The following is a 144,179-nucleotide window of genomic DNA, read 5'->3' on the forward strand; positions in this document are numbered from 1 at the left end:
TAAAAAACATATTTAAACAGCAGAAACCAGCTTGATGAAATTCTTTAGATATTTCCACTCTGTATCAAAAACGCTTCAACTCGGTGAGATAAGCACCTTTTTAACGCATGGCTATATCTTTTCAACTTGTGGCTGGATTACACTGAATTTGAAATATTGTGCAGAATCATGTCCCAAATAACATGTTTCAAAATCAGAAACCAGCTTGATGAAATTCATTAGTTATATCCATTGCGAATGTAAAACACTTCAACTCCGTGAGATAAGCACTTTTTAAACGAATGGCTATATCTTTTGAACTTTTGCGTGGATTAGAATGATTTTATCATATTTTGTTCAAAATCATGTCCTAAACAACATATTTCAACAGCAGAAACCAGCTTGATGAAATTCATGAGTTATTTCCACTCTGAATCAAAAACGTGTCAACTCGGTGAGATAAGCACATTTTGAACGCTTGTCTCTATTTTTTGAACCTGTGACTGGATTACACTGAATTTGAAATATTTTGTGCAAAATCATGTCCTAAACAACATATTTTAACAGCAGAAACCAGCTTGATGAAATTTATTAGTTATTTCCGCTCTAAATCAAAAACGCTTCAACTCGGTGAGATAAGTACTTTTTGAACGAATGTCTCTATCTTTTGAACCTGTGTCTGCATTACACTGAATTTGAAATATTTTGTGCAAAATAATGTCCTAAACAACATATTTTAACAGCAGAAACCAGCTTGATGAAATTTATTAGTTACTTCCCATCTAAATCAAAAACGTTTCAACGCGGTGAGATAAGTACTTTTTGAACACATGGCTATATCTTTTGAACTTGCGGCTGGATTACACTGAATTTGAAATATATTGTGCAGAATCATATCCTAAACAACATATTTAAACAGCAGAAACCAGCTTGATGAAATTCTTTAGATATTTCCACTCTCTATCAAAAACGCTTCAACTAGGTGAGATAAGCACTTTTTGAACGAATGGCTATATCTTTTGAACTTGTAGCTGGATTACATTGAATTTGACATATATTATGCAAAATCATGTCCTAAACAACATGTTTCAACAGCAGAAACCAGCTTGATGAAATTTATTAGTTATTTCCACTCTAAATCAAAAACGCCTCAACTCGGTGAGATAAGTACTTTTTGAACGCATGGCTCTATCTTTTGAACTTGTAGCTGGATTACATTGAATTTGACATATATTATGCAGAATCATGTCCTAAACAACATGTTTCAACAGCAGAAACCAGCTTGATGAAATTCATGAGTTATTTCCACTCCTAATCAAAAACGCTTCAACTCGGTGAGATAAGCACTTTTTGAACGAATGGCTATATCTTTTGAACTTGTAGCTGGATTACATTGAATTTGAAATATTTTGTGCAAAATCATGTCCTAAACAACATATTTTAACAGCAGAAACCAGCTTGATAAAATTTATTAGTTATTTCCCATCTAAATCAAAAACGTTTCAACTCGGTGAGATAAGTACTTTTTGAACACATGGCTATATCTTTTGAACTTGGGGCTGGATTACACTGAATTTGACATATATTGTGCAGAATCATATCCTAAACAACATATTTAAACAGCAGAAACCAGCTTGATGAAATTCTTTAGATATTTCCACTCTGTATCAAAAACGCTTCAACTAGGTGAGATAAGCACTTTTTGAACGAATGGCTATATCTTTTGAACTTGTAGCTGGATTACATTGAATTTGACATATATTGTGCAAAATCATGTCCTAAACAACATGTTTCAACAGCAGAAACCAGCTTGATGAAATTCATGAGTTATTTCCACTCTAAATCAAAAACGCCTCAACTCGGTGAGATAAGTACTTTTTGAACGCATGGCTCTATCTTTTGAACTTGTAGCTGGATTACATTGAATTTGACATATATTATGCAGAATCATGTCCTAAACAACATGTTTCAACAGCAGAAACCAGCTTGATGAAATTCATGAGTTATTTCCACTCCTAATCAAAAACGCTTCAACTCGGTGAGATAAGCACTTTTTGAACGAATGGCTATATCTTTTGAACTTGTAGCTGGATTACATTGAATTTGAAATATTTTGTGCAAAATCATGTCCTAAACAACATATTTTAACAGCAGAAACCAGCTTGATAAAATTTATTAGTTATTTCCCATCTAAATCAAAAACGTTTCAACTCGGTGAGATAAGTACTTTTTGAACACATGGCTCTATCTTTTGAACTTGGGGCTGGATTACACTGAATTTGACATATATTGTGCAGAATCATATCCTAAACAACATATTTAAACAGCAGAAACCAGCTTGATGAAATTCTTTAGATATTTCCACTCTGTATCAAAAACGCTTCAACTAGGTGAGATAAGCACTTTTTGAACGAATGGCTATATCTTTTGAACTTGTAGCTGGATTACATTGAATTTGACATATATTGTGCAAAATCATGTCCTAAACAACATGTTTCAACAGCAGAAACCAGCTTGATGAAATTCATGAGTTATTTCCACTCTAAATTAAAAACGCCTCAACTCGGTGAGATAAGTACTTTTTGAACGCATGGCTCTATCTTTTGAACTTGTAGCTGGATTACATTGAATTTGACATATATTATGCAGAATCATGTCCTAAATAACATGTTTCAACAGCAGAAACCAGCTTGATGAAATTCATGAGTTATTTCCACTCTGAATCAAAAACGCTTCAACTCGGTGAGATAAGCACTTTTTGAACGAATGGCTATATCTTTTGAACTTGTAGCTGGATTACATTGAATTTGAAATATTTTGTGCAAAATCATGTCCTAAACAACATATTTTAACAGCAGAAACCAGCTTGATAAAATTTATTAGTTATTTCCCATCTAAATCAAAAACGTTTCAACTCGGTGAGATAAGTACTTTTTGAACACATGGCTATATCTTTTGAACTTGGGGCTGGATTACACTGAATTTGACATATATTGTGCAGAATCATATCCTAAACAATATATTTAAACAGCAGAAACCAGCTTGATGAAATTCTTTAGATATTTCCACTCTGTATCAAAAACGCTTCAACTAGGTGAGATAAGCACTTTTTGAACGAATGGCTATATCTTTTGAACTTGTAGCTGGATTACATTGAATTTGACATATATTGTGCAGAATAATGTCCTAAACAACATGTTTCAACAGCAGAAACCAGCTTGATGAAATTCATGAGTTATTTCCACTCCTAATCAAAAACGCTTCAACCGGGTGAGATAAGCATTTTTTGATCAAATGGCTATATCTTTTGAACCTGTGACTGGATTACACTGAATTTGAAATATTTTGTGCAAAATCATGTCCTAAACAACATATTTAAACAGCAGAAACCAGCTTGATGAAATTCTTTAGATATTTCCACTCTGTATCAAAAACGCTTCAACTCGGTGAGATAAGCACCTTTTTAACGCATGGCTATATCTTTTCAACTTGTGGCTGGATTACACTGAATTTGAAATATATTGTGCAAAATCATATCCTAAACAACATATTTAAACAGCAGAAACCAGCTTGATGAAATTCTTTAGATATTTCCACTCTGTATCAAAAACGCTTCAACTAGGTGAGATAAGCACTTTTTGAACGAATGGCTATATCTTTTGAACTTGTAGCTGGATTACATTGAATTTGACATATATTATGCAAAATCATGTCCTAAACAACATGTTTCAACAGCAGAAACCAGCTTGATGAAATTCATGAGTTATTTCCACTCCTAATCAAAAACGCTTCAACTCGGTGAGATAAGCACTTTTTGAACGAATGGCTATATCTTTTGAACTTGTAGCTGGATTACATTGAATTTGAAATATTTTGTGCAAAATCATGTCCTAAACAACATATTTTAACAGCAGAAACCAGCTTGATAAAATTTATTAGTTATTTCCCATCTAAATCAAAAACGTTTCAACTCGGTGAGATAAGTACTTTTTGAACACATGGCTATATCTTTTGAACTTGGGGCTGGATTACACTGAATTTGACATATATTGTGCAGAATCATATCCTAAACAACATATTTAAACAGCAGAAACCAGCTTGATGAAATTCTTTAGATATTTCCACTCTGTATCAAAAACGCTTCAACTAGGTGAGATAAGCACTTTTTGAACGAATGGCTATATCTTTTGAACTTGTAGCTGGATTACATTGAATTTGACATATATTGTGCAGAATCATGTCCTAAACAACATGTTTCAACAGCAGAAACCAGCTTGATGAAATTCATTAGTTATTTCCACTCCAAATCAAAAACGCTTCAACTCTGTGAGATGAGCACTTTTTCGAACGCATTGTTATATATTTCGAACATGTGGCTGGATTACACTGTGTTTGACATATTTATTTCAAAATCATGTCCTAAACAACATATTTCAACAGCAGAAACCAGCTTGATGAAATTCATTAGTTATTTCCACTCCGAATCAAATACGCTTCAACTCGTTGAGATAAGCACTTTTTGAACGCATGGCTATATCTTTTGAACCTGTAAGTGGATTACACTGAGTTTGACATATTTTGTTCAAATTCATGTCCTAAACAACATATTTCAACAGCAGAAACCAGCTTGATGAAATTCATGAGTTTTTTCCACTCCTAATCAAAAACGCTTCAACTCGGTGAGATAAGCACTTTTTGAACAAATGGCTATATCCTTTGAACTTTTGGATGGATTACAATGAATTTATCATATATTGTGCAGAATCATGTCCTAAACAACATATATCAACAGCAGAAACCAGCTTGATGAAATTCATTAGTTATTTCCACTCTGTATCAAAAACGCTTTAACTCAGTGAGATGAGCAACTTTTTAACGCATGGCTATATCTTTTCAACTTGTGGCTGGATTACACTGAATTTGAAATATTTTTCAGAATCATGTCCCAAATAACATGTTTCAACAGCAGAAACCAGCTTTGTTGAAATTCATGAGTTATTTCCACTCCAAATCAAAAACGCTTCAACTCGGTGAGATAAACACTTTTTGAACACATGGCTATATCTTTTGAACTTGCGGCTGGATTGCACTGAATTTGACATATTTTGTTCAAAATCATGTCCTCAAACATACTTCAACAGCAGAAACAAGCTTGATAAATTCATTAGTTATTTCCACTCTTAATCAAAAACGCGTCAACTCGGTGAGATAAGCACATTTTGAACGCAATGCTATATCTTTTGAACTTGTAGCTGGATTACACTGAATTTGACATATATTGTGCAGAATCATGTCCTAAACAAAATGTTTCAACAGCAGAACCCAGCTTGATGAAATTTATTAATTATTTCCACTCCGAATCAAAAACGCTTCAACTCGGTGAGATAAGCACTTTTTGATCGAATGGCTATATCTTTTGAACCTGTGACTGGATTACACTGAGTTTGACATATTTTGAGCAGAATCATGTCCTAAACAACATATATCAACAGCAGAAACCAGCTTGATGAAATTCATTAGTTATTTCCACTGCGAATCAAAAACACTTCAACTCCGTGAGATAAGCACTTTTTAAACGAATGGCTCTATCTTTTGAACTTTTGCGTGGATTACAATTAATTTATCATATTTTGTGCAGAACCATGTCCTAAACAACATATTTCAACAGCAGAAACCAGCTTGATGAAATTCATTAGTTATTTCCACTCCGAATCAAATACGCTTCAACTCGTTGAGATAAGCACTTTTTGAACGCATGGCTATATCTTTTGAACTTGTGACTGGATTACATTCAGTTTGACATATTTTGCTCAAAATCATGTCCTAAACAACATATTACGACAGCAGAAACCAGCTTGATGAAATTCATTAGTTATTTCCACTCCGAATCAAATACGCTTCAACTCGTTGAGATAAGCACTTTTTGAACGCATGGCTATATCTTTTGAACTTGTTCCTGGATTACACTGAATTTGACATATATTGTGCAAAATCATGTCCTAAACAACATATTACGACAGCAAAAACCAGCTTGATGAAATTCATGAGTTTTTTCCACTCCAAATCAAAAACGCTTCAACTCTGTGAGATGAGGACTTTTTCGAACGCATTGGCTATATCTTTCGAACATGTGGCTGGATTACACTGTGTTTGACATATTTTGTTCAAAATCATTTCCTAAACATATTTCAACAGCAGAAAACAGCTTGATGAAATTCATTAGTTATTTCCACTCCTAATCAAAAACGCTTCAACTCGGTGAGATAAGCACTTTTTGATCGAATGGCTATATGCTTTGAACTTGTGACTGGATTACACTGAATTTGACATATATTGTGCAGAATCATATCCTAAACAACATATTTAAACAGCAGAAACCAGCTTGATGAAATTCATTAGTTATTTCCACCTTGTATCAGAAACGCTTCAACTCGGTGAGATAAGCACTTTTTGAACGAATGGCTATATCTTTTGAACTTTTGGGTGGATTACAATGAATTTATCATATATTGTACAGAATCATGTCCTAAAAAATATATTTCAACAGCAGAAAACCAGCTTTGTTGAAATTCATTAGTTATTTCCACTCCAAATCAAAAACGCTTCAACTCGGTGAGATAAACACTTTTTGAACGCATTGCTATATCTTTTGAACTTGTGGCTGGATTACACTGAATTTTACATATATTGTGCAGAATCATGTCCTAAACAACATGTTTCAACAGGCGTCACGATGTGCTGGGGCGGACTCGAGCAGGGAACCACACTTCGGGACAGAGATGGGTGGAAAGCGCTTTTATTCGGTTGAAGTTGCAGACTGGAGTGGACGGGTTGCAGACTGGACGGGACGGGTTGCAGACTGGACGGGACGCAGACAGAACGGCAGAAGCTGGGCCTTGACTGGACGGGACGGATTGCAGACGGGGCGGGCCCCAGGCAGGGTGGCAGACTGAACAGTACGGGATCCAGACAGGACGAGTTGCAGACAGAACGGCAGAGGCTGGGCCTCAACAGTACGGGTTGCGGAAGGGGACAGAGGTCACGCCGGCCGTCTGGGCCCGGCCGTGACTCGGGAAGGAGACAGAGGTCACGCCGGCCGTCTGGGCCCGGCCGTGACTCGGGAAGGGGACAGAGGTCACGCCGGCCGTCTGGGCCCGGCCGTGACTCGGGAAGGGGACAGAGGTCACGCCGGCCGTCTGGGCCCGGCCGTGACTCGGGAAGGGAAAGGAGGTCCTACCTGGGGTCCGGTCATAGCAGGAGTGAGGTCCGGGTTGGCAGGGGTGAGGTCCGGGTCATGGCAGGGTCCCACAGTAATCCATGAAGACCACAATCCCCCGGCACCAGGCAGAGAGTGCCGCTGCCCTTTATAGGGATCTCGATTAGCGGCATCTGCTGCAGCTGGCGCAGATTACGACGGGGATCAGCTGTGAACCCTGACAACAGGAGAACCCAGCTTGATGAAATTTATTAATTATTTCCACTCCGAATAAAAAAACGCTTCAACTCGGTGAGATAAGCACTTTTTGAACGAATGGCTATATCTTTTGAACCTTTGACTGGATTACACTGAATTTGAAATATTTTGTGCAGAATCATGTCCTAAACAACATATATCAACAGCAGAAACCAGCTTGATGAAATTCATTAGTTATTTCCACTCCGAATCAAAAACGCTTCAACTCGTTGAGAGAAGCACTTTTTGAACGAATGGCTATATCTTTTGAACCTGTGACTGGATTACACTGAGTTTGACACATTTTGTTCAAAATCATGTCCTTAAAAACATATTTCAAAAGCAGAAACCAGCTTGATGAAATGTATAAATTATTTCCAATCCGAATCAAAAACGCTTCAACTCGGTGAGATATGCACTTTTTGAACGAATGGCTATATCTTTTGAACTTTTGGGCGGATTACAATGAATTTATCATATATTGTACAAAATCATATCCTAAACAACATATTTCAACAGCAGAAAACCAGCTTGATGAAATTCATTAGTTATTTCCACTCCAAATCAAAAATGCTTCAACTCGTTGAGATAAGCACTTTTTGAACGCATGGCTATATCTTTTGAACTTGCGGCTGGATTACACTGAATTTGACATATTTTGTTCAGAATCATGTCCTCAAAAACAAACTTCAACAGCAGAAACCAAATTGATAAATTTATTAGTTATTTCCACTCTTAATCAAAAACGCGTCAACTCGGTGAGATAAGCACATTTTGAACGCATGGCTATATCTTTTGAACTTGTAGCTGGATTACACTGAATTTGACATATATTGTGCAGAATCATGTCCTAAACAACATATATCAACAGCAGAAACCAGCTTGATGAAATTCATTAGTTATTTCCACTCTGTATCAAAAACGCTTAAACTCAGTGAGATGAGCAACTTTTTAACGCATGGCTATATCTTTTCAACTTACGGCTTAATTACACTGAATTTGAAATATTTTGCAGAATCATGTCCCAAATAACATGTTTCAAAAGCAGAAACCAGCTTGATGAAATTCATTAGTTATTTCCACTGCGAATCAAAAACACTTCAACTCCGTGAGATAAGCATATTTTGAACGCATGGCTATATCTTTTGAATTTTTGCGTGGATTACAATGAATTTGTCATATATTGTGCAGAACCATGTCCTAAACAACATATTTCAACAGCAGAAACCAGCTTGATGAAATTCATGAGTTATTTCCACTCTGAATCAAAAACGTGTCAACTCGGTGAGATAAACACATTTTGAACGCATGGCTTTATCTTTTGAACTTGTACCTGGATTACACTGAATTTGACATATATTGTGCAAAATCATGTCCTAAACAACATATTACGACAGCAAAAACCAGCTTGATGAAATTCATTAGTTTTTTCCACTCCAAATCAAAAACGCTTCAACTCTGTGAGATGAGCACTTTTTCGAACGCATTGGCTATATCTTTCGAACATGTGGCTGGATTACACTGTGTTTGACATATTTTGTTCAAAATCATTTCCTAAACAACATATTTCAACAGCAGAAAACAGCTTGATGAAATTCATGAGTTCTTTCCACTCGTAATCAAAAACGCTTCAACTCGGTGAGATAAGCACTTTTTGATCGAATGGCTATATGTTTTGAACTTGTGGCTGGATTACACTGAATTTGACATATTTTGTTCAGAATCATGTCCTCAAAAACATACTTCAACAGCAGAAACCAGCTTGATAAATTTATTAGTTATTTCCACTCTTAATCAAAAACGCGTCAACTCGATGAGATAAGCACATTTTGAACGCATGGCTATATCTTTTGAACTTGTAGCTGGATTACACTGAATTTGACATATATTGTGCAGAATCATGTCCTAAACAACATGTTTCAACAGGAGAACCCAGCTTGATGAAATTTATTAATTATTTCCACTCCGAATCAAAAAACGCTTTAACTCGGTGAGATAAGCACTTTTTGAACGAATGGCTATATCTTTTGAACCTTTGACTGGATTACACTGAAATTGAAATATTTTGTGCAGAATCATGTCCTAAACAACATATATCAACAGCAGAAACCAGCTTGATGAAATTCATTAGTTATTTCCACTCCGAATCAAAAACGCTTCAACTCGGTGAGATAAGCACTTTTTGAACGAATGGCTATATCTTTTGAACCTGTGACTGGATTACACTGAGTTTGACACATTTTGTTCAAAATCATGTCCTTAAAAACATATTTCAAAAGCAGAAACCATCTTGATGAAATGTATAAATTATTTCCACTCCGAATCAAAAACGCTTCAACTCGGTGAGATAAGAACTTTTTGAACGAATGGCTATATCTTTTGAACATTTGGGCGGATTACAATGAATTTATCATATATTGTACAAAATCATATCCTAAACAACATATTTCAACAGCAGAAAACCAGCTTGATGAAATTCATTAGTTATTTCCACTCCAAATCAAAAACGCTTCAACTCGGTGAGATAAACACTTTTTGAACGCATGGCTATATCTTTTGAACTTGCGCCTGGATTACACTGAATTTGACATATTTTGTTCAGAATCATGTCCTCAAAAACATACTTCAACAGCAGAAACCAGCTTGATAAATTTATTATTTATTTCCACTCTTAATCAAAAACGCGTCAACTCGGTGAGATAAGCACATTTTGAAGGCATGGCTATATCTTTTGAACTTGTAGCTGGATTACACTGAATTTGACATATATTGTGCAGAATCATGTCCTAAACAACATATATCAACAGCAGAAACCAGCTTGATGAAATTCATTAGTTATTTCCACTCTGAATCAAAAACGCGTCAGCTCGGTGAGATAAGCACATTTTGAACGCATGGCTATATCTTTTGAACTTGTAAATGCATTACACTGAATTTGACATATATTGCGCAAAATCATGTCCTAAACAACATATTACGATAGCAAAAACCAGCTTGATGAAATTCATGAGTTTTTTCCACTCCGAATCAAAAACGCTTCAACTCTCTGAGATGAGTACTTTTTCGAACGAATGGCTATATCTTTTGAACTTTTGGGTGGATTACACTGAATTTGACATATATTGTGCAGAATCATGTCCTAAACAACATGTTTCAACAGCAGAAACCAGCTTGATGAAATTCATGAGTTATTTCCACTCCTAATCAAAAACGCTTCCCCCCGGTGAGATAAGCATTTTTTGATCGAATGGCTATATCTTTTGAACCTGTGACTGGATTACACTGAATTTGAAATATTTCGTGCAAAATCATGTCCTAAACAATATATTTTAACAGCAGAAACCAGCTTGATGAAATTCATTAGTTATTTCCACTCTGTATCAAAAACGCTTAAACTCAGTGAGATAAGCACCTTTTTAACGCATGGCTATATCTTTTGAACCTGTGGCTGGATTACACTGAATTTGAAATATTGTGCAGAATAATGTCCCAATTAACATGTTTCAACAGCAGAAACCAGCTTGATGAAATTCATGAGTTATTTCCACTCCTAATCAAAAACGCTTCCCCCCGGTGAGATAAGCATTTTTTGATCGAATGGCTATATCTTTTGAACCTGTGACTGGATTACACTGAATTTGAAATATTTCGTGCAAAATCATGTCCTAAACAATATATTTTAACAGCAGAAACCAGCTTGATGAAATTCATTAGTTATTTCCAGTCCGAATCAAAAACGCTTCAACTCGTTGAGAGAAGTACTTTTTGAACGAATGGCTATATCTTTTGAACCTGTGACTGGATTACACTGAATTTGAAATATTTTGTGCAGAATCATGTCCTAAACAACATATATCAACAGCAGAAACCAGCTTGATGAAATTCATTAGTTATTTCCACTCTGAATCAAAAACGCGTCAGCTCGGTGAGATAAGCACATTTTGAACGCATGGCTATATCTTTTGAACTTGTAAATGCATTACACTGAATTTGACATATATTGCGCAAAATCATGTCCTAAACAACATATTACGATAGCAAAAACCAGCTTGATGAAATTCATGAGTTTTTTCCACTCCGAATCAAAAACGCTTCAACTCTCTGAGATGAGTACTTTTTCGAACGAATGGCTATATCTTTTGAACTTTTGGGTGGATTACACTGAATTTGACATATATTGTGCAGAATCATGTCCTAAACAACATGTTTCAACAGCAGAAACCAGCTTGATGAAATTCATGAGTTATTTCCACTCCTAATCAAAAACGCTTCCCCCCGGTGAGATAAGCATTTTTTGATCGAATGGCTATATCTTTTGAACCTGTGACTGGATTACACTGAATTTGAAATATTTCGTGCAAAATCATGTCCTAAACAATATATTTCAACAGCAGAAACCAGCTTGATGAAATTCATGAGTTATTTCCACTCCTAATCAAAAACGCTTCCCCCCGGTGAGATAAGCATTTTTTGATCGAATGGCTATATCTTTTGAACCTGTGACTGGATTACACTGAATTTGAAATATTTCGTGCAAAATCATGTCCTAAACAATATATTTTAACAGCAGAAACCAGCTTGATGAAATTCATTAGTTATTTCCAGTCCGAATCAAAAACGCTTCAACTCGTTGAGAGAAGTACTTTTTGAACGAATGGCTATATCTTTTGAACCTGTGACTGGATTACACTGAATTTGAAATATTTTGTGCAGAATCATGTCCTAAACAACATATATCAACAGCAGAAACCAGCTTGATGAAATTCATTAGTTATTTCCACTCTGAATCAAAAACGCGTCAGCTCGGTGAGATAAGCACATTTTGAACGCATGGCTATATCTTTTGAACTTGTAAATGCATTACACTGAATTTGACATATATTGCGCAAAATCATGTCCTAAACAACATATTACGATAGCAAAAACCAGCTTGATGAAATTCATGAGTTTTTTCCACTCCCAATCAAAAACGCTTCAACTCTCTGAGATGAGTACTTTTTCGAACGAATGGCTATATCTTTTGAACTTTTGGGTGGATTACACTGAATTTGACATATATTGTGCAGAATCATGTCCTAAACAACATGTTTCAACAGCAGAAACCAGCTTGATGAAATTCATGAGTTATTTCCACTCCTAATCAAAAACGCTTCCCCCCGGTGAGATAAGCATTTTTTGATCGAATGGCTATATCTTTTGAACCTGTGACTGGATTACACTGAATTTGAAATATTTCGTGCAAAATCATGTCCTAAACAATATATTTTAACAGCAGAAACCAGCTTGATGAAATTCATTAGTTATTTCCACTCTGTATCAAAAACGCTTAAACTCAGTGAGATAAGCACCTTTTTAACGCATGGCTATATCTTTTGAACCTGTGGCTGGATTACACTGAATTTGAAATATTGTGCAGAATAATGTCCCAATTAACATGTTTCAACAGCAGAAACCAGCTTGATGAAATTCATGAGTTATTTCCACTCCTAATCAAAAACGCTTCCCCCCGGTGAGATAAGCATTTTTTGATCGAATGGCTATATCTTTTGAACCTGTGACTGGATTACACTGAATTTGAAATATTTCGTGCAAAATCATGTCCTAAACAATATATTTTAACAGCAGAAACCAGCTTGATGAAATTCATTAGTTATTTCCAGTCCGAATCAAAAACGCTTCAACTCGTTGAGAGAAGTACTTTTTGAACGAATGGCTATATCTTTTGAACCTGTGACTGGATTACACTGAATTTGAAATATTTTGTGCAGAATCATGTCCTAAACAACATATATCAACAGCAGAAACCAGCTTGATGAAATTCATTAGTTATTTCCACTCTGAATCAAAAACGCGTCAGCTCGGTGAGATAAGCACATTTTGAACGCATGGCTATATCTTTTGAACTTGTAAATGCATTACACTGAATTTGACATATATTGCGCAAAATCATGTCCTAAACAACATATTACGATAGCAAAAACCAGCTTGATGAAATTCATGAGTTTTTTCCACTCCGAATCAAAAACGCTTCAACTCTCTGAGATGAGTACTTTTTCGAACGAATGGCTATATCTTTTGAACTTTTGGGTGGATTACACTGAATTTGACATATATTGTGCAGAATCATGTCCTAAACAACATGTTTCAACAGCAGAAACCAGCTTGATGAAATTCATGAGTTATTTCCACTCCTAATCAAAAACGCTTCCCCCCGGTGAGATAAGCATTTTTTGATCGAATGGCTATATCTTTTGAACCTGTGACTGGATTACACTGAATTTGAAATATTTCGTGCAAAATCATGTCCTAAACAATATATTTTAACAGCAGAAACCAGCTTGATGAAATTCATTAGTTATTTCCACTCTGTATCAAAAACGCTTAAACTCAGTGAGATAAGCACCTTTTTAACGCATGGCTATATCTTTTGAACCTGTGGCTGGATTACACTGAATTTGAAATATTGTGCAGAATAATGTCCCAATTAACATGTTTCAACAGCAGAAACCAGCTTGATGAAATTCATGAGTTATTTCCACTCCTAATCAAAAACGCTTCCCCCCGGTGAGATAAGCATTTTTTGATCGAATGGCTATATCTTTTGAACCTGTGACTGGATTACACTGAATTTGAAATATTTCGTGCAAAATCATGTCCTAAACAATATATTTTAACAGCAGAAACCAGCTTGATGAAATTCATTAGTTTTTTCCAGTCCGAATCAAAAACGCTTCAACTCGTTGAGAGAAGTACTTTTTGAACGAATGGCTATATCTTTTGAACCTGTGACTGGATTATAATCAGTTTGACATATTTTGTTCAAAATCATGTCCTTAAAAACATATTTCAAAGATAAACCAGCTTGATGAAATTCATTAGTTATTTCCACTCTGAATCAAAAACGCGTCAACTCGGTGAGATAAGCACATTTTGAACGTATGGCTATATCTTTTGAACTTGTAAATGCATTACACTGAGTTTGACATATATTGCGCAAAAACATGTCCTAAACAACATATTACAATAGCAAAAACCAAATTGATGAAATTCATTAGTTTTTTCCACTCCGAATCAAAAACGCTTCAACTCTCTGAGATAATTACTTTTGTAACGCATGGCTATATCTTTTGAACCTGTGACTGGATTATAATCAGTTTGACATATTTTGTTCAAAATCATGTCCTTAAAAACATATTTCAAAAGCAGAAACCAGCTTGATGAAATTCATTAGTTATTTCCACTCTGAATCAAAACCGCGTCAACTCGGTGAGATAAGCACTTTTTGAACGCATGGCTATATCTTTTGAACTTTTAAATGCATTACACTGAATTTGACATAAATTGCGCAAAATCATGTCCTAAACAACATATTACGATAGCAAAAACCAGCTTGATGATATTCATTAGTTTTTTCCACTCCAAATCAAAAACGCTTCAACTTTCTGAGATGAGCACTTTTTAGAACGAATGGCTATGTCTTTTGAACTTTTCGGTGGATTATACTGAATTTGACCTATATTGTGCAGAATCATGTCCTAAACAACATATTTCAACAGCAGACACCAGCTTGATGAAATTCATTAGTTATTTCCACTGCGAAACAAAAACATATCAACTCGGTGAGATAAGCACTTTTTGAACGAATGGCTGTATATTTTGAACTAGCGGCTGTATTACACTGAATTTTATATATTTTGATCAGAATCATGTCCTCAATAACATACTTCAACAGCAGAAACCAGATTGATGAAATTCATTAGTTATTTCCACTCTTAATCAAAAATGCGTCAACTCTGTTAGATAAGCACATTTTGAACGCATGGCTCTATCTTTTGAACTTGTAGCAGGATTACATTGAATTTGACATATATTGTGCAGAATCACGTCCTAAACAACATGTTTCAACAGCAGAACCCAGCTTGATGAAATTTATTAGTTATTTTCACTCCGAATCAAAAACGCTTCAACTTGGTGAGATAAGCACTTTTTGAACGAATGTCTATTTCTTTTGAACTTGTAGCTGGATTACACTGAATTTGACATATATTGTGCAGAATCATGTCCTAAACAACATATATCAACAGCAGAAACCAGCTTGATGAAATTCATTAGTTATTTCCACTCTGAATCAAAAACGCGTCAGCTCGGTGAGATAAGCACATTTTGAACGCATGGCTATATCTTTTGAACTTGTAAATGCATTACACTGAATTTGACATATATTGCGCAAAATCATGTCCTAAACAACATATTACGATAGCAAAAACCAGCTTGATGAAATTCATGAGTTTTTTCCACTCCGAATCAAAAACGCTTCAACTCTCTGAGATGAGTACTTTTTCGAACGAATGGCTATATCTTTTGAACTTTTGGGTGGATTACACTGAATTTGACATATATTGTGCAGAATCATGTCCTAAACAACATGTTTCAACAGCAGAAACCAGCTTGATGAAATTCATGAGTTATTTCCACTCCTAATCAAAAACGCTTCCCCCCGGTGAGATAAGCATTTTTTGATCGAATGGCTATATCTTTTGAACCTGTGACTGGATTACACTGAATTTGAAATATTTCGTGCAAAATCATGTCCTAAACAATATATTTTAACAGCAGAAACCAGCTTGATGAAATTCATTAGTTATTTCCACTCTGTATCAAAAACGCTTAAACTCAGTGAGATAAGCACCTTTTTAACGCATGGCTATATCTTTTGAACCTGTGGCTGGATTACACTGAATTTGAAATATTGTGCAGAATAATGTCCCAATTAACATGTTTCAACAGCAGAAACCAGCTTGATGAAATTCATGAGTTATTTCCACTCCTAATCAAAAACGCTTCCCCCCGGTGAGATAAGCATTTTTTGATCGAATGGCTATATCTTTTGAACCTGTGACTGGATTACACTGAATTTGAAATATTTCGTGCAAAATCATGTCCTAAACAATATATTTTAACAGCAGAAACCAGCTTGATGAAATTCATTAGTTATTTCCAGTCCGAATCAAAAACGCTTCAACTCGTTGAGAGAAGTACTTTTTGAACGAATGGCTATATCTTTTGAACCTGTGACTGGATTACACTGAATTTGAAATATTTTGTGCAGAATCATGTCCTAAACAACATATATCAACAGCAGAAACCAGCTTGATGAAATTCATTAGTTATTTCCACTCTGAATCAAAAACGCGTCAGCTCGGTGAGATAAGCACATTTTGAACGCATGGCTATATCTTTTGAACTTGTAAATGCATTACACTGAATTTGACATATATTGCGCAAAATCATGTCCTAAACAACATATTACGATAGCAAAAACCAGCTTGATGAAATTCATGAGTTTTTTCCACTCCGAATCAAAAACGCTTCAACTCTCTGAGATGAGTACTTTTTCGAACGAATGGCTATATCTTTTGAACTTTTGGGTGGATTACACTGAATTTGACATATATTGTGCAGAATCATGTCCTAAACAACATGTTTCAACAGCAGAAACCAGCTTGATGAAATTCATGAGTTATTTCCACTCCTAATCAAAAACGCTTCCCCCCGGTGAGATAAGCATTTTTTGATCGAATGGCTATATCTTTTGAACCTGTGACTGGATTACACTGAATTTGAAATATTTCGTGCAAAATCATGTCCTAAACAATATATTTTAACAGCAGAAACCAGCTTGATGAAATTCATTAGTTATTTCCACTCTGTATCAAAAACGCTTAAACTCAGTGAGATAAGCACCTTTTTAACGCATGGCTATATCTTTTGAACCTGTGGCTGGATTACACTGAATTTGAAATATTGTGCAGAATAATGTCCCAATTAACATGTTTCAACAGCAGAAACCAGCTTGATGAAATTCATGAGTTATTTCCACTCCTAATCAAAAACGCTTCCCCCCGGTGAGATAAGCATTTTTTGATCGAATGGCTATATCTTTTGAACCTGTGACTGGATTACACTGAATTTGAAATATTTCGTGCAAAATCATGTCCTAAACAATATATTTTAACAGCAGAAACCAGCTTGATGAAATTCATTAGTTATTTCCAGTCCGAATCAAAAACGCTTCAACTCGTTGAGAGAAGTACTTTTTGAACGAATGGCTATATCTTTTGAACCTGTGACTGGATTATAATCAGTTTGACATATTTTGTTCAAAATCATGTCCTTAAAAACATATTTCAAAGATAAACCAGCTTGATGAAATTCATTAGTTATTTCCACTCTGAATCAAAAACGCGTCAACTCGGTGAGATAAGCACATTTTGAACGTATGGCTATATCTTTTGAACTTGTAAATGCATTACACTGAGTTTGACATATATTGCGCAAAAACATGTCCTAAACAACATATTACAATAGCAAAAACCAAATTGATGAAATTCATTAGTTTTTTCCACTCCGAATCAAAAACGCTTCAACTCTCTGAGATAATTACTTTTGTAACGCATGGCTATATCTTTTGAACCTGTGACTGGATTATAATCAGTTTGACATATTTTGTTCAAAATCATGTCCTTAAAAACATATTTCAAAAGCAGAAACCAGCTTGATGAAATTCATTAGTTATTTCCACTCTGAATCAAAACCGCGTCAACTCGGTGAGATAAGCACTTTTTGAACGCATGGCTATATCTTTTGAACTTTTAAATGCATTACACTGAATTTGACATAAATTGCGCAAAATCATGTCCTAAACAACATATTACGATAGCAAAAACCAGCTTGATGATATTCATTAGTTTTTTCCACTCCAAATCAAAAACGCTTCAACTTTCTGAGATGAGCACTTTTTAGAACGAATGGCTATGTCTTTTGAACTTTTCGGTGGATTATACTGAATTTGACCTATATTGTGCAGAATCATGTCCTAAACAACATATTTCAACAGCAGCCACCAGCTTGATGATATTCACGAGTTATTTCCACTCCGAATCAAAAACGCTTCAACTCGGTGAGATAAGCACTTTTTGAACGCATGGCTATATCTTTTGAACTAGCGGCTGTATTACACTGAATTTTATATATTTTGATCAGAATCATGTCCTCAATAACATACTTCAACAGCAGAAACCAGCTTGATAAATTCATTAGTTATTTCCACTCTTAATCAAAAATGCGTCAACTCGGTGAGATAAGCACATTTTGAACGCATGGCTCTATCTTTTGAACTTGTAGCAGGATTACATTGAATTTGACATATATTGTGCAGAATCATGTCCTAAACAACATGTTTCAACAGCAGAACCCAGCTTGATGAAATTTATTAGTTATTTCCACTCCGAATCAAAAACGCTTCAACTTGGTGAGATAAGCACTTTTTGAACGAATGGCTATATCTTTTGAACTTGTAAACGCATTACACTGAGTTTGACATATATTGCGCAAAAACATGTCCTAAACAACATATTACAATAGCAAAAACCAAATTGATGAAATTCATTAGTTTTTTCCACTCCGAATCAAAAACGCTTCAACTCTCTGAGATAATTACTTTTGTAACGCATGGCTATATCTTTTGAACCTGTGACTGGATTATAATCAGTTTGACATATTTTGTTCAAAATCATGTCCTAAACAACATATTTCAACAGCAGACACCAGCTTGATGAAATTCATTAGTTATTTCCACTGCGAAACAAAAACATATCAACTCGGTGAGATAAGCACTTTTTGAACGAATGGCTGTATATTTTGAACTTTTGGGTGGATTACAATGAATTTATCATATATTGTGCAGAATCATGTCCTAAACAACATATTTCAACAGCAGAAACCAGCTTGATGAAATTCATGAGTTATTTCCACTCTTAATCAAAAACGCTTCAACTCGGTGAGATAAGCACTTTTTGAACGCATGGCTATATCTTTTGAACTTGTAGCTGGATTACACTGAATTTGACATATATTGTGCAGAATCATGTACTAAACAACATGTTTCAACAGGAGAACCCAGCTTGATGAAATTTATTAATTATTTCCACTCCGAATCAAAAACGCTTCAACTCGGTGAGATAAGCACTTTTTGAACGAATGGCTATATCTTTTGAACCTGTGACTGGATTACACTGAATTTGAAATATTTTGTGCAGAATCATGTCCTAAACAACATATATCAACAGCAGAAACCAGCTTGATGACATTCATTAGTTATTTCCACTCTGAATCAAAAACGCGTCAACTCGGTGAGATAAGCACATTTTGAACGCATGGCTATATCTTTTGAACTTGTAAATGCATTACACTGAATTTGACATATATTGCGCAAAATCATGTCCTAAACAACATATTACGATAGCAAAAACTAGCTTGATGAAATTCATTAGTTTTTTCCACTCCGAATCAAAAACGCTTCAACTCTCTGAGATGAGCACTTTTTCGAACGAATGGTTATATCTTTTGAACTTTTGGGTGGATTACACTGAATTTGACATATATTGTGCAGAATCATGTCCTAAACAACATGTTTCAACAGCAGAAACCAGCTTGATGAAATTCATGAGTTATTTCCACTCCTAATCAAAAACGCTTCCCCCCGGTGAGATAAGCATTTTTTGATCGAATGGCTATATCTTTTGAACCTGTGACTGGATTACACTGAATTTGAGATATTTCGTGCAAAATCATGTCCTAAACAACATATTTTAACAGCAGAAACCAGCTTGATGAAATTCATTAGTTATTTCCACTCTGTATCAAAAACGCTTAAACTCAGTTAGATAAGCACCTTTTTAACGCATGGCTATATCTTTTGAACCTGTGGCTGGATTACACTGAATTTGAAATATTGTGCAGAATAATGTCCCAATTAACATGTTTCAAAAGCCGAAACCAGCTTGATGAAATTCATTAGTTATTTCCACTGCGAATCAAAAACACTTCAACTCCGTGATATAAGCACTTTTTAAACGAATGGCTATATTTTTTGAACTTTTGCGTGGATTACAATAAATTTATCATATATTGTGCAGAATCATGTCCTAAAAAACATATTTAAACAGCAGAAACCAGCTTGATGAAATTCATTAGTTATTTCCACTCCGAATCAAATACGCTTCAACTCGTTGAGATAAGCACTTTTTGAACGCATGTCTATATCATATGAACCTGTAACTGGATTACACTGTGTTTGACATATTTTGTTCAAAATCATGTCCTAAACAACATATTTCAACAGCAGAAACCAGCTCGATGAAATTAATGAGTTATTTCCACTCTGAATCAAAAACGTGTCAACTCGATGAGATAAGCACATTTTGAACGCATGGCTCTATCTTTTGAACTTGTAGCAGGATTACATTGAATTTGACATATATTGTGCAGAATCATGTCCTAAACAACATGTTTCAACAGCAGAACCCAGCTTGATGAAATTTATTAGTTATTTCCACTCCGAATCAAAAACGCTTCAACTTGGTGAGATAAGCACTTTTTGAACGAAAGGCTATATCTTTTGAACCTGTGACTGGATTACACTGAATTTGAAATATTTTGTGCAGAATCATGTGCTAAACAACATATATCAACAGCAGAATCCAGCTTGATGAAATTCATTAGTTATTTCCAGTCCGAATCAAAAACGCTTCAACTCGTTGAGAGAAGTACTTTTTGAACGAATGGCTATATCTTTTGAACCTGTGACTGGATTACACTGAGTTTGACATATTTTGTTCAAAATCATGTCCTTAAAAACATATTTCAAGAGCAGAAACCAGCTTGATGAAATTCATTAGATATTTCCACTCTGAATCAGAAACGCGTCAACTCGGTGAGATAAGCACATTTTGAACGCATGGCTATATCTTTTGAACTTGTAAATGCATTACACTGAATTTGACATATATTGTGATAAGTCATGTCCTAAACAACATAGTACGATAGCAAAAACCAGCTTGATGAAATTCATTAGTTTTTTCCACTCCGAATCAAAAACGCTTCAACTCTCTGAGAATAGCACTTTTTCGAACAAATGGCTATATCTTTTGTACTTTTGGGTGGATTACACTGAATTTGACCTATATTGTGCAGAATCATGTCCTAAACAACATATTTCAACAGCAGACACCACCTTGATGAAATTCATTAGACATTTCCACTCTGTATCAAAAACGCTTCAACTCGGTGAGATAAGCACTTTTTGAACGCATGGCTATATCTTTTGAACTAGCGGCTGTATTACACTGAATTTTATATATTTTGTTCAGAATCATGTCCTCAATAACATACTTCAACAGCAGAAACCAGCTTGATAAAATTCATTAGTTATTTCCACTCTTAATCAAAAATGCGTCAACTCTGTGAGATAAGCACATTTTGAACGCATGGCTCTATCTTTTGAACTTGTAGCAGGATTACATTGAATTTGACATATATTGTGCAGAATCACGTCCTAAACAACATGTTTCAACAGCAGAACCCAGCTTGATGAAATTTATTAGTTATTTTCACTCCGAATCAAAAACGCTTCAACTTGGTGAGATAAGCACTTTTTGAACGAATGGCTTTATCTTTTGAACCTGTGACTGGATTACACTGAATTTGAAATATTTTTTGCAGAATCATGTCCTAAACAACATATATCAACAGCAGAATCCAGCTTGATGAAATTCATTAGTTATTTCCAGTCCGAATCAAAAACGCTTCAACTCGTTGAGAGAAGTACTTTTTGAACGAATGGCTATATCTTTTGAACCTGTGACTGGATTACACTGAGTTTGACATATTTTGTTCAAAATCATGTCCTTAAAAACATATTTCAAGAGCAGAAACCAGCTTGATGAAATTCATTAGATATTTCCACTCTGAATCAGAAACGCGTCAACTCGGTGAGATAAGCACATTTTGAACGCATGGCTATATCTTTTGAACTTGTAAATGCATTACACTTAATTTGACATATATTGTGATAAATCATGTCCTAAAAAACATATTACGATAGCAAAAACCAGCTTGATGAAATTCATTAGTTTTTTCCACTCTGAATCAAAAACGCTTAAACTCTCTGAGAATAGCACTTTTTCGAACAAATGGCTATATCTTTTGTACTTTTGGGTGGATTACACTGAATTTGACCTATATTGGGCGGAATCATGTCCTAAACAACATATTTCAACAGCATACACCAGCTTGATGAAATTCATTAGATATTTCCACTCTGAATAAAAAAAGCGTCAACTCTGTGAGATAAGCACATTTTGAACGCATGGCTCTATCTTTTGAACTTGTAGCAGGATTACATTGAATTTGACATATATTGTGCAGAATCACGTCCTAAACAACATGTTTCAACAGCAGAACCCAGCTTGATGAAATTTATTAGTTATTTTCACTCCGAATCAAAAACGCTTCAACTTGGTGAGATAAGCACTTTTTGAACGAATGGCTATATCTTTTGAACCTGTGACTGGATTACACTGAATTTGAAATATTTTTTGCAGAATCATGTCCTAAACAACATATATCAACAACAGAATCAAGCTTGATGAAATTCATTAGTTATTTCCAGTCCGAATCAAAAACGCTTCAACTCGTTGAGAGAAGTACTTTTTGAACGAATGGCTATATCTTTTGAACCTGTGACTGGATTACACTGAGTTTGACATATTTTGTTCAAAATCATGTCCTTAAAAACATATTTCAAGAGCAGAAACCAGCTTGATGAAATTCATTAGATATTTCCACTCTGAATCAGAAACGCGTCAACTCGGTGAGATAAGCACATTTTGAACGCATGGCTATATCTTTTGAACTTGTAAATGCATTACACTTAATTTGACATATATTGTGATAAATCATGTCCTAAACAACATATTACGATAGCAAAAACCAGCTTGATGAAATTCATTAGTTTTTTCCACTCTGAATCAAAAACGCTTAAACTCTCTGAGAATAGCACTTTTTCGAACAAATGGCTATATCTTTTGTACTTTTGGGTGGATTACACTGAATTTGACCTATATTGGGCGGAATCATGTCCTAAACAACATATTTCAACAGCATACACCAGCTTGATGAAATTCATTAGATATTTCCACTCTGAATAAAAAAAGCGTCAACTCGGTGAGATAAGCACATTTTTAACGCATGGCAATATCTTTTGAACTTGTAGCTGGATTACACTGAATTTGACATATATTTTGCAGAACCATGTCCTAAACAACATATTTCAAAAGCAGAAACCAGCTTGATGAAATTCATTAGTTATTTCCACTGCGAAACAAAAACACTTCAACTCGGTGAGATAAGCACTTTTAGAACAAATGGCTATATATTTTAAACTTTTGGGTGGATTACAATGAATTTATCATATATTGTGCAGAATCATGTCCTAAACAACATATTTCAACAGCAGAAACCAGCTTGATGAAATTCATTAGTTAATTCCACTCCGAATCAAAAACACTTGGATTCGTTGAGATAATTACTTTTTGAACGCATGGCTATATCTTTTGAACCTGTGACTGGATTACACTGAGTTTGACATATTTTGTTCAAAATCATGTCCTAAACAACATATTTCAACAGCAGAAACCAGCTTGATGAAATTCATGAGTTATTTCCACTCCTAATCAAAAACGCTTCAACTCGGTGAGATAAGCACTTTATGAACGAATGGTTATGTCTTTATAAACCGTGATGGGATTACACATAATTTGACATATATTGTGCAGAATCATGTCCTAAACAACATATTGCAACAGCAAAAACCAGCTTGATGAAATTCATGAGTTATTTCCACTCCATATCAAAAACACTTCAACTCAGTGAGATAAGCACTTTTTGATCGAATGGCTATATCTTTTGAACATGTGACTGGATTACACTGAGTTTGACATATTTTGAGCAGAATCATGTCCTAAACAACATATATCAACAGCAGAAACCAGCTTGATGAAATTCATTAGTTATTTCCACTCCTAATCTAAAACGCTTCAACTCGGTGAGATAAGCACTTTTTGAACGAATGGCTATATCTTTTGAACTTGTGGCTGGATTACACTGAATTTGACATATATTGTGCAGAATCATGTCCTAAACAACATATTGCAACAGCAGCCACCAGCTTGATGATATTCACGAGTTATTTCCACTCCGAATCAAAAACGCTTTCAACTCGGTGAGATAAGGACTTTTTTGAACGAATGGCTATATCTTTATAAACTGTGATGGGATTACACATAATTTGACATATATTGTGCAGAATCATGTCCTAAACAACATATAGCAACAGCAGAAACCAGCTTGATGAAATTCATGAGTTATTTCCACTCCTAATCAAAAACGCTTCAACTCGGTGAGATAAGAACTCTATGAACGAATGGCTATGTCTTTATAAACTGTGATGAAATTACACATAATTTGACATATATTGTGTAGAATCATGTCCTAAACAACATATTGCAACAGCAGAAACCAGCTTGATGAAATTCATGAGTTATTTCCACTCCTAATCAAACACGCTTCACCTTGGTGAGATAAGCAATTTTTGAACGAATGGCTATATCTTTATAAACTGTGATGGGATTACACATAATTTGAATTATATAGTGCAGAATCATGTCCTAAAAAACATATTGAAACAGCAGAAACCAGCTTGATGAAATTCATGAGTTATTTCCACTCTGAATCAAAAACGCTTCAACTCGGTGAGATAAGCTTTTTTTGAACGAATGGCTATATCTTTTGAACTTGTGGCTGGATTACACTGAATTTGACATATATTGTGCAGAATCATGTCCTAAACAACATATTGCAACAGCAGAAACCAGCTTGATGAAATTCCTGAGTTATTTCCACTCCTGATAAAAAACGCTTCAACTCGGTGAGATAAGCACTTTTTGAACGAATGGCAATATCTTTACAAACTGTGATGGGATTAAACATCATTTGACATATATTGTGCAAAATCAGGTCCTAAACAACATAGTGCAACAGCAGAAACCAGCTTGATGCAATTCATGAGTTATTTCCACTCCTAATCAAAAACGCTTCAACTCGGTGAGATAAGCATTTTTTGAACGAATGGCTATATCTTTTGAACTTGTGGCTGGATTACACTGAATTTGACATATATTGTGCAGAATCATGTCCTAAACAACATATTGCAACAGCAGAAACCAGCTTGATGAAATTCCTGAGTTATTTCCACTCCTGATAAAAAACGCTTCAACTCGGTGAGATAAGCACTTTTTGAACGAATGGCAATATCTTTACAAATTGTGATGGGATTAAACATCATTTGACATATATTGTGCAAAATCAGGTCCTAAACAACATATTGCAACAGCAGAAACCAGCTTGATGAAATTCATGAGTTATTTCCACTCCTAATCAAAAACGCTTCAACTCGGTGAGACAAGCACTTTTTGAACGAATGGCAATATCTTTATAAACTGTGATGGGATGACACATAATTTAACATATATTGTGCAGAATCATGTACTAAACAACATATTGCAACAGCAGAAACCAGCTTGATGAAATTCATAAGTTAATTCTACTCCTAATCAAAAATGCTTCACCTGGGTGAAATAAGCAGTTTTTGAACGAATGGCTATATCTTTTGAACTTGTAGCTTGATTGCACTGAATTTGACATATATTGTGCAAAATCATGCCCTAAACAACATATTGCAACAGCAGAAACCAGCTTGATGAAATTCCTGAGTTATTTCCACTCCTGATAAAAAACGCTTCAACTTGGTGAGATAAGCACTTTTTGAACGAATGGCTATATCTTTATAAACTGTGATGGGATTACACATAATTTGACATATATTGTGCAAAATCATGTCCTAAACAACATATTGCAACAGCAGAAACCAGCTTGATGAAATTCATGAGTTATTTCCACTCCTAATCAAGAACGCTTCAATTCAGTGAGATAAGTACTTTTTGAACGAATGGCTATATCTTTTGAACTTGTAGCTTGATTGCACTGAATTTGACATATATTGTGCAAAATCATGCCCTAAACAACATATTGCAACAGCAGAAACCAGCTTGATGAAATTCATGAGTTATTTCCACTCCTAATCAAACACGCTTCACCTTGGTGAGATAAGCAATTTTTGAACGAATGGCTATATCTTTATAAACTGTGATGGGATTACACATAATTTGAATTATATAGTGCAGAATCATGTCCTAAAAAACATATTGAAACAGCAGAAACCAGCTTGATGAAATTCATGAGTTATTTCCACTCTGAATCAAAAACGCTTCAACTCGGTGAGATAAGCTTTTTTTGAACGAATGGCTATATCTTTTGAACTTGTGGCTGGATTACACTGAATTTGACATATATTGTGCAGAATCATGTCCTAAACAACATATTGCAACAGCAGAAACCAGCTTGATGAAATTCCTGAGTTATTTCCACTCCTGATAAAAAACGCTTCAACTCGGTGAGATAAGCACTTTTTGAACGAATGGCAATATCTTTACAAACTGTGATGGGATTAAACATCATTTGACATATATTGTGCAAAATCAGGTCCTAAACAACATAGTGCAACAGCAGAAACCAGCTTGATGCAATTCATGAGTTATTTCCACTCCTAATCAAAAACGCTTCAACTCGGTGAGATAAGCATTTTTTGAACGAATGGCTATATCTTTTGAACTTGTGGCTGGATTACACTGAATTTGACATATATTGTGCAGAATCATGTCCTAAACAACATATTGCAACAGCAGAAACCAGCTTGATGAAATTCCTGAGTTATTTCCACTCCTGATAAAAAACGCTTCAACTCGGTGAGATAAGCACTTTTTGAACGAATGGCAATATCTTTACAAATTGTGATGGGATTAAACATCATTTGACATATATTGTGCAAAATCAGGTCCTAAACAACATATTGCAACAGCAGAAACCAGCTTGATGAAATTCATGAGTTATTTCCACTCCTAATCAAAAACGCTTCAACTCGGTGAGACAAGCACTTTTTGAACGAATGGCAATATCTTTATAAACTGTGATGGGATGACACATAATTTAACATATATTGTGCAGAATCATGTACTAAACAACATATTGCAACAGCAGAAACCAGCTTGATGAAATTCATAAGTTAATTCTACTCCTAATCAAAAATGCTTCACCTGGGTGAAATAAGCAGTTTTTGAACGAATGGCTATATCTTTTGAACTTGTAGCTTGATTGCACTGAATTTGACATATATTGTGCAAAATCATGCCCTAAACAACATATTGCAACAGCAGAAACCAGCTTGATGAAATTCCTGAGTTATTTCCACTCCTGATAAAAAACGCTTCAACTTGGTGAGATAAGCACTTTTTGAACGAATGGCTATATCTTTATAAACTGTGATGGGATTACACATAATTTGACATATATTGTGCAAAATCATGTCCTAAACAACATATTGCAACAGCAGAAACCAGCTTGATGAAATTCATGAGTTATTTCCACTCCTAATCAAGAACGCTTCAATTCAGTGAGATAAGTACTTTTTGAACGAATGGCTATATCTTTTGAACTTGTAGCTTGATTGCACTGAATTTGACATATATTGTGCAAAATCATGCCCTAAACAACATATTGCAACAGCAGAAACCAGCTTGATGAAATTCATGAGTTATTTCCACTCCTAATCAAAAACACTTCAACTTGGTGAGACAAGCACTTTTTGAACGAATGGCAATATCTTTATAAACTGTGATGGGATGACACATAATTTAACATATATTGTGCAGAATCATGTACTAAACAACATATTGCAACAGCAGAAACCAGCTTGATGAAATTCATTAGTTATTTCCACTCCGAATCAAAAACGCTTCAACTCGGTGAGATAAGGACTTATATGAAAATGGCTATATCTTTATAAACTGTGATAAGATTACACATGTTTTGATATATATTGTGCAGAATCATGTCCTAAACAACATATAGCAACAGCAGAAACCAGCTTGATGATATTCATGAGATATTTCCACTCCTAATAAAAAACGCTTCAACTCAGTGAGATAAGCACTTTTTGAACGAATGGCAATATCTTTATGAACTGTGAATGGATGACATATAATTTAACATATATTGTGCAGAATCATGTCCTAAACAACATATTGCAACAGCAGAAACCAGGTTTATAAAATTCATGAGTTATTTCCACTCGTAATCAAAAACCCTTCAACTTGGTGAGATAAGCAATTTTTGAACGAATGGCTATATCTTAATAAACTGTGATGGGATTACACTGAATTTGACATATTTTGTGCAGAATCATGTCCTAAACAACATATTGCAACAGCAGAAAGCAGCTTGATGAAATTCATGTGTTCTCCACCTAATCAAAAACGCTTCAACTCGGTGAGATGAGCTTTTTTTGAACGAATGGCTATATCTTTTGAACTTGTGGCTGGATTACACTGAATTTGACATATATTGTGCAGAATCATGTCCTAAACAACATATTGCAACAGCAGAAACCAGCTTGATGAAATTCCTGAGTTATTTCCACTCCTGATAAAAAACGCTTCAACTTGGTGAGATAAGCACTTTTTGAACGAATGGCAATATCTTTACAAACTGTGATGGGATTAAACATCATTTGACATATATTGTGCAAAATCAGGTCCTAAACAACATAGTGCAACAGCAGAAACCAGCTTGATGCAATTCATGAGTTATTTCCACTCCTAATCAAAAACGCTTCAACTCGGTGAGATAAGCATTTTTTGAACGAATGGCTATATCTTTTGAACTTGTGGCTGGATTACACTGAATTTGACATATATTGTGCAGAATCATGTCCTAAACAACATATTGCAACAGCAGAAACCAGCTTGATGAAATTCATGAGTTATTTCCACTCCTAATCAAAAACGCTTCAACTTGGTGAGACAAGCACTTTTTGAACGAATGGCAATATCTTTATAAACTGTGATGGGATGACACATAATTTAACATATATTGTGCAGAATCATGTACTAAACAACATATTGCAACAGCAGAAACCAGCTTGATGAAATTCATAAGTTAATTCCACTCCTAATCAAAAATGCTTCACCTGGGTGAAATAAGCACTTTTTGAACGAATGGCTATATCTTTTGAACTTGTAGCTTGATTGCACTGAATTTGACATATATTGTGCAAAATCATGCCCTAAACAACATATTGCAACAGCAGAAACCAGCTTGATGAAATTCATGAGTTATTTCCACTCCTAATCAAAAACGCTTCAACTTGGTGAGATAAGCACTTTTTGAACGAATGGCTATATCTTTATAAACTGTGATGGGATTACACATAATTTGACATATATTGTGCAAAATCATGTCCTAAACAACATATCGCAACAGCAGAAACCAGCTTGATGAAATTCATGAGTTAATTCCACTCCTAATCAAGAACGCTTCAATTCAGTGAGATAAGCACTTTTTGAACGAATGGCTATATCTTTTGAACTTGTAGCTTGATTGCACATAATTTGACATATATTGTGCAGAATCATGCCCTAAACAACATATTGCAACAGCAGAAACCAGCTTGATGAAATTCATGAGATATTTCCACTCCTAATCAAAAACGCTTCAACTTGGTGAGATAAGCACTTTTTGAACGAATGGCAATATCTTTACACACTGTGATGGGATTACACATGATTTGACATATATTGTGCAAAATCATGTCCTAAACAACATATTGCAACAGCAGAAACCAGCTTGATGAAATTCATTAGTTATTTCCACTCCGAATCAAAAACGCTTCAACTCGGTGAGATAAGGACTTATATGAAAATGGCTATATCTTTATAAACTGTGATAAGATTACACATGTTTTGACATATATTGTGCAGAATCATGTCCTAAACAACATATAGCAACAGCAGAAACCAGCTTGATGAAATTCATGAGATATTTCCACTCCTAATAAAAAACGCTTCAACTCAGTGACATAAGCACTTTTTGAACGAATGGCAATATCTTTATGAACTGTGATGGGATGACATATAATTTAACATATATTGTGCAGAATCATGTCCTAAACAACATATTGCAACAGCAGAAACCAGCTTTATAAAATTCATGAGTTATTTCCACTGCTAATCAAAAACGCTTCAATTCGGTAAGAAAAGCACTTTTTGAAAGAATGGCTATATCTTTTCAACTTGTCGCTTGATTGCACTGAATTTTACATATATTGTGCAGAATCATATTCTAAACAACATATTGCAACAGCAGAAACCAGCTTGATGAAATTCATGAGTTATTTCCACTCCGAATCAAAAATGCTTCAACTCGGTAAGATAAGGACTTTTTTGAACGAATGGCTATATCTTTATAAACTGTGATCGGATTACACATAATTTAAATTATATAGTGCAGAATCATGTCCTAAAAAAACATATTGAAACAGCAGAAACCAGGTTGATGAAATTCATGAGTTATTTCCACTCGTAATCAAAAACACTTCAACTTGGTGAGACAAGCACTTTTTGAACGAATGGCAATATCTTTATAAACTGTGATGGGATGACACGTAATTTAACATATATTGTGCAGAATCATGTACTAAACAACATTTTGCAACAGCAGAAACCAGCTTGATGAAATTCATGAGTTAATTCCACTCCTAATCAAGAACGCTTCAATTCATTGAGATAAGCACTTTTTGAACGAATGGCTATATCTTTTGAACTTGTAGCTTGATTGCACTGAATTTGACATATATTGTGCAGAATCATGCCCTAAACAACATATTGCAACAGCAGAAACCAGCTTGATGAAATTCATGAGATATTTCCACTCCTAATCAAAAACGCTTCAACTTGGTGAGATAAGCACTATTTGAACAAATGGCTATATCTTTTGAACTTGTATCTTGATTACACTGAATTTGAAATATATTGTGCAGAATCATATCCTAAACAACATATTTCAACAGCAGAAACCAGCTTGATGAAATTCACGAGTTATTTCCACTCCTAATCAAAAACGCTTCAACTTGGTGAGACAAGCACTTTTTGAACGAATGGCAATATCTTTATAAACTGTGATGGGATTACACATAATTTAACATATATTGTGCAGAATCATGTACTAAACAACATATTGCAACAGCAGAAACCAGCTTGATGAAATTCATAAGTTAATTCCACTCCTAATCAAAAATGCTTCACCTGGGTGAAATAAGCACTTTTTGAACGAATGGCTATATCTTTTGAACTTGTAGCTTGATTGCACTGAATTTGACATATATTGTGCAAAATCATGCCCTAAACAACATATTGCAACAGCAGAAACCAGCTTGATGAAATTCATGAGTTATTTCCACTCCTAATCAAAAACGCTTCAACTTGGTGAGATAAGCACTTTTTGAACGAATGGCTATATCTTTATAAACTGTGATGGGATTACACATAATTTGACATATATTGTGCAAAATCATGTCCTAAACAACATATCGCAACAGCAGAAACCAGCTTGATGAAATTCATGAGTTAATTCCACTCCTAATCAAGAACGCTTCAATTCAGTGAGATAAGCACTTTTTGAACGAATGGCTATATCTTTTGAACTTGTAGCTTGATTGCACATAATTTGACATATATTGTGCAGAATCATGCCCTAAACAACATATTGCAACAGCAGAAACCAGCTTGATGAAATTCATGAGATATTTCCACTCCTAATCAAAAACGCTTCAACTTGGTGAGATAAGCACTTTTTGAACGAATGGCAATATCTTTACACACTGTGATGGGATTACACATGATTTGACATATATTGTGCAAAATCATGTCCTAAACAACATATTGCAACAGCAGAAACCAGCTTGATGAAATTCATTAGTTATTTCCACTCCGAATCAAAAACGCTTCAACTCGGTGAGATAAGGACTTATATGAAAATGGCTATATCTTTATAAACTGTGATAAGATTACACATGTTTTGACATATATTGTGCAGAATCATGTCCTAAACAACATATAGCAACAGCAGAAACCAGCTTGATGAAATTCATGAGATATTTCCACTCCTAATAAAAAACGCTTCAACTCAGTGACATAAGCACTTTTTGAACGAATGGCAATATCTTTATGAACTGTGATGGGATGACATATAATTTAACATATATTGTGCAGAATCATGTCCTAAACAACATATTGCAACAGCAGAAACCAGCTTTATAAAATTCATGAGTTATTTCCACTGCTAATCAAAAACGCTTCAATTCGGTAAGAAAAGCACTTTTTGAAAGAATGGCTATATCTTTTCAACTTGTCGCTTGATTGCACTGAATTTTACATATATTGTGCAGAATCATATTCTAAACAACATATTGCAACAGCAGAAACCAGCTTGATGAAATTCATGAGTTATTTCCACTCCGAATCAAAAATGCTTCAACTCGGTAAGATAAGGACTTTTTTGAACGAATGGCTATATCTTTATAAACTGTGATCGGATTACACATAATTTAAATTATATAGTGCAGAATCATGTCCTAAAAAAACATATTGAAACAGCAGAAACCAGGTTGATGAAATTCATGAGTTATTTCCACTCGTAATCAAAAACACTTCAACTTGGTGAGACAAGCACTTTTTGAACGAATGGCAATATCTTTATAAACTGTGATGGGATGACACGTAATTTAACATATATTGTGCAGAATCATGTACTAAACAACATTTTGCAACAGCAGAAACCAGCTTGATGAAATTCATGAGTTAATTCCACTCCTAATCAAGAACGCTTCAATTCATTGAGATAAGCACTTTTTGAACGAATGGCTATATCTTTTGAACTTGTAGCTTGATTGCACTGAATTTGACATATATTGTGCAGAATCATGCCCTAAACAACATATTGCAACAGCAGAAACCAGCTTGATGAAATTCATGAGATATTTCCACTCCTAATCAAAAACGCTTCAACTTGGTGAGATAAGCACTATTTGAACAAATGGCTATATCTTTTGAACTTGTATCTTGATTACACTGAATTTGAAATATATTGTGCAGAATCATATCCTAAACAACATATTTCAACAGCAGAAACCAACTTGATGAAATTCACGAGTTATTTCCACTCCGAATCAAATATGCTTCAACTCGGTAAGATAAGGACTTTTTTGAACGAATGGCTATATCTTTATAAACTGTGATGGGATTACACATAATTTGAATTATATAGTGCAGAATCATGTCCTAAAAAACATATTGAAACAGCAGAAACCAGCTTGCTGAAATTCATGAGTTATTTCCACTCGTAATCAAAAACGCTTTAACTTGGTGAGATAAGCAATTTTTGAACGAATAGCTATATCTTTATAAACTGTGATGAAATTAGACTGAATTTGACATATATTGTGCAGAATCATGTCCTAAAAAACATATTGCAACAGCAGCCACCAGCTTGATGATGTTCATGAGATATTTCCACTCCGAAGCAAAAACGCTTCAACTCGGTGAGATAAGGACTTGTTTGAAAATGGCTATATCTTTATAAACTGTGATGGGATTACACTGAATTTGACATATATTGTGCAGAATCATGTCCTAAACAACATATTGCAACAGCAGAAACTAGCTTGATAAAATTCATGAGTTATTTCCACTCCTAATCAAAAACGCTTCAACTTGGTGAGACAAGCACTTTTTGAACGAATGGCAATATTTTTATAAACTGTGATGGGTTGACACATAATTTAACATATATTGTGCAAAATCATGTACTAAACAACATTTTGCAACAGCAAAAACCAGCTTGATGAAATTCATGAGTTAATTCCACTCCTAATCAAAAATGCTTCACCTCGGTGAGATAAGCACTTTTTGAACGAATGGCTATATCTTTTGAACTTGTTGCTGGATTGCACTGAATTTGACATATATTGTGCAAAATCATGCCCTAAACAACATATTGCAACAGCAAAAACCAGCTTGATGAAATTCATGAGTTATTTCCACTCCGAATCAAATATGCTTCAACTCGGTAAGATAAGGACTTTTTTGAACGAATGGCTATATCTTTATAAACTGTGATGGGATTACACATAATTTGAATTATATAGTGCAGAATCATGTCCTAAAAAACATATTGAAACAGCAGAAACCAGCTTGCTGAAATTCATGAGTTATTTCCACTCGTAATCAAAAACGCTTTAACTTGGTGAGATAAGCAATTTTTGAACGAATAGCTATATCTTTATAAACTGTGATGAAATTAGACTGAATTTGACATATATTGTGCAGAATCATGTCCTAAAAAACATATTGCAACAGCAGCCACCAGCTTGATGATGTTCATGAGATATTTCCACTCCGAAGCAAAAACGCTTCAACTCGGTGAGATAAGGACTTGTTTGAAAATGGCTATATCTTTATAAACTGTGATGGGATTACACTGAATTTGACATATATTGTGCAGAATCATGTCCTAAACAACATATTGCAACAGCAGAAACTAGCTTGATGAAATTCATGAGTTATTTCCACTCCTAATCAAAAACGCTTCAACTTGGTGAGACAAGCACTTTTTGAACGAATGGCAATATTTTTATAAACTGTGATGGGTTGACACATAATTTAACATATATTGTGCAAAATCATGTACTAAACAACATTTTGCAACAGCAAAAACCAGCTTGATGAAATTCTTGAGTTAATTCCACTCCTAATCAAAAATGCTTCACCTCGGTGAGATAAGCACTTTTTGAACGAATGGCTATATCTTTTGAACTTGTTGCTGGATTGCACTGAATTTGACATATATTGTGCAAAATCATGCCCTAAACAACATGTTGCAACAGCAAAAACCAGCTTGATGAAATTCATGAGTTATTTCCACTCCTAATCAAAAACGCTTCAACTCGGTGAGATAAGCACTTTTTGAACGAATGGCTATATCTTTATAAACTGTGATGGGATTACACATAATTTGACATATATTGTGCAGAATCATGTCCTAAACAACATATTGCAACAGCAGAAACCAGCTTGATGAAATTCATGAGATATTTCCACTCCTAATCAAAAACGCTTCAACTTGGTGAGATAAGCACTTTTTGAACGAATGGCAATATCTTTACAAACTGTGATGGGATTACACATGATTTGACATATATTGTGCAAAATCATGTCCTAAACAACATATTGCAACAGCAGAAACCAGCATGATGAAATTTATGAGTTATTTCCACTCCTAATCAAAAACGCTTCAACTCGGTGAGATAAGCACTTTTTGAACGAATGGCTATATCTTTATAAACTGTGATGGGATTACACATAATTTGACATATATTGTGCAGAATCATGTCCTAAACAACATATTGCAACAGCAGAAACCAGCTTGATGAAATTCATGAGTTATTTCCACTCCTAATCAAAAACGCTTCAACTCGGTGAGATAAGCACTCTATGAACGAATGGCTATGTCTTTATAAACTGTGATGAAATTACACATATTTTGACATATATTGTGCAGAATCATGTCCTAAACAACATATAGCAACAGCAGAAACCAGCTTGATGAAATTCATGAGTTATTTCCACTCCGAATCAAAAATGCTTCAACTCGGTAAGATAAGGACTTTTTTGAACGAATGGCTATATCTTTATAAACTGTGATCGGATTACACATAATTTAAATTATATAGTGCAGAATCATGTCCTAAAAAAACATATTGAAACAGCAGAAACCAGGTTGATGAAATTCATGAGTTATTTCCACTCGTAATCAAAAACACTTCAACTTGGTTAGACAAGCACTTTTTGAACGAATGGCAATATCTTTATAAACTGTGATGGGATGACACGTAATTTAACATATATTGTGCAGAATCATGTACTAAACAACATTTTGCAACAGCAGAAACCAGCTTGATGAAATTCATGAGTTAATTCCACTCCTAATCAAGAACGCTTCAATTCATTGAGATAAGCACTTTTTGAACGAATGGCTATATCTTTTGAACTTGTAGCTTGATTGCACTGAATTTGACATATATTGTGCAGAATCATGCCCTAAACAACATATTGCAACAGCAGAAACCAGCTTGATGAAATTCATGAGATATTTCCACTCCTAATCAAAAACGCTTCAACTTGGTGAGATAAGCACTATTTGAACAAATGGCTATATCTTTTGAACTTGTATCTTGATTACACTGAATTTGAAATATATTGTGCAGAATCATATCCTAAACAACATATTTCAACAGCAGAAACCAGCTTGATGAAATTCATGAGTTAATTCCACTCCTAATCAAGAACGCTTCAATTCATTGAGATAAGCACTTTTTGAACGAATGGCTATATCTTTTGAACTTGTAGCTTGATTGCACTGAATTTGACATATATTGTGCAGAATCATGCCCTAAACAACATATTGCAACAGCAGAAACCAGCTTGATGAAATTCATGAGATATTTCCACTCCTAATCAAAAACGCTTCAACTTGGTGAGATAAGCACTATTTGAACAAATGGCTATATCTTTTGAACTTGTATCTTGATTACACTGAATTTGAAATATATTGTGCAGAATCATGCCCTAAACAACATATTGCAACAGCAAAAACCAGCTTGATGAAATTCATGAGTTATTTCCACTCCGAATCAAATATGCTTCAACTCGGTAAGATAAGGACTTTTTTGAACGAATGGCTATATCTTTATAAACTGTGATGGGATTACACATAATTTGAATTATATAGTGCAGAATCATGTCCTAAAAAACATATTGAAACAGCAGAAACCAGCTTGCTGAAATTCATGAGTTATTTCCACTCGTAATCAAAAACGCTTTAACTTGGTGAGATAAGCAATTTTTGAACGAATAGCTATATCTTTATAAACTGTGATGAAATTAGACTGAATTTGACATATATTGTGCAGAATCATGTCCTAAAAAACATATTGCAACAGCAGCCACCAGCTTGATGATGTTCATGAGATATTTCCACTCCGAAGCAAAAACGCTTCAACTCGGTGAGATAAGGACTTGTTTGAAAATGGCTATATCTTTATAAACTGTGATGGGATTACACTGAATTTGACATATATTGTGCAGAATCATGTCCTAAACAACATATTGCAACAGCAGAAACTAGCTTGATGAAATTCATGAGTTATTTCCACTCCTAATCAAAAACGCTTCAACTTGGTGAGACAAGCACTTTTTGAACGAATGGCAATATTTTTATAAACTGTGATGGGTTGACACATAATTTAACATATATTGTGCAAAATCATGTACTAAACAACATTTTGCAACAGCAAAAACCAGCTTGATGAAATTCATGAGTTAATTCCACTCCTAATCAAAAATGCTTCACCTCGGTGAGATAAGCACTTTTTGAACGAATGGCTATATCTTTTGAACTTGTTGCTGGATTGCACTGAATTTGACATATATTGTGCAAAATCATGCCCTAAACAACATATTGCAACAGCAAAAACCAGCTTGATGAAATTCATGAGTTATTTCCACTCCTAATCAAAAACGCTTCAACTCGGTGAGATAAGCACTTTTTGAACGAATGGCTATATCTTTATAAACTGTGATGGGATTACACATAATTTGACATATATTGTGCAGAATCATGTCCTAAACAACATATTGCAACAGCAGAAACCAGCTTGATGAAATTCATGAGATATTTCCACTCCTAATCAAAAACGCTTCAACTTGGTGAGATAAGCACTTTTTGAACGAATGGCAATATCTTTACAAACTGTGATGGGATTACACATGATTTGACATATATTGTGCAAAATCATGTCCTAAACAACATATTGCAACAGCAGAAACCAGCATGATGAAATTTATGAGTTATTTCCACTCCTAATCAAAAACGCTTCAACTCGGTGAGATAAGCACTTTTTGAACGAATGGCTATATCTTTATAAACTGTGATGGGATTACACATAATTTGACATATATTGTGCAGAATCATGTCCTAAACAACATATTGCAACAGCAGAAACCAGCTTGATGAAATTCATGAGTTATTTTCACTCCTAATCAAAAACGCTTCAACTCGGTGAGATAAGCACTCTATGAACGAATGGCTATGTCTTTATAAACTGTGATGAAATTACACATATTTTGACATATATTGTGCAGAATCATGTCCTAAACAACATATAGCAACAGCAGAAACCAGCTTGATGAAATTCATGAGTTATTTCCACTCCGAATCAAAAATGCTTCAACTCGGTAAGATAAGGACTTTTTTGAACGAATGGCTATATCTTTATAAACTGTGATCGGATTACACATAATTTAAATTATATAGTGCAGAATCATGTCCTAAAAAAACATATTGAAACAGCAGAAACCAGGTTGATGAAATTCATGAGTTATTTCCACTCGTAATCAAAAACACTTCAACTTGGTGAGACAAGCACTTTTTGAACGAATGGCAATATCTTTATAAACTGTGATGGGATGACACGTAATTTAACATATATTGTGCAGAATCATGTACTAAACAACATTTTGCAACAGCAGAAACCAGCTTGATGAAATTCATGAGTTAATTCCACTCCTAATCAAGAACGCTTCAATTCATTGAGATAAGCACTTTTTGAACGAATGGCTATATCTTTTGAACTTGTAGCTTGATTGCACTGAATTTGACATATATTGTGCAGAATCATGCCCTAAACAACATATTGCAACAGCAGAAACCAGCTTGATGAAATTCATGAGATATTTCCACTCCTAATCAAAAACGCTTCAACTTGGTGAGATAAGCACTATTTGAACAAATGGCTATATCTTTTGAACTTGTATCTTGATTACACTGAATTTGAAATATATTGTGCAGAATCATATCCTAAACAACATATTTCAACAGCAGAAACCAGCTTGATGAAATTCACGAGTTATTTCCACTCCGAATCAAATATGCTTCAACTCGGTAAGATAAGGACTTTTTTGAACGAATGGCTATATCTTTATAAACTGTGATGGGATTACACATAATTTGAATTATATAGTGCAGAATCATGTCCTAAAAAACATATTGAAACAGCAGAAACCAGCTTGCTGAAATTCATGAGTTATTTCCACTCGTAATCAAAAACGCTTTAACTTGGTGAGATAAGCAATTTTTGAACGAATAGCTATATCTTTATAAACTGTGATGAAATTAGACTGAATTTGACATATATTGTGCAGAATCATGTCCTAAAAAACATATTGCAACAGCAGCCACCAGCTTGATGATGTTCATGAGATATTTCCACTCCGAAGCAAAAACGCTTCAACTCGGTGAGATAAGGACTTGTTTGAAAATGGCTATATCTTTATAAACTGTGATGGGATTACACTGAATTTGACATATATTGTGCAGAATCATGTCCTAAACAACATATTGCAACAGCAGAAACTAGCTTGATGAAATTCATGAGTTATTTCCACTCCTAATCAAAAACGCTTCAACTTGGTGAGACAAGCACTTTTTGAACGAATGGCAATATTTTTATAAACTGTGATGGGTTGACACATAATTTAACATATATTGTGCAAAATCATGTACTAAACAACATTTTGCAACAGCAAAAACCAGCTTGATGAAATTCATGAGTTAATTCCACTCCTAATCAAAAATGCTTCACCTCGGTGAGATAAGCACTTTTTGAACGAATGGCTATATCTTTTGAACTTGTTGCTGGATTGCACTGAATTTGACATATATTGTGCAAAATCATGCCCTAAACAACATATTGCAACAGCAAAAACCAGCTTGATGAAATTCATGAGTTATTTCCACTCCTAATCAAAAACGCTTCAACTCGGTGAGATAAGCACTTTTTGAACGAATGGCTATATCTTTATAAACTGTGATGGGATTACACATAATTTGACATATATTGTGCAGAATCATGTCCTAAACAACATATTGCAACAGCAGAAACCAGCTTGATGAAATTCATGAGATATTTCCACTCCTAATCAAAAACGCTTCAACTTGGTGAGATAAGCACTTTTTGAACGAATGGCAATATCTTTACAAACTGTGATGGGATTACACATGATTTGACATATATTGTGCAAAATCATGTCCTAAACAACATATTGCAACAGCAGAAACCAGCATGATGAAATTTATGAGTTATTTCCACTCCTAATCAAAAACGCTTCAACTCGGTGAGATAAGCACTTTTTGAACGAATGGCTATATCTTTATAAACTGTGATGGGATTACACATAATTTGACATATATTGTGCAGAATCATGTCCTAAACAACATATTGCAACAGCAGAAACCAGCTTGATGAAATTCATGAGTTATTTCCACTCCTAATCAAAAACGCTTCAACTCGGTGAGATAAGCACTCTATGAACGAATGGCTATGTCTTTATAAACTGTGATGAAATTACACATATTTTGACATATATTGTGCAGAATCATGTCCTAAACAACATATAGCAACAGCAGAAACCAGCTTGATGAAATTCATGAGTTATTTCCACTCCTAATCAAAAACGCTTCAACTCGGTGAGATAAGCTTTTTTTGAACGAATGGCTCTATCTTTTGAACTAGTGGCTGGATTACTCAGAATTTGACATATATTGTGCAGAATCATGTCCTAAAAAGCATATTGCAACAGCAGAAACCAGCTTGATGAAATTCATGAGTTAATTCCACTCCTAATCAAAAACGCTTCAACTTGGTGAGACAAGCACATTTTGAACGAATGGCAATATCTTTATAAAATGTGATGGGATGATATATAATTTAACATATATAGTGCAGAATCATGTCCTAAAAAACATATTGAAACAGCAGAAACCAGCTTAATGAAATTCATGAGTTATTTCCACTCCTAATAAAAAACGCTTCAACTTGGTGAGATAAGCAATTTTTGAACGAATGGCAATATCTTTATAAACTGTAATTGGATTACACTGAATTTGACATATTTTGTGCAGAATCATGTCCTAAATATCATATTGCAACAGCAGAAACCAGCTTGATGAAATTCATGAGTTATTTCCACTCCTAAACAAAAACGCTTCAACTCGGTGAGATAAGCTTTTTTTGAACGAATGGCTATATCTTTTGAACTAGTGGCTGGATTACTCTGAATTTGACACATATTGTGCAGAATCATGTCCTAAACAACATATTGCAACAGCAGAAACCAGCTTGATGAAATTCATGAGTTATTTCCATGCCTAATCAAAAACGCTTCAACTCGGTGAGATAAGCACTTTTTGAACGAATGGCAATATCTTTATAAAATGTGATGGGATGATATATAATTTAACATATATTGTGCAGAATCATGTCCTAAACACCATATTGCAACAGCAGAAACCAGCTTGATGAAATTCATGAGTTAATTCCACTCCTAATCAAAAACGCTTCACCTCGATGAGATAAGCACTTTTTGAATGAATGGCAATATCTTTATAAACTGTGATGGGATGACACATAATTTAACATATATTGTGCAGAATCATGTACTAAACAACATTTTGCAAGAGCAGAAACCAGCTTGATGAAATTCATGAGTTATTTCCACTCCTAATCAAAAACGCTTCACCTCGGTGAGATAAGCACTTTTTGAACGAATGGCTATATCTTTTGAACTTGTAGCTTGATTGCACTGTTTTTGACATATATTGTGCAAAATCATGCCCTAAACAACATATTGCAAACAGCAAAAACCAGCTTGATGAAATTCATGAGTTATTTCCACTCCTAATCAAAAACGCTTCAACTTTGTAAGATAAGCACTTTTTGAACGAATGACAATAGCTTTATAAACTGTGATGGGATTACACATAATTTGACATATATTGTGCAGAATCACGTCCTAAACAACATATTGCAACAGCAGAAACCAGCTTGTTGAAATTCATGAGTTATTTCCACTCGTAATCAAAAACGCTTTAACTCGGTGTGATAAGGACTTTTTTGAACGAATGGCTATATCCTTATAAACTGTGATGGGATTACATATAATTTGACATATATTGTGCAGAATCATGTCCTAAACAACATATTGCAACAGCAGAAACCAGCTTGATGAAATTCATGAGTTATTTCCACTCCTAATCAAAAACGCTTCAACTCGGTGAGATAAGCACTTTTTGAACGAATGGCTATATCTTTTGAACTTGTATCTTGATTACACTGAATTTGAAATTTATTGTGCAGAATCATATCCTAAACAACATATTTGAACAGCAGAAACCAGCTTGATGAAATTCACGAGTTATTTCCACTCCGAATCAAAAATGCTTCAACTCTGTAAGATAAGGACTTTTTTGAACGAATGGCTATATCTTTATAAACTGTGATGGGATTACACATAATTTGAATTATATAGTGCAGAATCATGTCCTAAAAAACATATTGAAACAGCAGAAACCAGCTTGATGAAATTCATGAGTTATTTCCACTCCTAATAAAAAACGCTTCAACTCGGTGAGATAAGCACTTTTTGAACGAATGGCAATATCTTTAAAAACTGTGATGGGATTAAACATAATTTGACATATATTGTGCAAAATCATGTCCTAAACAACATATTGCAACAGCAGAAACCAGCTTGATGAAATTCATGAGTTATTTCCACTCCTAATCAAAAACGCTTCAACTTAGTGAGATAAGCACTTTTTGAACAAATGGCTATATCTTTTGAACTTGTATCTTGATTACACTGAATTTGAAATATATTGTGCAGAATCATATCCTAAACAACATATTTCAACAGTAGAAACCAGGTTGATGAAATTCATGAGTTATTTCCACTCGTAATCAAAAACGCTTCAACTTGGTGAGATAAGCAATTTTTGAACGAATGGCAATATCTTTATAAACTGTGATGGGATTACACTGAATTTGAAAGATTTTGTGCAGAATCATGTCCTAAATATCATATTGCAACAGCAGAAACCAGCTTGATGAAATTCATGAGTTATTTCCACTCCTAATCAAAAACGCTTCAACTCGGTGAGATAAGCACTTTTTGAACGAATGGCTATATCTTTTGAACTAGTGCCTGGATTACTCAGAATTTGACATATATTGTGCAGAATCATGTCCTAAAAAGCATATTGCAACAGCAGAAACCAGCTTGATGAAATTCATGAGTTAATTCCACTCCTAATCAAAAACGCTTCAACTTGGTGAGACAAGCACTTTTTGAACGAATGGCAATATCTTTATAAAATGTGATGGGATGATATATAATTTAACATATATTGTGCAGAATCATGTCCTAAACAACATATTGCAACAGCAGAAACCAACTTGATGAAATTCATGAGTTAATTCCACTCCTAATCAAAAACGCTTCACCTCGGTGAGATAAGCACTTTTTGAACGAATGGCTATATCTTTTGAACTTGTAGCTTGATTGCACTGAATTTGACATATATTGTGCAGAATCATGTCCTAAACAACATATTGCAACAGCAGACACCAGCTTGATGAAGTTCATGAGTTATTTCCACTCCTAATCAAAAACGCTTCAACTTGGTGAGATAAGCACTTATTGAACGAATGACAACAGCTTTATAAACTGTGATGGGATTACACATAATTTGACATATATTGTGCAGAATCATGTCCAAAACAACATATTGCAACAGCAGAAACCAGCTTGATGAAATTCATGAGTCATTTCCACTCCTAATCAAGAACGCTTCAATTCAGTGAGATAAGCACCTTTTGAACGAATGGCTATATCTTTTGAACTTGTAGCTTGATTACACATAATTTGACATATATTGTGCAGAATCACGTCCTAAACAACATATTGCAACAGTAGAAACCAGCTTGTTGAAATTCATGAGTTATTTCCACTCCTAATCAAAAACGCTTTAACTCGGTGTGATAAGGAGTTTTTTGAACGAATGGCTATATCCTTATAAACTGTGATGAGATTACATATAATTTGACATATATTGTGCAGAATCATGTCCTAAACAACATTTTGCAACAGTAGAAACCAGCTTGACGAAATTCATGAGTTATTTCCACTCCTAATCAAAAACGCTTCAACTCGGTGAGATAAGCACTTTTTGAACGAATGGCTATATCTTTTTTAACTTGTAGCAGGATTACACTGAATTTGACATATATTGTGCAGAATCATGTCCTAAACAACATATTGCAACAGCAGAAACCAGCTTGATGAAAGTCAAGAGTTATTTCCACTGCTAATCAAACACGCTTCAACTTGGTGAGATAAACAATTTTTGAACGAATGGCTATATCATTTTTTTAAACTGTGATGGGATTACACTGAATTCGACATATAATGTGCAGAATCATGTCCTAAACAACATATTGCAATAGCAAAAACCAGCTTGATGAAATTCATGAGTTATTTCCACTCCTAATCAAAAACGCTTCAATTCGGTGAGATAAGCACTTTTTGAACGAATGGCTATATATTTTGAACTTGTGGCTGGATTACACTGATTTTGACATGTATTGTGCAGAATCATGTCCTAAACAACATATTGCAAAAGCAGTCACCAGCTTGATGATATTCACGAGTTATTTCCACTCCTAATCAAAAACGATTCAATTCGGTGAGATAAGCACTTAATGAACGAATGGCTATGTCTTTATAAGCTGTGATGAAAATACACATAATTTGACATATATTGTGCAGAATCATGTCCTAAACAACATATTGCAACAGCAGAAACCAGCTTGATGAAATTCATGAGTTATTTCCACCCCTAATCAAAAATGCTTCAACTCGGTGAGATAAGCACTTTTTGAACTAATGGCTATATCTTTTGAATTTGTGGCTGGATTACACTGAATTTGACATATATTGTGCAGAATCATGTCCTAAAAAACATATTGCAACAGCAGAAACCAGCTTGATGAAATTCATGAGTTATTTCCACTTCTAATCAAAAACGCTTCAACTCGGTGAGATAAGCACTTTTTGAACGAATGGCTATATCTTTTGAACTTGTGGCTGGATTACACTGAATTTGACATATATTGTGCAGAATAATGTCCTAAACAACATATTGCAACAGCAGCCACCAGCTTGATGATATTCACGAGTTATTTCCACTCCGAATCAAAAACGCTTCAACTCGGTGAGATAAGGACTTTTATGAACGAATGGCTATATCTTTATAAACTGTGATGGGATTACACATAATTTGACATATATTGTGCAGAATCATGTCCTAAACAACATATAGCAACAGCAGAAACCAGCTTGACGAAATTCATGAGTTATTTCCACTGCTAATTAAAAAACGCTTCAACTCGGTGAGATAAGCACTTTTTGAACGAATGGCTATATCTTTTGAACTTGTCGCCTGATTGCACTGAATTTGACATATATTGTGCAGAATCATGCCCTAAACAACATATTGTAAAAGCAGAAACCAGCTTGATGAAATTCATGAGTTATTTCCACTCCTAATCAAAAACGATTCAACTTGGTGAGATAAGCACTTTTTGAACAAATGGCTATATCTTTTGAACTTGTATCTAGATTACACTGAATTTGAAATATATTGTGCAGAATAATATCCTAAACAACATATTGCAACAGCAGAAACCAGTTTGATGAAATTCATGAGTTATTTCCACTCCGAATCAAAAATGCTTCAACTCGGTAAGATAAGGACTTTTTTGTACGAATGGCTATATCTTTACAAACTGTAATGGGATTAAACATCATTTGACATATATTGTGCAAAATCATGTCCTAAACAACGTATTGCAACAGCAGAAACCAGCTTGATGAAATTCATGAGTTATTTCCACTCCTAATCAAAAACGCTTCTACTTGGTGAGATAAGCACTTTTTGAACGAATGGCTATATCTTTATAAACTGTGATGGGATGACACATTATTTGACATATATTGTGCAGAATCATGTCCTAAACAACATATTGCAACAGCAGAAACAAGCTTGATGAAATTCATGAGTTATTTCCACTCCTAATCAAAAACGCTTCAACTCGGTGTGATATGCATTTTTTGAACGAATGGCATTATCTTTATAAACTGTGATGGGATTACACATAATTTGACATATATTGTGCAGAATCATGTCCTAAAAAACATATTGCAACAGCAGAAACCAGCTTGATGAAATTCATGAGTTATTTCCATGCCTAATCAAAAACGATTCAACTTGGTGAAATAAGCACTTTTTGAACGAATTGCTATGTCTTTATAAACTGTGATGGGATGACACATAATTTGACATATATTGTGCAGAATCATTTCCTAAACAACATATTACAACAGCAGAAACCAGCTTGATGAAATTCATGAGATATTTCCACTCCTAATATAAAACGCTTCAACTCGGTGAGATAAGCACTTTTTGAACGAATGGCTATATCTTTACAAACTGTGATGGGATTAAACATAATTTGACATATATTGTACAAAATCATGTCCTAAACAACGTATTGCAACAGCAGAAACCAGCTTGATGAAATTCATGAGTTATTTCCACTCCTAATCAAAAACGTCTCAACTTGGTGAGATAAGCACTTTTTGAACAAATGGCTATATCTTTTGAACTTGTATCTAGATTACACTGAATTTGAAATATATTGTGCAGAATAATATCCTAAACAACATATTGCAACAGCAGAAACCAGTTTGATGAAATTCACGAGTTATTTCCACTCCAAATCAAAAATGCTTCAACTCGGTAAGATAAGGACTTTTTTGTACGAATGGCTATATCTTTATAAACTGTGATGGGATTACACTGAATTTGACATATTTCGTGCAGAATCATGTCCTAAACAACATATTGCAACAGCAGAAACCAGCTTGATGAAATTCATGAGTTATTTCCACTCCTAATCAAAAACGCTTCAACTCGGTGAGATAAGCTTTTTTTGAACGAATGGCTATATCTTTTGAACTTGTGGCTGGATTACACAGAATTTGACATATATTGTGCAGAATCATGTCCTAAACAACGTATTGCAACAGCAGAAACCAGCTTGATGATATTCATGAGTTATTTCCACTCCTAATCAAAAACGCTTCTACTTGGTGAGATAAGCACTTTTTGAACGAATGGCAATATCTTTATAAATTGTGATGGGATTACACATAATTTAACATATATTGTGCAGAATCATGTTCTAAAAAAACATATTGCAACAGCAGATACCAGCTTGATGAAATTCAAGAGTTAATTCCACTCCTAATCAAAAACGCTTCTACTCGGTGAGATAAGCATTTTTTGAACGAATGGCAATAACTTTATAAACTGTAATTGGATTACTTATAATTTGACATATTTTGTGCAGAATCATGTCCTAAACAACATAATGCAACAGCAGTCACCAGCTTGATGATATTCACGAGTTATTTCCACTCCTAATCAAAAACGATTCGACTCGGTGAGATAAGCACTTCATGAACGAATGGCTAAATCTTTATAAACTGTGATGAAATTACACATAATTTGACAGATATTGTGCAGAATCATGTCCTAAACAACATATTGCAACAGCAAAAACCAGCTTGATGAAATTCATGAGTTATTTCCACTGCTAATCAAAAACGCTTCAATTCGGTGAGATAAGCACTTTTTGAACGAATGGCTATATCTTTTGAACTTGTGGCTAGATTACACAGAATTTGACATATATTGTGCAGAATCATGTCCTGAACAACGTATTGCAACAGCAGAAACCAGCTTGATGAAATTCATGAGATATTTCCACTCCTAATCAAAAACGCTTCACCTCGGTGAGATAAGTAATTTTTGAACGAATGGCTATATCTTTTGAACTTGTAGCTTGATTGCACTGAATTTGACATATATTGTGATAAATCATACCCTAAACAACATATTGCAACAGCAAAAACCAGCTTGATGAAATTCATGAGTTATTTCCACTCCTAATTAAAACGCTTCAACTCGGTGAGATAAGCACTTTTTGAACGAATGGCTATGTCTTTATAAACTGTGATGGGATTACACATAATTTGAAATATATTGTGCAGAATCATGTCCTAAACAACATATTACAACAGCAAAAACCAGCTTGATGAAATTCATGAGATATTTCCACTCCTAATAAAAAACGCTTCAACTCAGTGAGATAAGCACTTTTTGAACGAAGGGCAATATCTTTACAAACTGTGATGGGATTAAACATAATTTGACATATATTGTGCAAAATCATGTCCTAAAAAACATATTGCAACAGCAGAAACCAGCTTGATGAAATTCATGAGTTATTTCCACTCCTAATCAAAAACGCTTCAACTTGGTGAGATAAGCACTTTTTGAACGAATGGCTATGTCTTTATAAACTGTGATGGGATTACACATAATTTGACATATATTGTGCAGAATCATGCCCTAAACAACATATTACAACAGCAGAAACCAGCTTGATGAAATTCATGAGATATTTCCACTCCTAATAAAAAACGCTTCAACTCGGTGAGATAAGCACTTTTTGAACGAATGGCAATATCTTTACAAACTGTGATGGGATTAAACAATATTTGACATATATTGTGCAAAATCATGTCCTAAACAACATATTGCAACAGCAGAAACCAGCTTGATGAAATTCATGAGTTATTTCCACTCCTAATCAAAAAATGCTTCAACTCGGTGAGATAAGCACTTTTTGAACGAATGGCTATATCTTTTGAACTTGTGGCTGGACTACACTGAATTTGACATATATTGTGCAGAATCATGTCCTAAACAACATATTGCAACAGCAGTCACCAGCTTGATGATATTCACGAGTTATTTACACTACGAATCAAAAACGCTTCAACTCGGTGAGATAAGGACTTTTTTGAACGAATGGCTATATCTTTATAAACTGTGATGGGATTACACTGAATTTGACATATATTGTGCAGAATTATGTCCTAAAGAACATCTAGCAACAGCAGAAACCAGTTTGATGAAATTCACGAGTTATTTCCACTCCGAATCAAAAATGCTTCAACTCGGTAAGATAAGGACTTTTTTTTACGAATGGCTATATCTTTATAAACTGTGATGGGATAACACTGAATTTGACATATTTCGTGCAGAATCATGTCCTAAACAACATATTGCAACAGCAGAAACCAGCTTGATGAAATTCATGAGTTATTTCCACTCCGAATCAAAAAGGCTTCAACTCGGTGAGATAAGCTTTTTTTGAACGAATGGCTATATCTTTTGAACTTGTGGCTGGATTACACAGAATTTGACATATATTGTGCAGAATCATGTCCTAAACAACGTATTGCAACAGCAGAAACCAGCTTGATGAAATTCATGAGTTATTTCCACTCCTAATCAAAAACGCCTCAACTTGGTGAGATAAGCACTTTTTGAACAAATGGCTATATCTTTTGAAGTTGTATCTTGATTACACTGAATTTGAAATATATTGTGCAGAATAATATCCTAAACAACATATTGCAACAGCAGAAACCAGCTTGATGAAATTCATGAGTTATTTCCACTCCTAATCAAAAACGCTTCAATTCGATGAGATAAGCACTTTTTGAACGAATGGCTATATCTTTTGAACTTGTGGCTAGATTACATATAATTTGACATATATTGTCTTCCATATATTGTCTTTTGTCTATTGTCTTTATAAACTGTGATGGGATTACATATAATTTGACATATATTGTGCAAAATCATGTCCTAAACAACATATTGCAACAGCAGAAACCAGCTTGATGAAATTCATGAGTTATTTCCACTCCTAATCAAAAACGCTTCAACTTGGTGAGATAAGCACTTTTTGAACGAATGGCTATGTCTTTATAAACTGTGATGGGATTACATATAATTTGACATATATTGTGCAAAATCATGTCCTAAACAACATATTGCAACAGCAGAAACCAGCTTGATGAAATTCATGAGTTATTTCCACTCCTAATCAAAAAATGCTTCAACTCGGTGAGATAAGCACTTTTTGAACGAATGGCTATATCTTTTGAACTTGTAGCTTGATTGCACTGAATTTGACATATGTTGTGCAGAATCATGTCCTAAACAACATATTGCAACAGCAGAAACCAGCTTGATGAAATTCATGAGTTATTTCCACTCCTAATCAAAAACGCTTCAACTTGGTGAGACAAGCACTTTTTGAACGAATGGCAATATCTTTATAAACTGTGATGGGATGACATATAATTTAACATATATTGTGCAGAATCATGCCCTAAACAACATATTGCAACAGCAGAAACCAGCTTGATGAAATTCATAAGTTATTTCAACTTCTAATCAAAAACGCTTCAATTTGGTGATATAAGCACTTTTTGAACGAATGGCTATTTCTTTTTAACTTGTAGCTTGATTACACTGAATTTGACTTATATTGTGCAGAATCATGTCCTAAACAACATATTGCAACAGCAGAAACCAGCTTGATGAAATTAACGAGATATTTCCTGTCCTAATCAAAAACGCTTCAACTCGGTGAGATAAGGACTTTTTTGAACGAATGTCTATATCTTTATAAACTGTAATGGGACTACACATAATTTGACATATATTGTGCAGAATCACGTCCTAAACAACATTTTGCAACAGCAGAAACCAGCTTGTTGAAATTCATGAGTTATTTCCACTCCTAATCAAAAACCCTTTAACTCGGTGTGATAAGGACTTTTTTGAACGAATGGCTATATCCTTATAAACTGTGATGGAATTACATATTATTTGACATATATTGTGCAGAATCATGTCCTAAACAACATATTGCAACAGCAGAAACCAGCTTGAAGAAATTCATGAGTTATTTCCACTCCTAATCAAAAACGCTTCAACTCGGTGAGATAAGCACTTTTTGAACGAATGGCTATATCTTTTGAACTTGTAGCAGGATTACACTGAATTTGACATATATTGTGCAGAATCATGTCCTAAACAACATATTGCAACAGCAGAAACCAGCTTGATGAAATTCAAGAGTTATTTCCACTGCTAATCAAACACGCTTCAACTTGGTGAGATAAGCAATTTTTGAACGAATGGCTATATCTTTATAAACTGTGATGGGATTACACTGAATTCGACATATAATGTGCAGAATCATATCCTAAACAACATATTGCAATAGCAAAAACCAGCTTGATGAAATTCATGAGTTATTTCCACTCCTAATCAAAAACGCTTCAATTCGGTGAGATAAGCACTTTTTGAACGAAAGGCTATATCTTTTGAACTTGTGGCTTGATTGCACTGAATTCGACATATATTGTGCAGAATCATGCCCTGAACAACATATTGCAACAGCAGAAAACAGCTTGATGAAATTCATGAGTTATTTCCACTCCTAATCAAACACTCTTCACCTTGGTGAGATGAGCGCTTTTTGAACGAATGGCTAAATCTTTATTAACTGTGATGCGATTACACTGAATTTGACATATATTGTGCGGAATCATGTCCTAAACAACATATTGCAACAGCAGAAACCAGCTTGATGAAATTCATGAGTTATTTCCACTCCTAATCAAAAACGCTTCAACTCGGTGAGATAAGCTTTTTTTGAACGAATGGCTATATCTTTTGAACCTGTGGCTGGATTACACAGAATTTGACATATATTGTGCAGAATCATGTCCTAAACAACGTATTGCAACAGCAGAAACCAGCTTGATGATATTCATGAGTTATTTCCACTGCTAATCAAAAACGCTTCAATTCGGTGAGATAAGCACTTTTTGAACGAATGGCTATATCTTTTGAACTTGTGGCTGGATTACACAGAATTTGACATATATTGTGCAGAATCATGTCCTAAACAACGTATTGCAACAGCAGAAACCAGCTTGATGAAATTCATGAGATATTTCCACTCCTAATAAAAAACGCTTCAACTCGGTGAGATAAGCACTTTTTGAACGAATGTCTATATCTTTTGAACTTGTGGCTGGATTACACTGAATTTGACATATATTGTGCAGAATCATGTCCTAAACAACATATTGCAACAGCAGAAACCAGCTTGATGAAATTCCTGAGTTATTTCCACTCCTAATCAAAAACGCTTCACCTCGGTGAGATAAGCACTTTTTGAACGAATGGCTATATCTTTTGAACTTGTAGCAGGATTACACTGAATTTGACATATATTGTGCAGAATCATGTCCTAAACAACATATTGCAACAGCAGAAACCAGCTTGATGAAATTCAAGAGTTATTTCCACTGCTAATCAAACACGCTTCAACTTGGTGAGATAAGCAATTTTTGAACGAATGGCTATATCTTTATTAACTGTGATGGGATTACACTGAATTCGACATATAATGTGCAGAATCATGTCCTAAACAACATATTGCAATAGCAAAATCAGCTTGATGAAATTCATGAGTTATTTCCACTCCTAATCAAAAACGCTTCAATTCTGTGAGATAAGCACTTTTTGAACTAAAGGCTATATCTTTTGAACTTGTGGCTTGATTGCACTGAATTTGACATATATTGTGCAGAATCATGCCCTGAACAACACATTGCAACAGCAGAAAACAGCTTGATGAAATTCATGAGTTATTTCCACTCCTAATCAAACACTCTTCACCTTGGTGAGATCAGCGCTTTTTGAACGAATGGCTAAATCTTTATTAACTGTGATGCGATTACACTGAATTTGACATATATTGTGCGGAATCATGTCCTAAACAACATATTGCAACAGCAGAAACCAGCTTGATGAAATTCATGAGTTATTTCCACTCCTAATCAAAAACGCTTCAACTCGGTGAGATAAGCTTTTTTTGAACGAATGGCTATATCTTTTAAACCTGTGGCTGGATTACACAGAATTTGACATATATTGTGCAGAATCATGTCCTAAACAACGTATTGCAACAGCAGAAACCAGCTTGATGATATTCATGAGTTATTTCCACTCCTAATCAAAAACGCTTCTACTTGGTGAGATAAGCACTTTTTGAACGAATGGCAATATCTTTATAAATTGTGATGGGATTACACATAATTTAACATATATTGTGCAGAATCATGTCCTAAACAACATATTGCAACAGCACTCACCAGCTTGATGATATTCACGAGTTAATTCCACTCCTAATCAAAAACGATTCGACTCGGTGAGATGAGCACTTTATGAACAAATGGCTATGTCTTTATAAACTGTGATGATATTACACATAATTTGACATATATTGTGCAGAATCATGTCCTAAACAACATATTGCAACAGCAAAAACCAGCTTGATGAAATTCATGAGTTATTTCCACTACTAATCAAAAACGCTTCAATTCGGTGAGATAAGCACTTTTTGAACGAATGGCTATATCTTTTGAACTTGTGGCTGGATTACACAGAATTTGACATATATTGTGCAGAATCATGTCCTAAACAACATATTGCAACAGCAGAAACCAGCTTGATGAAATTCATGAGTTATTTCCACTCCTAATCAAAAACGCTTCACCTCGGTGAGATAAGTAATTTTTGAACGAATGGCTATATCTTTTGAACTTGTAGCTTGATTGCACTGAATTTGACATATATTGTGCAAAATCATACCCTAAACAACATAATGCAACAGCAAAAACCAGCTTGATGAAATTCATGAGTTATTTCCACTCCTAATCAAAAACGCTTCAACTTCGTGAGATAAGCACTTTTTGAACGAATGGCTATATCTTTTGAACTTGTGGCTGGACTACACTGAATTTGACATATATTGTGCAGAATCATGTCCTAAACAACATATTGCAACAGCAGTCACCAGCTTGATGATATTCACGAGTTATTTCCACTCCGAATCAAAAACGCTTCAACTCGGTGAGATAAGCAATTTTTGACCGAATGGCTATATCTTTATAAACTGTGATGGGATTACACTGAATTTGACATATATTGTGCAGAATCATGTCCTAAATAACATCTAGCAACAGCAGAAACCAGCTTGATGAAATTCCTGAGTTATTTCCACTCCTAATCATAAACGCTTCAACTTGGTGAGATAAGCAATTTTTGAACGAGTGGCTATATCTTTATAAACTGTGATGGGATTACACTGAATTCGGCATATAATGTGCAGAATCATGTCCTAAACAACATATTGCAATAGCAAAAACCAGCTTGATGAAATTCATGAGTTATTTCCACTCCTAATCAAAAACGCTTCAATTCGGTGAGATAAGCACTTTTTGAACGAAAGGCTATATCTTTTGAACTTGTGGCTTGATTGCACTGAATTCGACATATATTGTGCAGAATCATGCCCTGAACAACATATTGCAACAGCAGAAAACAGCTTGATGAAATTCATGAGTTATTTCCACTCCTAATCAAACACTCTTCACCTTGGTGAGATCAGCGCTTTTTGAACGAATGGCTAAATCTTTATTAACTGTGATGCGATTACACTGAATTTGACATATATTGTGCGGAATCATGTCCTAAACAACATATTGCAACAGCAGAAAACAGCTTGATGAAATTCATGAGTTATTTCCACTCCTAATCAAAAACGCTTCAACTCGGTGAGATAAGCTTTTTTTGAACGAATGGCTATATCTTTTGAACCTGTGGCTGGATTACACAGAATTTGACATATATTTTTCAGAATCATGTCCTAAACAACATATTGCAACAGCAGAAACCAGCTTGATGATATTCATGAGTTATTTCCACTGCTAATCAAAAACGCTTCAATTCGGTGAGATAAGCACTTTTTGAACGTATGGCTATATCTTTTGAACTTGTAGCTGGATTACACAGAATTTGACATATATTGTGCAGAATCATGTCCTAAACAACGTATTGCAACAGCAGAAACCAGCTTGATGAAATTCATGAGATATTTCCACTCCTAATAAAAAACGCTTCAACTCGGTGAGATAAGCACTTTTTGAACGAGTGGCTATATCTTTTGAACTTGTGGCTGGATTACACTGAATTTGACATATATTGTGCAGAATCATGTCCTAAACAACATATTGCAACAGCAGAAACCAGCTTGATGAAATTCCTGAGTTATTTCCACTCCTAATCAAAAACGCTTCACCTCGGTGAGATAAGTAATTTTTGAACGAATGGCTATATCTTTTGAACTTGTAGCTTGATTGCACTGAATTTGACATATATTGTGCAAAATCATACCCTAAACAACATATTGCAACAGCAAAAACCAGCTTGATGAAATTCACGAGTTATTTCAACTCCTAATCAAAAACGCTTCATCTCGGTGAGATAAGCACTTTTTGAACGAATGGCTATATCTTTTGAACTTGTAGCAGGATTACACTGAATTTGACATATATTGTGCAGAATCATGTCCTAAACAACATATTGCAACAGCAGAAACCAGCTTGATGAAATTCAAGAGTTATTTCCACTGCTAATCAAACACGCTTCAACTTGGTGAGATAAGCAATTTTTGAACGAATGGCTATATCTTTATAAACTGTGATGGGATTACACTGAATTCGACATATAATGTGCAGAATCATGTCCTAAACAACATATTGCAATAGCAAAAACCAGCTTGATGAAATTCATGAGTTATTTCCACTCCTAATCAAAAACGCTTCAATTCTGTGAGATAAGCACTTTTTGAACTAAAGGCTATATCTTTTGAACTTGTGGCTTGATTGCACTGAATTTGAATAAATATTGTGCAGAATCATGCCCTGAACAACATATTGCAACAGCAGAAAACAGCTTGATGAAATTCATGAGTTATTTCCACTCCTAATCAAACACTCTTCACCTTGGTGAGATCAGCGCTTTTTGAACGAATGGCTAAATCTTTATTAACTGTGATGCGATTACACTGAATTTGGCATATATTGTGCGGAATCATGTCCTAAACAACATATTGCAACAGCAGAAACCAGCTTGATGAAATTCATGAGTTATTTCCACTCCTAATCAAAAACGCTTCAACTCGGTGAGATAAGCTTTTTTTGAACGAATAGCTATATCTTTTAAACCTGTGGCTGGATTACACAGAATTTGACATATATTGTGCAGAATCATGTCCTAAACAACGTATTGCAACAGCAGAAACCAGCTTGATGATATTCATGAGTTATTTCCACTCCTAATCAAAAACGCTTCTACTTGGTGAGATAAGCACTTTTTGAACGAATGGCAATATCTTTATAAATTGTGATGGGATTACACATAATTTAACATATATTGTGCAGAATCATGTCCTAAACAACATATTGCAACAGCACTCACCAGCTTGATGATATTCACGAGTTAATTCCACTCCTAATCAAAAACGATTCGACTCGGTGAGATAAGCACTTTATGAACGAATGGCTATGTCTTTATAAACTGTGATGATATTACACATAATTTGACATATATTGTGCAGAATCATGTCCTAAACAACATATTGCAACAGCAAAAACCAGCTTGATGAAATTCATGAGTTATTTCCACTGCTAATCAAAAACGCTTCAATTCGGTGAGATAAGCACTTTTTGAACGAATGGCTATATCTTTTGAACTTGTTGCTGGATTACACAGAATTTGACATATATTGTGCAGAATCATGTCCTAAACAACATATTGCAACAGCAGAAACCAGCTTGATGAAATTCATGAGTTATTTCCACTCCAAATCAAAAACGCTTCACCTCGGTGAGATAAGTAATTTTTGAACGAATGGCTATATCTTTTGAACTTGTAGCTTGATTGCACTGAATTTGACATATATTGTGCAAAATCATACCCTAAACAACATATTGCAACAGCAAAAACCAGCTTGATGAAATTCATGAGTTATTTCCACTCCTAATCAAAAACGCTTCAACTCGGTGAGATAAGCAATTTTTGACCGAATGGCTATATCTTTATAAACTGTGATGGGATTACACTGAATTTGACATATATTGTGCAGAATCATGTCCTAAATAACATCTAGCAACAGCAGAAACCAGCTTGATGAAATTCATGAGTTATTTCCACTCCTAATCATAAACGCTTCAACTCGGTGAGATAAGCACTTTATGAACGAATGGCTATGTCTTTATAAACTGTGATGAAATTACACATAATTTGACATATATTGTGCAGAATCATGTCCTAAACAACATATTGCAACAGCAGAAATCAGCTTGATGAAATTCATGAGTTATTTCCACTCCTAATCAAAAACGCTTCAACTCGGTGAGATAAGCACTTTATGAACGAATGGCTATGTCTTTATAAACTGTGATGGGATTACACATAATTTGACATATGTTGTGCAGAATCATGTCCTAAACAACATATTGCAACAGCAGAAACCAGCTTGATGAAATTCATGAGATATTTCCCCTCCTAATCTAAAACGCTTCAACTCGGTGAAATAAGCACTTTTTGAACGAATGGCAATATCTTTAAAAAATGTGATGGGATGACACATAATTTGAAATATATTGTGCAAAATCATGTCCTAAACAACATATTGCAACAGCAGAAACCAGCTTGATGAAATTCATGAGTTATTTCCTCTCCTAATCAAAAACGCTTCAACTCGGTGAGATAAGCACTTTTTGAACGAATGGCTATATCTTTTGAACTTGTGGCTGGATAACACTGAATTTGACATATATTGTGCAGAATCATGTCCTAAACAACATATTGCAACATCAGCCACCAGCTTGATGATAGTCACGAGTTATTTCCACTCCGAATCAAATGCGCTTCAACTCGGTGAGATAAGGACTTTTTTGAACGAATGTCTATATCTTTATAAACTGTGATGGGATTACACATAATTTGACATATATTGTGCAGAATCATGTCCAAAACAACATATTGCAACAGCAGAAACCAGCTTGATGAAATTCATGAGTTATTTCCACTCCTAATCAAAAATGCTTCAATTCAGTGAGATAAGCACTTTTTGAACGAATGGCTATATCTTTTGAACTTGGAGCTTGATTGCACTGAATTTGACATATATTGTGAAAAATCATGCCCTAAACAACATATTGCAACAGCAGAAGCCAGCTTGATGAAATTCATGAGATATATCCACTCCTACTAAAAAACGCTTCAACTAGGTAAGATAAGCACTTTTTGAACGAATGGCAATATCTTTACAAACTGTGATGGGATTAAACATAATTTGACATATATTGTGCAAAATCATGTCCTAAACAACATATTGCAACAGCAGAAACCAGCTTGATGAAATTCATGAGTTATTTCCACTCCTAATCAAAAACGCTTCAACTCGGTGAGATAAGCATTTTTTGAACGAATGGCTATATCTTTATAAACTGTGATGGGATTTATACATAATTTGACATATATTGTGCAGAATCATGTCCTAAACAACATATTGCAACAGCAGAAACCAGCTTGATGAAATTCATGAGATATTTCCACTCCTAATCAAAAACGCTTCAACTCGGTGAGATAAGCACTTTTTGAACGAATGGCTATATCTTTTGAACTTGTGGCTGGATTACACTGAATTTGACATATATTGTGCAGAATCATGTCCTAAAAAACATATTGCAACAGCAGTCACCAGCTTGATGATATTCACGAGTTATTTCCACTCCGAATCAAAAACGCTTCAACTCGGTGAGATAAGGACTTTTTTGAACGAGTGGCTATATCTTTATAAACTGTGATGGGATTACACATAATTTGACATATATTGTGCAGAATCATGTCCTAAACAACATATAGCAACAGCAGAAACCAGGTTGATGAAATTCATGAGTTATTTCAACTCCTAATCAAAAACACTTCAACTCGGTGAGATAAGCACTTTATGAACGAATGGCTATGTCTTTATAAACTGTGATGAAATTACACATAATTTGAATTATATAGTGCAGAATCATGTCCTAAAAAACTTATTGAAACAGCAGAAACCAGCTTGATGAAATTCATGAGTTATTTCCACTCCTAATAAAAAACGCTTCAACTTTGTGAGATAAACAATTTTTGAACGAATGGCTATATCTTTATAAACTGTGATGGGATTTATACATAATTTGACATATATTGTGCAGAATCATGTCGTAAACAACATATTGCAACAGCAGAAACCAGCTTGATGAAATTCATGAGATATTTCCACTCCTAATCAAAAACGCTTCAACTCGGTGAGATAAGCACTTTTTGAACGAATGGCTATATCTTTTGAACTTGTGGCTGGATTACACTGAATTTGACATATATTGTGCAGAATCATGTCCTAAACAACATATAGCAACAGCAGAAACCAGCTTGATGAAATTCATGAGTTATTTCCACTCCTAATCAAAAATGCTTCAACTCAGTGAGATAAGTACTCTATGAACGAATGGCTATGTCTTTATAAACTGTGATGCAATTACACATAATTTGACATATATTGTGCAGAATCATGTCCTAAACAACATATTGCAACAGCAAAAACAAGTTTGATGAAATTCATGAGTTATTTCCATTGCTAATCAAAAACGCTTCAACTCGGTGAGATAAGCACTTTTTGAACGAATGGCTATATCTTTTGAACTTGTGGCTGGATTACACTGAATTTGACATATATTATGCAGAATCATGTCCTAAACAACATATAGCAACAGCAGAAACCAGCTTGATGAAATTCATGAGTTATTTCTACTCCTAATCAAAAATGCTTCAACTCAGTGAGATAAGCACTCTATGAACGAATGGCTATGTCTTTATAAACTGTGATGAAATTACACATAATTTGACATATATTGTGCAGAATCATGTCCTAAACAACATATTGCAACAGCAGAAACAAGTTTGATGAAATTCATGAGTTATTTCCATTGCTAATAAAAAACGCTTCAACTCGGTGAGATAAGCACTTTTTGAACGAATGGCTATATCTTTTGAACTTGTGGCTGGATTACACTGAATTTGACATATATTGTGCAGAATCATGTCCTAAACAACATATAGCAACAGCAGAAACCAGCTTGATGAAATTCATGAGTTATTTCCACTCCTAATAAAAAATGCCTCAACTCAGTGAGATAAGCACTCTATGAACGAATGGCTATGTCTTTATAAACTGTGATGAAATTACACTGAATTTGACATATATTGTGCAGAATCATGTCCTACACAACATATTGCAACAGCAGAAACAAGTTTGATGAAATTCATGAGTTATTTCCATTGCTAATCAAAAACGCTGCAATTCGGTGAGATAAGCACTTTTTGAACGAATGGCTATATCTTTTGAACTTGTATCTTGATTACACTGAATTTGAAATATATTGTGCAGAATCATATCCTAAACAACATATTGCAACAGCAGAAACCAGCTTGATGAAATTCATGAGTTATTTCCACTCCGAATCAAAAATGCTTCAACTCGGTAAGATAAGGACTTTTTTGAACGAATGGCTAAATCTTTATAAACTGTGATGGGATTACACTGAATTCGACATATAATGTGCAGAATCATGTCCTAAACAACATATTGCAATAGCAAAAACCAGCTTGATGAAATTCATGAGTTATTTCCACTCCTAATCAAAAACGCTTCAATTCGGTGAGATAAGCACTTTTTGAACGAATGGCTATATCTTTTGAACTTGTGGCTGGATTACACAGAATTTGACATATATTGTGCAGAATCATGTCCTAAACAACATATTGCAACAGCAGAAACCAGCTTGATGATATTCATGAGTTATTTCCACTCCTAATCAAAAACGCTTCTACTTGGTGAGATAAGCACTTTTTGAACGAATGGCAATATCTTTATAAATTGTGATGGGATTACACATAATTTAACATATATTGTGCAGAATCATGTTCTAAAAAAACATATTGCAACAGCAGAAACCAGCTTGATGAAATTCAAGAGTTAATTTCACTCCTAATCAAAAACGCTTCTACTCGGTGAGATAAGCATTTTTTGAACGAATGGCAATATCTTTATTAACTGTAATTGGATTACTTATAATTTGACATATATTGTGCAGAATCATGTCCTAAACAACATATTGCAACAGCAGAAACCAGCTTGATGATATTCATGAGTTATTTCCACTCCGAATCAAAAACGCTTCAACTCGGTGAGATAAGCATTTTTTGAACGAATGGCTATATCTTTATAAACTGTGATGGGATTTATACATAATTTGACATATATTGTGCAGAATCATGTCCTAAACAACATATTGCAACAGCAGAAACCAGCTTGATGAAATTCATGAGATATTTCCACTCCTAATCAAAAACGCTTCAACTCGGTGAGATAAGCACTTTTTGAACGAATGGCTATATCTTTTGAACTTGTGGCTGGATTACACTGAATTTGACATATATTGTGCAGAATCATGTCCTAAAAAACATATTGCAACAGCAGTCACCAGCTTGATGATATTCACGAGTTATTTCCACTCCGAATCAAAAACGCTTCAACTCGGTGAGATAAGGACTTTTTTGAACGAGTGGCTATATCTTTATAAACTGTGATGGGATTACACATAATTTGACATATATTGTGCAGAATCATGTCCTAAACAACATATAGCAACAGCAGAAACCAGGTTGATGAAATTCATGAGTTATTTCAACTCCTAATCAAAAACACTTCAACTCGGTGAGATAAGCACTTTATGAACGAATGGCTATGTCTTTATAAACTGTGATGAAATTACACATAATTTGAATTATATAGTGCAGAATCATGTCCTAAAAAACTTATTGAAACAGCAGAAACCAGCTTGATGAAATTCATGAGTTATTTCCACTCCTAATAAAAAACGCTTCAACTTTGTGAGATAAACAATTTTTGAACGAATGGCTATATCTTTATAAACTGTGATGGGATTTATACATAATTTGACATATATTGTGCAGAATCATGTCGTAAACAACATATTGCAACAGCAGAAACCAGCTTGATGAAATTCATGAGATATTTCCACTCCTAATCAAAAACGCTTCAACTCGGTGAGATAAGCACTTTTTGAACGAATGGCTATATCTTTTGAACTTGTGGCTGGATTACACTGAATTTGACATATATTGTGCAGAATCATGTCCTAAACAACATATAGCAACAGCAGAAACCAGCTTGATGAAATTCATGAGTTATTTCCACTCCTAATCAAAAATGCTTCAACTCAGTGAGATAAGTACTCTATGAACGAATGGCTATGTCTTTATAAACTGTGATGCAATTACACATAATTTGACATATATTGTGCAGAATCATGTCCTAAACAACATATTGCAACAGCAAAAACAAGTTTGATGAAATTCATGAGTTATTTCCATTGCTAATCAAAAACGCTTCAACTCGGTGAGATAAGCACTTTTTGAACGAATGGCTATATCTTTTGAACTTGTGGCTGGATTACACTGAATTTGACATATATTGTGCAGAATCATGTCCTAAACAACATATAGCAACAGCAGAAACCAGCTTGATGAAATTCATGAGTTATTTCTACTCCTAATCAAAAATGCTTCAACTCAGTGAGATAAGCACTCTATGAACGAATGGCTATGTCTTTATAAACTGTGATGAAATTACACATAATTTGACATATATTGTGCAGAATCATGTCCTAAACAACATATTGCAACAGCAGAAACAAGTTTGATGAAATTCATGAGTTATTTCCATTGCTAATAAAAAACGCTTCAACTCGGTGAGATAAGCACTTTTTGAACGAATGGCTATATCTTTTGAACTTGTGGCTGGATTACACTGAATTTGACATATATTGTGCAGAATCATGTCCTAAACAACATATAGCAACAGCAGAAACCAGCTTGATGAAATTCATGAGTTATTTCCACTCCTAATCAAAAATGCTTCAACTCAGTGAGATAAGCACTCTATGAACGAATGGCTATGTCTTTATAAACTGTGATGAAATTACACTGAATTTGACATATATTGTGCAGAATCATGTCCTACACAACATATTGCAACAGCAGAAACAAGTTTGATGAAATTCATGAGTTATTTCCATTGCTAATCAAAAACGCTGCAATTCGGTGAGATAAGCACTTTTTGAACGAATGGCTATATCTTTTGAACTTGTATCTTGATTACACTGAATTTGAAATATATTGTGCAGAATCATATCCTAAACAACATATTGCAACAGCAGAAACCAGCTTGATGAAATTCATGAGTTATTTCCACTCCGAATCAAAAATGCTTCAACTCGGTAAGATAAGGACTTTTTTGAACGAATGGCTAAATCTTTATAAACTGTGATGGGATTACACTGAATTCGACATATAATGTGCAGAATCATGTCCTAAACAACATATTGCAATAGCAAAAACCAGCTTGATGAAATTCATGAGTTATTTCCACTCCTAATCAAAAACGCTTCAATTCGGTGAGATAAGCACTTTTTGAACGAATGGCTATATCTTTTGAACTTGTGGCTGGATTACACAGAATTTGACATATATTGTGCAGAATCATGTCCTAAACAACATATTGCAACAGCAGAAACCAGCTTGATGATATTCATGAGTTATTTCCACTCCTAATCAAAAACGCTTCTACTTGGTGAGATAAGCACTTTTTGAACGAATGGCAATATCTTTATAAATTGTGATGGGATTACACATAATTTAACATATATTGTGCAGAATCATGTTCTAAAAAAACATATTGCAACAGCAGAAACCAGCTTGATGAAATTCAAGAGTTAATTTCACTCCTAATCAAAAACGCTTCTACTCGGTGAGATAAGCATTTTTTGAACGAATGGCAATATCTTTATTAACTGTAATTGGATTACTTATAATTTGACATATATTGTGCAGAATCATGTCCTAAACAACATATTGCAACAGCAGAAACCAGCTTGATGATATTCATGAGTTATTTCCACTCCGAATCAAAAACGCTTCAACTCGGTGAGATAAGCACTTTTTGAACGAATGGCTATATCTTTTGAACTTGTGGCTGGACTACACTGAATTTGACATATATTGTGCAGAATCATGTCCTAAACAACATATTGCAACAGCAAAAACCAGCTTGATGAAATTCATGAGTTATTTCCACTCCTAATCAAAAACGCTTCACCTCGGTGAGATAAGTAATTTTTGAACGAATGGCTATATCTTTTGAACTTGTAGCTTGATTACACTGAATTTGAATTATATTGTGCAGAATCATGTCCTAAACAACATATTGCAACAGCAGAAACCAGCTTAATGAAATTCATGAGTTATTTCCACTCCTAATCAAAAACGCTTCAACTTGGTGAGACAAGCAGTTTTTGAACGAATGGTAATATTTTTATAAACTGTGATGGGATGACATATAATTTAACATATATTGTACAGAATCATGTCCTAAACAAAATATTGCAACAGCAGAAACCAGCTTGATGAAATTCATGAGTTAATACCACTCCCAATCAAAAACGCTTCACCTCAGTGAGATAAGCACTTTTTGAACGAATGGCTATATCTTTTGAACTTGTAGCTTGATTGCACTGAATTTGACATATATTGTGAAAAATCATGCCCTAAACAACATATTGCAACAGCAAAAACCAGCTTGATGAAATTCATGAGTTATTTCCACTCCTAATCAAAAACGCTTCAACTTGGTGAGACAAGCACTTTTTGAACGAATGGCAATATCTTTATAAACTGTTATGGGATTACACATAATTTGACATATATTGTGCAGAATCATGTCCTAAACAACATATTGCAACAGCAGAAACCAGCTTGATGAAATTCATGAGTTATTTCCACTCCTAATCAAGAACGCTTCAATTCAGTGAGATAAGCACTTTTTGAACGAATGGCTATTTCTATTGAACTTGTAGCTTGATTACACATAATTTGAATTATATTGTGCAGAATCATGTCCTAAACAACATATTGCAACAGCAGAAACTAGCTTGATGAAATTAACGAGATATTTCCTCTCCTAATCAAAAACGCTTCAACTCGGTGAGATAAGGACTTTTTTGAACGAATGTCTATATCTTTATAAACTGTGATGGGATTACACATAATTTGACATATATTGTGCAGAATCACGTCCTAAACAACATATTGCAACAGCAGAAACCAGCTTGATGAAATTCACGAGTTATTTCCACTCCTAATCTAAAACGCTTCAACTCGGTGAGATAAGGACTTTTTTGAACGAATGTCTATATCTTTATAAACTGTGATGGGATTACACATAATTTGACATATATTGTGCAGAATCACGTCCTAAACAACATATCGCAACAGCAGAAACTAGCTTGATGAAATTCACGAGTTATTTCCACTCCTAATCAAAAACGCTTCAACTCGGTGAGATAAGCTTTTTATAAACGAATGGCTATATCTTTTGAACTTGTGGCTGGATTACACTGAATTTGACATATATTGTGCAGAATCATGGCCTAACCAACATATTACAACAGCAGAAGCCAGCTTGTTGAAATTCATGAGTTATTTCCACTCCTAATCAAAAACGCTTCAACTCGGTGTGATAAGGACTTTTTTGAACGAATGGCTATATCCTTATAAACTGTGATGGGATTACATATAATTTGACATATATTGTTCAGAATCATGTCCTAAACAACATATTGCAACAGCAGAAACCAGCTTGATGAAATTCATGAGTTATTTCCACTCCTAATCAAAAACGCTTCAATTCGGTGAGATAAGCAGTTTTTGAACGAATGGCTATATCTTTTTAACTTGTCGCCTGATTGCACTGGATTTGACATATATTGTGCAGAATCATGCCCTAAACAACATATTGTAAAAGCAGAAACCAGCTTGATGAAATTCATGAGTTATTTCCACTCCTAATCAAAAACGCTTCAACTCGGTGAGATAAGGACTTTTTGAACAAATGGCTATATCTTTTGAACTTGTGGCTGGATTACACTGAATTCCAAATATATTGTGCAGAATCATATCCTAACAACATATTGCAACAGCAGAAACCAGCTTGATGAAATTCACGAGTTATTTCCACTCCGAATCAAAAATGCTTCAACTCGGTAAGATAAGGACTTTTTTGAACGAATGGCTATATCTTTATAAACTGTGATGGGATTACACATAATTTGAAATATTTTGTGCAGAATCATGTCCTAAACAACATATCGCAACAGCAGAAACTAGCTTGATGAAATTCACGAGTTATTTCCACTCCTAATCAAAAACGCTTCAACTCGGTGAGATAAGCTTTTTATAAACGAATGGCTATATCTTTTGAACTTGTGGCTGGATTACACTGAATTTGACATATATTGTGCAGAATCATGGCCTAACCAACATATTACAACAGCAGAAGCCAGCTTGTTGAAATTCATGAGTTATTTCCACTCCTAATCAAAAACGCTTCAACTCGGTGTGATAAGGACTTTTTTGAACGAATGGCTATATCCTTATAAACTGTGATGGGATTACATATAATTTGACATATATTGTTCAGAATCATGTCCTAAACAACATATTGCAACAGCAGAAACCAGCTTGATGAAATTCATGAGTTATTTCCACTCCTAATCAAAAACGCTTCAATTCGGTGAGATAAGCAGTTTTTGAACGAATGGCTATATCTTTTTAACTTGTCGCCTGATTGCACTGGATTTGACATATATTGTGCAGAATCATGCCCTAAACAACATATTGTAAAAGCAGAAACCAGCTTGATGAAATTCATGAGTTATTTCCACTCCTAATCAAAAACGCTTCAACTCGGTGAGATAAGGACTTTTTGAACAAATGGCTATATCTTTTGAACTTGTGGCTGGATTACACTGAATTCCAAATATATTGTGCAGAATCATATCCTAACAACATATTGCAACAGCAGAAACCAGCTTGATGAAATTCACGAGTTATTTCCACTCCGAATCAAAAATGCTTCAACTCGGTAAGATAAGGACTTTTTTGAACGAATGGCTATATCTTTATAAACTGTGATGGGATTACACTGAATTTGAAATATTTTGTGCAGAATCATGTCCTAAACAACATATTGCAACAGCAGAAACCAGCTTGATGAAATTCATGAGTTATTTCCACTCCGAATCAAAAACGCTTCAACTCGGTGAGATAGCCTTTTTTTGAACGAATGGCTATATCTTTTGAACTTGTGGCTGGATTACACTGAATTTGACATATATTGTGCAGAATCATGTCCTAACCAACATATTACACCAGCAGAAGCCAGCTTGATTAAATTCATGAGATATTTCCACTCCTACTAAAAAACGCTTCAACTCGGTGAGATAAGCACTTTTTGAACGAATGGCAATATCTTTACAAACTGTGATGGGATTAATCATAATTTGACATATATTGTGCAAAATCATGTCCTAAACAACATATTGCAACAGCAGAAACCAGCTTGATGAAATTCATGAGTTATTTCCACTCCTAATCAAAAAACATTTCAACTCGGTGAGATAAGCACTTTTTGAACGAATGGCTATATCTTTTGAACTTGTGGCTGGATTACCCTGAATTTGACATATATTGTGCAGAATCATGTCCTAAACAACATATTGCAACAGCAGTCACCAGCTTGATGATATTCACGAGTTATTTCCACTCCGAATCAAAAACGCTTCAACTCGGTGAGATAAGGACTTTTTTGAACGAGTGGCTATATCTTTACAAACTGTGATGGGATTACACATAATTTGAAATATATTGTGCAGAATCATGTCCTAAACAACATATTGCAACAGCAGAAACCAGCTTGATGAAATTCATGAGATATTTCCACTCCTAATCAAAAACGCTTCAACTCGGTGAGATAAGCACTTTTTGAACGAATGGCTATATCTTTATAAACTGTGATGGGATTTATACATAATTTGACATATATTGTGCAGAATCATGTCCTAAACAACATATTGCAACAGCAGAAACCAGCTTGATGAAATTCATGACATATTTCCACTCCTAATCAAAAACTCTTCAACTCGGTGAGATAAGCAGTTTTTGAACGAATGGCTATATCTTTTTAACTTGTCGCCTGATTGCACTAGATTTGACATATATTGTGCAGAATCATGCCCTAAACAACATATTGTAAAAGCAGAAACCAGCTTGATGAAATTCATGAGTTATTTCCACTCCTAATCAAAAACGCTTCAACTCGGTGAGATAAGCACTTTTTGAACAAATGGCTATATCTTTTGAACTTGTGGCTGGATTACACTGAATTTGAAATATATTGTGCAAAATCATATCCTAACAACATATTGCAACAGCAGAAACCAGCTTGATGAAATTCACGAGTTATTTCCACTCCGAATCAAAAATACTTCAACTCGGTAAGATAAGGACTTTTTTGAACGAATGGCTATATCTTTATAAACTGTGATGGGATTACACTGAATTTGAAATATTTTGTGCAGAATCATGTCCTAAACAACATATTGCAACAGCAGAAACCAGCTTGATGAAATTCATGAGTTATTTCCACTCCGAATCAAAAACGCTTCAACTCGGTGAGATAGCCTTTTTTTGAACGAATGGCTATATCTTTTGAACTTGTGGCTGGATTACACTGAATTTGACATATATTGTGCAGAATCATGTCCTAACCAACATATTACAACAGCAGAAGCCAGCTTGATTAAATTCATGAGATATTTCCACTCCTACTAAAAAACGCTTCAACTCGGTGAGATAAGCACTTTTTGAACGAATGGCAATATCTTTACAAACTGTGATGGGATTAAACATAATTTGACATATATTGTGCAAAATCATGTCCTAAACAACATATTGCAACAGCAGAAACCAGCTTGATGAAATTCATGAGTTATTTCCACTCCTAATCAAAAACGCTTCAACTCGGTGAGATTAGCATTTTTTGAACGAATGGCAATATCTTTATAAACTGTGATGGGATTACACATAATTTGACATATATTGTGCAGAATCATGTCCTAAACAACATATTACAACAGCAGAAACCAGCTTGATGAAATTCATGAGTTATTTCCACTCCTAATCAAAAAACATTTCAACTCGGTGAGATAAGCACTTTTTGAACGAATGGCTATATCTTTTGAACTTGTGGCTGGATTACCCTGAATTTGACATATATTGTGCAGAATCATGTCCTAAACAACATATTGCAACAGCAGTCACCAACTTGATGATATTCACGAGTTATTTCCACTCCGAATCAAAAACGCTTCAACTCGGTGAGATAAGGACTTTTTTGAACGAATGGCTATATCTTTACAAACTGTGATGGGATTACACATAATTTGAAATATATTGTGCAGAATCATGTCCTAAACAACATATTGCAACATCAGCCACCAGCTTGATGATAGTCACGAGTTATTTCCACTCCGAATCAAAAACGCTTCAACTCGGTGAGATAAGCACTTTATGAACGAATGGCTATGTCTTCATAAACTGTGATGAAATTACACATAATTTGACATATATTGTGCAGAATCATGTCCTAAACAACATATTGCAACAGCAGAAACCAGCTTGATGAAATTCATGAGATATTTCCACTCCTAATCAAAAACTCTTCAACTCGGTGAGATAAGCACTTTTTGAACGAATGGCTATATCTTTTGAACTTGTGGCTGGATTACACTGAATTTGACATATATTGTGCAGAATCATGTCCTAAACAACATATAGCAACAGCAGAAACCAGCTTGATGAAATTCATGAGTTATTTCCACTCCTAATCAAAAACATTTCACCTTGGTGAGATAAGCAATTTTTGAACGAATGGCTATATCTTTATAAACTGTGATGGGATTACACATGATTTGACATATATTGTGCAAAATCATGTCCTAAACAACATATTGCAACAGCAGAAACCAGCTTGATGAAATTCATGAGTTATTTCCACTCCTAATCAAAAACGCTTCAACTCGGTGAGATAAGCACTTTTTGAACGAATTGCTATATCTTTATAAAATGTGATGGGATTACACATAATTTGACATATATTGTGCAGAATCATGTCCTAAACAACATATTGCAACAGCAGAAACCAGCTTGATGAAATTCATGAGATATTTCCACTCCTAATCTAAAACGCTTCAACTCGGTGAAATAAGCACTTTTTGAACGAATGGCGATATCTTTACAAACTGTCATGGGATTACACATAATTTGAAATATATTGTGCAGAATCATGTCCTAAACAACATAATGCAACATCAGCCACCAGCTTGATGATAGTCACGAGTTATTTCCACTCCGAATCAAAAACGCTTCAACTCGGTGAGATAAGGACTTTTTGAACGAATGGCAATATCTTTATAAACTGTGATGGGATTTATACATAATTTGACATATATTGTGCAGAATCATGTCCTAAACAACATATTGCAACAGCAGAAACCAGCTTGATGAAATTCATGAGATATTTCCACTCCTAATCAAAAACGCTTCAACTCGGTGAGATAAGCACTTTTTGAACGAATGGCTATATCTTTATAAACTCTGATGGGATTTATACATAATTTGACATATATTGTGCAGAATCATGTCCTAAACAACATTTTGCAACAGCAGAAACCAGCTTGATGAAATTCATGAGATATTTCCACTCCTAATCAAAAACTCTTCAACTCGGTGAGATAAGCACTTTTTGAACGAATGGCTATATCTTTTGAACTTGTGGCTGGATTACACTGAATTTGACATATATTGTGCAGAATCATGTCCTAAACAACATATAGCAACAGCAGAAACCAGCTTGATGAAATTCATGAGTTATTTGCAATCCTTATCAAAAATGCTTCAACTCAGTGAGATAAGCACTCTATGAACGAATGGCTATGTCTTTATAAACTGTGATGAAATTACACTGAATTTGACATATATTGTGCAGAATCATGTCCTAAACAACATATTGCAACAGCAGAAACAAGTTTGATGAAATTCATGAGTTATTTCCATTGCTAATCAAAAACGCTGCAATTCGGTGAGATAAGCACTTTTTGAACCAATGGCTATATCTTTTGAACTTGTATCTTGATTACACTGAATTTGAAATATATTGTGCAGAATCATATCCTAAACAACATATTGCAACAGCAGAAACCAGCTTGATGAAATTCATGAGTTATTTCCACTCCGAATCAAAAATGCTTCAACTCGGTAAGATAAGGACTTTTTTGAACGAATGGCTATATCTTTATAAACTGTGATTGGATTACACATAATTTGACATATATTGTGCAGAATCATGTCCTAAACAACATATAGCAACAGCAGAAACCAGCTTGATGAAATTCATGAGATATTTCCACTCCTAATCAAAAACGCTTCAACTCGGTGAGATAAGCACTTTATGAACGAATGGCTATTTCTTTATAAACTGTGATGAAATTACAAATAATTTAAGATATATTCTGCAGAATCATGTCCTAAACAACATATTGCAACGGCAGAAACCAGCTTGATGAAATTCATGAGTTATTTCCACTCCTTATCAAAAACGCTTCACCTCGGTGAGATAAGCACTTTTTGAACGAATGGCTATATCTTTTTAACTTGTAGCTTGATTGCACTGAATTTGACATATATTGTGCTAAATCATGCCCTAAACAACATATTGGAACAGCAAAAACCATCTTGATGAAATTCATGAGTTATTTCCACTCCTAATAAAAAACGCTTCAACAAGGTGAGATAAGCACTTTTTGAACGAATGACAATATCTTTATAAACTGTGATGGGATTACACATAATTTGACATATTTTGTGCAGAATCATGTCCTAAACAACATATTGCAACAGCCGAAACTAGCTTGATGAAATTCACGAGTTATTTCCACTCCTAATCCAAAACGCTTCAACTCGGTGAGATAAGTACTTTTTGAACGAATGGCTATATCTTTTGAACTTGTGGCTGGATTACACTGAATTTGACATATATTGTGCAGAATCATGTCCTAAACAACATATTGCAACAGCAGAAACCAGCTTGATGAAATTCATGAGTTATTTCCACTGGTAATCTAAAACGCTTCACCTTGGTGAGATAAGCAATTTTTGAACGAATGGCTATATCTTTATAAACTGTGATGGGATTACACATGATTTGACATATATTGTGCAGAATCATGTCCTAAACAACATATTGCAACAGCAGAAACCAGCTTGATGAAATTCATGAGATATTTCCACTCCTAATCTAAAATGCTTCAACTCGGTGAAATAAGCACTTTTTGAACGAATGGCAATATCTTTACAAACTGTGATGGGATTACACATAATTTGAAATATATTGTGCAGAATCATGTCCTAAACAACATATTGCAACATCAGCCACCAGCTTGATGATAGTCACGAGTTATTTCTACTCCGAATCAAAAACGCTTCAACTCGGTGAGATAAGGACTTTTTTGAACGAATGGCTATATCTTTTTAACTTGTCGCTTGATTGCACTGAATTTGACATATATTGTGCAGAATCATACCCTAAACAACATTTTGCAAAAGCAGAAACCAGATTGATGAAATTCATGAGTTATTTCCACTCCTAATCAAAAACGCTTCAACTTGGTGAGATAAGCACTTTTTGAACAAATGGCTATATCTTTTGAACTTTTATCTTGATTATACTGAATTTGAAATATATTGTGCAGAATCATAACCTTAAAAAACATATAGCAACAGTAGAAACCAGCTTGATGAAATTCATGAGATATTTCCACTCCTAATCAAAAACGCTTCAACTCGGTGAGATAAGCACTTTTTGAACAAATGGCTATATCTTTATAAACTGTGATGGGATTTATACATAATTTGACATATATTGTGCAGAATCATGTCCTAAACAACATATTGCAACAGCAGAAACCAGCTTGATGAAATTCATGAGATATTTCCACTCCTAATCAAAAACTCTTCAACTCGGTGAGATAAGCACTTTTTGAACGAATGGCTATATCTTTTGAACTTGTGCCTGGATTACACTGAATTTGACATATATTGTGCAGAATCATGTCCTAAACAACATATAGCAACAGCAGAAACCAGCTTGATGAAATTCATGAGTTATTTCCACTCCTAATCAAAAATGCTTCAACTCAGTGAGATAAGCACTCTATGAACGAATGGCTATGTCTTTATAAACTGTGATGAAATTACACTGAATTTGACATATATTGTGCAGAATCATGTCCTAAACAACATATTGCAACAGCAGAAACAAGTTTGATGAAATTCATGAGTTATTTCCATTGCTAATCAAAAACGCTTCAACTCGGTGAGATAAGCACTTTTTGAACGAACGGCTATATCTTTTGAACTTGTGGCTGGATTACACTGAATTTGACATATATTGTGCAGAATCATGTCCTAAACAACATATAGCAACAGCAGAAACCAGCTTGTAGAAATTCATGAGTTATTTCCACTCCTAATCAAAAATGCTTCAACTCAGTGAGATAAGCACTCTATGAACGAATGGCTATGTCTTTATAAACTGTGATGAAATTACACTGAATTTGACATATATTGTGCAGAATCATGTCCTAAACAACATAGTGCAACAGCAGAAACAAGTTTGATGAAATTCATGAGTTATTTCCATTGCTAATCAAAAACGCTGCAATTCGGTGAGATAAGCACTTTTTGAACCAATGGCTATATCTTTTGACCTTGTATCTTGATTACACTGAATTTGAAATATATTGTGCAGAATCATATCCTAAACAACATATTGTAACAGCAGAAACCAGCTTGATGAAATTCATGAGTTATTTCCACTCCGAATCAAAAATGCTTCAACTCGGTAAGATAAGGACTTTTTTGAACGAATGGCTATATCTTTATAAACTGTGATGGGATTACACATAATTTGACATATATTGTGCAGAATCATGTCCTAAACAACATATAGCAACAGCAGAAACCAGCTTGATGAAATTCATGAGATATTTCCACTCCTAATCAAAAACGCTTCAACTCGGTGAGATAAGCACTTTATGAACGAATGGCTATGTCTTTATAAACTGTGATGAAATTACACATAATTTAACATATATTGTGCAGAATCATGTCCAAAACAACATATTGCAACAGCAGAAACCAGCTTGATGAAATTCACGAGTTATTTCCACTCCTTATCAAAAACGCTTCACCTCGGTGAGATAAGCACTTTTTGAACGAATGGCTATATCTTTTTAACTTGTAGCTTGATTGCACTGAATTTGAAATATATTGTGCTAAATCATACCCTAAACAACATATTGGAACAGCAAAAACCATCTTGATGAAATTCATGAGTTATTTCCACTCCTAATAAAAAACGCTTCAACAAGGTGAGATAAGCACTTTTTGAACGAATGACAATATCTTTATAAACTGAGATGGGATCACACATAATTTGACATATTTTGTGCAGAATCATGTCCTAAACAACATATTGCAACAGCAGAAACCAGCTTGATGAAATTCACGAGTTATTTCCACTCCTAATCCAAAACGCTTCAACTCGGTGAGATAAGCACTTTTTGAACGAATGGCTATATCTTTTGAACTTGTGGCTGGATTACCCTGAATTTGACATATATTGTGCAGAATCATGTCTTAAACAACATATTGCAACAGCAGAAACCAGCTTGATGAAATTCATGATTTATTTCCACTCCTAATCAAAAACGCTTCAACTCGGTGAGATAAGCACTTTTTGAACGAATTGCTATATCTTTATAAAATGTGATGGGATTACACATAATTTGACATATATTGTGCAGAATCATGTCCTAAACAACATATTGCAACAGCAGAAACCAGCTTGATGAAATTCATGAGATATTTCCACTCCTAATCTAAAACGCTTCAACTCGGTGAAATAAGCACTTTTTGAACGAATGGCAATATCTTTACAAACTGTGATGGGATTACACATAATTTGAAATATATTGTGCAGACTCATGTCCTAAACAACATATTGCAACATCAGCCACCAGCTTGATGATAGTCACGAGTTATTTCCACTCCGAATCAAAAACGCTTCAACTCGGTGAGATAAGGACTTTTTTGAACGAATGGCTATATCTTTTGAACTTTTATCTTGATTACACTGAATTTGAAATATATTGTGCAGAATCATATCCTAAAAAACATATAGCAACAGTAGAAACCAGCTTGATGAAATTCATGAGATATTTCCACTCCTAATCAAAAACGCTTCAACTCGGTGAGATAAGCACTTTATGAACGAATGGCTATGTCTTTATAAACTGTGATGAAATTACACATAATTTAACATATATTGTGCAGAATCATGTCCTAAACAACATATTGCAACAGCAGAAACCAGCTTGATGAAATTCATGAGTTATTTCCACTCCTAATCAAAAACGCTTCAACTCGGTGAGATAAGCGCTTTTTGAACGAATGGCTATATCTTTTGAACTTGTAGCTGGATTACACTGAATTTGAAATATATTGTGCAGAATTATGTCCTAAACAACATATTGCAACAGCATAAACCAGCTTGATGAAATTCATGAGTTATTTCCACTCCTAATCAAAAACGCTTCACCTTGGTGAGATAAGCAATTTTTGAACGAATGGCTATATCTTTATAAAATGTGATGGGATTACACATAATTTGACATATATTGTGCAGAATCATGTCCTAAACAAAATATTGCAACAGCAGAAACCAGCTTGATGAAATTCATGAGATATTTCCACTCCTAATCTAAAACGCTTCAACTCGGTGAAATAAGCAGTTTTTGAACGAATGGCAATATCTTTACAAACTGTGATGGGATTACACATAATTTGAAATATATAATGCAGAATCATGTCCTAAACAACATATTGCAACATCAGCCACCAGCTTGATGATAGTCACGAGTTATTTCCACTCCGAATCAAAAACGCTTCAACTCGGTGAGATAAGGACTTTTTTGAACGAATGGCTATATCTTTATAAACTGTGATGGGATTACACATAATTTGACATATATTGTGCAGAATCATGTTCTAAACAACATATAGCAACAGCAGAAACCAGCTTGATGAAATTCATGAGTTATTTCCACTCCTAATCAAAAATGCTTCAACTCGGTGAGATAAGCACTCTATGAACGAATGGCTATGTCTTTATAAACTGTGATGAAATTACACATAATTTGACATATATTGTGCAGAATCATGTCCTAAACAACATATTGCAACAGCAGAAACAAGCTTGATGAAATTCATGAGTTATTTCCATTGCTAATCAAAAACGCTTCAACTCGGTGAGATGAGCACTTTTTGAACGAATGGCTATATCTTTTTAACTTGTCGCTTGATTGCACTGAATTTGACATATATTGTGCAGAATCATACCCTAAACAACATTTTGCAAAAGCAGAAACCAGATTGATGAAATTCATGAGTTATTTCCACTCCTAATCAAAAACGCTTCAACTTGGTGAGATAAGCACTTTTTGAACAAATGGCTATATCTTTTGAACTTTTATCTTGATTACACTGAATTTGAAATATATTGTGCAGAATCATATCCTAAAAAACATATAGCAACAGTAGAAACCAGCTTGATGAAATTCATGAGATATTTCCACTCCTAATCAAAAACGCTTCAACTCGGTGAGATAAGCACTTTATGAACGAATGGCTATGTCTTTATAAACTGTGATGAAATTACACATAATTCAACATATATTGTGCAGAATCATGTCCTAAACAACATATTGCAACAGCAGAAACCAGCTTGATGAAATTCATGAGTTATTTCCACTCCTAATCAAAAACGCTTCAACTCGGTGAGATAAGCGCTTTTTGAACGAATGGCTATATCTTTTGAACTTGTAGCTGGATTACACTGAATTTGAAATATATTGTGCAGAATTATGTCCTAAACAACATATTGCAACAGCATAAACCAGCTTGATGAAATTCATGAGTTATTTCCACTCCTAATCAAAAACGCTTCACCTTGGTGAGATAAGCAATTTTTGAACGAATGGCTATATCTTTATAAACTGTGATGGGATTACACATAATTTGAATTATATTGTGCAGAATCATGTCCTAAAAAACATATTGAAACAGCAGAAACCAGCTTGATGAAATTCATGAGTTATTTCCACTCGTAATCAAAAACGCTTCAACTTGGTGAGATAAGCAATTTTTGAACGAATGGCTATATCTTTATAAACTGTGATGGGATTACAATGAATTTGACATATTTTGTGCAGAATCATGTCCTAAACAACATATTGCAACAGATGAAACCAGCTTGATGAAATTCATGAGTTATTTCCACTCCGAATCAAAAACGCTTCAATTCGGTGAGATAAGCTTTTTTTGAACGAATGGCTATATCTTTTGAACTTGTGTCTGGATTACAGTGAATTTGACATATATTGTGCAAAATCATGCCCTAAAAAACATATTGCAACAGCAAAAACCATCTTGATGAAATTCATGAGTTATTTCCACTCCTAATAAAAAACGCTTCAACAAGGTGAGATAAGCATATTTTGAACGAATGACAATATCTTTATAAACTGTGATGGGATTACACATAATTTGACATATTTTGTGCAGAATCATGTCCTAAACAACATATTGCAACAGCAGAAATTAGCTTGATGAAGTTCACGAGTTATTTCCACTCCTAATCAAAAACGCTTCAATTCGGTCAGATAAGCACTTTTTGAACGAATGGCTATATCTTTTTAACTTGTCGCTTGATTGCACTGAATTTGACATATATTGTGCAGAATCATACCCTAAACAACATATTGCAAAAGCAGAAACCAGATTGATGAAATTCATGAGTTATTTCCACTCCTAATCAAAAACGCTTCAAATTGGTGAGATAAACACTTTTTCAACAAATGGCTATATCTTTTGAACTTTTATCTTGATTACACTGAATTTGAAATATATTGTGCAGAATCATATCCTAAACAACATATTGCAACAGCAGAAACCAGCTTAATGAAATTCATGAGATATTTTCCACTCCTAATCAAAAACGCTTCAACTCGGTGAGATAAGCACTTTATGAACGAATGGCTATGTCTTTATAAACTGTGATAAATTACACATAATTTAACATATATTGTGCAGAATCATGTCCTAAACAACATATTGCAACAGCAGAAACCAGCTTGATGAAATTCATGAGTTATTTCCACTCCTAATCAAAAACGCTTCAACTTGGTGAGATAAGCGCTTTTTGAACGAATGGCTATATCTTTTGAACTTGTAGCTGGATTACACATAATTTGACATATATTGTGCAGAATCATGTCCTAAACAACATATTGCAACAGCATAAACCAGCTTGATGAAATTCATGAGTTATTTCCACTCCTAATCAAAAACGCTTCACCTTGGTGAGATAAGCAATTTTTGAACGAATGGCTATATCTTTATAAACTGTGATGGGATTACACATAATTTGAATTATATAGTGCAGAATCATGTCCTAAAAAACATATTGAAACAGCAGAAACCAGCTTGATGAAATTCATGAGTTATTTCCACTCGTAATCAAAAACGCTTCAACTTGGTGAGATAAGCAATTTTTGAACGAATGGCTATATCTTTATAAACTGTGATGGGATTACAATGAATTTGACATATATTGTGCAAAATCATGCCCTAAACAACATATTGCAACAGCAAAAACCAGCTTGATGAAATTCATGAGTTATTTCCACTCCTAATCAAAAATGCTTCAACTTGGTGAGATAAGCACTTTTTGAACGAATGGCTATATCTTTATAAACTGTGATGGGATTACACATAATTTGACATATGTTGTGCAGAATCATGTCCTAAACAACATATTGCAACAGCAGAAACCAGCTTGTTGAAATTCATGAGTTATTTCCACTCCTAATCAAAAACGCTTCAACTCGGTATGATAAGGACTTTTTTGAACGAATGGCTATATCTTTATAAACTGTGATGGGATTACACTGAATTCGACATATATTGTGCAGAATCATGTCCTAAACAACATATTGCAACAGCAAAAACCAGCTTGATGAAATTCATGAGTTATTTCCACTCCTAATCAAAAACGCTTCAATTCGGTGAGATAAGCACTTTTTGAACGGAAGGCTATATCTTTTGAACTTTTGGCTTGATTGCACTGAATTCGACATATATTGTGCAGAATCTTGCCCTGAACAACATATTGCAACAGCAGAAAACAGCTTGATGAAATTCACGAGATATTTCCTCTCCTAATCAAAAACGCTTCAACTCGGTGAGATAAGGACTTTTTTGAACGAATGGCTATATCTTTTGAACTTGTAGCTTGATTACACTGAATTTTAATTATATTGTGCAGAATCATGTCCTAAACAACATATTACAACAGCGAAAACCAGCTTCATGAAATTCACGAGATATTTCCTCTCCTAATCAAAAAACGCTTCAACTCGGTGAGATAAGGACTTTTTTGAACGAATGTCTATATCTTTATAAACTGTGATTGGATTACACATAATTTGACATATATTGTGCAGAATCACGTCCTAAACAACATATTGGAACAGCAGAAACCAGCTTGATTAAATTCACGAGTTATTTCCACTCCTAATCAAAAACGCTTCAACTCGGTGAGATAAGGACTTTTTTGAACGAATGGCTATATCTTTATAAACTGTGATGGTATTACACTGAATTTGACATATATTGTGCAGAATCATGTCCTAAACAACATATTGCAACAGCAGAAACTAGCTTGATGAAATTCACGAGTTATTTCCACTCCTAATCAAAAACGCTTCAACTCGGTGAGATAAGCTTTTTTTGAACGAATGGCTATATCTTTTGATCTTGTGGCTGGATTACACTGAATTTGACATATATTGTGCAGAATCATGTCCTAAACAACATATTGCAACAGCAGAAACCAGCTTGATGAAATTCATGAGTTATTTCCACTCCTAATCAAAAACGCTTCAACTTGGTGAGACAAGCACTTTTTGAACGAATGGCAATATCTTTATAAACTGTGACGGGATGACACATAATTTAACATAAATTGTGCAGAATCATGTCCTAAACAACATATTGCAACAGCAGAAATTAGTTTGATGAAATTCATGAGTTAATTCCACTCCTAATCAAAAACGCCTCACCTCGGTGAAATAAGCACTTTTTGAACAAATGGCTATATCTTTTGAACTTGTAGCTTGATTGCACTGAATTTGACATATATTGTGCAAAATCATGCCCTATACAACATATTGCAACAGCAAAAACCAGCTTGATGAAATTCATGAGTTATTTCCACTCCTAATCAAAAAAGCTTCAACTTGGTGAGATAAGCACTTTTTGAACGAATGACAATATCTTTATAAACTGTGATGGGATTACACATAATTTGACATGTTTGGGCAGAATCATGTCCTAAACAACATATCGCAACAGCAGAAACTAGCTTGATGAAATTCACGAGTTATTTCCACTCCTAATCAAAAACGCTTTAATTTGGTGAGATAAGCTTTTTTTGAACGAATGGCTATATCTTTTGAACTTGTGGCTGGATTACACTGAATTTGACATATATTGTGCAGAATCATGTCCTAAACAACATATTGCAACAGCAGAAACCAGCTTGTTGAAATTCATGAGTTATTTACACTCCTAATCAAATACGCTTCAACTTGGTGAGATAAGCAATTTTTGAACGAATGGCTATATCTTTATAAACTGTGATGGGATTACACTGAATTCGACATATATTGTGCAGAATCATGTCCTAAACAACATATTGCAACAGCAAAAACCAGCTTGATGAAATTCATGAGTTATTTCCACTCCTAATCAAAAACGCTTCAATTCGGTGAGATAAGCACTTTTTGAACGAATGGCTATATCTTTTGAACTTTTGGCTTGATTGCACTGAATTTGACATATATTGTGCAGAATCTTGCCCTGAACAACATATTGCAACAGCAGAAAACAGCTTGATGAAATTCACGAGTTATTTCCACTCCTAATCAAAAACGCTTCAACTCGGTGAGATAAGGACTTTTTTGAACGAATGGCTATATCTTTTGAACTTGGAGCTTGATTGCACTGAATTTGACATATATTGTGCAGAATCATGCCCTAAACAACATATTGCAACAGCAAAAACCAGCTTGCGAAATTCATGAGTTATTTCCACTTGTAATCAAAAACGCTTCAACTTGGTGAGATCAGCGCTTTTTGAACGAATGGCTATGTCTTTTGAACTTGTAGCTTGATTGCACTGAATTTTAATTATATTGTGCAGAATCATGTCCTAAACAACATATTACAACAGCAGAAACCAGCTTGATGAAATTCACGAGATATTTCCTCTCCTAATCAAAAAACACTTCAACTCGGTGAGATAAGGACTTTTTTGAACGAATGTGTATATCTTTATAAACTGTGATGGGATTACACATAATTTGACATATATTGTGCAGAATCACGTCCTAAACAACATATTGCAACAGCAGAAACCAGCTTGATTAAATTCACGAGTTATTTCCACTCCTAATCAAAAACGCTTCAACTCGGTGAGATAAGGACTTTTTTGAACGAATGGCTATATCTTTATAAACTGTGATGGTATTACACTGAATTTGACATATATTGTGCAGAATCATGTCCTAAACAACATATTGCAACAGTAGAAACTAGCTTGATGAAATTCACGAGTTATTTCCACTCCTAATCAAAAACGCTTCAACTCGGTGAGATAAGCTTTTTTTGAACGAATGGCTATATCTTTTGAACTTGTGGCTGGATTACACTGAATTTGAATTATATTGTGCAGAATCATGTCCTAAACAACATATTGCAACAGCAGAAACCAGCTTGATGAAATTCATGAGTTATTTCCACTTGTAATCAAAAAACGCTTCAACTCGGTGAGATAAGCTTTTTTTGAACGAATGGCTATATCTTTTGAACTTGTGGCTGGATTACACTGAATTTGACATATATTGTGCAGAATCATGTCCTAAACAACATATTGCAACAGCAGAAACCAGCTTGATGAAATTCATGAGTTATTTCCACTTGTAATCAAAAACGCTTCAACTTGGTGAGATCAGCGCTTTTTGAACGAATGGCTATATCTTTTGAACTTGTAGCTTGATTGCACTGAATTTTAATTATATTGTGCAGAATCATGCCCTAAACAACATATTACAACAGCAGAAACCAGCTTGATGAAATTCACGAGATATTTCCACTCCTAATCAAAAAACACTTCAACTCGGTGAGATAAGGACTTTTTTGAACGAATGTCTATATCTTTATAAACTGTGATGGGATTACACATAATTTGACATATATTGTGCAGAATCATGTCCTAAACAACATATTGCAACAGCAGAAAACAGCTTGATGAAATTCATGAGTTATTTCCACTCCTAATCAAAAACGCTTCAACTCGGTGAGATAAGGACTTTTTTGAACAAATGGCTATATCTTTATAAACTGTGATGGTATTACACTGAATTTGACATATATTGTGCAGAATCATGTCCTAAACAACATATTGCAACAGCAGAAACCAGCTTGTTGAAATTCATGAGTTATTTCCACTCCTAATCAAAAACGCTCGAACTTGGTGAGATCAGCGCTTTTTGAACGAATGGCTATATCTTTTGAACTTGTAGCTTGATTACACTGAATTTGAATTATATTGTGCAGAATCATGTCCTAAATAACATATTGCAACAGCAGAAACCAGCTTGATGAAATTCATGAGTTATTTCCACTTGTAATCAAAAAACGCTTCAACTCGGTGAGATAAGCTTTTTTTGAACGAATGGCTATATCTTTTGAACTTGTGGCTGGATTACACTGAATTTGACATATATTGTGCAGAATCATGTCCTAAACAACATATTGCAACAGCAGAAACCAGCTTGATGAAATTCATGAGTTATTTCCACTCCTAATCAAAAACGCTTCAACTTGGTGAGACAAGCACTTTTTGAACGAATGGCAATATCTTTATAAACTGTGATGGGATTACACATAATTTGACATGTTTGGGCAGAATCATGTCCTAAACAACATATCGCAACAGCAGAAACTAGCTTGATGAAATTCACGAGTTATTTCCACTCCTAATCAAAAACGCCTCACCTCGGTGAGATAAGAACCTTTTTTGAACGAATGGCTATATCTTTATAAAATGTGATGGGATTACACTGAATTTGACATATATTGTGCAGAATCATGTCCTAAACAACATTTTGCAACAGCAGAAAACAGCTTGATGAAATTCATGAGTTATTTCCACTCCTAATCAAAAACGCTTCAACTTGGTGAGATAATCACTTTTTGAACGAATGGCTATATCTTTATAAACTGTGATGGGATTACACATAATTTGACATATATTGTGCAGAATCATGTCCTAAACAACATATTGCAACAGCAGAAACTAGCTTGATGAAATTCACGAGTTATTTCCACTCCTAATCAAAAACGCTTCAACTCGGTGAGATAAGCTTTTTTTGAACGAATGGCTATATCTTTTGAACTTGTGGCTGGATTACACTGAATTTGACATATATTGTGCAGAATCATGTCCTAAACAACATATTGCAACAGCAGAAACCAGCTTGATGAAATTCATGAGTTATTTCCACTCCTAATCAAAAACGCTTCAACTTGGTGAGACAAGCACTTTTTGAACGAATGGCAATATCTTTATAAACTGTAATGGGATGACACATAATTTAACATAAATTGTGCAGAATCATGTCCTAAACAACATATTGCAACAGCAGAAACCAGTTTGATGAAATTCATGAGTTAATTCCACTCCTAATCAAAAACATCTCACCTCGGTGAGATAAGCACTTTTTGAACAAATGGCTATATCTTTTGAACTTGTAGCTTGATTGCACTGAATTTGACATATATTGTGCAAAATCATGCCCTATACAACATATTGCAACAGCAAAAACCAGCTTGATGAAATTCATGAGTTATTTCCACTCCTAATCAAAAACGCTTCAACTTGGTGAGATAAGCACTTTTTGAACGAATGACAATATCTTTATAAACTGTGATGGGATTACACATAATTTGACATGTTTGGGCAGAATCATGTCCTAAACAACATATCGCAACAGCAGAAACTAGCTTGATGAAATTCACGAGTTATTTCCACTCCTAATCAAAAACGCTTTAATTTGGTGAGATAAGCTTTTTTTGAACGAATGGCTATATCTTTTGAACTTGTGGCTGGATTACACTGAATTTGACATATATTGTGCAGAATCATGTCCTAAACAACATATTGCAACAGCAGAAACCAGCTTGTTGAAATTCATGAGTTATTTCCACTCCTAATCAAAAACGCTTCAACTTGGTGAGATAAGCAATTTTTGAACGAATGGCTATATCTTTATAAACTGTGATGGGATTACACTGAATTCGACATATATTGTGCAGAATCATGTCCTAAACAACATATTGCAACAGCAGAAACCAGCTTGATGAAATCCAAGAGTTATTTCCACTCCTAATCAAAAACGCTTCAACTTGGTGATATAAGCAATTTTTGAACGAATGGCTATATCTTTATAAACTGTGATGGGATTACACTGAATTCGACATATATTGTGCAGAATCATGTCCTAAACAACATATTGCAACAGCAAAAACCAGCTTGATGAAATTCATGAGTTATTTCCACTCCTAATCAAAAACGCTTCAATTCGGTGAGATAAGCACTTTTTGAACGAATGGCTATATCTTTTGAACTTTTGGCTTGATTGCACTGAATTTGACATATATTGTGCAAAATCATGTCCTAAACAACATATTCCAACAGCAAAAACCAGCTTGATGAAATTCATGAGTTATTTCCACTTGTAATCAAAAACGCTTCAACTTGGTGAGATCAGCGCTTTTTGAACGAATGGCTATATCTTTTGAACTTGTAGCTTGATTGCACTGAATTTTAATTATATTGTGCAGAATCATGTCCTAAACAACATATTACAACAGCAGAAACCAGCTTGATGAAATTCACGAGATATTTCCTCTCCTAATCAAAAAACACTTCAACTCGGTGAGATAAGGACTTTTTTGAACGAATGTCTATATCTTTATAAACTGTGATGGGATTACACATAATTTGACATATATTGTGCAGAATCACGTCCTAAACAACATATTGCAACAGCAGAAACCAGCTTGATGAAATTCACGAGTTATTTCCACTCCTAATCAAAAACGCTTCAACTCGGTGAGATAAGGACTTTTTTGAACAAATGGCTATATCTTTATAAACTGTGATGGTATTACACTGAATTTGACATATATTGTTCAGAATCATGTCCTAAACAACATATTGCAACAGCAGAAACCAGCTTGTTGAAATTCATGAGTTATTTCCACTCCTAATCAAAAACGCTTGAACTTGGTGAGATCAGCGCTTTTTGAACGAATGGCTATATCTTTTGAACTTGTAGCTTGATTACACTGAATTTGAATTATATTGTGCAGAATCATGTCCTAAACAACATATTGCAACAGCAGAAACCAGCTTGATGAAATTCAAGAGTTATTTCCACTTGTAATCAAAAAACGCTTCAACTCGGTGAGATAAGCTTTTTTTGAACGAATGGCTATATCTTTTGAACTTGTGGCTGGATTACACTGAATTTGACATATATTGTGCAGAATCATGTCCTAAACAACATATTGCAACAGCAGAAACCAGCTTGATGAAATTCATGAGTTATTTCCACTTGTAATCAAAAACGCTTCAACTTGGTGAGATCAGCGCTTTTTGAACGGATGGCTATATCTTTTGAACTTGTAGCTTGATTGCACTGAATTTTAATTATATTGTGCAGAATCATGTCCTAAACAACATATTACAACAGCAGAAACCAGCTTGATGAAATTCACGAGATTTTTCAACTCCTAATAAAAAAACACTTCAACTCGGTGAGATAAGGACTTTTTTGAACGAATGTCTATATCTTTATAAACTGTGATGGGATTACACATAATTTGACATATATTGTGCAGAATCACGTCCTAAACAACATATTGCAACAGCAGAAACCAGCTTGATGAAATTCACGAGTTATTTCCACTCCTAATCAAAAACGCTTCAACTCGGTGAGATAAGGACTTTTTTGAACAAATGGCTATATCTTTATAAACTGTGATGGTATTACACTGAATTTGACATATATTGTGCAGAATCATGTCCTAAACAACATATTGCAACAGCAGAAACCAGCTTGTTGAAATTCATGAGTTATTTCCACTCCTAATCAAAAATGCTTGAACTTGGTGAGATCAGCGCTTTTTGAACGAATGGCTATATCTTTTGAACTTGTAGCTTGATTACACTGAATTTGAATTATATTGTGCAGAATCATGTCCTAAACAACATATTGCAACAGCAGAAACCAGCTTGATGAAATTCATGAGTTATTTCCACTTGTAATCAAAAAACGCTTCAACTCGGTGAGATAAGCTTTTTTTGAACGAATGGCTATATCTTTTGAACTTGTGGCTGGATTACACTGAATTTGACATATATTGTGCAGAATCATGTCCTAAACAACATATTGCAACAGCAGAAACCAGCTTGATGAAATTCATGAGTTATTTCCACTCCTAATCAAAAACGCTTCAACTTGGTGAGACAAGCACTTTTTGAACGAATGGCAATATCTTTATAAACTGTGATGGGATTACACATAATTTGACATGTTTGGGCAGAATCATGTCCTAAACAACATATCGCAACAGCAGAAACTAGCTTGATGAAATTCACGAGTTATTTCCACTCCTAATCAAAAACGCCTCACCTCGGTGAGATAAGAACCTTTTTTGAACGAATGGCTATATCTTTATAAAATATGATGGGATTACACTGAATTTGACATATATTGTGCAGAATCATGTCCTAAACAACATATTGCAACAGCAGAAAACAGCTTGATGAAATTCATGAGTTATTTCCACTCCTAATCAAAAACGCTTCAACTTGGTGAGATAAGCACTTATTGAACGAATGGCTATATCTTTATAAACTGTGATGGGATTACACATAATTTGACATATGTTGTGCAGAATCATGTCCTAAACAACATATTGCAACAGCAGAAACCAGCTTGTTGAAATTCATGAGTTATTTCCACTCCTAATCAAAAACGCTTCAACTCGGTATGATAAGGACTTTTTTGAACGAATGGCTATATCCTTATAAACTGTGATGGGATTACACATAATTTGACATATATTTTGCAGAATCATGTCCTAAACAACATATTGCAACAGCAGAAACCAGCTTGATGAAATTCATGATATATTTCCACTGGTAATCAAAAACGCTTCAACTCGGTGAGATAAGCACTTTTTGAACGAATGGCTATATCTTTTGAACTTGTAGCTGGATTATACTGAATTTGACATATATTGTGCAGAATCATGTCCTAAACAACATATTGCAACAGCAGAAACCAGTTTGATGAAATTCAAGAGTTATTTCCACTCCTAATCAAAAACGCTTCAACTTGGTGAGATAAGCAATTTTTGAACGAATGGCTATATCTTTATAAACTGTGATGGGATTACACTGAATTCGACATAAAATGTGCAGAATCATGTCCTAAACAACATATTGCAACAGCAAAAACCAGCTTGATGAAATTCATGAGTTATTTCCACTCCTAATCAAAAACGCTTCAATTCGGTGAGATAAGCACTTTTTGAACGAAAGGCTATATCTTTTGAACTTTTGGCTTGATTGTACTGAATTTGACATATATTGTGCAGAATCTTGCCCTGAACAACATATTGCAACAGCAGAAACCAGCTTGATGAAATTCACGAGATATTTCCTCTCCTAATCAAAAAACGCTTCAACTCGGTGAGATAAGGACCTCTTTGAACGAATGTCTATATCTTTATAAACTGTGATGGGATTACACATAATTTGACATATATTGTGCAGAATCACGTCCTAAACAACATATTGCAACAGCAGAAACCAGCTTGATGAAATTCACGAGATATTTCCTCTCCTAATCAAAAAACGCTTCAACTCGGTGAGATAAGGACCTCTTTGAACGAATGTCTATATCTTTATAAACTGTGATGGGATTACACATAATTTGACATATATTGTGCAGAATCACGTCCTAAACAACATATTGCAACAGCAGAAACCAGTTTGATGAAATTCAAGAGTTATTTCCACTCCTAATCAAAAACGCTTCAACTTGGTGAGATAAGCAATTTTTGAACTTATGGCTATATCTTTATAAACTGTGATGGGATTACACTGAATTCGACATAAAATGTGCAGAATCATGTCCTAAACAACATATTGCAACAGCAAAAACCAGCTTGATGAAATTCATGAGTTATTTCCACTCCTAATCAAAAACGCTTCAATTCGGTGAGATAAGCACTCTTTGAACGAAAGGCTATATCTTTTGAACTTTTGGCTTGATTGCACTGAATTTGACATATATTGTGCAGAATCTTGCCCTGAACAACATATTGCAACAGCAGAAACCAGTTTGATGAAATTCAAGAGTTATTTCCACTCCTAATCAAAAATGCTTCAACTTGGTGATATAAGCACTTTTTGAACGAAAGACAATATCTTTATAAACTGTGATGGGATTACACATAATTTGACATATTTTGTGCAGAATCATGTCCTAAACAACATATTGCAATAGCAGAAACTAGCTTGATGAAATTCATGAGTTATTTCAACTCCTAATCAAAAACGCTTCAACTCGATGAGATAAGCTTTTTTTGAACGAATGGCTATATCTTTTGAACTTGTGGCTGGATTACACTGAATTTGACATATATTGTGCAGAATCATGTCCTAAACAACATATTGCAACAGCAGAAACCAGCTTGATGAAATTCATGATATATTTCCACTGGTAATCAAAAACGCTTCAACTCGGTGAGATAAGCACTTTTTGAACGAAAGGCTATATCTTTTGAACTTTTGGCTTGATTGCACTGAATTTGACATATATTGTGCAGAATCTTGCCCTGAACAACATATTGCAACAGCAGAAAACAGCTTGATGAAATTCATGAGTTATTTCCACTTGTAATCAAAAACGCTTCAACTTGGTGAGATCAGCGCTTTTTGAACGAAGGGCTATATCTTTTGAACTTGTAGCTTGATTACACTGAATTTGAATTATATTTTGCAGAATCATGTCCTAAACAACATATTCCAACAGCAGAAACCAGCTTGATGAAATTCACGAGATATTTCCTCTCCTAATCAAAAAACGCTTCAACTCGGTGAGATAAGGACCTTTTTGAACGAATGTCTATATCTTTATAAACTGTGATGGGATTACACATAATTTGACATATATTGTGCAAAATCACGTCCTAAACAACATATTGCAACAGCAGAAACCAGCTTGATGAAATTCACGAGTTATTTCCACTCCTAATCAAAAACGCTTCAACTCGGTGAGATAAGGACTTTTTTGAACGAATGGCTATATCTTTATAAACTGTGATGGTATTACACTGAATTTGTAATATATTGTTCAGAATCAGGTCCTAAACATCATATTGCAACAGCAGAAACTAGCTTGATGAAATTCACGAGTTATTTCCACTCCTAATCAAAAACGCTTCAACTCGGTTTGATAAGGACTTTTTTGAACGAATGGCTATATCTTTATAAACTGTGATGGGATTACACATAATTTGACATATGTTGTGCAGAATCATGTCCTAAACAACATATTGCAACAGCAGAAACCAGCTTGTTGAAATTCATGAGTTATTTCCACTCCTAATCAAAAACGCTTCAACTCGGTATGATAAGGACTTTTTTGAACGAATGGCTATATCCTTATAAACTGTGATGGGATTACACATAATTTGACATATATTGTGCAGAATCATGTCCTAAACAACATATTGCAACAGCAGAAACCAGCTTGATGAAATTCATGATATATTTCCACTGGTAATCAAAAATGCTTCAACTCGGTGAGATAAGCACTTTTTGAACGAATGGCTATATCTTTTGAACTTGTAGCTGGATTACACTGAATTTGACATATATTGTGCAGAATCATGTCCTAAACAACATATTGCAACAGCAGAAACCAGTTTGATGAAATTCAAGAGTTATTTCCACTCCTAATCAAAAACGCTTCAACTTGGTGAGATAAGCAATTTTTGAACTTATGGCTATATCTTTATAAACTGTGATGGGATTACACTGAATTCGACATAAAATGTGCAGAATCATGTCCTAAACAACATATTGCAACAGCAAAAACCAGCTTGATGAAATTCATGAGTTATTTCCACTCCTAATCAAAAACGCTTCAATTCGGTGAGATAAGCACTCTTTGAACGAAAGGCTATATCTTTTGAACTTTTGGCTTGATTGCACTGAATTTGACATATATTGTGCAGAATCTTGCCCTGAACAACATATTGCAACAGCAGAAACCAGCTTGATGAAATTCACGAGATATTTCCTCTCCTAATCAAAAAACGCTTCAACTCGGTGAGATAAGGACCTCTTTGAACGAATGTCTATATCTTTATAAACTGTGATGGGATTACACATAATTTGACATATATTGTGCAGAATCACGTCCTAAACAACATATTGCAACAGCAGAAACCAGCTTGATGAAATTCACGAGTTATTTCCACTCCTAATCAAAAACGCTTCAACTCGGTGAGATAAGGACTTTTTTGAACGAATGGCTATATCTTTATAAACTGTGATGGTATTACACTGAATTTGTAATATATTGTTCAGAATCATGTCCTAAACATCATATTGCAACAGCAGAAAACAGCTTGATGAAATTCACGAGTTATTTCCACTCCTAATCAAAAACGCTTCAACTCGGTGAGATAAGCTTTTTTTGAACAAATGGCTATATCTTTTGAACTTGTGGCTGGATTACATTGAATTTGACATATATTGTGCAGAATCATGTCCTAAACAACATATTGCAACAGCAGAAACCAGCTTGATGAAATTCATGAGTTATTTCCACTCCTAATCAAAAACGCTTCAACTTGGTGAGACAAGCACTTTTTGAACGAATGGCAATATCTTTATAAACTGTGATGGGATGACACATAATTTAACATATATTGTGCAGAATCATGTCCTAAACAACATATTGCAACAGCAGAAACCAGCTTGATGAAATTCATGAGTTAATTCCACTCCTAATCAAAAACGCCTCACCTCGGTGAGATAAGCACTTTTTGAACGAATGGCTATATCTTTTGAACTTGTAGCTTGATTGCACTGAATTTGACATATATTGTGCAAAATCATGCCCTAAACAACATATTGAAACAACAAAAACCAGCTTGATGAAATTCATGAGTTATTTCCACTCCTAATCAAAAACGCTTCAACTTGGTGAGATAAGCACTTTTTGAACGAAAGACAATATCTTTATAAACTGTGATGGGATTACACATAATTTGACATATTTTGTGCAGAATCATGTCCTAAACAACATATTGCAACAGCAGAAACTAGCTTGATGAAATTCATGAGTTATTTCAACTCCTAATCAAAAACGCTTCAACTCGATGAGATAAGCTTTTTTTGAACGAATGGCTATATCTTTTGAACTTGTGGCTGGATTACACTGAATTAGACATATATTGTGCAGAATCATGTCCTAAACAACATATTGCAACAGCAGAAACCAGCTTGATGAAATTCATGATATATTTCCACTGGTAATCAAAAACGCTTCAACTCGGTGAGATAAGCACTTTTTGAACGAATGGCTATATCTTTTGAACTTGTAGCTGGATTACACTGAGTTTGACATATATTGAGCAAAATCTTGCCCTGAACAACATATTGCAACAGCAGAAAACAGCTTGTAGAAATTCATGAGTTAATTCCACTCCTAATCAAACACTCTTCACCTTGGTGAGATAAGCAATTTATGAACGAATGGCTATATCTTTATTAACTGTGATGGGATTACACTGAATTAGACATATGTTTTGCAGAATCATGTCCTAAACAACATATTGCAACAGCAGAAACCAGCTTGTTGAAATTCATGAGTTATTTCCACTCCTAATCAAAAACGCTTCAACTCGGTATGATAAGGACTTTTTTGAACGAATGGCTATATCCTTATAAACTGTGATGGGATTACACATAATTTGACATATATTGTGCAGAATCATGTCCGAACCAACATATTGCAACAGCAGAAACCAGCTTGATGAAATTCATCAGTTATTTCCACTGGTAATCAAAAACGCTTCAACTCGGTGAGATAAGCACTTTTTGAACGAATGGCTATATCTTTTGAACTTGTAGCTGGATTACACTGAATTTGACATATATTGTGCAAAATCATGTCCTAAACAACATATTGCAACAGCAGAAACCAGCTTGATGAAATTCAAGAGTTATTTCCACTCCTAATCAAAAACGCTTCAACTTGGTGAGATAAGCATTTTTTGAACGAATGGCTATATCTTTATAAACTGTGATGGGATTACACTGAATTTGACATATATTGTGCAGAATCATGTCCTAAACAACATATTGCAACAGCAAAAAACAGCTTGATGAAATTCATGAGTTATTTCCACTCCTAATCAAAAACGCTTCAACTTGGTGAGATTAGCGCTTTTTGAACGAAAGGCTATATCTTTTGAACTTTTGGCTTGATTGCACTGAATTTGATATATATTGTGCAGAATCTTGCCCTGAACAACATATTGCAACAGCAGAAAACAGCTTGATGAAATTCATGAGTTATTTCCACTTGTAATCAAAAACGCTTCAACTTGGTGAGATCAGCGCTTTTTGAACGAATGGCTCTATCTCTTGAACTTGTAGCTTGATTACACTGAATTTGAATTATATTGTGCAGAATCATGTCCTAAACAACATATTGCAACAGCAGAAACCAGCTTGATGAAATTCACGAGATATTTCCTCTCCTAATCAAAAAACGCTTCAACTCGGTGAGATAAGGACCTTTTTGAACGAATGTCTATATCTTTATAAACTGTGATGGGATTACACATAATTTGACATATATTGTGCAGCATCACGTCCTAAACAACATATTGCAACAGCAGAAACCAGCTTGATGAAATTCACGAGTTATTACCACTCCTAATCAAAAACGCTTCAACTCGGTGAGATAAGGACTTTTTTGAACGAATGGCTATATCTTTATAAACTGTGATGGTATTACACTGAATTTGTAATATATTGTTCAGAATCATGTCCTAAACATCATATTGCAACAGCAGAAACTAGCTTGATGAAATTCACGAGTTATTTCCACTCCTAATCAAAAACGCTTCAACTCGGTGAGATAAGCTTTTTTTGAACAAATGGCTATATCTTTTGAACTTGTTGCTGGATTACACTGAATTTGACATATATTGTGCAGAATCATGTCCTAAATAACATATTGCAACAGCAGAAACCAGCTTGATGAAATTCATGAGTTATTTCCACTCCTAATAAAAAACGCTTCAACTCTGTGAGATAAGGACTTTTTTGAACGAATGGCTATATCTTTATAAACTGTGATGGTATTACACTGAATTTGTAATATATTGTTCAGAATCAGGTCCTAAACATCATATTGCAACAGCAGAAACTAGCTTGATGAAATTCACGAGTTATTTCCACTCCTAATCAAAAACGCTTCAACTCGGTTTGATAAGGACTTTTTTGAACGAATGGCTATATCTTTATAAACTGTGATGGGATTACACATAATTTGACATATGTTGTGCAGAATCATGTCCTAAACAACATATTGCAACAGCAGAAACCAGCTTGTTGAAATTCATGAGTTATTTCCACTCCTAATCAAAAACGCTTCAACTCGGTATGATAAGGACTTTTTTGAACGAATGGCTATATCCTTATAAACTGTGATGGGATTACACATAATTTGACATATATTGTGCAGAATCATGTCCTAAACAACATATTACAACAGCAGAAACCAGCTTGATGAAATTCATGATATATTTCCACTGGTAATCAAAAACGCTTCAACTCGGTGAGATAAGCACTTTTTGAACGAATGGCTATATCTTTTGAACTTGTAGCTGGATTACACTGAATTTGACATATATTGTGCAGAATCATGTCCTAAACAACATATTGCAACAGCAGAAACCAGTTTGATGAAATTCAAGAGTTATTTCCACTCCTAATCAAAAACGCTTCAACTTGGTGAGATAAGCAATTTTTGAACTTATGGCTATATCTTTATAAACTGTGATGGGATTACACTGAATTCGACATAAAATGTGCAGAATCATGTCCTAAACAACATATTGCAACAGCAAAAACCAGCTTGATGAAATTCATGAGTTATTTCCACTCCTAATCAAAAACGCTTCAATTCGGTGAGATAAGCACTTTTTGAACGAAAGGCTATATCTTTTGAACTTTTGGCTTGATTGCACTGAGTTTGACATATATTGTGCAGAATCTTGCCCTGAACAACATATTGCAACAGCAGAAACCAGCTTGATGAAATTCACGAGATATTTCCTCTCCTAATCAAAAAACGCTTCAACTCGGTGAGATAAGGACCTCTTTGAACGAATGTCTATATCTTTATTAACTGTGATGGGATTACACATAATTTGACATATATTGTGCAGAATCTGGGCCTAAACAACATATTGCAACAGCAGAAACCAGCTTGATGAAATTCACGAGTTATTTCCACTCCTAATCAAAAACGCTTCAACTCGGTGAGATAAGCACTTTTTGAACGAAAGACAATATCTTTATAAACTGTGATGGGATTACACATAATTTGACATATTTTGTGCAGAATCATGTCCTAAACAACATATTGCAACAGTAGAAACTAGCTTGATGAAATTCACGAGTTATTTCCACTCCTAATCAAAAACGCTTCAACTCGGTGAGATAAGCTTTTTTTGAACGAATGGCTATATCTTTTGAACTTGTGGCTGGATTACACTGAATTTGAATTATATTGTGCAGAATCATGTCCTAAACAACATATTGCAACAGCAGAAACCAGCTTGATGAAATTCATGAGTTATTTCCACTTGTAATCAAAAAACGCTTCAACTCGGTGAGATAAGCTTTTTTTGAACGAATGGCTATATCTTTTGAACTTGTGGCTGGATTACACTGAATTTGACATATATTGTGCAGAATCATGTCCTAAACAACATATTGCAACAGCAGAAACCAGCTTGATGAAATTCATGAGTTATTTCCACTTGTAATCAAAAACGCTTCAACTTGGTGAGATCAGCGCTTTTTGAACGAATGGCTATATCTTTTGAACTTGTAGCTTGATTGCACTGAATTTTAATTATATTGTGCAGAATCATGTCCTAAACAACATATTACAACAGCAGAAACCAGCTTGATGAAATTCACGAGATATTTCCACTCCTAATCAAAAAACACTTCAACTCGGTGAGATAAGGACTTTTTTGAACGAATGTCTATATCTTTATAAACTGTGATGGGATTACACATAATTTGACATATATTGTGCAGAATCATGTCCTAAACAACATATTGCAACAGCAGAAAACAGCTTGATGAAATTCATGAGTTATTTCCACTCCTAATCAAAAACGCTTCAACTCGGTGAGATAAGGACTTTTTTGAACAAATGGCTATATCTTTATAAACTGTGATGGTATTACACTGAATTTGACATATATTGTGCAGAATCATGTCCTAAACAACATATTGCAACAGCAGAAACCAGCTTGTTGAAATTCATGAGTTATTTCCACTCCTAATCAAAAACGCTCGAACTTGGTGAGATCAGCGCTTTTTGAACGAATGGCTATATCTTTTGAACTTGTAGCTTGATTACACTGAATTTGAATTATATTGTGCAGAATCATGTCCTAAATAACATATTGCAACAGCAGAAACCAGCTTGATGAAATTCATGAGTTATTTCCACTTGTAATCAAAAAACGCTTCAACTGGGTGAGATAAGCTTTTTTTGAACGAATGGCTATATCTTTTGAACTTGTGGCTGGATTACACTGAATTTGACATATATTGTGCAGAATCATGTCCTAAACAACATATTGCAACAGCAGAAACCAGCTTGATGAAATTCATGAGTTATTTCCACTCCTAATCAAAAACGCTTCAACTTGGTGAGACAAGCACTTTTTGAACGAATGGCAATATCTTTATAAACTGTGATGGGATTACACATAATTTGACATGTTTGGGCAGAATCATGTCCTAAACAACATATCGCAACAGCAGAAACTAGCTTGATGAAATTCACGAGTTATTTCCACTCCTAATCAAAAACGCCTCACCTCGGTGAGATAAGAACCTTTTTTGAACGAATGGCTATATCTTTATAAAATGTGATGGGATTACACTGAATTTGACATATATTGTGCAGAATCATGTCCTAAACAACATTTTGCAACAGCAGAAAACAGCTTGATGAAATTCATGAGTTATTTCCACTCCTAATCAAAAACGCTTCAACTTGGTGAGATAATCACTTTTTGAACGAATGGCTATATCTTTATAAACTGTGATGGGATTACACATAATTTGACATATATTGTGCAGAATCATGTCCTAAACAACATATTGCAACAGCAGAAACTAGCTTGATGAAATTCACGAGTTATTTCCACTCCTAATCAAAAACGCTTCAACTCGGTGAGATAAGCTTTTTTTGAACGAATGGCTATATCTTTTGAACTTGTGGCTGGATTACACTGAATTTGACATATATTGTGCAGAATCATGTCCTAAACAACATATTGCAACAGCAGAAACCAGCTTGATGAAATTCATGAGTTATTTCCACTCCTAATCAAAAACGCTTCAACTTGGTGAGACAAGCACTTTTTGAACGAATGGCAATATCTTTATAAACTGTAATGGGATGACACATAATTTAACATAAATTGTGCAGAATCATGTCCTAAACAACATATTGCAACAGCAGAAACCAGTTTGATGAAATTCATGAGTTAATTCCACTCCTAATCAAAAACATCTCACCTCGGTGAGATAAGCACTTTTTGAACAAATGGCTATATCTTTTGAACTTGTAGCTTGATTGCACTGAATTTGACATATATTGTGCAAAATCATGCCCTATACAACATATTGCAACAGCAAAAACCAGCTTGATGAAATTCATGAGTTATTTCCACTCCTAATCAAAAACGCTTCAACTTGGTGAGATAAGCACTTTTTGAACGAATGACAATATCTTTATAAACTGTGATGGGATTACACATAATTTGACATGTTTGGGCAGAATCATGTCCTAAACAACATATCGCAACAGCAGAAACTAGCTTGATGAAATTCACGAGTTATTTCCACTCCTAATCAAAAACGCTTTAATTTGGTGAGATAAGCTTTTTTTGAACGAATGGCTATATCTTTTGAACTTGTGGCTGGATTACACTGAATTTGACATATATTGTGCAGAATCATGTCCTAAACAACATATTGCAACAGCAGAAACCAGCTTGTTGAAATTCATGAGTTATTTCCACTCCTAATCAAAAACGCTTCAACTTGGTGAGATAAGCAATTTTTGAACGAATGGCTATATCTTTATAAACTGTGATGGGATTACACTGAATTCGACATATATTGTGCAGAATCATGTCCTAAACAACATATTGCAACAGCAGAAACCAGCTTGATGAAATCCAAGAGTTATTTCCACTCCTAATCAAAAACGCTTCAACTTGGTGAGATAAGCAATTTTTGAACGAATGGCTATATCTTTATAAACTGTGATGGGATTACACTGAATTCGACATATATTGTGCAGAATCATGTCCTAAACAACATATTGCAACAGCAAAAACCAGCTTGATGAAATTCATGAGTTATTTCCACTCCTAATCAAAAACGCTTCAATTCGGTGAGATAAGCACTTTTTGAACGAATGGCTATATCTTTTGAACTTTTGGCTTGATTGCACTGAATTTGACATATATTGTGCAAAATCATGTCCTAAACAACATATTCCAACAGCAAAAACCAGCTTGATGAAATTCATGAGTTATTTCCACTTGTAATCAAAAACGCTTCAACTTGGTGAGATCAGCGCTTTTTGAACGAATGGCTATATCTTTTGAACTTGTAGCTTGATTGCACTGAATTTTAATTATATTGTGCAGAATCATGTCCTAAACAACATATTACAACAGCAGAAACCAGCTTGATGAAATTCACGAGATATTTCCTCTCCTAATCAAAAAACACTTCAACTCGGTGAGATAAGGACTTTTTTGAACGAATGTCTATATCTTTATAAACTGTGATGGGATTACACATAATTTGACATATATTGTGCAGAATCACGTCCTAAACAACATATTGCAACAGCAGAAACCAGCTTGATGAAATTCACGAGTTATTTCCACTCCTAATCAAAAACGCTTCAACTCGGTGAGATAAGGACTTTTTTGAACAAATGGCTATATCTTTATAAACTGTGATGGTATTACACTGAATTTGACATATATTGTTCAGAATCATGTCCCAAACAACATATTGCAACAGCAGAAACCAGCTTGTTGAAATTCATGAGTTATTTCCACTCCTAATCAAAAACGCTTGAACTTGGTGAGATCAGCGCTTTTTGAACGAATGGCTATATCTTTTGAACTTGTAGCTTGATTACACTGAATTTGAATTATATTGTGCAGAATCATGTCCTAAACAACATATTGCAACAGCAGAAACCAGCTTGATGAAATTCAAGAGTTATTTCCACTTGTAATCAAAAAACGCTTCAACTCGGTGAGATAAGCTTTTTTTGAACGAATGGCTATATCTTTTGAACTTGTGGCTGGATTACACTGAATTTGACATATATTGTGCAGAATCATGTCCTAAACAACATATTGCAACAGCAGAAACCAGCTTGATGAAATTCATGAGTTATTTCCACTTGTAATCAAAAACGCTTCAACTTGGTGAGATCAGCGCTTTTTGAACGGATGGCTATATCTTTTGAACTTGTAGCTTGATTGCACTGAATTTTAATTATATTGTGCAGAATCATGTCCTAAACAACATATTACAACAGCAGAAACCAGCTTGATGAAATTCACGAGATATTTCCACTCCTAATAAAAAAACACTTCAACTCGGTGAGATAAGGACTTTTTTGAACGAATGTCTATATCTTTATAAACTGTGATGGGATTACACATAATTTGACATATATTGTGCAGAATCACGTCCTAAACAACATATTGCAACAGCAGAAACCAGCTTGATGAAATTCACGAGTTATTTCCACTCCTAATCAAAAACGCTTCAACTCGGTGAGATAAGGACTTTTTTGAACAAATGGCTATATCTTTATAAACTGTGATGGTATTACACTGAATTTGACATATATTGTGCAGAATCATGTCCTAAACAACATATTGCAACAGCAGAAACCAGCTTGTTGAAATTCATGAGTTATTTCCACTCCTAATCAAAAATGCTTGAACTTGGTGAGATCAGCGCTTTTTGAACGAATGGCTATATCTTTTGAACTTGTAGCTTGATTACACTGAATTTGAATTATATTGTGCAGAATCATGTCCTAAACAACATATTGCAACAGCAGAAACCAGCTTGATGAAATTCATGAGTTATTTCCACTTGTAATCAAAAAACGCTTCAACTCGGTGAGATAAGCTTTTTTTGAACGAATGGCTATATCTTTTGAACTTGTGGCTGGATTACACTGAATTTGACATATATTGTGCAGAATCATGTCCTAAACAACATATTGCAACAGCAGAAACCAGCTTGATGAAATTCATGAGTTATTTCCACTCCTAATCAAAAACGCTTCAACTTGGTGAGACAAGCACTTTTTGAACGAATGGCAATATCTTTATAAACTGTGATGGGATTACACATAATTTGACATGTTTGGGCAGAATCATGTCCTAAACAACATATCGCAACAGCAGAAACTAGCTTGATGAAATTCACGAGTTATTTCCACTCCTAATCAAAAACGCCTCACCTCGGTGAGATAAGAACCTTTTTTGAACGAATGGCTATATCTTTATAAAATATGATGGGATTACACTGAATTTGACATATATTGTGCAGAATCATGTCCTAAACAACATATTGCAACAGCAGAAAACAGCTTGATGAAATTCATGAGTTATTTCCACTCCTAATCAAAAACGCTTCAACTTGGTGAGATAAGCACTTATTGAACGAATGGCTATATCTTTATAAACTGTGATGGGATTACACATAATTTGACATATGTTGTGCAGAATCATGTCCTAAACAACATATTGCAACAGCAGAAACCAGCTTGTTGAAATTCATGAGTTATTTCCACTCCTAATCAAAAACGCTTCAACTCGGTATGATAAGGACTTTTTTGAACGAATGGCTATATCCTTATAAACTGTGATGGGATTACACATAATTTGACATATATTTTGCAGAATCATGTCCTAAACAACATATTGCAACAGCAGAAACCAGCTTGATGAAATTCATGATATATTTCCACTGGTAATCAAAAACGCTTCAACTCGGTGAGATAAGCACTTTTTGAACGAATGGCTATATCTTTTGAACTTGTAGCTGGATTATACTGAATTTGACATATATTGTGCAGAATCATGTCCTAAACAACATATTGCAACAGCAGAAACCAGTTTGATGAAATTCAAGAGTTATTTCCACTCCTAATCAAAAACGCTTCAACTTGGTGAGATAAGCAATTTTTGAACGAATGGCTATATCTTTATAAACTGTGATGGGATTACACTGAATTCGACATAAAATGTGCAGAATCATGTCCTAAACAACATATTGCAACAGCAAAAACCAGCTTGATGAAATTCATGAGTTATTTCCACTCCTAATCAAAAACGCTTCAATTCGGTGAGATAAGCACTTTTTGAACGAAAGGCTATATCTTTTGAACTTTTGGCTTGATTGTACTGAATTTGACATATATTGTGCAGAATCTTGCCCTGAACAACATATTGCAACAGCAGAAACCAGCTTGATGAAATTCACGAGATATTTCCTCTCCTAATCAAAAAACGCTTCAACTCGGTGAGATAAGGACCTCTTTGAACGAATGTCTATATCTTTATAAACTGTGATGGGATTACACATAATTTGACATATATTGTGCAGAATCACGTCCTAAACAACATATTGCAACAGCAGAAACCAGCTTGATGAAATTCACGAGATATTTCCTCTCCTAATCAAAAAACGCTTCAACTCGGTGAGATAAGGACCTCTTTGAACGAATGTCTATATCTTTATAAACTGTGATGGGATTACACATTATTTGACATATATTGTGCAGAATCACGTCCTAAACAACATATTGCAACAGCAGAAACCAGTTTGATGAAATTCAAGAGTTATTTCCACTCCTAATCAAAAACGCTTCAACTTGGTGAGATAAGCAATTTTTGAACTTATGGCTATATCTTTATTAACTGTGATGGGATTACACTGAATTCGACATAAAATGTGCAGAATCATGTCCTAAACAACATATTGCAACAGCAAAAACCAGCTTGATGAAATTCATGAGTTATTTCCACTCCTAATCAAAAACGCTTCAATTCGGTGAGATAAGCACTCTTTGAACGAAAGGCTATATCTTTTGAACTTTTGGCTTGATTGCACTGAATTTGACATATATTGTGCAGAATCTTGCCCTGAACAACATATTGCAACAGCAGAAACCAGTTTGATGAAATTCAAGAGTTATTTCCACTCCTAATCAAAAATGCTTCAACTTGGTGATATAAGCACTTTTTGAACGAAAGACAATATCTTTATAAACTGTGATGGGATTACACATAATTTGACATATTTTGTGCAGAATCATGTCCTAAACAACATATTGCAATAGCAGAAACTAGCTTGATGAAATTCATGAGTTATTTCAACTCCTAATCAAAAACGCTTCAACTCGATGAGATAAGCTTTTTTTGAACGAATGGCTATATCTTTTGAACTTGTGGCTGGATTACACTGAATTTGACATATATTGTGCAGAATCATGTCCTAAACAACATATTGCAACAGCAGAAACCAGCTTGATGAAATTCATGATATATTTCCACTGGTAATCAAAAACGCTTCAACTCGGTGAGATAAGCACTTTTTGAACGAAAGGCTATATCTTTTGAACTTTTGGCTTGATTGCACTGAATTTGACATATATTGTGCAGAATCTTGCCCTGAACAACATATTGCAACAGCAGAAAACAGCTTGATGAAATTCATGAGTTATTTCCACTTGTAATCAAAAACGCTTCAACTTGGTGAGATCAGCGCTTTTTGAACGAAGGGCTATATCTTTTGAACTTGTAGCTTGATTACACTGAATTTGAATTATATTTTGCAGAATCATGTCCTAAACAACATATTCCAACAGCAGAAACCAGCTTGATGAAATTCACGAGATATTTCCTCTCCTAATCAAAAAACGCTTCAACTCGGTGAGATAAGGACCTTTTTGAACGAATGTCTATATCTTTATAAACTGTGATGGGATTACACATAATTTGACATATATTGTGCAAAATCACGTCCTAAACAACATATTGCAACAGCAGAAACCAGCTTGATGAAATTCACGAGTTATTTCCACTCCTAATCAAAAACGCTTCAACTCGGTGAGATAAGGACTTTTTTGAACGAATGGCTATATCTTTATAAACTGTGATGGTATTACACTGAATTTGTAATATATTGTTCAGAATCAGGTCCTAAACATCATATTGCAACAGCAGAAACTAGCTTGATGAAATTCACGAGTTATTTCCACTCCTAATCAAAAACGCTTCAACTCGGTTTGATAAGGACTTTTTTGAACGAATGGCTATATCTTTATAAACTGTGATGGGATTACACATAATTTGACATATGTTGTGCAGAATCATGTCCTAAACAACATATTGCAACAGCAGAAACCAGCTTGTTGAAATTCATGAGTTATTTCCACTCCTAATCAAAAACGCTTCAACTCGGTATGATAAGGACTTTTTTGAACGAATGGCTATATCCTTATAAACTGTGATGGGATTACACATAATTTGACATATATTGTGCAGAATCATGTCCTAAACAACATATTGCAACAGCAGAAACCAGCTTGATGAAATTCATGATATATTTCCACTGGTAATCAAAAATGCTTCAACTCGGTGAGATAAGCACTTTTTGAACGAATGGCTATATCTTTTGAACTTGTAGCTGGATTACACTGAATTTGACATATATTGTGCAGAATCATGTCCTAAACAACATATTGCAACAGCAGAAACCAGTTTGATGAAATTCAAGAGTTATTTCCACTCCTAATCAAAAACGCTTCAACTTGGTGAGATAAGCAATTTTTGAACTTATGGCTATATCTTTATAAACTGTGATGGGATTACACTGAATTCGACATAAAATGTGCAGAATCATGTCCTAAACAACATATTGCAACAGCAAAAACCAGCTTGATGAAATTCATGAGTTATTTCCACTCCTAATCAAAAACGCTTCAATTCGGTGAGATAAGCACTCTTTGAACGAAAGGCTATATCTTTTGAACTTTTGGCTTGATTGCACTGAATTTGACATATATTGTGCAGAATCTTGCCCTGAACAACATATTGCAACAGCAGAAACCAGCTTGATGAAATTCACGAGATATTTCCTCTCCTAATCAAAAAACGCTTCAACTCGGTGAGATAAGGACCTCTTTGAACGAATGTCTATATCTTTATAAACTGTGATGGGATTACACATAATTTGACATATATTGTGCAGAATCACGTCCTAAACAACATATTGCAACAGCAGAAACCAGCTTGATGAAATTCACGAGTTATTTCCACTCCTAATCAAAAACGCTTCAACTCGGTGAGATAAGGACTTTTTTGAACGAATGGCTATATCTTTATAAACTGTGATGGTATTACACTGAATTTGTAATATATTGTTCAGAATCATGTCCTAAACATCATATTGCAACAGCAGAAAACAGCTTGATGAAATTCACGAGTTATTTCCACTCCTAATCAAAAACGCTTCAACTCGGTGAGATAAGCTTTTTTTGAACAAATGGCTATATCTTTTGAACTTGTGGCTGGATTACATTGAATTTGACATATATTGTGCAGAATCATGTCCTAAACAACATATTGCAACAGCAGAAACCAGCTTGATGAAATTCATGAGTTATTTCCACTCCTAATCAAAAACGCTTCAACTTGGTGAGACAAGCACTTTTTGAACGAATGGCAATATCTTTATAAACTGTGATGGGATGACACATAATTTAACATATATTGTGCAGAATCATGTCCTAAACAACATATTGCAACAGCAGAAACCAGCTTGATGAAATTCATGAGTTAATTCCACTCCTAATCAAAAACGCCTCACCTCGGTGAGATAAGCACTTTTTGAACGAATGGCTATATCTTTTGAACTTGTAGCTTGATTGCACTGAATTTGACATATATTGTGCAAAATCATGCCCTAAACAACATATTGAAACAACAAAAACCAGCTTGATGAAATTCATGAGTTATTTCCACTCCTAATCAAAAACGCTTCAACTTGGTGAGATAAGCACTTTTTGAACGAAAGACAATATCTTTATAAACTGTGATGGGATTACACATAATTTGACATATTTTGTGCAGAATCATGTCCTAAACAACATATTGCAACAGCAGAAACTAGCTTGATGAAATTCATGAGTTATTTCAACTCCTAATCAAAAACGCTTCAACTCGATGAGATAAGCTTTTTTTGAACGAATGGCTATATCTTTTGAACTTGTGGCTGGATTACACTGAATTTGACATATATTGTGCAGAATCATGTCCTAAACAACATATTGCAACAGCAGAAACCAGCTTGATGAAATTCATGATATATTTCCACTGGTAATCAAAAACGCTTCAACTCGGTGAGATAAGCACTTTTTGAACGAATGGCTATATCTTTTGAACTTGTAGCTGGATTACACTGAGTTTGACATATATTGAGCAAAATCTTGCCCTGAAAAACATATTGCAACAGCAGAAAACAGCTTGTAGAAATTCATGAGTTAATTCCACTCCTAATCAAACACTCTTCACCTTGGTGAGATAAGCAATTTATGAACGAATGGCTATATCTTTATTAACTGTGATGGGATTACACTGAATTAGACATATGTTTTGCAGAATCATGTCCTAAACAACATATTGCAACAGCAGAAACCAGCTTGTTGAAATTCATGAGTTATTTCCACTCCTAATCAAAAACGCTTCAACTCGGTATGATAAGGACTTTTTTGAACGAATGGCTATATCCTTATAAACTGTGATGGGATTACACATAATTTGACATATATTGTGCAGAATCATGTCCGAACCAACATATTGCAACAGCAGAAACCAGCTTGATGAAATTCATCAGTTATTTCCACTGGTAATCAAAAACGCTTCAACTCGGTGAGATAAGCACTTTTTGAACGAATGGCTATATCTTTTGAACTTGTAGCTGGATTACACTGAATTTGACATATATTGTGCAAAATCATGTCCTAAACAACATATTGCAACAGCAGAAACCAGCTTGATGAAATTCAAGAGTTATTTCCACTCCTAATCAAAAACGCTTCAACTTGGTGAGATAAGCATTTTTTGAACGAATGGCTATATCTTTATAAACTGTGATGGGATTACACTGAATTTGACATATATTGTGCAGAATCATGTCCTAAACAACATATTGCAACAGCAAAAAACAGCTTGATGAAATTCATGAGTTATTTCCACTCCTAATCAAAAACGCTTCAACTTGGTGAGATTAGCGCTTTTTGAACGAAAGGCTATATCTTTTGAACTTTTGGCTTGATTGCACTGAATTTGATATATATTGTGCAGAATCTTGCCCTGAACAACATATTGCAACAGCAGAAAACAGCTTGATGAAATTCATGAGTTATTTCCACTTGTAATCAAAAACGCTTCAACTTGGTGAGATCAGCGCTTTTTGAACGAATGGCTCTATCTCTTGAACTTGTAGCTTGATTACACTGAATTTGAATTATATTGTGCAGAATCATGTCCTAAACAACATATTGCAACAGCAGAAACCAGCTTGATGAAATTCACGAGATATTTCCTCTCCTAATCAAAAAACGCTTCAACTCGGTGAGATAAGGACCTTTTTGAACGAATGTCTATATCTTTATAAACTGTGATGGGATTACACATAATTTGACATATATTGTGCAGCATCACGTCCTAAACAACATATTGCAACAGCAGAAACCAGCTTGATGAAATTCACGAGTTATTACCACTCCTAATCAAAAACGCTTCAACTCGGTGAGATAAGGACTTTTTTGAACGAATGGCTATATCTTTATAAACTGTGATGGTATTACACTGAATTTGTAATATATTGTTCAGAATCATGTCCTAAACATCATATTGCAACAGCAGAAACTAGCTTGATGAAATTCACGAGTTATTTCCACTCCTAATCAAAAACGCTTCAACTCGGTGAGATAAGCTTTTTTTGAACAAATGGCTATATCTTTTGAACTTGTTGCTGGATTACACTGAATTTGACATATATTGTGCAGAATCATGTCCTAAATAACATATTGCAACAGCAGAAACCAGCTTGATGAAATTCATGAGTTATTTCCACTCCTAATCAAAAACGCTTCAACTTGGTGAGATAAGCAATTTTTGAACGAATGGCTATATCTTTATTAACTGTGATGGGATTACACTGAATTAGACATATGTTGTGCAGAATCATGTCCTAAACAACATATTGCAACAGCAGAAACCAGCTTGATGAAATTCACGAGTTATTTCCACTCCTAATAAAAAACGCTTCAACTCTGTGAGATAAGGACTTTTTTGAACGAATGGCTATATCTTTATAAACTGTGATGGTATTACACTGAATTTGTAATATATTGTTCAGAATCAGGTCCTAAACATCATATTGCAACAGCAGAAACTAGCTTGATGAAATTCACGAGTTATTTCCACTCCTAATCAAAAACGCTTCAACTCGGTTTGATAAGGACTTTTTTGAACGAATGGCTATATCTTTATAAACTGTGATGGGATTACACATAATTTGACATATGTTGTGCAGAATCATGTCCTAAACAACATATTGCAACAGCAGAAACCAGCTTGTTGAAATTCATGAGTTATTTCCACTCCTAATCAAAAACGCTTCAACTCGGTATGATAAGGACTTTTTTGAACGAATGGCTATATCCTTATAAACTGTGATGGGATTACACATAATTTGACATATATTGTGCAGAATCATGTCCTAAACAACATATTACAACAGCAGAAACCAGCTTGATGAAATTCATGATATATTTCCACTGGTAATCAAAAACGCTTCAACTCGGTGAGATAAGCACTTTTTGAACGAATGGCTATATCTTTTGAACTTGTAGCTGGATTACACTGAATTTGACATATATTGTGCAGAATCATGTCCTAAACAACATATTGCAACAGCAGAAACCAGTTTGATGAAATTCAAGAGTTATTTCCACTCCTAATCAAAAACGCTTCAACTTGGTGAGATAAGCAATTTTTGAACTTATGGCTATATCTTTATAAACTGTGATGGGATTACACTGAATTCGACATAAAATGTGCAGAATCATGTCCTAAACAACATATTGCAACAGCAAAAACCAGCTTGATGAAATTCATGAGTTATTTCCACTCCTAATCAAAAACGCTTCAATTCGGTGAGATAAGCACTTTTTGAACGAAAGGCTATATCTTTTGAACTTTTGGCTTGATTGCACTGAGTTTGACATATATTGTGCAGAATCTTGCCCTGAACAACATATTGCAACAGCAGAAACCAGCTTGATGAAATTCACGAGATATTTCCTCTCCTAATCAAAAAACGCTTCAACTCGGTGAGATAAGGACCTCTTTGAACGAATGTCTATATCTTTATTAACTGTGATGGGATTACACATAATTTGACATATATTGTGCAGAATCTGGGCCTAAACAACATATTGCAACAGCAGAAACCAGCTTGATGAAATTCACGAGTTATTTCCACTCCTAATCAAAAACGCTTCAACTCGGTGAGATAAGGACTTTTTTGAACGAATGGCTATATCTTTATAAACTGTGATGGTATTACACTGAATTTGTAATATATTGTTCAGAATCATGTCCTAAACATCATATTGCAACAGCAGAAAACAGCTTGATGAAATTCACGAGTTATTTCCACTCCTAATCAAAAACGCTTCAACTCGGTGAGATAAGCACTTTTTGAACGAATGGCTATATCTTTTGAACTTGTAGCTGGATTACACTGAATTTGACATATATTGTGCAGAATCATGTCCTAAACAACATATTGCAACAGCAGAAACCAGTTTGATGAAATTCAAGAGTTATTTCCACTCCTAATCAAAAACGCTTCAACTTGGTGAGATAAGCAATTTTTGAACTTATGGCTATATCTTTTTAAACTGTGATGGGATTACACTGAATTCGACATAAAATGTGCAGAATCATGTCCTAAACAACATATTGCAACAGCAAAAACCAGCTTGATGAAATTCATGAGTTATTTCCACTCCTAATCAAAAACGCTTCAATTCGGTGAGATAAGCACTTTTTGAACGAAAGGCTATATCTTTTGAACTTTTGGCTTGATTGCACTGAGTTTGACATATATTGTGCAGAATCTTGCCCTGAACAACATATTGCAACAGCAGAAACCAGCTTGATGAAATTCACGAGATATTTCCTCTCCTAATCAAAAAACGCTTCAACTCGGTGAGATAAGGACCTCTTTGAACGAATGTCTATATCTTTATTAACTGTGATGGGATTACACATAATTTGACATATATTGTGCAGAATCTGGGCCTAAACAACATATTGCAACAGCAGAAACCAGCTTGATGAAATTCACGAGTTATTTCCACTCCTAATCAAAAACGCTTCAACTCGGTGAGATAAGGACTTTTTTGAACGAATGGCTATATCTTTATAAACTGTGATGGTATTACACTGAATTTGTAATATATTGTTCAGAATCATGTCCTAAACATCATATTGCAACAGCAGAAAACAGCTTGATGAAATTCACGAGTTATTTCCACTCCTAATCAAAAACGCTTCAACTCGGTGAGATAAGCTTTTTTTGAACAAATGGCTATATCTTTTGAACTTGTGGCTGGATTACACTGAATTTGACATATATTGTGCAGAATCATGTCCTAAACAACATATTGCAACAGCAGAAACCAGCTTGATGAAATTCATGAGTTATTTCCACTCCTAATCAAAAACGCTTCAACTTGGTGAGACAAGCACTTTTTGAACGAATGGCAATATCTTTATAAACTGTGATGGGATGACACATAATTTAACATATATTGTGCAGAATCATGTCCTAAACAACATATTGCAACAGCAGAAACCAGCTTGATGAAATTCATGAGTTAATTCCACTCCTAATCAAAAACGCCTCACCTCGGTGAGATAAGCACTTTTTGAACGAATGGCTATATCTTTTGAACTTGTAGCTTGATTGCACTGAATTTGACATATATTGTGCAAAATCATGCCCTGAACAACATATTGCAACAGCAGAAAACAGCTTGATGAAATTCATTAGTTATTTCCACTTGTAATCAAAAACGCTTCAACTTGGTGAGATCAGCGCTTTTTAAACGAATGGCTGTATCTTTTGAACTTGTCATTGATTACACTGAATTTGAATTATATTGTGCAGAATCATGTCCTAAACAACATATTGCAACAGCAGAAACCAGCTTGATGAAATTCACGAGATATTTCCTCTCCTAATCAAAAAACGCTTCAACTCGGTGAGATAAGGACTTTTTTGAACGAATGTCTATATCTTTATGAACTGTGATTGGATTACACATAATTTGACATATATTGTGCAGAATCATGTCCTAAACAACATATTGCAACAGCAGAAACCAGCTTGATGAAATTCAAGAGTTATTTCCACTCCTAATCAAAAACGCTTCAAATAGGTGAGATAAGGACTTTTTTGAACGAATGGCTATATCTTTATAAACTGTGATGGGATTACACATAATTTGACATATTTTGTGCAGAATCATGTCCTAAACAACATATTGCAACAGCAGAAACTAGCTTGATGAAATTCATGAGTTATTTCAACTCCTAATCAAAAACGCTTCAACTTGGTGAGATCAGCTTTTTTTGAACGAATGGCTATATCTTTTGAACTTGTGGCTGGATTACACTGAATTTGACATATATTGTGCAGAATCATGTCCTAAACAACATATTGCAACAGCAGAAACCAGCTTGATGAAATTCATGAGTTATTTCCACTGGTAATCAAAAACGCTTCAACTCGGTGAGATAAGCACTTTTTGAACGAATGGCTATATCTTTTGAACTTGTAGCTGGATTACACTGAGTTTGACATATATTGTGCAAAATCTTGCCCTGAACAACATATTGCAACAGCAGAAAACAGCTTGATGAAATTCATGAGTTATTTCCACTCCTAATCAAACACTCTTCACCTTGGTGAGATAAGCAATTTTTGAACGAATGGCTATATCTTTATTAACTGTGATGGGATTACACTGAATTAGACATATGTTGTGCAGAATCATGTCCTAAACAACATATTGCAACAGCAGAAACCAGCTTGATGAAATTCACGAGTTATTTCCACTCCTAATCAAAAACGCTTCAACTCGGTGAGATAAGGACTTTTTTGAACGAATGGCTATATCTTTATAAACTGTGATGGTATTACACTGAATTTGTAATATATTGTTCAGAATCAGGTCCTAAACATCATATTGCAACAGCAGAAACTAGCTTGATGAAATTCACGAGTTATTTCCACTCCTAATCAAAAACGCTTCAACTCGGTTTGATAAGGACTTTTTTGAACGAATGGCTATATCTTTATAAACTGTGATGGGATTACACATAATTTGACATATGTTGTGCAGAATCATGTCCTAAACAACATATTGCAACAGCAGAAACCAGCTTGTTGAAATTCATGAGTTATTTCCACTCCTAATCAAAAACGCTTCAACTCGGTATGATAAGGACTTTTTTGAACGAATGGCTATATCCTTATAAACTGTGATGGGATTACACATAATTTGACATATATTGTGCAGAATCATGTCCTAAACAACATATTACAACAGCAGAAACCAGCTTGATGAAATTCATGATATATTTCCACTGGTAATCAAAAACGCTTCAACTCGGTGAGATAAGCACTTTTTGAACGAATGGCTATATCTTTTGAACTTGTAGCTGGATTACACTGAATTTGACATATATTGTGCAGAATCATGTCCTAAACAACATATTGCAACAGCAGAAACCAGTTTGATGAAATTCAAGAGTTATTTCCACTCCTAATCAAAAACGCTTCAACTTGGTGAGATAAGCAATTTTTGAACTTATGGCTATATCTTTATAAACTGTGATGGGATTACACTGAATTCGACATAAAATGTGCAGAATCATGTCCTAAACAACATATTGCAACAGCAAAAACCAGCTTGATGAAATTCATGAGTTATTTCCACTCCTAATCAAAAACGCTTCAATTCGGTGAGATAAGCACTTTTTGAACGAAAGGCTATATCTTTTGAACTTTTGGCTTGATTGCACTGAATTTGACATATATTGTGCAGAATCTTGCCCTGAACAACATATTGCAACAGCAGAAACCAGCTTGATGAAATTCACGAGATATTTCCTCTCCTAATCAAAAAACGCTTCAACTCGGTGAGATAAGGACCTCTTTGAACGAATGTCTATATCTTTATAAACTGTGATGGTATTACACTGAATTTGTAATATATTGTTCAGAATCATGTCCTAAACATCATATTGCAACAGCAGAAAACAGCTTGATGAAATTCACGAGTTATTTCCACTCCTAATCAAAAACGCTTCAACTCGGTGAGATAAGGACTTTTTTGAACGAATGGCTATATCTTTATAAACTGTGATGGTATTACACTGAATTTGTAATATATTGTTCAGAATCATGTCCTAAACATCATATTGCAACAGCAGAAAACAGCTTGATGAAATTCACGAGTTATTTCCACTCCTAATCAAAAACGCTTCAACTCGGTGAGATAAGCTTTTTTTGAACAAATGGCTATATCTTTTGAACTTGTGGCTGGATTACACTGAATTTGACATATATTGTGCAGAATCATGTCCTAAACAACATATTGCAACAGCAGAAACCAGCTTGATGAAATTCATGAGTTATTTCCACTCCTAATCAAAAACGCTTCAACTTGGTGAGACAAGCACTTTTTGAACGAATGGCAATATCTTTATAAACTGTGATGGGATGACACATAATTTAACATATATTGTGCAGAATCATGTCCTAAACAACATATTGCAACAGCAGAAACCAGCTTGATGAAATTCATGAGTTAATTCCACTCCTAATCAAAAACGCCTCACCTCGGTGAGATAAGCACTTTTTGAACGAATGGCTATATCTTTTGAACTTGTAGCTTGATTGCACTGAATTTGACATATATTGTGCAAAATCATGCCCTAAACAACATATTGAAACAACAAAAACCAGCTTGATGAAATTCATGAGTTATTTCCACTCCTAATCAAAAACGCTTCAACTTGGTGAGATAAGCACTTTTTGAACGAAAGACAATATCTTTATAAACTGTGATGGGATTACACATAATTTGACATATTTTGTGCAGAATCATGTCCTAAACAACATATTGCAACAGCAGAAACTAGCTTGATGAAATTCATGAGTTATTTCAACTCCTAATCAAAAACGCTTCAACTCGATGAGATAAGCTTTTTTTGAACGAATGGCTATATCTTTTGAACTTGTGGCTGGATTACACTGAATTTGACATATATTGTGCAGAATCATGTCCTAAACAACATATTGCAACAGCAGAAACCAGCTTGATGAAATTCATGATATTTTTCCACTGGTAATCAAAAACGCTTCAACTCGGTGAGATAAGCACTTTTTGAACGAATGGCTATATCTTTTGAACTTGTAGCTGGATTACACTGAGTTTGATATATATTGAGCAAAATCTTGCCCTGAACAACATATTGCAACAGCAGAAAACAGCTTGATGAAATTCATGAGTTAATTCCACTCCTAATCAAACAATCTTCACCATGGTGAGATAAGCAATTTATGAACGAATGGCTATATCTTTATTAACTGTGATGGGATTACACTGAATTAGACATATGTTTTGCAGAATCATGTCCTAAACAACATATTGCAACAGCAGAAACCAGCTTGTTGAAATTCATGAGTTATTTCCACTCCTAATCAAAAACGCTTCAACTCGGTATGATAAGGACTTTTTTGAACGAATGGCTATATCCTTATAAACTGTGATGGGATTACACATAATTTGACATATATTGTGCAGAATCATGTCCGAACCAACATATTGCAACAGCAGAAACCAGCTTGATGAAATTCATCAGTTATTTCCACTGGTAATCAAAAACGCTTCAACTCGGTGAGATAAGCACTTTTTGAACGAATGGCTATATCTTTTGAACTTGTAGCTGGATTACACTGAATTTGACATATATTGTGCAAAATCATGTCCTAAACAACATATTGCAACAGCAGAAACCAGCTTGATGAAATTCAAGAGTTATTTCCACTCCTAATCAAAAACGCTTCAACTTGGTGAGATAAGCATTTTTTGAACGAATGGCTATATCTTTATAAACTGTGATGGGATTACACTGAATTTGACATATATTGTGCAGAATCATGTCCTAAACAACATATTGCAACAGCAAAAACCAGCTTGATGAAATTCATGAGTTATTTCCACTCCTAATCAAAAACGCTTCAACTTGGTGAGATTAGCGCTTTTTGAACGAAAGGCTATATCTTTTGAACTTTTGGCCTGATTGCACTGAATTTGACATATATTGTGCAGAATCATGCCCTGAACAACATATTGCAACAGCAGAAAACAGCTTGATGAAATTCATGAGTTATTTCCACTTGTAATCAAAAACGCTTCAACTTGGTGAGATCAGCGCTTTTTGAACGAAAGGCTATATCTCTTGAACTTGTAGCTTGATTACACTGAATTTGAATTATATTGTGCAGAATCATGTCCTAAACAACATATTACAACAGCAGAAACCAGCTTGATGAAATTCACGAGATATTTCCTCTCCTAATCAAAAAACGCTTCAACTCGGTGAGATAAGGACCTTTTTGAACGAATGTCTATATCTTTATAAACTGTGATGGGATTACACATAATTTGACATATATTGTGCAGCATCACGTCCTAAACAACATATTGCAACAGCAGAAACCAGCTTGATGACATTCACGAGTTATTACCACTCCTAATCAAAAACGCTTCAACTCGGTGAGATAAGGACTTTTTTGAACGAATGGCTATATCTTTATAAACTGTGATGGTATTACACTGAATTTGTAATATATTGTTCAGAATCATGTCCTAAACATCATATTGCAACAGCAGAAACTAGCTTGATGAAATTCACGAGTTATTTCCACTCCTAATCAAAAACGCTTCAACTCGGTGAGATAAGCTTTTTTTGAACAAATGGCTATATCTTTTGAACTTGTTGCTGGATTACACTGAATTTGACATATATTGTGCAGAATCATGTCCTAAACAACATATTGCAACAGCAGAAACCAGCTTGATGAAATTCATGAGTTATTTCCACTCCTAATCAAAAACGCTTCAACTTGGTGAGACAAGCACTTTTTGAACGAATGGCAATATCTTTATAAACTGTGATGGGATGAAACATAATTTAACATATATTGTGCTGAATCATGTCCTAAACAACATATTGCAACAGCAGAAACCAGCTTGATGAAATTCATGAGTTAATTCCACTCCTAATCAAAAACGCCTCACCTCGGTGAGATAAGCACTTTTTGAACGAATGGCTATATCTTTTGAACTTGTAGCTTGATTGCACTGAATTTGACATATATTGTGCAAAATCATGCCCTAAACAACATATTGCAACAACAAAAACCAGCTTGATGAAATTCATGAGTTATTTCCACTCCTAATCAAAAACGCTTCAACTTGGTGAGATAAGCACTTTTTGAACGAAAGACAATATCTTTATAAACTGTGATGGGATTACACATAATTTGACATATTTTGTTCAGAATCACGTCCTAAACAACATATTGCAACAGCAGAAACTAGCTTGATGAAATTCATGAGTTATTTCAACTCCTAATCAAAAACGCTTCAACTCGATGAGATAAGCTTTTTTTGAACGAATGGCTATATCTTTTGAACTTGTGGCTGGATTACACTGAATTTGACATATATTGTGCAGAATCATGTCCTAAACAACATATTGCAACAGCAGAAACCAGCTTGATGAAATTCATGAGTTATTTCCACTGGTAATCAAAAACGCTTCAACTCAGTGAGATAAGCACTTTTTGAACGAATGGCTATATCTTTTGAACTTGTAGCTGGATTACACTGAGTTTGACATATATTGTGCAAAATCTTGCCCTGAACAACATATTGCAACAGCAGAAAACAGCTTGATGAAATTCATGAGTTATTTCCACTCCTAATCAAACACTCTTCACCTTGGTGAGATAAGCAATTTTTGAACGAATGGCTATATCTTTATTAACTGTGATGGGATTACACTGAATTAGACATATGTTGTGCAGAATCATGTCCTAAACAACATATTGCAACAGCAGAAACCAGCTTGTTGAAATTCATGAGTTATTTCCACTCCTAATCAAAAACGCTTCAACTCGGTATGATAAGGACTTTTTTGAACGAATGGCTATATCCTTATAAACTGTGATGGGATTACACATAATTTGACATATATTGTGCAGAATCATGTCCGAACCAACATATTGCAACAGCAGAAACCAGCTTGATGAAATGCATTAGTTATTTCCACTTGTAATCAAAAACGCTTCAACTTGGTGAGATCAGCGCTTTTTGAACGAATGGCTATATCTTTTGAACTTGTAGCTTGATTACACTGAATTTGAATTATATTGTGCAGAATCATGTCCTAAACAACATATTGCAACAGCAGAAACCAGCTTGATGAAATTCACGAGATATTTCCTCTCCTAATCAAAAAACGCTTCAACTCGGTGAGATAAGGACTTTTTTGAACGAATGTCTATATCTTTATGAACTGTGATTGGATTACACATAATTTGACATATATTGTGCAGAATCACGTCCTAAACAACATATTGCAACAGCAGAAACCAGCTTGATGAAATTCCTGAGTTATTTCCACTCCTAATCAAAAACGCTTCAACTCGGTGAGATAAGGACTTTTTTGAACGAATGGCTATATCTTTATAAACTGTGATGGTATTACACTGAATTTGACATATATTGTGCAGAATCATGTCCTAAACAACATATTGCAACAGCAGAAACTAGCTTGATGAAATTCACGAGTTATTTCCACTCCTCACCAAAAACGCTTCAACTCGGTGAGATAAGCTTTTTTTGAACGAATGGCTATATCTTTTGAACTTGTGGCTGGATTACACTGAATTTGACATATATTGTGCAGAATCATGTCTTAAACAACATATTGCAACAGCAGAAACCAGCTTGATGAAATTCATGAGTTATTTCCACTCCTAATCAAAAACGCTTCAACTTGGTGAGACAAGCACTTTTTGAACGAATGGCAATATCTTTATAAACTGTGATGGGATGACACATAATTTAACATATATTGTGCAGAATCATGTCCTAAACAACATATTGCAACAGCAGAAACCAGCTTGATGAAATTCATGAGTTAATTCCACTCCTAATCAAAAACGCCTCACCTTGGTGAGATAAGCAATTTATGAACGAATGGCTATATCTTTATTAACTGTGATGGGATTACACTGAATTAGACATATGTTGTGCAGAATCATGACCTAAACAACATATTGCAACAGCAGAAACCAGCTTGTTGAAATTCATGAGTTATTTCCACTCCTAATCAAAAACGCTTCAACTCGGTGAGATAAGGACTTTTTTGAACGAATGGCTATATCCTTATAAACTGTGATGGGATTACACATAATTTGACATATATTGTGCAGAATCATGTCCGAACCAACATATTGCAACAGCAGAAACCAGCTTGATGAAATTCATGAGTTATTTCCACTGGTAATCAAAAACGCTTCAACTCGGTGAGATAAGCACTTTTTGAACGAATGGCTATATCTTTTGAACTTGTAGCTGGATTACACTGAATTTGACATATATTGTGCAAAATCATGTCCTAAACAACATATTGCAACAGCAGAAACCAGCTTGATGAAATTCAAGAGTTATTTCCACTCCTAATCAAAAACGCTTCAACTTGGTGAGATAAGCATTTTTTGAACGAATGGCTATATCTTTATAAACTGTGATGGGATTACACTGAATTTGACATATATTGTGCAGAATCATGTCCTAAACAACATATTGCAACAGCAAAAACCAGCTTGATGAAATTCATAAGTTATTTCCACTCCTAATCAAAAACGCTTCAACTTGGTGAGATTAGCGCTTTTTGAACGAACGGCTATATCTTTTGAACTTTTGGCTTGATTGCACTGAATTTGACATATATTGTGCAGAATCTTGCCCTGAACAACATATTGCAACAGCAGAAAACAGCTTGATGAAATTCATGAGTTATTTCCACTTGTAATCAAAAACGCTTCAACTTGGTGAGATCAGCGCTTTTTGAACGAATGGCTCTATCTCTTGAACTTGTAGCTTGATTACACTGAATTCGAATTATATTGTGCAGAATCATGTCTTAAACAACATATTGCAACAGCAGAAACCAGCTTGATGAAATTCACGAGATATTTCCTCTCCTAATCAAGAAACGCTTCAACTCGGTGAGATAAGGACCTTTTTGAACGAATGTCTATATCTTTATAAACTGTGATGGGATTACACATAATTTGACATATATTGTGCAGCATCACGTCCTAAACAACATATTGCAACAGCAGAAACCAGGTTGATGAAATTCACGAGTTATTTCCACTCCTAATCAAAAACGCTTCAACTCGGTGAGATAAGGACTTTTTTGAACGAATGGCTATATCTTTATAAACTGTGATGGTATTACACTGAATTTGTAATATATTGTTCAGAATCATGTCCTAAACATGATATTGCAACAGCAGAAACTAGCTTAATGAAATTCACGAGTTATTTCCACTCCTAATCAAAAACGCTTCAACTCGGTGAGATAACCTTTTTTTGAACAAATGGCTATATCTTTTGAACTTGTGGCTGGATTACACTGAATTTGACATATATTGTGCAGAATCATGTCCTAAACAACATATTGCAACAGCAGAAACCAGCTTGATGAAATTCATGAGTTATTTCCACTCCTAATCAAAAACGCTTCAACTTGGTGAGACAAGCACTTTTTGAACGAATGGCAATATCTTTATAAACTGTGATGGGATGACACATAATTTAACATATATTGTGCAGAATCATGTCCTAAACAACATATTGCAACAGCAGAAACCAGCTTGATGAAATTCATGAGTTAATTCCACTTGTAATCAAAAACGCCTCACCTCGGTGAGATAAGCACTTTTTGAACGAATGGCTATATCTTTTGAACTTGTAGCTTGATTGCACTGAATTTGACATATATTGTGCAAAATCATGCCCTAAACAACATATTGCAACAACAAAAACCAGCTTGATGAAATTCATGAGTTATTTCCACTCCTAATCAAAAACGCTTCAACTTGGTGAGATAAGCAATTTTTGAACGAATGGCTATATCTTTATTAACTGTGATGGGATTACACTGAATTAGACATATGTTGTGCAGAATCATGTCCTAAACAACATATTGCAACAGCAGAAACCAGCTTGTTGAAATTCATGAGTTATTTCCACTCCTAATCAAAAACGCTTCAACTCGGTATGATAAGGACTTTTTTGAACGAATGGCTATATCCTTATAAACTGTGATGGGATTACACATAATTTGACATATATTGTGCAGAATCATGTCCGAACCAACATATTGCAACAGCAGAAACCAGCTTGATGAAATGCATTAGTTATTTCCACTTGTAATCAAAAACGCTTCAACTTGGTGAGATCAGCGCTTTTTGAACGAATGGCTATATCTTTTGAACTTGTAGCTTGATTACACTGAATTTGAATTATATTGTGCAGAATCATGTCCTAAACAACATATTGCAACAGCAGAAACCAGCTTGATGAAATTCACGAGATATTTCCTCTCCTAATCAAAAAACGCTTCAACTCGGTGAGATAAGGACTTTTTTGAACGAATGTCTATATCTTTATGAACTGTGATTGGATTACACATAATTTGACATATATTGTGCAGAATCACGTCCTAAACAACATATTGCAACAGCAGAAACCAGCTTGATGAAATTCCTGAGTTATTTCCACTCCTAATCAAAAACGCTTCAACTCGGTGAGATAAGGACTTTTTTGAACGAATGGCTATATCTTTATAAACTGTGATGGTATTACACTGAATTTGACATATATTGTGCAGAATCATGTCCTAAACAACATATTGCAACAGCAGAAACTAGCTTGATGAAATTCACGAGTTATTTCCACTCCTCACCAAAAACGCTTCAACTCGGTGAGATAAGCTTTTTTTGAACGAATGGCTATATCTTTTGAACTTGTGGCTGGATTACACTGAATTTGACATATATTGTGCAGAATCATGTCTTAAACAACATATTGCAACAGCAGAAACCAGCTTGATGAAATTCATGAGTTATTTCCACTCCTAATCAAAAACGCTTCAACTTGGTGAGACAAGCACTTTTTGAACGAATGGCAATATCTTTATAAACTGTGATGGGATGACACATAATTTAACATATATTGTGCAGAATCATGTCCTAAACAACATATTGCAACAGCAGAAACCAGCTTGATGAAATTCATGAGTTAATTCCACTCCTAATCAAAAACGCCTCACCTTGGTGAGATAAGCAATTTATGAACGAATGGCTATATCTTTATTAACTGTGATGGGATTACACTGAATTAGACATATGTTGTGCAGAATCATGACCTAAACAACATATTGCAACAGCAGAAACCAGCTTGTTGAAATTCATGAGTTATTTCCACTCCTAATCAAAAACGCTTCAACTCGGTATGATAAGGACTTTTTTGAACGAATGGCTATATCCTTATAAACTGTGATGGGATTACACATAATTTGACATATATTGTGCAGAATCATGTCCGAACCAACATATTGCAACAGCAGAAACCAGCTTGATGAAATTCATGAGTTATTTCCACTGGTAATCAAAAACGCTTCAACTCGGTGAGATAAGCACTTTTTGAACGAATGGCTATATCTTTTGAACTTGTAGCTGGATTACACTGAATTTGACATATATTGTGCAAAATCATGTCCTAAACAACATATTGCAACAGCAGAAACCAGCTTGATGAAATTCAAGAGTTATTTCCACTCCTAATCAAAAACGCTTCAACTTGGTGAGATAAGCATTTTTTGAACGAATGGCTATATCTTTATAAACTGTGATGGGATTACACTGAATTTGACATATATTGTGCAGAATCATGTCCTAAACAACATATTGCAACAGCAAAAACCAGCTTGATGAAATTCATAAGTTATTTCCACTCCTAATCAAAAACGCTTCAACTTGGTGAGATTAGCGCTTTTTGAACGAAAGGCTATATCTTTTGAACTTTTGGCTTGATTGCACTGAATTTGACATATATTGTGCAGAATCTTGCCCTGAACAACATATTGCAACAGCAGAAAACAGCTTGATGAAATTCATGAGTTATTTCCACTTGTAATCAAAAACGCTTCAACTTGGTGAGATCAGCGCTTTTTGAACGAATGGCTCTATCTCTTGAACTTGTAGCTTGATTACACTGAATTCGAATTATATTGTGCAGAATCATGTCTTAAACAACATATTGCAACAGCAGAAACCAGCTTGATGAAATTCACGAGATATTTCCTCTCCTAATCAAGAAACGCTTCAACTCGGTGAGATAAGGACCTTTTTGAACGAATGTCTATATCTTTATAAACTGTGATGGGATTACACATAATTTGACATATATTGTGCAGCATCACGTCCTAAACAACATATTGCAACAGCAGAAACCAGGTTGATGAAATTCACGAGTTATTTCCACTCCTAATCAAAAACGCTTCAACTCGGTGAGATAAGGACTTTTTTGAACGAATGGCTATATCTTTATAAACTGTGATGGTATTACACTGAATTTGTAATATATTGTTCAGAATCATGTCCTAAACATGATATTGCAACAGCAGAAACTAGCTTAATGAAATTCACGAGTTATTTCCACTCCTAATCAAAAACGCTTCAACTCGGTGAGATAACCTTTTTTTGAACAAATGGCTATATCTTTTGAACTTGTGGCTGGATTACACTGAATTTGACATATATTGTGCAGAATCATGTCCTAAACAACATATTGCAACAGCAGAAACCAGCTTGATGAAATTCATGAGTTATTTCCACTCCTAATCAAAAACGCTTCAACTTGGTGAGACAAGCACTTTTTGAACGAATGGCAATATCTTTATAAACTGTGATGGGATGACACATAATTTAACATATATTGTGCAGAATCATGTCCTAAACAACATATTGCAACAGCAGAAACCAGCTTGATGAAATTCATGAGTTAATTCCACTTGTAATCAAAAACGCCTCACCTCGGTGAGATAAGCACTTTTTGAACGAATGGCTATATCTTTTGAACTTGTAGCTTGATTGCACTGAATTTGACATATATTGTGCAAAATCATGCCCTAAACAACATATTGCAACAACAAAAACCAGCTTGATGAAATTCATGAGTTATTTCCACTCCTAATCAAAAACGCTTCAACTTGGTGAGATAAGCACTTTTTGAACGAAAGACAATATCTTTATAAACTGTGATGGGATTACACATAATTTGACATATTTTGTGCAGAATCATGTCCTAAACAACATATTGCAACAGCAGAAACTAGCTTGATGAAATTCATGAGTTATTTCAACTCCTAATCAAAAACGCTTCAACTCGATGAGATAAGCTTTTTTTGAACGAATGGCTATATCTTTTGAACTTGTGGCTGGATTACACTGAATTTGACATATATTGTGCAGAATCATGTCCTAAACAACATATTGCAACAGCAGAAACCAGCTTGATGAAATTCATGAGTTATTTCCACTGGTAATCAAAAACGCTTCAACTCGGTGAGATAAGCACTTTTTGAACGAATGGCTATATCTTTTGAACTTGTAGCTGGATTACACTGAGTTTGACATATATTGTGCAAAATCTTGCCCTGAACAACATATTGCAACAGCAGAAAACAGCTTGATGAAATTCATGAGTTATTTCCACTCCTAATCAAACACTCTTCACCTTGGTGAGATAAGCAATTTTTGAACGAATGGCTATATCTTTATCAACTGTGATGGGATTACACATAATTTGACATATATTGTGCAGAATCATGTCCGAACCAACATATTGCAACAGCAGAAACCAGCTTGATGAAATTCATTAGTTATTTCCACTTGTAATCAAAAACGCTTCAACTTGGTGAGATCAGCGCTTTTTGAACGAATGGCTATATCTTTTGAACTTGTAGCTTGATTACACTGAATTTGAATTATATTGTGCAGAATCATGTCCTAAACAACATATTGCAACAGCAGAAACCAGCTTGATGAAATTCACGAGATATTTCCTCTCCTAATCAAAAAAGGCTTCAACTCGGTGAGATAAGGACTTTTTTGAACGAATCTCTATATCTTTATGAACTGTGATTGGATTACACATAATTTGACATATATTGTGCAGAATCACGTCCTAAACAACATATTGCAACAGCAGAAACCAGCTTGATGAAATTCAAGAGTTATTTCCACTCCTAATCAAAAACGCTTCAACTCGGTGAGATAAGGACTTTTTTGAACGAATGGCTATATCTTTATAAACTGTGATGGTATTACACTGAATTTGTAATATATTGTTCAGAATCATGTCCTAAACATCATATTGCAACAGCAGAAACTAGCTTAATGAAATTCACGAGGTATTTCCACTCCTAATCAAAAACGCTTCAACTCGGTGAGATAAGCTTTTTTTGAACAAATGGCTATATCTTTTGAACTTGTGGCTGGATTACACTGAATTTGACATATATTGTGCAGAATCATGTCCTAAACAACATATTGCAACAGGAGAAACCAGCTTGATGAAATTCATGAGTTATTTCCACTCCTAATCAAAAACGCTTCAACTTGGTGAGACAAGCACTTTTTGAACGAATGGCAATATCTTTATAAACTGTGATGGGATGACACATAATTTAACATATATTGTGCAGAATCATGTCCTAAACAACATATTGCAACAGCAGAAACCAGCTTGATGAAATTCATGAGTTAATTCCACTCCTAATCAAAAACGCCTCACCTCGGTGAGATAAGCACTTTTTGAACGAATGGCTATATCTTTTGAACTTGTAGCTTGATTGCACTGAATTTGACATATATTGTGCAAAATCATGCCCTAAACAACATATTGCAACAACAAAAACCAGCTTGATGAAATTCATGAGTTATTTCCACTCCTAATCAAAAACGCTTCAACTTGGTGAGATAAGCACTTTTTGAACGAAAGACAATATCTTTATAAACTGTGATGGGATTACACATAATTTGACATATTTTGTGCAGAATCACGTCCTAAACAACATATTGCAACAGCAGAAACTAGCTTGATGAAATTCATGAGTTATTTCAACTCCTAATCAAAAACGCTTCAACTCGATGAGATAAGCTTTTTTTGAACGAATGGCTATATCTTTTGAACTTGTGGCTGGATTACACTGAATTTGACATATATTGTGCAGAATCATGTCCTAAACAACATATTGCAACAGCAGAAACCAGCTTGATGAAATTCATGAGTTATTTCCACTCCTACTCAAACACTCTTCACCTTGGTGAGATAAGCAATTTTTGAACGAATGGCTATATCTTTATCAACTGTGATGGGATTACACATAATTTGACATATATTGTGCAGAATCATGTCCGAACCAACATATTGCAACAGCAGAAACCAGCTTGATGAAATTCATTAGTTATTTCCACTTGTAATCAAAAACGCTTCAACTTGGTGAGATCAGCGCTTTTTGAACGAATGGCTATATCTTTTGAACTTGTAGCTTGATTACACTGAATTTGAATTATATTGTGCAGAATCATGTCCTAAACAACATATTGCAACAGTAGAAACCAGCTTGATGAAATTCACGAGATATTTCCTCTCCTAATCAAAAAACGCTTCAACTCGGTGAGATAAGGACTTTTTTGAACGAATCTCTATATCTTTATGAACTGTGATTGGATTACACATAATTTGACATATATTGTGCAGAATCACGTCCTAAACAACATATTGCAACAGCAGAAACCAGCTTGATGAAATTCAAGAGTTATTTCCACTCCTAATCAAAAACGCTTCAACTCGGTGAGATAAGGACTTTTTTGAACGAATGGCTATATCTTTATAAACTGTGATGGTATTACACTGAATTTGTAATATATTGTGCAGAATCATGTCTTAAACAACATATTGCAACAGCAGAAACCAGCTTGATGAAATTCATGAGTTATTTCCACTCCTAATCAAAAACGCTTCAACTCGGTGAGATAAGGACTTTTTTGAACGAATGGCTATATCTTTATAAACTGTGATGGTATTACACTGAATTTGTAATATATTGTTCAGAATCATGTCCTAAACATCATATTGCAACAGCAGAAACTAGCTTAATGAAATTCACGAGGTATTTCCACTCCTAATCAAAAACGCTTCAACTCGGTGAGATAAGCTTTTTTTGAACAAATGGCTATATCTTTTGAACTTGTGGCTGGATTACACTGAATTTGACATATATTGTGCAGAATCATGTCCTAAACAACATATTGCAACAGGAGAAACCAGCTTGATGAAATTCATGAGTTATTTCCACTCCTAATCAAAAACGCTTCAACTTGGTGAGACAAGCACTTTTTGAACGAATGGCAATATCTTTATAAACTGTGATGGGATGACACATAATTTAACATATATTGTGCAGAATCATGTCCTAAACAACATATTGCAACAGCAGAAACCAGCTTGATGAAATTCATGAGTTAATTCCACTCCTAATCAAAAACGCCTCACCTCGGTGAGATAAGCACTTTTTGAACGAATGGCTATATCTTTTGAACTTGTAGCTTGATTGCACTGAATTTGACATATATTGTGCAAAATCATGCCCTAAACAACATATTGCAACAACAAAAACCAGCTTGATGAAATTCATGAGTTATTTCCACTCCTAATCAAAAACGCTTCAACTTGGTGAGATAAGCACTTTTTGAACGAAAGACAATATCTTTATAAACTGTGATGGGATTACACATAATTTGACATATTTTGTGCAGAATCATGTCCTAAACAACATATTGCAACAGCAGAAACTAGCTTGATGAAATTCATGAGTTATTTCAACTCCTAATCAAAAACGCTTCAACTCGATGAGATAAGCTTTTTTTGAACGAATGGCTATATCTTTTGAACTTGTGGCTGGATTACACTGAATTTGACATATATTGTGCAGAATCATGTCCTAAACAACATATTGCAACAGCAGAAACCAGCTTGATGAAATTCATGAGTTATTTCCACTGGTAATCAAAAACGCTTCAACTCGGTGAGATAAGCACTTTTTGAACGAATGGCTATATCTTTTGAACTTGTAGCTGGATTACACTGAGTTTGACATATATTGTGCAAAATCTTGCCCTGAACAACATATTGCAACAGCAGAAAACAGCTTGATGAAATTCATGAGTTATTTCCACTCCTAATCAAAAACGCTTCAACTCGGTATGAAAATGACTTTTTTGAACGAATGGCTATATCCTTATAAACTGTGATGGGATTACACATAATTTGACATATATTGTGCAGAATCATGTCCGAACCAACATATTGCAACAGCAGAAACCAGCTTGATGAAATTCATTAGTTATTTCCACTTGTAATCAAAAACGCTTCAACTTGGTGAGATCAGCGCTTTTTGAACGTATGGCTATATCTTTTGAACTTGTAGCTTGATTACACTGAATTTGAATTATATTGTGCAGAATCATGTCCTAAACAACATATTGCAACAGCAGAAACCAGCTTGATGAAATTCACGAGATATTTCCTCTCCTAATCAAAAAACGCTTCAACTCGGTGAGATAAGGACTTTTTTGAACGAATGTCTATATCTTTATGAACTGTGATTGGATTACACATAATTTGACATATATTGTGCAGAATCACGTCCTTAACAACATATTGCAACAGCAGAAACCAGCTTGATGAAATTCAAGAGTTATTTCCACTCCTAATCAAAAACGCTTCAACTCGGTGAGATAAGGACTTTTTTGAACGAATGGCTATATCTTTATAAACTGTGATGGTATTACACTGAATTTGTAATATATTGTGCAGAATCATGTCTTAAACAACATATTGCAACAGCAGAAACCAGCTTGATGAAATTCATGAGTTATTTCCACTCCTAATCAAAAACGCTTCAACTTGGTGAGACAAGCACTTTTTGAACGAATGGCAATATCTTTATAAACTGTGATGGGATGACACATAATTTAACATATATTGTGCAGAATCATGTCCTAAACAACATATTGCAACAGCAGAAACCAGCTTGATGAAATTCATGAGTTAATTCCACTCCTAAAAAAAACGCCTAACCTCGGTGAGATAAGCACTTTTTTAACGAATGGCGAAAATCTTTTGAACTTGTAGCTTGATTGCACTGAATTTGACATATATTGTGCAAAATCATGCCCTAAACAACATATTGCAACAGCAAAAACCAGCTTGATGAAATTCATGAGTTATTTCCACTCCTAATCAAAAACGCTTCAACTTGGTGAGATAAGCACTTTTTGAACGAATGACAATATCTTTATAAACTGTGATGGGATTACACAAAATTTGACATATTTTGTGCAGAATCATGTCCTAAACAACATATTGCAACAGCAGAAACTAGCTTGATGAAATTCACGAGTTATTTCCACTCCTAATTAAAAACGCTTCAACTCGGTGAGATAAGCTTTTTTTGAACGAATGGCTATATCTTTTGAACTTGTGGCTGGATTACACTGAATTCGACATATATTGTGCAAAATCATGTCCTAAACAACATATTGCAACAGCAGAAACCAGCTTGATGAAATTCATGAGTTATTTCCACTCCTAATCAAAAACGCTTCAACTTGGTGAGATAAGCAATTTTTGAACGAATGGCGATATCTTTATAAACTGTGATGGGATTACACATAATTTGACATATGTTGTGCAGAATCATGTCCTAAACGACATATTGCAACAGCAGAAACCAGCTTGTTGAAATTCATGAGTTATTTCCACTCCTAATCAAAAACGCTTCAACTCGGTATGATAAGGACTTTTTTGAACGAATGGCATTATCTTTATAAAATGTGATGGGATTACACTGAATTTGATATATATTGTGCAGAATCACGTCCTAAACAACATATTGCAACAGCAGAAACCAGCTTGATTAAATTCAAGAGTTATTTCCACTCCTAATCAAAAACGCTTCAACTCGGTGAGATAAGGACTTTTTTGAACGAATGGCTATATCTTTATAAACTGTGATGGTATTACACTGAATTTGACATATATTGTGCAGAATCATGTCCTAAACAACATATTGCAACAGCAGAAACTAGCTTGATGAAATTCACGAGTTATTTCCACTCCTCACCAAAAACGCTTCAACTTGGTGAGACAAGCACTTTTTGAACGAATGGCAATATCTTTATAAACTGTGATGGGATGACACATAATTTAACATATATTGTGCAGAATCATGTCCTAAACAACATATTGCAACAGCAGAAACCAGCTTGATGAAATTCATGAGTTAATTCCACTCCTAATCAAAAACGCATCACCTCGGTGAGATAAGCACTTTTTTAACGAATGGCTATATCTTTTGAACTTGTAGCTAGATTGCACTGAATTTGACATATATTGTGCAGAATCATGCCCTTAACAACATATTGCAACAGCAGAAACCAGCTTGATGAAATTCAAGAGTTATTTCCACTCCTAATCAAAAACGCTTCAACTTGGTGAGATAAGCAATTTTTGAACGAATGGCTATATCTTTATAAACTGTGATGGGATTACACTGAATTCGACATATATTGTGCAGAATCATGTCCTAAACAACATATTGCAACAGCAAAAACCAGCTTGATGAAATTCATGAGTTATTTCCACTCCTAATCAAAAACGCTTCAATTCGGTGAGATAAGCACTTTTTGAACGAAAGGCTATATCTTTTGAACTTTTGGCTTGATTGCACTAAATTTGACATATATTGTGCAGAATCTTGCCCTGAACAACATATTGCAACGGCAGAAAACAGCTTGATGAAATTCATTAGTTAATTCCACTCCTAATCAAAAACGCCTCACCTCGGTGAGATAAGCACTTTTTGAACGAATGGCTATATTTTGAACTTGTAGCTTGATTGCACTGAATTTGACATATATTGTGCAAAATCATGCCCTAAACAACATATTGCAACAACAAAAACCAGCTTGATGAAATTCATGAGTTATTTCCACTCCTAATCAAAAACGCTTCAACTTGGTGAGATAAGCACTTTTTGAACGAAAGACAATATCTTTATAAACTGTGATGGGATTACACATAATTTGACATATTTTGTGCAGAATCATGTCCTAAACAACATATTGCAACAGCAGAAACTAGCTTGATGAAATTCATGAGTTATTTCAACTCCTAATCAAAAACGCTTCAACTCGATGAGATAAGCTTTTTTTGAACGAATGGCTATATCTTTTGAACTTGTGGCTGGATTACACTGAATTTGACATATATTGTGCAGAATCATGTCCTAAACAACATATTGCAACAGCAAAAACCAGCTTGATGAAATTCATGAGTTATTTCCACTGGTAATCAAAAACGCTTCAACTCGGTGAGATAAGCACTTTTTGAACGAATGGCTATATCTTTTGAACTTGTAGCTGGATTACACTGAGTTTGACATATATTGTGCAAAATCTTGCCCTGAACAACATATTGCAACAGCAGAAAACAGCTTGATGAAATTCATGAGTTATTTCCACTCCTAATCAAACACTCTTCACCTTGGTGAGATAAGCAATTTTTGAACGAATGGCTATATCTTTATCAACTGTGATGGGATTACACTGAATTAGACATATGTTGTGCAGAATCATGTCCTAAACAACATATTGCAACAGCAGAAACCAGCTTGTTGAAATTCATGAGTTATTTCCACTCCTCATCAAAAACGCTTCAACTCGGTATGATAAGGACTTTTTTGAACGAATGGCTATATCCTTATAAACTGTGATGGGATTACACATAATTTGACATATATTGTGCAGAATCATGTCCGAACCAACATATTGCAACAGCAGAAACCAGCTTGATGAAATTCATTAGTTATTTCCACTTGTAATCAAAAACGCTTCAACTTGGTGAGATCAGCGCTTTTTGAACGAATGGCTATATCTTTTGAACTTGTAGCTTGATTACACTGAATTTGAATTATATTGTGCAGAATAATGTCCTAAACAACATATTGCAACAGCAGAAACCAGCTTGATGAAATTCACGAGATATTTCCTCGCCTAATCAAAAAACGCTTCAACTCGGTGAGATAAGGACTTTTTTGAACGAATGTCTATATCTTTATGAACTGTGATTGGATTACACATAATTTGACATATATTGTGCAGAATCATGTCTTAAACAACATATTGCAACAGCAGAAACCAGCTTGATGAAATTCATGAGTTATTTCCACTCCTAATCAAAAACGCTTCAACTTGGTGAGACAAGCACTTTTTGAACGAATGGCAATATCTTTATAAACTGTGATGGGATGACACATAATTTAACATATATTGTGCAGAATCATGTCCTAAACAACATATTGCAACAGCAGAAACCAGCTTGATGAAATTCATGAGTTAATTCCACTCCTAATCAAAAACACATCACCTCGGTGAGATAAGCACTTTTTTAACGAATGGCTATATCTTTTGAACTTGTAGCTAGATTGCACTGAATTTGACATATATTGTGCAGAATCATGCCCTTAACAACATATTGCAACAGCAGAAACCAGCTTGATGAAATTCAAGAGTTATTTCCACTCCTAATCAAAAACGCTTCAACTTGGTGAGATAAGCAATTTTTGAACGAATGTCTATATCTTTATAAACTGTGATGGGATTACACTGAATTCGACATATATTGTGCAGAATCATGTCCTAAACAACATATTGCAACAGCAAAAACCAGCTTGATGAAATTCATGAGTTATTTCCACTCCTAATCAAAAACGCTTCAATTCGGTGAGATAAGCACTTTTTGAACGAAAGGCTATATCTTTTGAACTTTTGGCTTGATTGCACTAAATTTGACATATATTGTGCAGAATCTTGCCCTGAACAACATATTGCAACGGCAGAAAACAGCTTGATGAAATTCATGAGTTAATTCCACTCCTAATCAAAAACGCCTCACCTCGGTGAGATAAGGACTTTTTGAACGAATGGCTATATCTTTTGAACTTGTAGCTTTATTGCACTGAATTTGACATATATTGTGCAGAATCATGTCCTAAACAACATATTGCAACAGGAGAAACCAGCTTGATGAAATTCATGAGTTATTTCCACTCCTAATCAAAAACGCTTCAACTTGGTGAGACAAGCACTTTTTGAACGAATGGCAATATCTTTATAAACTGTGATGGGATGACACATAATTTAACATATATTGTGCAGAATCATGTCCTAAACAACATATTGCAACAGCAGAAACCAGCTTGATGAAATTCATGAGTTAATTCCACTCCTAATCAAAAACGCCTCACCTCGGTGAGATAAGCACTTTTTGAACGAATGGCTATATCTTTTGAACTTGTAGCTTGATTGCACTGAATTTGACATATATTGTGCAAAATCATGCCCTAAACAACATATTGCAACAACAAAAACCAGCTTGATGAAATTCATGAGTTATTTCCACTCCTAATCAAAAACGCTTCAACTTGGTGAGATAAGCACTTTTTGAACGAAAGACAATATCTTTATAAACTGTGATGGGATTACACATAATTTGACATATTTTGTGCAGAATCATGTCCTAAACAACATATTGCAACAGCAGAAACTAGCTTGATGAAATTCATGAGTTATTTCAACTCCTAATCAAAAACGCTTCAACTCGATGAGATAAGCTTTTTTTGAACGAATGGCTATATCTTTTGAACTTGTGGCTGGATTACACTGAATTTGACATATATTGTGCAGAATCATGTCCTAAACAACATATTGCAACAGCAGAAACCAGCTTGATGAAATTCATGAGTTATTTCCACTGGTAATCAAAAACGCTTCAACTCGGTGAGATAAGCACTTTTTGAACGAATGGCTATATCTTTTGAACTTGTAGCTGGATTACACTGAGTTTGACATATATTGTGCAAAATCTTGCCCTGAACAACATATTGCAACAGCAGAAAACAGCTTGATGAAATTCATGAGTTATTTCCACTCCTAATCAAACACTCTTCACCTTGGTGAGATAAGCAATTTTTGAACGAATGGCATTATCTTTATCAACTGTGATGGGATTACACTGAATTAGACATATGTTGTGCAGAATCATGTCCTAAACAACATATTGCAACAGCAGAAACCAGCTTGTTGAAATTCATGAGTTATTTCCACTCCTAATCAAAAACGCTACAACTCGGTATGATAAGGACTTTTTTGAACGAATGGCATTATCTTTATAAAATGTGATGGGATTACACTGAATTTGATATATATTGTGCAGAATCACGTCCTAAACAACATATTGCAACAGCAGAAACCAGCTTGATGAAATTCAAGAGTTATTTCCACTCCTAATCAAAAACGCTTCAACTCGGTGAGATAAGGACTTTTTTGAACGAATGGCTATATCTTTATAAACTGTGATGGTATTACACTGAATTTGACATATATTGTGCAGAATCATGTCCTAAACAACATATTGCAACAGCAGAAACTAGCTTGATGAAATTCACGAGTTATTTCCACTCCTCACCAAAAACGCTTCAACTTGGTGAGATAAGCTTTTTTTGAACGAAAGGCTATATCTTTTGAACTTTTGGCTTGATTGCACTAAATTTGACATATATTGTGCAGAATCTTGCCCTGAACAACATATTGCAACGGCAGAAAACAGCTTGATGAAATTCACGAGTTATTTCCACTCCTAATCAAAAACGCTTCAACTTGGTGAGATCAGCGCTTTTTGAACGAATGGCTATATATTTTGAACTTGTAGCTGGATTACACTGTGTTTGACATATATTGTGCAAAATCTTGCCCTGAACAACATATTGCAACAGCAGAAAACAGCTTGATGAAATTCATTAGTTATTTCCACTTGTAATCAAAAACGCTTCAACTTGGTGAGATCAGCGCTTTTTAAACGAATGGCTGTATCTTTTGAACTTGTCATTGATTACACTGAATTTGAATTATATTGTGCAGAATCATGTCCTAAACAACATATTGCAACAGCAGAAACCAGCTTGATGAAATTCACGAGATATTTCCTCTCCTAATCAAAAAACGCTTCAACTCGGTGAGATAAGGACTTTTTTGAACGAATGTCTATATCTTTATGAACTGTGATTGGATTACACATAATTTGACATATATTGTGCAGAATCATGTCCTAAACAACATATTGCAACAGCAGAAACCAGCTTGATGAAATTCAAGAGTTATTTCCACTCCTAATCAAAAACGCTTCAAATCGGTGAGATAAGGACTTTTTTGAACGAATGGCTATATCTTTATAAACTGTGATGGTATTACACTGAATTTGACATATATTGTGCAGAATCATGTCCTAAACAACATATTGCAACAGCAGAAACTAGCTTGATGAAATTCACGAGTTATTTCCACTCCTCACCAAAAACGCTTCAACTTGGTGAGATAAGCTTTTTTTGAACGAATGGCAATATCTTTTGAACTTGTGGCTGGATTACACTGAATTTGACATATATTGTGCAAAATCATGCCCTAAACAACATATTGCAACAGCAAAAACCAGCTTGATGAAATTCATGAGTTATTTCCACTCCTAATCAAAAACGCTTCAACTTGGTGAGATAAGCACTTTTTGAACGAATGACAATATCTTTATAAACTGTGATGGGATTACACATAATTTGACATATTTTGTGCAGAATCATGTCCTAAACAACATATTGCAACAACAGAAACCAGCTTGATGAAATTCACGAGTTATTTCCACTCCTAATTAAAAACGCTTCAACTCGGTGAGATAAGCTTTTTTTGAACGAATGGCTATATCTTTTGAACTTGTGGCTGGATTACACTGAATTTTACATATATTGTGCAGAATAATGTCCTAAACAACATATTGCAACAGCAGAAACCAGCTTGATGAAATTCATGAGTTATTTCCACTCCTAATCAAAAACGCTTCAACTTGGTGAGATAAGCAATTTTTGAACGAATGGCTATATCTTTATAAACTGCGATGGGATTACACATAATTTGACATATGTTGTGCAGAATCATGTCCTAAACGACATATTGCAACAGCAGAAACCAGCTTGTTGAAATTCATGAGTTATTTCCACTCCTAATCAAAAACGCTTCAACTCGGTATGATAAGGACTTTTTTGAACGAATGGCTATATCCTTATAAACTGTGATGGGATTACACATAATTTGACGTATATTGTGCAGAATCATGTCCTAAACAACATATTGCAACAGCAGAAACCAGCTTGATGAAATTCAAGAGTTATTTCCACTCCTAATCAAAAACGCTTCAACTTGGTGAGATAAGCAATTTTTGAACGAATGGCTATATCTTTATAAACTGTGATGGGATTACACTGAATTTGACATATATTGTGCAGAATCATGTCCTAAACAACATATTGCAACAGCAGAAACCAGTTTGATGAAATTCAAGAGTTATTTCCACTCCTAATCAAAAACGCTTCAATTCGGTGAGATAAGCACTTTTTGAACGAAAGGATATATCTTTTGAACTTTTGGCTTGATTGCACTAAATTTGACATATATTGTGCAGAATCTTGCCCTGAACAACATATTGCAACAGCAGAAAACAGCTTGATGAAATTCACGAGTTATTTCCACTCCTAATCAAAAACGCTTCAACTCGGTGAGATAAGGACTTTTTTGAACGAATGGCTATATCTTTTGAACATGTAGCTTGATTGCACTGAATTTGACATATATTGTGCAGAATCTTGCCCTAAACAACATATTGCAACAGCAGAAACCAGCTTGATGAAATTCATGAGTTATTTCCAATCCTAATCAAAAACGCTTCACCTCGGTGAGATAAGCACTTTTTGAACGAATGGCTATATCTTTTGAACTTGTAGCTTGATTGCACTGAATTTGACATATATTGTGCAGAATCATGTCCTAAACAACATATTGCAACAGCAGAAACCAGCTTGATGAAATTCATGATTTATTTCCACTTGTAATCAAAAACGCTTCAACTTGGTGAGATCAGCGCTTTTTGAACGAATGGCTATATCTTTTGAACTTGTAGCTTGATTACACTGAATTTGAATTATATTGTGCAGAATCATGTCCTAAACAACATATTGCAACAGCAGAAATCAGCTTGATGAAATTCACGAGATATTTCCTCTCCTAATCAAAAAACGCTTCAACTCGGTGAGATAAGGACTTTTTTGAACGAATGTCTATATCTTTATAAACTGTGATGGGATTACACATTATTTGACATATGTTGTGCAGAATCATGTCCTAAACCACATATTGCAACAGCAGAAACCAGCTTGTTGAAATTCATGAGTTATTTCCACTCCTAATCAAAAACGCTTCAACTCGGTATGATAAGGACTTTTTTGAACGAATGGCTATATCCTTATAAACTGTGATGGGATTACACATAATTTGACATATATTGTGCAGAATCATGTCCTAAACAACATATTGCAACAGCAGAAACCAGCTTGATGAAATTCAAGAGTTATTTCCACTCCTAATCAAAAACGCTTCAACTTGGTGAGATCAGCAATTTTTGAACGAATGGCTATATCTTTATAAACTGTGATGGGATTACACTGAATTCGACATATATTGTGCAGAATCATGTCCTAAACAACATATTGCAACAGCAGAAACCAGCTTGATGAAATTCATGAGTTATTTCCACTCCTAATCAAAAACGCTTCAACTTGGTGAGACAAGCACTTTTTGAACGAATCGCAATATCTTTATTAACTGTGATGGGATGACACATAATTTAACATATATTGTGCAGAATCATGTCCTAAACAACATATTGCAACAGCAGAAACTAGCTTGATGAAATTCACGAGTTATTTCCACTCCTAATCAAAAACGCTTCAACTCGGTGAGATAAGCTTTTTTTGAACGAATGGCTATATCTTTTGAACTTGTGGCTGGATTAAACTGAATTTGACATATATTGTGCTGAATCATGTCCTAAACAACATATTGCAACAGCAGAAACCAGCTTGATGAAATTCATGAGTTATCTCCACTCCTAATCAAAAACGCTTCAACGTGGTGAGATAAGCACTTTTTGAATGAATGGCTATATCTTTATAAACTGTGATGGGATTACACATAATTTGACATATGTTGTGCAGAATCATGTCCTAAACAACATATTGCAACAGCAGAAACCAGCTTGTTGAAATTCATGAGTTATTTCCACTGGTAATCAAAAACGCTTGAACTCGGTGAGATAAGCACTTTTTAAACAAATGGCTATATCTTTTGAACTTGTAGCTGGATTACACTGAGTTTGACATATATTGTGCAAAATCTTCCCCTAAACAACATATTGCAACAGCAGAAAACAGCTTGATGAAATTCATGAGTTATTTCCACTCCTAATCAAAAACGCTTCAACTTGGTGAGATCAGCGCATTTTGAACGAATGGCTATATCTTTTGAACTTGTAGCTTGATTACACTGAATTTGAATTATATTGTGCAGAATCATGTCCTAAACAACATATTGCAACAGCAGAAACCAGCTTGATGAAATTCACGAGATATTTCCTCTCCTAATCAAAAAACGCTTCAACTCGGTGAGATAAGGACTTTTTTGAACGAATGTCTATATCTTTATAAACTGTGATTGGATTACACATAATTTTATATATTGTGCAGAATCACGTCCTAAACAACATATTGCAACAGCAGAAACCAGCTTGATGAAATTCACGAGTTATTTCCACTCCTAATCAAAAACGCTTCAACTCGGTGAGATAAGGACTTTTTTGAACGAATGGCTATATCTTTATAAAATGTGATGGTATTACACTGAATTTGACATATATTGTGCAGAATCATGTCCTCAACAACATATTGCAACAGCAGAAACTAGCTTGATGAAATTCACGAGTTATTTCCACTCCTAACCAAAAACGCTTCAAGTCGGTGAGATAAGCTTTTTTTGAACGAATGGCTATATCTTTTGAACTTGTAGCTTGATTACACTGAATTTGACATATATTGTGCAGAATCATGTCTTAAACAACATATTGCAACAGCAGAAACCAGCTTGATGAAAATCATGAGTTATTTCCACTCCTAATCAAAAACGCTTCAACTTTGTGAGACAAGCACTTTTTGAACGAATGGCAATATCTTTATAAACTGTGATGGGATGACACATAATTTAACATATATTGTGCAGAATCATGTCCTAAACAACATATTGCAACAGCAGAAACCAGCTTGATGAAATTCAAGAATTAATTCCACTCCTAATCATAAACGCCTCACCTCGGTGAGATAAGCACTTTTAGAACGAATGGCTATATCTTTATAAACTGTGATGGGATTACACTGAATTCGACATATATTGTGCAGAATCATGTCCTAAACAACATATTGCAACAGCAAAAACCAGCTTGATGAAATTCATGAGTTATTTCCACTCCTAATCAAAAAACGCTTCAATTCGGTGAGATAAGCACTTTTTGAACGAAAGGCTATATCTTTTGAACTTTTGGCTTGATTGCACTGAATTTGATATATATTGTGCAGAATCTTGCCCTGAACAACATATTGCAACAGCAGAAAACAGCTTAATGAAATTCACGAGTTATTTCCACTACTAATCAAAAACGCTTCAACTCGGTATGATAAGGACTTTTTTGAACGAATGGCTATATCTTTATAAACTGTGATGGGATGACACATAATTTAACATATATTGTGCAGAATCATGTCCTAAACAACATATTGCAACAGCAGAAACCAGCTTGATGAAATTCATGAGTTAATTCCACTCCTAATCAAAATCGCCTCACCTCGGTGAGATAAGCACTTTTTGAACGAATGGCTATATCTTTTGAACTTGTAGCTTGATTGCACTGAATTTGACATATATTGTGCAAAATCATGCCCTATACAACATATTGCAACAGCAAAAACCAGCTTGATGAAATTCATGAGTTATTTCCACTCCTAATCAAAAATGCTTCAACTTCGTGAGATAAGCACTTTTTGAACGAATGACAATATCTTTATAAACTGTGATGGGATTACACATAATTTGACATGTTTGGGCAGAATCATGTCCTAAACAACATATCGCAACAGCAGAAACTAGCTTGATGAAATTCACGAGTTATTTCCACTCCTAATCAAAAACGCTTCAATTCGGTGAGATAAGGTTTTTGAACGAATGGCTATATCTTTTGAACTTGTGGCTGGATTACACATAATTTGACATATATTGTGCAGAATCATGTCCTAAACAACATATTGCAACAGCAGAAACCAGCTTGATGAAATTCATGAGTTATTTCCACCCCTAATCAAAAACGCTTCAACTCGGTATGATAAGGACTTTTTTGAACGAATGGCTATATCCTTATAAACTGTGATGGGATTACACATAATTTGACATATATTGTGCAGAATCATGTCCTAAAGAACATATTGCAACAGCAGAAACCAGTTTGATGAAATTCATGATTTATTTCCACTGGTAATCAAAAACGCTTCAACTCGGTGAGATAAGCACTTTTTGAACGAATGGATATATCTTTTGAACTTGTAGCTGGATTACACTGAATTTGACATATATTGTGCAGAATCATGTCCTAAACAACATATTGCAACAGCAGAAACCAGTTTGATGAAATTCAAGAGTTATTTCCACTCCTAATCAAAAACGCTTCAACCTGGTGAGATAAGCAATTTTTGAACGAATGGCTATATCTTCATAAACTGTGATGGGATTACACATAATTTGACATATATTGTGGAGAATCATGTCCTAAACAACATATTGCAAAAGCAGAAACCAGCTTGATGAAATTAATGAGTTATTTCCACTGGTAATCAAAAACGCTTGAACTCGGTGAGATAAGCACTTTTTGAACGAATGGCAATATCTTTATAAACTGTGATGGGATGACACATAATTTAACATATATTGTGCAGAATCATGTCCTAAACAACATATTGCAACAGCAGAAACCAGCTTGATGAAATTCATGAGTTAATTCCACTCCTAATCAAAAACGCCTCACCTCGGTGATATAAGCACTTTTTGAACGAATGGCTATATCTTTTGAACTTGTAGCTTGATTGCACTGAATTTGACATATATTGTGCAAAATCATGCCCTAAACAACATATTGCAACAGCAAAAACCAGCTTAATGAAATTCATGAGTTATTTCCACTCCTAATCAAAAACGCTTCAACTTGGTGAGATAAGCACTTTTTGAACGAATGACAATATCTTTATAAACTGTGATGGGATTACACATAATTTGACATATTTTGTGCAGAATCATGTCCTAAACAACATATTGCAACAGCAGAAACTAGCTTGATGAAATTCACGAGTTATTTCCACTCCTAATCAAAAACGCTTCAACTCGGTGAGATAAGCTTTTTTTGAACGAATGGCTATATCTTTTGAACTTGTGGCTGGATTACACTGAATTTGACATATATTGTGCAGAATCATGTCCTAAACAACATATTGCAACAGCAGAAACCAGCTTGATGAAATTCATGAGTTATCTCCACTCCTAATCAAAAACGCTTCAACGTGGTGAGATAAGCACTTTTTGAATGAATGACTATATCTTTATAAACTGTGATGGGATTACACATAATTTGACATATGTTGTGCAGAATCATGTCCTAAACAACATATTGCAACAGCAGAAACCAGCTTGTTGAAATTCATGAGTTATTTCCACTGGTAATCAAAAACGCTTGAACTCGGTGAGATAAGCACTTTTTAAACAAATGGCTATATCTTTTGAACTTGTAGCTGGATTACACTGAGTTTGACATATATTGTGCAAAATCTTGCCCTGAACAACATATTGCAACAGCAGAAAACAGCTTGATGAAATTCATGAGTTATTTCCACTTGTAATCAAAAACGCTTCAACTTGGTGAGATCAGCGCTTTTTGAACGAATGGCTATATCTTTTGAACTTGTAGCTTGATTACACTGAATTTGAATTATATTGTGCAGAATCATGTCCTAAACAACATATTGCAACAGCAGAAACCAGCTTGATGAAATTCACGAGATATTTCCTCTCCTAATCAAAAAACGCTTCAACTCGGTGAGATAAGGACTTTTTTGAACGAATGTCTATATCTTTATAAACTATGATTGGATTACACATAATTTGACATATATTGTGCAGAATCACGTCCTAAACAACATATTGCAACAGCAGAAACCAGCTTGATGAAATTCACGAGTTATTTCCACTCCTAATCAAAAACGCTTCAACTCGGTGAGATAAGGACTTTTTTGAACGAATGGCTATATCTTTATAAACTGTGATGGGATTACACTGAATTCGACATATATTGTGCAGAATCATGTCCTAAACAACATATTGCAACAGCAAAAACCAGCTTGATGAAATTCATGAGTTATTTCCACTCCTAATCAAAAAACACTTCAATTCGGTGAGATAAGCACTTTTTGAACGAAAGGCTATATCTTTTGAACTTTTGGCTTGATTGCACTGAATTTGATATATATTGTGCAGAATCTTGCCCTGAACAACATATTGCAACAGCAGAAAACAGCTTGATGAAATTCACGAGTTATTTCCACTACTAATCAAAAACGCTTCAACTCGGTATGATAAGGACTTTTTTGAACGAATGGCTATATCTTTATAAACTGTGATGGGATGACACATAATTTAACATATATTGTGCAGAATCATGTCCTAAACAACATATTGCAACAGCAGAAACCAGCTTGATGAAATTCATGAGTTAATTCCACTCCTAATCAAAATCGCCTCACCTCGGTGAGATAAGCACTTTTTGAACGAATGGCTATATCTTTTGAACTTGTAGCTTGATTGCACTGAATTTGACATATATTGTGCAAAATTATGCCCTATACAACATATTGCAACAGCAAAAACCAGCTTGATGAAATTCATGAGTTATTTCCACTCCTAATCAAAAATGCTTCAACTTCGTGAGATAAGCACTTTTTGAACGAATGACAATATCTTTATAAACTGTGATGGGATTACACGTAATTTGACATGTTTGGGCAGAATCATGTCCTAAACAACATATCGCAACAGCAGAAACTAGCTTGATGAAATTCACGAGTTATTTCCACTCCTAATCAAAAACGCTTCAATTCGGTGAGATAAGGTTTTGAACGAATGGCTATATCTTTTGAACTTGTGGCTGGATTACACATAATTTGACATATATTGTGCAGAATCATGTCCTAAACAACATATTGCAACAGCAGAAACCAGCTTGATGAAATTCATGAGTTATTTCCACCCCTAATCAAAAACGCTTCAACTTGGTGAGATAAGCACTTTTTGAACGAATGGCTATATCTTTATAAACTGTGATGGGATTACACATAATTTGACATATATTGTGCAGAATCATGTCCTAAACAACATATTGCAACAGCAGAAACCAGCTTGTTGAAATTCATGAGTTATTTCCACCCCTAATCAAAAACGCTTCAACTCGGTATGATAAGGACTTTTTTGAACGAATGGCTATATCCTTATAAACTGTGATGGGATTACACATAATTTGACATATATTGTGCAGAATCATGTCCTAAAGAACATATTGCAACAGCAGAAACCAGCTTGATAAAATTCATGATTTATTTCCACTCCTAATCAAAAACGCTTCAATTCGGTGAGATAAGGTTTTTGAACGAATGGCTATATCTTTTGAACTTGTGGCTGGATTACACATAATTTGACATATATTGTGCAGAATCATGTCCTAAACAACATATTGCAACAGCAGAAACCAGCTTGATGAAATTCATGAGTTATTTCCACCCCTAATCAAAAACGCTTCAACTCGGTATGATAAGGACTTTTTTGAACGAATGGCTATATCCTTATAAACTGTGATGGGATTACACATAATTTGACATATATTGTGCAGAATCATGTCCTAAAGAACATATTGCAACAGCAGAAACCAGTTTGATGAAATTCATGATTTATTTCCACTGGTAATCAAAAACGCTTCAACTCGGTGAGATAAGCACTTTTTGAACGAATGGATATATCTTTTGAACTTGTAGCTGGATTACACTGAATTTGACATATATTGTGCAGAATCATGTCCTAAACAACATATTGCAACAGCAGAAACCAGTTTGATGAAATTCAAGAGTTATTTCCACTCCTAATCAAAAACGCTTCAACCTGGTGAGATAAGCAATTTTTGAACGAATGGCTATATCTTCATAAACTGTGATGGGATTACACATAATTTGACATATATTGTGGAGAATCATGTCCTAAACAACATATTGCAAAAGCAGAAACCAGCTTGATGAAATTAATGAGTTATTTCCACTGGTAATCAAAAACGCTTGAACTCGGTGAGATAAGCACTTTTTGAACGAATGGCAATATCTTTATAAACTGTGATGGGATGACACATAATTTAACATATATTGTGCAGAATCATGTCCTAAACAACATATTGCAACAGCAGAAACCAGCTTGATGAAATTCATGAGTTAATTCCACTCCTAATCAAAAACGCCTCACCTCGGTGATATAAGCACTTTTTGAACGAATGGCTATATCTTTTGAACTTGTAGCTTGATTGCACTGAATTTGACATATATTGTGCAAAATCATGCCCTAAACAACATATTGCAACAGCAAAAACCAGCTTAATGAAATTCATGAGTTATTTCCACTCCTAATCAAAAACGCTTCAACTTGGTGAGATAAGCACTTTTTGAACGAATGACAATATCTTTATAAACTGTGATGGGATTACACATAATTTGACATATTTTGTGCAGAATCATGTCCTAAACAACATATTGCAACAGCAGAAACTAGCTTGATGAAATTCACGAGTTATTTCCACTCCTAATCAAAAACGCTTCAACTCGGTGAGATAAGCTTTTTTTGAACGAATGGCTATATCTTTTGAACTTGTGGCTGGATTACACTGAATTTGACATATATTGTGCAGAATCATGTCCTAAACAACATATTGCAACAGCAGAAACCAGCTTGATGAAATTCATGAGTTATCTCCACTCCTAATCAAAAACGCTTCAACGTGGTGAGATAAGCACTTTTTGAATGAATGACTATATCTTTATAAACTGTGATGGGATTACACATAATTTGACATATGTTGTGCAGAATCATGTCCTAAACAACATATTGCAACAGCAGAAACCAGCTTGTTGAAATTCATGAGTTATTTCCACTGGTAATCAAAAACGCTTGAACTCGGTGAGATAAGCACTTTTTAAACAAATGGCTATATCTTTTGAACTTGTAGCTGGATTACACTGAGTTTGACATATATTGTGCAAAATCTTGCCCTGAACAACATATTGCAACAGCAGAAAACAGCTTGATGAAATTCATGAGTTATTTCCACTTGTAATCAAAAACGCTTCAACTTGGTGAGATCAGCGCTTTTTGAACGAATGGCTATATCTTTTGAACTTGTAGCTTGATTACACTGAATTTGAATTATATTGTGCAGAATCATGTCCTAAACAACATATTGCAACAGCAGAAACCAGCTTGATGAAATTCACGAGATATTTCCTCTCCTAATCAAAAAACGCTTCAACTCGGTGAGATAAGGACTTTTTTGAACGAATGTCTATATCTTTATAAACTGTGATTGGATTACACATAATTTGACATATATTGTGCAGAATCACGTCCTAAACAACATATTGCAACAGCAGAAACCAGCTTGATGAAATTCACGAGTTATTTCCACTCCTAATCAAAAACGCTTCAACTCGGTGAGATAAGGACTTTTTTGAACGAATGGCTATATCT

This window comes from Fistularia commersonii, chromosome 2, assembly GCF_037954325.1.
Source record: "Fistularia commersonii isolate RoL2024-O1a breed Wild chromosome 2, RoL_Fcom_v1.0, whole genome shotgun sequence".
NCBI classification, from domain to species: Eukaryota; Metazoa; Chordata; class Actinopteri; order Syngnathiformes; family Fistulariidae; genus Fistularia; species Fistularia commersonii.